A 144179-nucleotide genomic window follows, 5' to 3' on the forward strand; every position below is an offset into this window, starting at 1 on the left:
TAGTCTGGAGATGATGTTAAGAGATACTACCATTGAAGTCAACTATCTCATTTTAACACGTCGATGGAACCCAGCGGTGGTAGAGATCTCAGGTAGCTTTTAACTGCTAGATGCAACATAGGATGAATAATGTAATACATAGCAAAGACAGGTACAGTTTGCTCAATCTGAAGGGATCGTTAGCATTGGCTAACTGATTACAGTGTAGCAAGAACTAAGAACTGAACCCGAGGACAGAGAAATATATAGAGCTTAGTATATAGTACTTGGTCTCAAAATCCTTCCTCACTAACACTTTTTGATCTAAAAACAGGGCAAGAGATATGTTAAACTGATGAGATATATTTAAAAGATGGCTTTACTTTCAGATTCTCTTTGTTTTGTATTGCAAGCTGGTGTGATTTCTTTAGCTCTTATTACATATGTAAGAATATGGTTGTGATACACACTGCCCTCCAGATCTTTAGTGTGTCCCTGACACCTCAATGTTAAAGCAGAAATGCAACCTTTCTATTGGAATGGACAATCATGATAACTGTCAGAAACTTTAGAGAGCCTTGAGGAAATTAGTGGATGTTTTTATCTATAAATGAGAGACTCAATTATATTTCATATCAAGACGGTTGAACCTAACAATAGAAGTCCATCCCATAAAAAAGGTATTGAGATGTAGACTCAAGTCACCTCTCTGTCACACATTTTCAGGGTCACTGAGCCTTTCTGAGGCATGATCTGAGTCAAATTCAGAGATTATAGTTATAAGTTTAAACTCAACATAAACAGATCCAGGTGTATTTGTCTGAAATAGGTATTTTCATATGCCAAATGTGTGTAGACAGCTTTTCCTCTTTGGTTCTCAAGTAATATTCTTGCTCATGTCTTTTGATTCTTCTCATTTGCTTCTCAACTCTTAAGTAGATGTAAGATTTTTTTTCATTTTTACTTTTGAAGACAGCAAATACCACAAAATGATCCCTTTTTGGACTTGTTTTAATAAGACACTTGAGCAGCCCAGGTGGCTCAGTGGTTTAGCTCCGCCTTCGGCCCAGGGCCTGATCCTGGAGACCCGGGATCAAGTCCCACCTCAGGCTTCCTGCATGGAGCCTGCTTCTCCCTCTGCCTGCGTCTGTGCCCCTCTCTCTCTCTGTGTCTCTCATGAATAAATAAATAAAATCTTTAAAAAAAAGTAAGGCACTTGGCTCCCATGTCTAAAACAAAACAAAACTTAATGAACAATGTACCAAACCAGATACAAAATGTGTAAATACATGTAATACACATTTTGCAATGCATATAAGTGTCCCATATCCTCACAGTCCAGAATATTTCTTTCTTACTCTGTCAATTTCTAATTCTAGAAAGGAAACACTAAATAATAATAAAAGAAAATATCAGAAAAACCAAAAACTCCAACTTCCCAAGTCATCAAGAATTTCTCATAGTACTAAAGTAGTAAGAAGTAGTTCTTCCCTTTTCCCTCTCCTAATCCATTTGTATATTTGAAGATACTGTTGTTTGTGTGTGTGTATGTATATACATATATATGTACCTATATACAAGGTGATATATGTGTGTGTTTAGAGACTATAAAATCAAAATCAATTATTATTAAGATAAAAACCACCTTGGTAGCTCAAGTCTATATATGCTTTATATGAGGAAACAGGAGATATATTTATGTAAGTATATACTGATCATATCTAGAAACAAATAGCTTTTGAGTATATACATGGTCAAGTAGCTAAAGCAGATAGAATTAGTTATTATTACAATTATATTTATTGTCTATATGATTAACATTATATGTAAATATCTATCTCCATATATGTCTGTGTGTATCAATCTTAAAAATATACTTACTGAGCTTATAATATTTGCCATGTGACAGACTATATTAAGTAATCTTTGAAAGATAAGGATGAATAGAGTATCCATCAGTCTTGTGCTCAAAGAGGTCAGATTCAATGGAAGGTGAGGGGTTGGGAAAGGTCAAACAAAAAAAATTGCAGTATAAGGTGATTTGAGCCATAGAAGTTGGAATGATAGAGTGCTTACAGTACAATGGAAGAACACATACCCAATCTTAAAGAGATCAAAAATAGCTTTGTATAGTATGAGATACTAAAGGTATGTCCTGAAGGAATGTATGTGCAATGCGTGTCTCGTCTTGAAAGAAATTTGTGTGTGTCTAGGTCTACATGTGATTGCATACACACAAGGACTTCAGCTAGGTAGAAAGCTTTATTTCCATTATTTAACCCGTCCATTATGCTATCATGCAGGGCAACTGAGCATGTGCTTGTACAAATGGGCTTGGTAATATAAACAACTTAATTGAAATGGCTGGTCCCAAGAAACTCATTGAAGAAGGATGATGCTTCCTGGCGGAGTTCAAGATGGCATAAAATGTATCAATGTTAAATCCTTGACATATGCAACTCTGTTCCCCTTGGTTTATGGCTCTTCCAGGAGATGCAATACCCATTTGCTTTTATCATTCCTCTGAAACTGCATTAGAGAAATTACAGAGTATTATCAAGATAAGAAAATAATTGCATTTTAATTTGACATGAGAGTTTCTTTGGAGAATAAAGCGGAAATTGGATCAAGAAAACAGACAGAACACGTCTACCTACCTCCCACACAATATCATGAGAAATGACAGAAAATGTACTTCACAAGAATTTAAATCTGTTATAAAGCTGGATAGCAAAAAAGTAATGCCATAGTGGGCCTGCCATTTTGAGGAATTTCTAAAAGATTGAAAACATAATGAGTTGTATCTTTGGAGAAACAAGACTTAAACAGATCTGAGCTGAAAACCCATGGTCAGGAGATTGCTATGCAGAGAAGTGTCATTGGTTCCAGGTAATCTTCAGGCTCAGAATGTGAGTTAGTTCATGGAGCAAAGGAGGGAATCTGGGTGTCCCTCTATGTGGTATCCTGCAAAACAGCATTCAGGAAAGATGGGCTTTCTGGACACTACCATCTTCTCCTTTGTACTCACCTGTGGGCTCTAGAGACTAAAGCAAGGAGTGCTTGTGTTCAAATTGGAGAAGCAGAGCAGAATGTCCCATGGAGCCTCCTATGCCCACTAACCCCCATATTACAACTAAAATCTCCAAGGACAAGTCACTGTAATCAGAACCAACATCTAAAAAATAAATCAGGAAATCTAAAACGCAAATATGAGCAAACAACTGGTAATTTCAAAAACTAGAAAGACAAAACTTTGGCAAGGTAACATCTAAGTAAAATAGAAGAACGCCAGAAGAAACAGTTGATAAAGTATACAGAATAATTAAATGTGAGCTTATACCTGAAACCAATATAATATTATATGTCAACTATACTCCGATTAAAAGTTTTTTAAGAATACAACTTTAAAACAAGTGTGAGCTAAAGCATAACCATACTTACATCAGACAAGAAGGACAAAAAGCCAGGGGTACAATAAACAAAGAAATTCATTATATATAATGATAAGACACCAATAGATCAAGAAGATATAATGATTAGAAATACATATACTCCCAACAAATTGGGCCGAAAGTTAGAAGGAAGGAAACAATATAGATCTCAGTGAAAATAAATGAAATAGAGACCAGAAAAACAATAGAAAGGATCAATGAAACTAAATGCTATTCAAAAATATAAACAAAATTGGCCAACCCTTAGCTAGATTATCTAAGAAAAAAAAAACAGAACACATACATAAAAATATTTTTAAAAAGATGTATGAAAACTGATACTACAGGGACGCCTGGGTGGCTCAGTGGTTGAGCATCTGCTCAGGTTGTGATCCTGGGGTCCTGGGATTAAGTCCCACATCAGGTTCCCCACAGGAAGCCTACTTCTCCCTCTGCCTATGTCTCTGCCTCTCTCTGTGTCTCTCATGAATAAATAAATAAAAATCTTAAAAAATAAAACATACTACAAAGATACATAGAATCATGAGAAATTACAATGAACAATTATATGCCAACAAATTAAATAATATAGAAGAAATAGATACTTTTCTAGAAATACACAATTCATCAAAACTAGATCAGAAAGAAATAGAAAATCTGAGTAGACCAATTACAAATAAAAAAAATTGAATCAGTAATCAAAAGCTCCCAACATAGAAAAATTCAGAACCACACAGCTTCTCTGGAGAAATCTAGCCAACATTTAAAGAAGAATTAACACCAATCTTTCTCAAACTGTTCAAAAATATCAAAGAAAAGGAACACATCCAAACTCATCCTACAAGGTCAGCATTACTTCTACACCAAAACTAGGTAAGGATACTATGAGAAAAGAAAAGTACAGACTGTGATAAACATCAATATCCCTCGATGAATATAGATGCAAATTTTTTTTGAGATTTTATTTATTATTATAATCATTGGGAAAAAGTTAAGTGTTATCTTTAAGATCAGGGACAAGGCAAGGAAGTCCTTTCTCATCACTCCTATTCAATATAGTAGTGGAAGTCCACCTACAGGAATTAGGCATAATTGAATAAAAGGCATCCAAATGGGGAAAGAGAAATAAATGGTCATTATTTGCTGATGATCATGATGAAACATATGAAACAGAAATAAAGAAAACCATTCCATTTACAATAATATCAAAAACAATAAAATACTTAGAAATAAATTTACCAAAAAAAGTGAGAGCTGTAAAATGGAAACTACAAAATTTGCTGAAAGAAATTGAAGAAGACACAAACAAATGGAAAGACATCACCGTTCATGGATTAGAAGAATTGATAGTGTTAAAATGGCCATAATACTCAAAGTCATCCACAGATTGAATGCAATCTCCAACAAAATAATAAAGACATTCTTCAAAGAAATAGAAGAATTGTCTAAAATTTGTGTGAAACCACAAAAGCCAAAGCAATCCTCAGAAAAAGAACAAAACTTAAGGTATCATACTTCCAGATTTCAAAATATACTAAAAGACATTGTAATGAAAACACTATATGTGAGTGAAAAAAATTTCCAAACAACAATTGGAGTTATTGTTAACACTAACTAATGGAACAGAAGAGAGAGCCTAGAACTAAACTCCAATGCATATGGTTGACTAATATTTGACGATGGAGCCAAGAATACTTAAAAGGAATAAGATAAGCTCTCCAATAAATCATGCTGGGAAAACTAGAGAAACACATTCAGAACAACTAAATTGGACCTCTATATCATACCTACCATAAAAATTAACTCAAAATTGATCAAAGGTTTAAATATAAGACCTAATACCATAAAACTAGAAGAAAATCTAGAGAAGAGGCTTATTGATGTTGGCAATTTTTTTTTGGAAAAGATGTCAAAAGCACGAACAAAAGAAAAGATCAACAAATCGGACTATATCATACTCAAATGCTTGCACAAAATAAAATAAATAATAAAATGAAAAAGCAACCTACACCACAGGAGAAAAATTTTGCAAAACACTTATTGGATATGGGTTAATATTCAGAAGGTATAAAGAACTCAGTCAACTCAATAACAAAAAAACAAATAATCCAAATTTTAAAAATGGGTGGAAAAACTAGATATCAAGATGTCTAAAAGATAATGATGAGATATTCAACATCACTCATCATCAGGGAATTGCAAATCAAAACCACAGTGAGATATCACCTTACACCAGTTAGAATGGCTAGAATCAAGAAGACGAGAGACAACAGGTGCTGGTGAGGATGTAGTGGTCTGATCACTATGGTAAACAAAATGGAGTTTCCTCAAAAAATTAAAAATATATCACCATACAATCCAGCAATTACATTTCTGGGTATATACACAGAGGAAATGAAAATTGGATTTTGATGAGATATATACACTTCCACATTTGTCATAGCATTATTCACAATAGCCAAGATATGGAAACAACCCAAATGCATGTGAAGGGATGAATGGATAAAAAAGATATGATCAGTCATGATAAAGGAAGATATCCTCCCATTTGTGACAAGGTGGATGGACTTTGAGTACATTATGCTTAGTGAGATAAGTCAGACAGAAAATGACAAATACCATATTTATAACTTATATGTGTAATCTAGAAAAGTTAAACCCCCCAAAAAACAGAAAGTAAAATAGTGGTTACCAGGGAATTGGAGTGTGGATTAGAGTGATGGTATTTCAGGGAACAAAGTTATGAGTATTAAATAAACCATAGAGACCTAAGGCATAGTATAATAGATAGGGACAACAATATTGCACTATAATTATGTAATGTGATAAATACAGCTACAACAGCAGTTATAAAATATATATGTCAAAGTATAGATATGCTGTATACCTTACTTTTATACAAAGTCACACGTCAAAGTTTTTCAATTAAAAAAATGAGCTTACCACATATTTTCAGAGACAGTAGAAGACTACTGCATCCTTGAAAAAGAAATTAATGATCTTACAATATAAAAATAGAGACATTGAAATTTAAAAATTAAATAGTGGGCAGCCCGTGTGGCTCAGCGGTTTAGCGCCACCTTCAGCCCAGGGCCTGATCCTGGAGACCCGAGATGGAGTCCCACGTCAGGCTCCCTGCATGGAGCCTGCTTCTCCCTCTGCCTGTGTCTCTACCTCTCTTTCTCTCTCTCTGTGTCTCTCATGAATAAATAAATAAGAATCTTAAAAAAATAAAAATTAAATAGTTTGTGGAGGAGAAAAAAAAGATTGGAAATGTATTAATGAACTGGAACACTGAGCCCGGTGACCATCCTTGAAAAAAGCATAAAGGGAATAAATAAATGGAAAATATGACAGAAACAAATGTACAAATATAGAATGTACATCTGGAAGTTCCAATGTGTGTGTACTGTGAGTTCTCAAGGATAAAACAGAAATATTGGATAGAGAAAAAAAGCATAATAAAAGAACATATTCCACTATTTAAAAGATCATGAGAAAAATCTTAAAAATATCATGGAGCAAGAAAAATAAATGACTATTTGGAAACGTTTAAGAAAGAATCAGAATGCGATGAGTTTTGAGAAAATATGGTGCAATTTTCAAGTTCCAAGTACAAATTTGTTTAAAAGTAGAACTAAAAGAAAATAATAAAGGCAAACTACAAATCAAGTGCGAAGGCAAAATAGGGCAATTTCATACATTCCATACTTCTTAAACGTTGCCCTCCATGAGTTTCTTTGTTGTTTTTTGTTTTTGTTTTTGTTTTGGTGAGGAGCAACAGAGGGAGAAGGAGAGAGAGAATCCTAAGTGAGCTCCATGCCCGCATGGAGCCCCAAGAGGGCATGATCTCACAACTCTGAGATCATGACTTGAGCTGAAATCAAGAGTCTGATCCTTAACCGATTGAGCCACCCAGGCACCCCTTCACAAGTTTCTTCTAAAAAAATGTATTGAATATGTTTTCTTATTACATAAAATTTGTAGTTAAATTTGATGAATACAGAAAAATAAGACTGAGGTAATGGTTTCATTTTAAAAGGTTAATGTTCATAAACTAATAGATGCAATAAACTTGAAAATTTTGTACTTATGGTAACAAATTTAAATATTAATTAACTATGGGAGAGAATAAATATTATTTCAAAATGTTTTGATAGGTGCATCAGCAAAAATGTTAGAAGAATATTTATTGTCTTAGAAAGGGCAGGTCTCACGTAAATAAAATCCAGCACACCCTTATTGCTCCTTCCGCTGACATATATTCTACCCCCCCCCCCCATTTTAGGAAACACAAAAGGGTGGTCTTACTCTTATTTAGAGGTTGGTGTCTTGAAGATTAGGAATAAAAATGAGTTTTAAATCCACCCTTATTTTTATGGAAAAAAAATGATGGCTTTAATCTAAGGATTCTTTCCAACTTGTGAATAGAAAAGTGGATAAAGTAGCAACTGCTACTGTAGAATAGTTACAGGATATTTAGCATACATCATCTTGGTGGTTGAGTTTCTCTGACAGTAGCATAAAAGTTGGCTAACTTGAAAATCTGTTAAAGTCTTTTCAATAAATGCCAGGAACCAATACCATCATCACCCTTTGTTAAATGTGCTTGTAATGGCATTTTTATGATTATTTTGTGTAAACGACTGGGGCTTGGGGAGAATCCAGAACAAGTTCTGTGAACTTCCACAACTCATTATTCCACTTTTCATCCTCCAAAAGAAATGAGATTTTTGCATTTCATACTGTAAGATGTGACTCTGGCCAAGTTTTCCATGATCTTGCAGATACTGATGGTGTTGTACCTCTTGAGGTTGATACATGTCAATGTATTTTCAGAAGCAAAACAGACTATTCATTTTAATTTTGTTACAATCTACATAAGCCCAGACAGATCTGCTTTTTAGTATCTAAAAATAACTTCTGTGTTTTAGTTGCAATATCTTCAAATAATAAGTCTAGATTCCAAATTGTGAAGACTTGACATCATTAAGATATCTCAATGTTATTTATAGATTCAATGCAATTCTAATCAAAACCTCAGTAAATTCTTGTTTGAATATTGAGAAACTGGTTCTAAAGTTTACATAGGAAAGCAAAAGACCCAGAATAGGTAGCATAATACTAAAGAAAAACAAAGTTAGACAAACAGTATTGAACCTCAAGACTTGCTATAAAGCTACTGTTATCAAGACAGTGTGGCAGTGGAAAATAATACATGAATATATCCATAGAACAGAACAGAGATCCCAGAAATGAATCTATATACATACAATCCCTTGATTGTTGACAAAGGAGCAAAGGCAATTAAATGGAGAAAATATTTTTTTCAACAAATTATGTTGGAACAACTGGTCATTCATATGCGAGAGAGACAGAGACAGAGAGAGAAAGAGAGAGAGAGATTGACATGGAGTTTATACCCTTCACTAAAATGAACTCAAAATGGATGAGAGACATAAATGGAAACTGCAAAACTATAAATTTCTGGAAGATACCATACAAGAAAACCAAAGAGACAGATTAGGCTAGGACTTTTTGCATACCACACCAAAATACCTGATCTATGAAATAAATAATAGGTAAGTTAAACTTCATTTAAAAAATCTGCTCTGCAAATGACACTGTTAAGACATTGAAAATATGAGACCCATAGACTAGAAAAAATATTTTTAGAACACATATCTGATAAAGGACTTGCTTCCAAAGTATACAAAGGACCTTAAATTCTCTTTGACATTTATTCAAATGATCTGGAAATGTGTGTCTATGCAAAAACCTGCACACTGCTTATAGCAGCTTTATTCATAGTTCCTCAAACTTGAAAGTAACCTAGATGTCCTACTGTAGGTGAATTAACTGTAGCACATCCAGAAAATGGAATATTATTCAGCAATAACAAGAACAAAAAGCTGTCAAGCTATGGAAGGACATGGAGGGACATTAAATGGATATCGTTAAAGGAAAAGAAGTCAGTCTGAGAAGGCTGCATATTGTATGATTGCCACTATATGACATTCTAGGAAAAAAAAAATTAGAAACAGTAAAAAGTACCAGCAGTTGCCAAGGGCTTGTGAGGAGGTAAAGAGGGATGAATAGCTCCAGCACAGAGGACTTTTATGGCCGTAAAACTATTCTGTATGACACTATAATGGTAGATATGTGACATTATACATTTGTCTATACCCATAGAACTGACAACACAAAGAGTGAATATAATGTAAACTATGGATTTCAGTTAAGAACCATGTATCAATATTGGTTCATCAGTTGTGACAGATGTACCACATTAATGAAAGATGTTGTTTATAGTGAAAACTGTATGTAGGTTGAGGGAAGAAGGATTTTATGGGAACTCTGTACTTTTGGCCCAATTCTCTATGAATGTAAATCAGTTCTACAAAGTAAAGTACTATTTTTTTAAAGTCCATTCTTTTATCAGAAAATCTATTCCATTAATAGAACAATGGCTTCAAATTCATGTAGAGGTTAGTGTGGCTACAAAAGAGCCCACAAAAAAATCAATGGGACTCACAAATATCATCTCATTGCTTCTGTACACACACAATAATTTTGAGATATTAAAAAAGTTATGTTTAGAATTTGACCTTATAATAAGTTTCCTGTAACCAAATGGCTTAAAAGTAGGTGTATAAATATGCTTACTGTTTCTTCTCATGAACTTCCATATTTTTCTGTTTTATTCAATCATAAAAAAGAATGAAATCTTGCCATTTGCAATGACATGGATGGAATGACATAGTATTATGTTAAGTGACATAAGTCAGAGAAAAACAAATACCATATGATTTCACTCATATGTGGAATTTAAGAAACAAAGCAGATGAACATGGGCGGGGGGAAGAGAGAGAAAGAAACCAGGAAACATAGTCTTAACTATAGAGAAGAAACTGAGGGTTGCTGGAGGGAAAGGTGGGTGGGGGAATGGGTTGAATAGATGATAGGAATTAAGGAGGGCACTTGTGATGAGCACTGGTTGTATACAAGTGATGAATCACTAAATTCTACATCTGAAACTAATATTACACTATATGTCAACTAACTGGAATTTAAATTAATTAAAAAAATTAAAACTTATAAAATTTTTAAAAACACTATTTTAAATATTTTACAGAATAGATTCTAATATATTTAGTTTGTAATATTTTATGTTGAATAGTCTGAATATTTGGAATATATATATATACAACGAATATGTAATATATTTAATATAGAATACACATTCATGTAGAATGCATATCCATATACTACATACAGGTATACTTAGAGAGAAAACACATAGAGAACAAAACAGGGAGAAAGGAAAAGTTTCAATCACTTTTAATATTTTAAGCCACTTTGAACATCTTAAAACACTAAATTTTTTAAGATTTCTGTTCTATAATTTAATGCAATGAAAATGAAGTTAGGGTGTATCATCATAAAGAATGTTCAAAAAATTTTTGGAAATGCTGGGTCGACTTATGTTCATAGTTGAAAGGAATTATCTTTAGCCCTTCCTAGCTGTGCTTTGGACACAGGAACCATGAACTCATGTAGCAGTGCCATGGGACCTATGTCCACCTGTGTCACAGGACTTGCTGCTGGCTGCTAAAATATGAGCACTGTTAGGTGGAGGAGGGTCAGTAATGTATCCTCTATTGAGAAGGCACTTTAATAATAAAGAACAACACAAGTCACTCCATGTCATTTACACAGACTTTTATTCAGGGTAACTTACTGATAGGGGATCGCACAGACAATCCAGGCAGCTATGCAACTATTCTTTGCCGCCATTCTCGACACAGTCCAGAAATTGACCCACAGCTATTATAGCATGAGGGGCATGGGGTGAGGTCAAAGGGTAGTTATCTGGAGTGGTACCATCTGTGGGTCACTTTAAAGAAGATCAGAACAAGCCTTCCTGCATCTGGTCAGGCTGTACATTAACATCCACTGAGCCTGGAACACATGGCCCCAAGGGAGGTCACTGTGCAGACATGAACAAGACGGAGGGCCAAAGATGGAGTCTGACTTGTCAGCACTCCTACAGGTACAATGGCAGATCCTCCCCCGGTCATGCACCCAGTGTTGCACCAGGATAGCAATACTTGAATATTGCACACCATGCTTTCTCTTTGCTAGAACCAAATAGTTCTGCAACCTGAGGGGAAATTATTGTCTCATGGCATATCTGAGTCCCCTCTATGGAACTTTAATGTGTTGAGCACATCAGTAGGGAAGCCTGAAGTTGCAAGAGCATATTAGAAGTCAAAGAGAAAGGATGATGTCCATGTGAAGCTCTGTTTCACCGCTGACAATTCTAAATTAGATCAGCCATAATTTTTTGGCGTTATTTTACAAGAATGTCTGAGTCTACTCTTTAAGAGCTTAAAATATTTTTTTTTCAATAAACTGAATTTCACTAAATGGCTATGATGAAATCATATATATTTTTTAAAGAAGCAGAATAACATCATTTTAAGATAGCAAACATTCCTTCTTGTTAGCTATTCCATTACTTGATGTTGACATCCAATGAGTCCCTTATCATCATAGGCAATTGCTATTCTTCATGGTTCATCCTTCTTATATCTTTGCAGCTTTTTGGTACAGATGACTCACCTATTTCTCAAGTTTTCATTGCCATATAATCCAAAACATCACAATCTCTTTGTCCTTGCCTTTCCTCTTTATTCACTCTTTGTCTTTTTCTATGATTATCCTCCTTCTGGCCCCCAAATATATGCATGCCATGTTCTTTTTAACACCCCTTTGAACTTACGAAACAATTTACTCATCCTCCCTTTTTGGCATTTATCAGTTTCTCCTTGTATAATTCATTGTGTGTACTGTCTCTCTGTCAAGACTATAAAAATTTTAAGGTCTTCAATTCAATTTATTTTAGAATCATTGTGACCTCCAGAAAAACTGCCTGGGGGGCTCATAGAGCCTCAATAAATATTTGCTTTTAATAAGTGAATTGGTTTATAAAGCAACTTTCTACTAAATAAGTAGAGAGAGCATCATGAATTTAATAATGTAATTATAACATTTGTTCCCCAAGAGAAGGTCAATCTTCCTCCTGCCTTGGATGATTTAAAGCAGGAACAGAGTAGCTGTACTTCAGGAACCCCTCAGGGAAGATAATATTGAACCCTTAATTGCTCAAGAAAAATAATCTAACAGAAGTATTTTAATGGAGAATGAGTCTGAAAAATATATACCCATTCAATCTTCTAATTCTTCTAAAATATATCCCTCGATAACATGGACCAAATATCAGATCATTAAAAAATCATGTTTGTTGAAATATGTATTGATCTCATGCCAGCTATCTGTATTCAAGAAAGTTGAAAGAACCAGTGCTATGTTCAATATATGGGCATTGTTGAGGATGGTGCTCCTGATTTTGTGCAGTATTCTATTCATGGTGACCAACAGAAGAAACTTGACAATGGTCTCAAAACATGGGGAAAAAGGTGTTATGCTATTCAAACGTGTGGCACCTTGAGCAAAATGAGGAAGCTTTAAAGTGGTTGTCCATCTATCTGCTGGTTCTGCCTTACTTTCTATATTTCTTCCTTTATTTCAAATGTTTTCACTTCTTTCTCTAATTCTGCTTGAAGACATACCTCTTTATAAGACACTTCACATTATTTTTGAACAAGTCAGGTTATGAATAAATAAATACAACAAAAATAGACAAGCAAATGAAACCAAAATTAAATTTATTATGTAAGGAAAATGTATAACCCTGGGAACTTTTTAAAGCTTGTTAAGATTTACATTTATAAAACTCTGCGCCACCCCCTGGCATTTTTTAAAGCACCAACATCCAAGGGATGAATGTACCATTTTCATTCCAAATTATCTCTTTATCTCAAAGTAAGCATTGTCATTCGCTTCTTTCACATTTATATTTTAAGAAATGAAATCTATGAGTAACATCTTGAAAATAATATGTTTAAAATAGCTGAAAATGACTTGGAAATATTTTGAATATATATTTCAAAGTCCATATTGCAGATATTTTTTCTTCCAGAAAACAGCATGTTTAATACTTCCAGTAGTCAGAGCTACATGTCTTTGTTAATCTGTTCCTTTCATACACTCCAGCTATGGTTTTAGGTCTAGGGTCTCTGGTGGTAACAACTCCACTATTTGAAATGGAAAGACGGCTCATTAAAAAAAGGATATTTGGCAAAGATATTTTAATTGATACTGTGAGATTTGATGCAAATTTGTTTATGGATAGGAGAAAAGTAGATCTTTAAGAAAATGAGTCAATTTAATATTATGAATTTATTCTTATCTGAAAAAGAATTTGCCATCACTTTTCTTAGCTAGTACCCTTAGATTTTCAGTAAGAAAAACCTCTGAGTATGAGACAACTTGAATAATTGGAGAATCTATTTTAAGAAAAGTCTATTTTAAGAAAGAAAAGGACAGTTAATCCATCCTCTTCTGGAGGCAGGAAATCATACATGGGGGAAGGCTGCAATAGCATGTCAGGAGAGCCAGTTGTAGCCATAGCTTTGCCACTAATTAGCTACAGAAGTTGCTGAAATAAAGATTATTATGTCCTATCTTAATTTAGTACTCTCAAGGTGCCAGCACATTGAGACAAGATTCAATGTATCATCTTATCTAATGATACAATAACCCTAAAAGACTAACACGCATCATATCATGTAATCCTTATCATCAACCTAAGAATTCAGCATTATTATTATTACACCCATTTTCAGATATAACAACCTTAGTTATCCACAGTGAGTAAATATTTAGCTGTATTCCTTTCCTACACTTTGTTAACTACAAAGGCTGTGCTCTTCTTCTATCCAGTTAAACCACCTCATTATCAACTGAGACCAAGTTAGAAATCTACCATTTTTCTTTTCTTTTTTTTAAGATACATATTTATTAAATTTTAGCTTGTACATACAATGTGATTAGAGCAGTTTCTTATATATTCTAGGAACCTGGAAGACGACTACATGCAGAGTAGGACACAAAGGTAAAATGTTGTTAAAAGTAAAACACGAACAAAAATGACTTAATTTGGTCTTGTGAAAATTAGAGGTATGATGTTTAACTTGAGGATTATTTATTTCCCTTATATTCATCACATCATCAAATCTCACCTCTCTATTTTCATGTCATATCCAAAATTATTTTCTGGAAAATTACATAGCACTTGACTCATTGCCAACAGAGTTTTCTTTTACTGAGTTCTGATCTCATCCTTCTTCAATTTAAAATTCTGTAATAGTTTTCCATTGTTAAGAGAATAACGAGAAAAGTGTGCCCCTACATATATGTCTAATCATTTAGAATTGTTCCTTCTATGCACTATGCAACCTAGCCTAAATGGGTTCTTCTATTGATCTAGAAACTGCCATACACATTCTGCCCACTTCTTTGTTGTATTAGTTTTCTTTCTGCATAACAAATGATCAGAGATTTATGGCTTAAAACAAAATTCATTGATTAGCTGATGGTTTTGTAGGTCAGAAGTTCAGGCAGGCTCAGCTGAGTATTCTTATAATCTGAAGGGCAAATTAAGGTGTTGGCAGGGCTGTAATCCTTTCTGGAGGCTCCAGACAATAATCTACTTTCAAGTTCATTCAGGTGGTTGGTCGAATTCAACATCTTGTGTTTGTTGGACTGAGATCCTTGGCCACCTCCGTCTTCTCTCTGGCTTCCTCCTACTTCAGCCAGGAAAGACCTATCTGTTTTTAAGGCCTCATATGATTAGGTAAACCCTGTTAATCCAGAATAATCATCTTATTTTAAGACCAATGACCTTAGCTACATCTGCAAAGATTCCTTTAGAATGTAATATAACATATTCACAGGTTTCAGAGACTAGGGTATGGACATCTTTGGGGGGTTATTCTGCCAACCGCAGTCATGCAGTTAGATGTATGTGGTTGGCTTGTCCCTCCTTCTTGAACTACAGAACTTTTTTCTGAAATTATCACAAATGTAAAGCCTTTTCAAAATTCTCAGGCAATTGCTTCTTTTTCTATTCTGAATAAATGCCTGTTATATATGGAAAATAGTGCATTTATCTTTTCTAGGTCTTCATTTTCTTAAATAAAAAAATGGCTATGTATCATTAGGACCACGTTTATCACTTCATATCTAGAAATATACCAGAAAAATAGTCTGCCTGTATGATCTTAATAATATACTCTCTTTCAAAATTCTTTGGTTTCCTGATTATTTATTTGCTTCAGTAGATACATTATCTACTGGAATTTTTATGATAAGTCTATGAGATAAGTATTGTTATCTTCATTTTATAGATGAGGAAATTGGAGGCTCTGAGACATTAAGTGACTTGCTAAGGTTGAATATCAAGCAGGAAGTGAATCTTAAATATGAAGATATAACTGTGATTACAGTTTATTCCATGACTCTCTTCACATATGTTTTCTTGCAGAGTATAAATCCTATCTGCAGTTTCTGAATAATAGTAACAATTTATCTGAAAATAATATAATGACATTGAAAATTAAACTGCTTTTCTACTGAATGAATGAGGCATAAGCAAAAATCAGTATCAATTGTAGTTTGTAAGCTTTTATTTAAGAAAAATTAGAACATTTAGGTTTAAGAAGGAGGATGGAACATATATATATTCATCTCTTTCCTACACCCAGAATCAAATGAAGCAAAAGTTTAGAGTTCTCAAGGCACCTGGATGGCTCAGTTGGTTAAGCATTTGACTCTGGTTTTATCTCAGGTTGTGATCTCAAGGTTATAAGATTGAGTCGCACATCAGACTCCAGGCTCTGCACTCAGTGGGAAGTCTGCTTGAGTTTCTCTCTCTACCTTTCCCTCAGCCCCTCACCCATTCTCACACACATGCTCTCTGTCTCTCTAAACAAAATATATATATTAGAGTTCTCAAAAGGGGTAAACCCATAAAGATAAAGAAAATTGGAATCAGCAACAGATGAGACATCTCAAGAAAATCCTGGACTATAGATAGAAAATGGAGTGGGGAAAAAAAAGAAAAGAAAAGAAAAGAAAATGGAGTGGAAGAATGTTGACTGGTAGAAGAATGCAACTATAAGGAAGCTGCAAAAGAAGTGTAAGATGTTTTAATCTGGGCTCAAGAGAATCTCTGGATCCAAAGAGGGTATATGATGGAAGTAGGAGTAAGAAACAGGCTGGAAGGTCATTTAGTTGAAAGTGAGTATACAAAACAAATACCTTTCCTCCATTTACACAGCATTATTTTTAACTTCCAAGTGGAAAAAAAATAGAAATCTCTTCATGGTACCATCTAACTCAAATATCTAGTATGACTATTGGTGATCTTGCATTTATCATTTTCTTTTGGTCTTCCCCCTAAAGCCTTATTGGCAAAATCCAACATAGACTTGGTTTCCAATGGAGAAATGTGCTTTGCAAACTCTTAGCAGAATTATAGGAGGGTGGCTCTGAAGCTGAGAAAATAGCTTAAAAAACAGCACACCTCCATGATAATTCATTCTCCTCCTCCACTTTGGTGCAGGATAGGGCTCTACTGTAATTATTAGAACACTCAGAATCATAGAATTATTAACTAATAACTTCAAATATTGATTATATCTGAAAATGTCCTGGCCCTCTTTGATCCAGGCTGGATCTCCTTTATACCCCTCCAAAAGTCCAACATAACTATGCTTCTTTGGGTTCTGCTTTCAGCCCAGTGGCTATACAACTTCAGGGCAAGGACTACAACCAGTCCCCTTCCTCTCTCATCTACCTGGGCTGCCTCATCAGAGCTCCCTTGCTTTATGTAGTGCCTGAAAATTAGCTTACTGCCTGCCTCATAGCACATAAAAACAACATTTTGTTGACCAAATGGCATCAAAGGTATATTTAAAATTCCAAAAAGCTGCATTGTTAATGAAAAATAAATATTTTCATTACATTCAGACAGATCCATCATTACTGAATCAAAATACTTTCCTTCTGTATTGCAAAGAGTGATCATTTTCCAAGTTTTATGAAAGGCAGTTCTTCCCTTTACAGAATTATTCCCATTTAGGATTTTTCTCATGCCCCTCTACTCATATTCAAGGACTTCTAATTATAAAACCAGGAAACAGTTGAATAGAATAATGTAAAGAAATCAAAACAAAAGAATACTGACACGTAATGGAAGTTACTAATTTGTTGGAGGGGATCATTAAACACATTCACTTCTGTTTGTTACAAAGAAACAAGTACTCACTATTATCACCAGCCTATTGTGGACATTGGTTATTTCTTCTTGGAGCCCATCCATCATTCCAGCCAACAAAGGACATGTATTATTGTCCATTCATTTCCTTTTTAAAGTGTTTTCCTTTATAAAACTAGAAAATGGACCAAATAAACCTTGGCAAAATATTCTACATAAAGTACTGCCTTCTTAATTACATTAAGGAACTTCCTACTCAACATTAAAAATTGATTCACTCAGCATCTTTTCCTGGGAAACTTTTCCCCCTGGCATCACTCTTTAATTCATTTAACATCAATGATGATAGATATATAGAGGATAACTCTAATAAAATATTCCTTGTAAGCTAAAATACCTTTGCGTTGACAAGGAGACAGAAAGTAATCTATTGTAGGGTTATCTTATTATGTTATAATCACTTAAAAATTAATTATCTCTTTATGGCCCTTATGGTTGACTCTATTTGACAAGCACTGAGAAAATCAGAGGTTTTTTAAATGTTTGAGTTGTGTAAGACCTCTCCTACCAAATGTCATCTACTCTATTATCTTATTGTCCAGACAAATAATCTACCCTCAGAAATATATGGGCAACTTGCTCAAATTCAAATAATAATAGTGCTGGGATAAAACCTCCATTTTCCATAATATCATTCAGTGCTCTTCCCAATATGCTATACCAAACCAAACATTTCTTTCTCAGGCCATTGTTTTAAGATTTTATTTTTTTATTCATGAGAGACACAGAGAGAGAGGCAGAGACATAGGCAGAGAGAGAAGCAGGCTCCATGCAGGGAGCCTAATGTGGGACTCGATCTTGGGACTCCAGGATCACAACCTGGAGGGGCCAAAGTCAGGCACTCAACTGCTGAGCCACCCAGGTGTCTGCTCAGGGTGTTAGATAGTGTTCCTTCACTCTCAATTTATCACCCTAATGTGTTTTTGACAATGCAGACAATATCTGAATACCTAAAGCAATGTAGAAGATGAAAAAGAATGAATAATTAAAAGCCATATATTTTGATATTCTGCTTTTGGCAATTGTTCAAACATCATCTCAAATAAAACTTGGTTCAAATTTTCCAATACATCTCAGACCAAACTAGACTATGGCCACAAAACAATAAAAAGGAAAGCAAACATGTATTGAGTGTACTTGGTATATCACATGTTTTATATATGCTATTATCCATAATTTTAAATAACTCTATGAGGTAATTATCATTATATCACTTTACTAATCAGAAAACTAACAGTCATATATGTTTGTCTACACACCTAAGTTCACACATCTTATAAGCCTGAGCACTGAAGTTTGAACCAATGACCTTGTGGTAAAAATATAATATATATATTATATTATACTCTGCCTTATCTCCCTAACTGTACAAAGCCCAAAGGAAAGTATAACTAAGTATGGCACAAGGGACAAAATGATCTAGATGATTTAAAAAATCAAATATTGGGCAGCCTGGGTGGCTCAGCGGTTTAGCGCCACCTTCAGCCCAGGACCTGATCCTGGGTTCCCGGCTTCTCCCTCTGCCTGTGTCTCTGCCTCTCTCTCTTTCTCTGTGTCTCTTATGAATGGATGAATGGAATCTTTAAATAAATTAAATAAATAAATAAATAAATAAATAAATAAATAATCAAATACCATATCTCTGGGTAAAAAGAGTTCAGTTGAATGGTCTTTATAAATTACTATTAAAACCTCTGCCAGCTAGGTTAGCAACACAGTATAATAGAAAAAGCTATGCTCCTCAAGACATGTTTTCCATTCCTTATTTAGTTTAAGTTCCACAAAATATTGAGAAACTATAATGTGTCATATTTTGGATGTCTTACTATAAAATGTGAATAAAACTCTAAAGTTGTCCTAACAAGAAATGTGTGATTGGGCACGGCATGTTTGAAAAAGTACTGGTAGGTCACATGTCATGAGGGTAGTATAGCCACAGGATAAGAAAAGGAGCTGGATATTATGTCAGGCTAAGCAATATCATGAAAAATCATTATAAGGAATCTGGTCTTTATTTTTGAGAAGTGAAGTTATGAAGTGATCATTTTTGTTGCAATGCATGAGATGGACTGGATGGAGTGGTTTGAATGAAGGGAAACAGTAAAGAAGTTGTGAAATCAATCCATATTATACAGAAGTAAATTAAAAGTGAATGAGTGGAGATTGAAGAGAAATTGGAAAAATACTTGCAGTGAATATTGAAAGAGGTTGATAATCCATTGGGTACACAGAAAAAGATGATTCAGAGGCAAAACTTGGTTTTATGATTGAGAGTGTAAATATTATTGAGATAAGAATTGCTATGGCCAAATATAAGAAACAACGGATTTTGAATATGGTGGTAGATACTGAGTTCAATTTTAGGCATTTGAGTGTCTCCAGCACATCCTGATGGAGATATTCATAAAGGAGTTGGATAGAAATTTCTGTGAAATAGAGAAGAGGTTGCTGCTAAAACCACACGTTTCTTAATTGTTGGCATTCATTTGTTAATCAAGATCATGAACGTGCGTGAGGTCATATACCATTTAACCTCTCTGAGTCTCTTTCTTGAAAGACATGGAGCTTAGCCTGTGCAGTCTCTAAGGTCTTCATCCAATTGTAGTATTGAATAACTTTGTTAATGGCTGGAAATATCATTTATTATTTGAATTGCTTACCTTCTTACTCTGAAAATCATTTATCTAGACTACTCTTACTTTAATTATATATACATATAGGCAGATATAACAAATTTATTAACTGTTAATTACTTTGATACAGGTAATTATTTTTCCATAATAGGCTATATTTTTCTTAAAAAAATAGTGTTAGTTGAATTAATACTGAATTATTGTTAGTTCTACTGGTTGTTGTTTTGTGAGGCATAAAAATACAAAATGTATGAGATTTGGAAGCTACTGGACAAAGGACAAAGAAGATAATATGAAACTAATACTAGTTTCTTGAGGTAAGCATTAGTAACAGCAGTTTGAGTCAAGTGCTCCCGGAACAGAGTAGAAATGCCTGGCATCATTAGAGGAAAGCTTTCCTAAGATATCAAAGGAGCTATACCTTGAAGAAAAAACAAACAAAAGGGTGAAACTTATTCAAAATAGAGAAAGAACATGAACGAAAATTGTATGCGAACCAAAGAATGTGGCTAAATCTGTAATAGCAAGTTTTCATTAAGGCAAGATTAGGGAGAATGTTCCATCTCAGTCCACAAGTAGATCAGAGCTGGAAAGGTAGATTAGGAAGACATTACCAAGAGCCTTATGTCCCCTTGCTGTGACTGTGGCTTTAACTACAGATTGTGAAGTCACACTGGGCACTTAAATAGAAGAAGGGATCATACTCAAAGTTCCTCTGATTAATATTGCCCTAGTTGTTCTCTCAGATCAACTGAATATACAGTTTCCTGTCTTTCTGCATTCTATAGAATACTTGATCACTATAGAACCCATCTCTGATGACATAGAAACAGACTTGAGCACTGTGCTCCAATTACAAGGTAATGACAATCTATCCCTCTAGGGAGGATAAACATGGTTGTGAAAAATATTTTGTAGAAGGTTGTAAAATTCAATAGAATTTAGGGACACATGATATCAAGATTACTTTAAATATCCTACTAAATGTGTTTTAAACAACTTCTTAACATGTGAGGAATAATAAAAAAATTTCATTTAACATATTGATATAAGTAATAATTTTATTTTCCAAATATTTTACTGAAATATACAATTTTATTTTATTTTCCCTGACTCAACTCTGGCACAAGTACTTTGGGCTCATTTTCTCCATAGATATATACATGGTGAACCAGTTGCTTCCATTCTTAGACACCATGAACACTTTTGGACACTACCACTGGACCTCTTGGACTTCTGCACTGTTATATCTTACTAAGAGATACACATGTAGAGGAAAGTGGCTAATTAGAAAGGAAACGGTTCTCAGGTAACTGTCACCCAAAGTCACTTGTCTGTTTGGATTCTAAGCTTATAACATAGTCAATTGGGAAAGTAAAGACACAAAACTCACATGGGTGTGGTGCCTGGGTGGCTCACTTAAGTGACCAACTCTTGGTTTCAGCTCAGGTCAACAATATATCAGAGTTGTCAAATCAAGCCCTATGTTGGGCTCCATGCTTACCACAGAGTCTACCTGAGATTCTCTCCCTCTGCCCCTCCCCCACTCACATGCATTTTCTCGTACAAACAAACAAACAAACAAACAAAATCTTTAAAAAGAAAAAAAGACGCAAAACCCACATAGGTAAAGGACAAGTATCCAAAAAATGTTATAAAGAATTATACTATTTCTGGGGGGCCCCGAGTGGCTCAGTCAGTTAAGTATCCAACATAATTTCAGCTCAGGTTATGATTTCAGGGTGGTGATATTGAGCCCCAAGTTGGGTTCCACGTTCCGCATGTACTCTGCTTGAGATTCTCTCTCTCCCTTTGACCCTCCCCTCACTCTCTCTCTCTCTAAAATAAATAAATAAAATATTTAAAAAAAAGAATTATACCATTTCTAAAAATTTACCTGGGATAAAAGCCAAGAGATAGTATGGAGTAAAGCACCTTAATGTGTGCTATTCAAGTAGGAACGAGCTTTAATGCTTTCCTCAAGCAGAGGCTATATACTGTAACTACAAAATTAGTTTAGTAACATAACTCTTAGTCAATAATTTGGAACTTTGGATACTAGAAATGATAAGATTGTGGAGAGAGTAAACTAAATTTGGGAAAAAAAACACTTTTTCCAAATTTGTTGAATGGTATAAAAGTGTTTTTTTTACAGATGGCAATTGTAAACAGCTTTTCAAATGAAGGAGTATTGAATTATCAGTTTCTGAGGACAGCCTGGAGCACCTCATTCCTCCCTGCTCTCTGGCAGTGGAATCAGAGTGCTGATCTCAGGCATCACTGCCTGCCTTATGCTATTCTTAGCCTAATGTTAAGAATGCTAAGCTCATCAGAAGCTAGGAGTATTTGAAATGCTGAATTAGAGACTGACAATCTATCCAACACTGGCACATGAGTGACATTTTAAGCCACTTTCCCTAAATATATTACGTGATGAACAGTGTGGTGCATGCCAGATTGTACCATCTGGGAGTCATCTCTTCTTTGTCTTTCCTTGGTTCTTTGGTTAGAACTCTTATTCTGTAATGTGCCTGGTGCTCCTAATCATAAATCTATGTGTCTGTCTCTTGCATTAGACTGTGAACTTTTTGAAGCAAAGGCTAAGTTTTCTTCCTATTTGTATTATCCCACAGGACACTGCTCATGTGATGAATGCTTACTGAATTGTATTGAATTGCATAATGGAAGTTCTTTAGAAGCTTTCTCAATAATCTCAGGCCTTTGAGTTGGATAAGGCCCTGGGGAACTCTTAGGGGTAATAATACCAACCTCAGGGCTCTAATGTTTTTTAGGGACCCAATAGTGATCTTCCCAATAACTAACATACTTAATCTAAATTTTTTTAGGCACCATTTGCCAGTGCTTTGGGGCTCTTTCAGGTCGTACTCTTTAAAAAATAATGTTGGCTATAAGCAATCTAGCTTTTCTGAATATGAAAGGTCTTCATATTGGTCTTTGAGGATCCAAGCTTTCTTAGTAGTGATGTTGGTTGGGGAGTGACCTCCCATCTTATTCAATTACCAAAAGCATTTGGAATAACATATGACTTATTTAAGGTCTATTTGAGCTTTGCCAATAAACCCAGGAAACCTCTTGTCCTAGACTTAAGTTGAAACTATTATAGAAGAAAACTAGGAAAGATACTGAATCCAGGATGAAAATTATTTTGTTTTTCAGCATGAAAATCAAAATATGAAGCCAAAAATACTCATGAAAAACATATCAAAAAAATGAAAGGAGGGGATCCTTGGGTGGCTCAGCAGTTTAGCGCCTGCCTTTGGCCCAGGGGCGCAGTCCTGGAGTCCCGGAATCGAGTCCCGCATCCGGCTCCCAGGATGGAGCCTGCTTCTCCCTCTGCCTGTGTCTCTGCCTCTCTCTCTCTCTCTCTCATGAATAAATAAATAAATAAATATTAAAAAAATGAAAGGAGTAACTCATGCAAAACATATACAAAAAAAAAAAAAAAATGAAAGGAGTAACTGGGTGAGGACTTTCGTTGGAAACTCTGAAAGTTTCTTAACGTCACTAAGAAGACATTAAGCTGATATTTGAATGAATGAAACAAGCCAGATGTGGGATGTTCAGAATAAAGAACAAGCAAATAGTAAGAATAGAGTCTACAGAGGCCCTACTTATGGGAACCATCTTGGTCAGTTAGTTACAGGGACAAAAAATATGGGACTAGAAGATGCTGGCTGGCAAGTAGATCAGAGGCACAGATGAATTGGAACGGTAGCTGGAACCATGCCACAGAACAAAATCACATTACACTCTGCAAATCAAACTGCCCTCTATTTTCCTTCCAGAGTATCTCAGGCTCCCAAATCGTCATAGCCTGTGGAACATGGGTCCCAGCATTAGTAACGTCCTTACCACATTGAAGTATAACCATTAAACATCCTGAACAAGAAGACCAATTTGGGAGTAGCATGAAGGAATAACTAGAAAGGGGACTCAGTCTAGAGAATAGAGACAACTGAGTAGATCTCTCCCTAGAAAAGTCTGCAGAAAGTCTTAAGTTTTTGAGTCCACAGTTCACAATGGGTTAAGAAACAAACAGAAGCCATCCTGAGGTCATGGGCCTTGGCAGAGTCACTGCTGATCAATGGGCCACCTGCTTGCCCAATCAATGCTGCCCTGACGGAGCACTAATAGACCATTCAAAATGTGGTTTCTTCCCTGCAGACACAGCTTTACTGTCGGATGGAAATATATTTTACAAATATTGTTATCTAAAGACAGAAACTCCATCCCTATGAATGCGAAATTCAATCTGAAGGGTCTCTTAGGATAAACAAAAGGCTCTGTGTTCCTTTTGACAAACCCAGAATCAAGAAAATTGAAAGCCTACCTACACCCTTGGAAAATTAAATTCTGATTTAGTTAATGCTCTCCTCATGACTGAAGTGGCTACTTAAGGAAAGATAATGACAGTGTAAGGATGTTTAATTGCTGCTTAATCAGTATCTCTATAGTTCCTGCTGGAAAGAGTTCATGTGTTGGAGGGTAGGGTAGTTAAATAACAAACTGAATGAAATTCCACCATCTCAACCCTAGAGAAAAATCTTACGTGTATCTGAGTAAGACTCACAGACTTACATGGGTTGTTTATAGGCACCTGGGAGCCTGTGTGCTGAACAGGCCCCTCAGAGAGCAGACTGGATGGAGCTGCTGGGAGTCAGATAAGTAGCAGAGCCCACCAGTGTGCTGGGACCAAACTCAAAGCTTGAGCGACCAAGTGCAAAGCTGTAATCACTTTTCCACACTTAACTCTCATATTAATATTTCTAAATGGATGAACAGATTTTTCTTAGTCTTACATCAAGCTAGAAAACATCCTGATGATGTTTGTTTTATATGGCAACCCTGGAATCCAGGCTAATACCAACAGTAACACAAAGCTGGTCAGGATTAGGGATGTAGCCAGGGGCTGAAGAAGGACGTTTTTCCCTAAGCTTCTATAATTGGCCAATAAAGGTGTTAAGTCTGGGAATATTGGGAACATTCTTTACTGTCAAAGCTAAATCTAACTTCATCATTGGACATTGTTGGGCATTGTAGCCTTGTTCACTATCAAATCCGCAGCATCCAGCACAGTGTCTGGTACATATGTAGACACTTGGCAATTAACTGTTGAGTTAATTACTGTGCACATCTAGATATCACTAACATATTTTGAGGAATTACAACATGTTGGAGGGTTGTTGTTTTTTCCATGATACCCAGTATGAAAATAAAACAGAAAGAAGTCTCCACATCATAGTCCCTCCAATAAAATATACGGGGGCCCCTTGCTCTATTCAGACAGTGTGAATAGAAGGCATTTACCATTTCCTTGCAGTTTGAGTCCTCTGGGATGAGAGGAAGAGCAAGCAACAAGCAGCCAAGCAGCCATCTCTTATTTGCAGCTTTGTGCTTCAGACTGCAAATTAGATATTTTCTGAAGGATTAAGGCCTGTCTTGGGCAGCCAAATACAGGATCAGCTAAGACTCATGAATTCAACCTGTTGGTGAAGATGTTTAACTGCTTAAGGATACTATATTCATCCTCAAATTTAAGGCTAAACAATTTTTAGGTAAATACAAACATTCATAGCATCACATCATGACAAATATGAGTGATTTTGAGATAAAATAAAATTCACTTATTTATAGTAAGCATGGAACAATTAAATACAGAACTGCTGGGCACATCCTCATAGGAAGTATTTTTGGAAAGCAGAATGATATCTTCTAGACTCTTCCTAGTAAAAATGAAGTCCCTGGATCATGATCTTGGCTAACAAGTAGCTGCATGATCTGGGAGTTTCTTAGGAATACAATATCTCCATTCTGCAATCTTATTCCAGATCTGCTAAATCAGAATTTACATTTTAATAAGATCCCTTGGAAATTCATGTGCATATTAAAGTTTTAGTAGCACCACTTTGGGTTCAAATTATTACCCCCAGCTGGGTAACTTTCAGGAAGTTGATTAATGTTCTCTTGCCTCAGTTTCTTTCTGTGGAAGCTGCAGATGATAATTAAATTACCAACTTTATGTGCTGAATGAAGATAAAATGAAACAATGAACATACATTGCTCAGAGCAGGGTCCAGAATCTTTCAAGTACCCAATAAATACCAATTATTATTACATTTTGGCAAAGGAAAATATTTTAGTCCACATTACTAAATCCAGGAAGGTTTTGGGTTTTTTTACATGGAAGTTGGGAGTCACCAAGGAAAGAATTTTTTTATGATTTTATTTATTTTTGTGGGAGAGAGCTCTAAAGGACAAGAGAGGGAGGGGCAGAGGGAGAGGCAGACTCCTGGGTGAGCAGGGAGCCCGGTGCTTGACTCGATCCCAGAAACCTGGGATCTTGCTTTCCTAATATTCAACTGATATAATTTTGTTTTCTTTGCCTGTATGTAGAACAACGGGTCTATGCTCCTTCCTGCTACAGCAGTTGTCATGTTTCCCAGACATGTTAGGGCAGTTAGAGGATTTTCCCAAGCATAAGTTATCTTTTGTTCTTGCTTTGCACACACAGCTTTGTGCTCCAGTTGTAAGGAAGCTTACAGTTTTGCCTGATGTGAGTGGGCTTGTTGTATGGGAATGGCTGATGTAGGTGGCCAACCTATAGTAGGCATAGTTGGTTCACTGCACAGATTCCCTTTACCAGATTGGTGGCATTCATCTCCAAGCTTCCCCTTGTCTTCAAATTACCCCAGGTCGACAGAAACTACTCGGCAGTTTACTTCTTGTAACCTCCCAAAAAAATAGCTCATGGCAATGAATGAGTGATCCAAGGGCATCAAAGTGGGGCAATTCATGCTTTGAGGCTCCATTGGATCTAGGATCAGGAAGCCTTATCCTCAAGAAGCTCTTTCTTTTGCCCCATCTTGTTTCTCTCACGTCTGCTTCTCCTGAGATCACTCTCACAATAAATTACGGTTCTGCTTCCAGGAGGTCCCACCTTAGATGAGATTAGACAAACTGGAACAAGATGGAACCATGACCAGAAAAGAGACACAATCAGACAGATGTCTCAGAGAGTTTAGTGAGGACTATTTGCTATTCGGTTGTGATATATGCTGTAATATATCATCTAAGTCTGTATGCTTAACTATTGGAGAACTGAAAATATTTTATTTGATATTTAAGTTCAAATTGATGTATTTGTTTTCTTTATAAATACCTGTATTGAACTAAAGATACATATTTAGTTATGTGGTGATATCTGGCTGACCTGTATTGAGGTAAACACCCTGGTCTTCTGATGGGCTATGCTTTGGTGACATGGATTTGAAGGTATGATACCTTCCCAGGGGGACTCCTGTGGTTAGCAAAAGTCCCCATTCAAAGATGCACTCCTCAAAGACTCCTTTATTCTTCTTGAATTATGACAATATTTTATCTTTTGAATTATTAGAAAAAGTATAAACACTGCACATTTCCAATAATAATCTCTAATTACTCACCTGACTGTGAGTACTTTGAAAGGAAACACTTCATCTCCTTTATTTATATAAGACAATACTGAGAATAATTCAGATAATATTAAAATTACTGATGAAAAGTTGATGACAAGCTCAAATTCTAAAAACTTAAAATATTTTGGGATCCCTGGGTGGTTCAGTGGTTTAGCGCCTGCCTTCATCCCAGGGCGTGATCCTGGACACCCAGGATTGAGTCCCACATTGGGCTCCCTGCATGGAGTCTGCTTCTCCCTCTGCCTGTGTCTCTGCCCCTCTCTCTCTCTCTCTCTCTCTCTCTCTGTCTCATGAGTAAATAAATAAAATATACAAAAAATTAAAAAATATGAAAACTTAAAATATTTTATAATATAGACTTTAGGAAGAAAATTTTTTTCCACAGGTAATTTCTAAATTGTTTTTTAATGATATGTGTTATAAGCTTTCACAGAGACATTTATCTAGTGGCTAGTAGGAGAATTTTGTAAGAGATTCAAAGGAAGGCTTCCTTTTCCTTAATGAAAACACTTAGCCAGAACATATATGGAGATAAGTTCTGGGATGCTTGGGAGGCTCAGCAGTTGAGCTTCTGTCTTGGGCTCAGGGTGTGATCCCAGGTCCTGGAATCCAGTCCCCTCAGGATGCTTGCTTCTCCCTCTCTCTGCATCTCTGCCTCTCTGCCTTTCTCTGTGTGTCTCTTGTGAGTAAATAAATAAACAAATCCTTAAAAAATAAAAGAAGTTCTGCAATTAGCAAAAATTATGCAGATCTGGTGAACTTACTCTAAACCTGAGCTAGTACTAACAAGAATAATTTGAATACTGTAATTAAAAATTCTTAACACAGACTTCACAAAGACTTCAAGAGTATATTTGAAGAGCTATTTTCCTATATCATACTGAATAGTTTTAAGAAATTACTCAGAAAATATCAAAATCATGTTGTAGGTTTCCCAGCATTAGGAATGTATAGGAGCTTGGGGATGTGGTTGCTCACTGGACCTGGTATCACAGCTACTACTTCTGCTGACTGAAATATGAACTACTTTGAGACAAACTGACTTATGATTTTTGTCTTCACCTAGTAGCTTGTGGTTCTTTACATTATTTGAAAAAAGATGTTTGTATCTCTGACAGTAATATTAGTCTTTTTTTCTTTCTCTGTTTTTGGGATATGGGGAAAAGGAGAAAAAGCTGCTATCCAAAATTTTATGAAAAGAAAACCAAAAGAGAAACAAAAACAAAAAACCACAGTAATAGCACAACATTTTTTTTTTTACAAACTTAAGTTTTGGAGGTATCTTCTGAACTCTTGTGCTCTTTTATCTTAGAGTCTCTAGATGTGTTCTGCTTCATGGAAGAGTTTATGGTTAGTGAGACCAGACACTAATAAAAGTTCTACCAGAGCATGAATAAGGTATAAGATTGGTTGTGTTTTAAAAAAAAAAAATGCTTTCCTGGATGAACTTGATGGTCAGTTGTAAAATGACCCTGCTGTGGAATGCTTATAAAGATATATATTTTTAATGGACTAAATACTGAAAGTAAAACTTTTGTTTTCATCTTTGTATTTCAGACTTTCTTTGTTCAAAGGAGCTCAACATTACACTTTGTACAATTCTTTCTATACATGCAGATTCATGAATGTTTGTGGTTTTTTAAAATATTTTATTTGTTCATGAGAGACACACACAGAGGCAGAGACACAGGCAGAGGGAGAAGCAGGGTCCGTGCAGGAAGCCTAATGTGGGACTTGATCCGGGACCCCAGGATCATGCCCTGAGCTGAAGGCAGACCCTCAATCACTGAGCCACCCAGGTGCCCTCATGTGAATATTTGAAACAGCTTCAGAAAACCCAGATGCAACAGGAAGCTCTAAATCTTCAACTCTCTGAGCTTCCCCAGAATGTCACCATTGTCCAGTGTCCTATTAAGATTAAGGATTACTTTTACCTGTACAAAGCCATCATCTGTTGCACTCTGAGGCAAATAGCCATTTGAGTTGGCTGATAGTCCCTTGAGGGAGTCCGAAGACACCCAACTAGAAAGGGACAGTGAAGACATGAATGGAAGAAGCCATATTCTAAGACCTGACTATGTGGTTTGCCAAAGGAAGGTGTAGAGAAAGAAAATGAGCATTTACTGAGTATACTCCACCAGGAATTCTAATTATTTCTAATTATTTACATGTCATGATGCTACTAAAAATGAAGACATTTTCTACCCATTAGGAATAAAATAAAATTTGTTCAATGAAAGGAACATTTTCTACCTTTCACTATCAATTTGCAACAGAATATATGATAGTTAAAAATGGCATTTCCCCTGCATATGTGTTGCTATGGCAAAGCTCTGCTTTTGGTAGATCATACTCAGGCTTGTTTCAGGAAAAACTGTGAGGCAGATATATGTTTATCTTCATATATTTAGATTTTCCCACTTTCCCACTTTCTCTTTATTGTTTCCTTTCTCACCACCTCAAGAATATAAAGGATATGTGTGTGTGTGTGTGTGTGTGTGTGTGTGTGTGTTACATCCATATTAGCACTTAAAGATTTTCAGGCACTCAGAGGAGATAACTGGGGAGCAGAACTGCCTTTGTAATTACACAAACAACATCTTGAGGCCAGCTGTGGGCTGCTACAACCAGACCCTAGTAGGGTAGAGCAGACACAAAGCAAAAGGTTATACAAATTTCACCCTCTCTTGCTCCGAAGATTTCCTTGATCCTTACCTCAGTTCATCATCAAAGTCAACACCAGCACCCTTCAACCAACTGCTCAAGCCAAAGCCTCAGGTTGTGCAAAATTCCTCTTACTTCCCCAGTAGTAGATTCCATTCATCTATTTCAATAGATCCCAAATCCGATCACTTTTCCCCATCTCCACCTCATCACCTTACCCAAGACTCCACTTCTGCCCTGCAGCTCCAATAGTGCCTGCATTTCTGCTTCTTATGATCTGTGTTTTCTGTACCATCAGAATGGCCCTTTCAAAACTTACATTGATTATCCCACACTCCCAGTTAAAAACTTCAGATGACATTTCCTAATAGCCTCAGATTATAATCCTTTCTCTTTTTCCTAAATGTCCCTACATGACTGATATCCTGACTACCTTCCCCCTGTTCTACCTCAATCACTCCACCCTAGCCCCTTCCTCATTGTTTTTGGATATGGCAAGTCTACTTTTCCTCAGAGATTCTTCTGCCTAGGATGCTGTTACCCTGATTTTCATATCTCATACTTACTTCACTAGATTTCTATTCAAACATTGTTTAGAAAAGGCACTCCATCTTCCAACCTAAAATGATAACTTGCACTCAGCCTCTCTGTAAACCTGCTTTAGGTTTAATTTTTCTTCATAGCACTTATATTTATCAAAAAATATATGGCAATCCAATTACTTGTTTCTATTCTTTGTCTATTTTCTCAATTAAATATGCATACCTTCAAGGCGTGAACTTTGTGTTAGATACAGGGTATCTGGTACAAAGTACTTATGAAACATTTTTTAAACTCTAATGAAACGAGTAACAGCCTAAGTTAATTCCCCCTAACAACTTTTCTTCTTAAGTTAGATTATTTTTATTAGCAAGAGATGTCTACATTCTAACTTCAACCAACATGAACCAGCTGGAAGGTATTTCTTTTTTTTTTTAATTTTTTTTGGAAGATATTTCTTAAGTTTGTCCACTTTACATCAAATGGTGCCCTTGCAATTAGAAGAGGAGTATACACTTTTAGTAGTACCTTCCCTACCGTTTGAAGGCTTCACACACCAGGAAATGTGGTGCACTCAATGTTTTATTTCTTCACTTCTTAGTCATTTTCAGCCTGATGAGTTTTAATTTTAACAGTACATAAGTAAAAATAAGACTTCTTAGACTCTTAGAAATGGGCAGGCTTTGACATCATATAATTAGACTCCTTCAGCATATAGGTACTGGTATCAGTTCTACTCCTATTAAGAGGGAAGACTAGATTTAGAAAAAGGTGACTGAGTTGTTTATGGTCCTATAAATCATTATCAGTGAAGATGGGGCTAGAGTCAGTTTTCCTAATTCCTAATCTATTACCCTTTGTCTCCTTACCACATTCTTGAGTACTTGTTGCATATTTTATCAACTATATGGATAAAACTGGGTATATAGTAGCCTTAGCTTTATCAGTTCTACATTTTGTAATTTTTCTATGCAGTTGAATATGTCTAAGAAAAGTATGAGTCGATATTTTTTGAACTCTTACCATATGCTAAGTACATAACTTAATGTGCTAAGTACTTTACTCACATTAACTAGATACTGGAACCATTTAAAGATCCCCCCCAACATACATACACACACACACACACACACACACACACGCACAGCTTACTGTCTACAATAGCACTACTTGACCATTTTGGGACACTCTCCTCCAGACCAATAACTTGAATGTTCATTATAGAAACTTCCAGAACAATTCATCCACTTTTTAATAAAAAGCATCAATGAACATTTTATGTCTCAGAACCCTGAACTTGCTATTTCTACCCATCCTAAAACACTACCCAGTGTTAATGTGGTCTTCACCCAAACCTGACCAAGCTCCTGCCTTCACCCAAACTCAAGTTCTCTATATATGTGTGATATTGACTTTCTTAAAGTGAGATAATACTGCACCTCTGTAGAGGTGGTGTTCTTGCTTTTCATAGGATCAATAAACTCAGTTTTGTCTTATCAATTGATTATATTAGTGATGTTTGGGGAGCTGTCATTGGACATACATCATTATATTTTCATAAAAACCTAGGCAGGTATTTTTTCTTAATTATTTAGATGAAGAAATAGGCATGAAAAAGTTTTAAAAAATTGTTCAAGGACATGGTAGCAGCGACAAGCCAAAACATAAGTACAGATGGTCTGGCTTCAGAATGCACCCTCCTAACCACTGTTGGTTTGCCAGTCACTGTGAAACAACATAGCTAATCTGGAAGCAGTTAATTCTGTTTAGCTGAAACCAGCCACTACTTCATTAAAACAGGAGAATAAATTTTAACATTTTAGGATTTTTATTCCAATTTCAGTCTATTTTTAAAATTTTATTTATTTTTTACTATGTTAACCACAAGGCTAGCAGAAAGACATTAAATCAAAGTCTTGACAGTTAACTGGTAAGGCCAAATGTTAACGCCACGCATGAGCTTTCCTTTGGCTGGGACATCTGAAGAAATTTAGCATCAGGAGTGAAAGACTCTGCTCTTCCTCAGGGATTCCTTGATTGAGTCTTCATTTGCTGAGTGTCAACATTTGCATTTCTATCTGCTTGCATCATCTTCATCATCAACTGCTATCATTTCGTTTTCTCTTAAGAATGTGCATAACCATCATGGGGAACAGGGGAGTAGCAATGCTAGTCATCTTGATATGTGGCCTTAGCATCCTAGAAAATTTCAGGCTTTGCCTTTTCATGGCCCATACTGGAGGGCACTCAGGATTATCAAGGATTTGGAATGCAGGGAAATAATCTGCTGCTTGTACTCTCTGTGAGCAAACACACACATAAGGCACCTCAGAAGGCTCAACTGTTGTTTACTTTAGGAGCACAGCAGCAGATTCCAAGCTACACAGAAACACGGCAAGTCTTAAAACTGGACATGGTAACATGTGCGCGTTGTTAAAGGAATTGCCTTTTTACTGAAAAAAAGAAATATGAATCTCATTTTCATGTATGTACATAATGATGATATATGTAGTCCTCCGCCCCCCCCCATTTTTCCCCCTTTTTTGATGTCTTATTAAAAAGATAATTGTCAAGACCTATGTCAAGCTCCTATGTTTTCTACTAGAATATTTATGGTTTCAGGTCTCACATTCAGGTCTTTAATCCATTCTGAGTTAATTTTTCTGTATGGTGTAAGATAGTGGTTGAGTTTCATTATCTTGCATGTGGCTATCTTCTCAGCACCATTTATTGAAGAATTATCCTCTCTTCACACTATATTCTTAGTTATTTTGTCATAAATTAATCAACCATATAAGTATGGGTTATTTCTGGGCTCTCTATTCTGTTCTATTGATATATGTATCTGTTTTTATGCCAATGCCATACTATTTTAATTACTAAAGCTCTGTGGTGTAGTTTGAAATCAGAGAGCATGGTGTCTTTAGTTTTGTTCTTTCTCAAAATTGCTTTGGCTATTTGGCCTTTTTCGTGATTTCACAAACATTTTATGATTATTTGCCTTATATCTTTGAAAAAGGTTATTGGAATTTTGATTGGGATTGCACTGAATCTGTAGATTGCTTTTGATATACAGACATTGTAACAATATTGATTCTTCCAATCCATGAGCACAGAACACCTTCCCATTTATTTGTTTCTTCTTCAATTTCTTTCATTAATATGTGGTTTTCAACGTACAGATCTTTTACCTCTTTGGTTAAATTTATTCCCAGATATTTTATTCTTTTTGATACAATTGTAAATGAGATTGTTGTCTTTATTTCTCTTTCTGATAATTTATTAGTGCATAGAAATACAACAGATTTTTGGGTATTGATCTTTTTTTATCCTTCAACTTTGTAGAATCCATTTGTTAGTTCTAACAGTTTTTTGATGAAGTCTTTTGGGTTTTCTCTAGGTAACATCATAATCTGCAAATAGTGACAGTTTTATTTCTTCTTTTCCAGTTTGGATCTCTTTTATTTCTTTTTCTTGCCTTCTTGCTCTGGCTAGAACTTCCAATACTATGTAAAAATGGTGAAAGTGGGCACCTTTGTCTTATTCCTGATGTTAGAGGAAGGACTTCCAACTATTCACCATTCAGTATGATGATAGTCATGGACTTGTCATATATGGCCTTTATTATATTGAGATATGTTCCCTCTATACCTAGGAAGTATTCTTAGTCTCAATTCTAAATTTCCAAAACTGAGTACTAAAGTAATCTATAACCTTATAAACTGTCACTATATCAATAAAAATGAACTTATTAATCCTTTAAAAATTGACTAATGTGAAATAATTATTGACTGTGCATAACTCATTTTTAATGTATTGATAAATATTTTTTAAACTAAAACTAGGGATCCCTGGGTGGCGCAGCGGTTTGGCGCCTGCCTTTGGCTCAGGGCGCGATCCTGGAGACCCGGGATCGAATCCCACGTCGGGCTCCCGGGGCATGGAGCCTGCTTCTCCCTCTGCCTGTGTCTCTGCCCCTCTCTCTCTCTCTGTGACTATCATAATTAAATAAAAAAAAAAAATTAAACTAAAACTAATTACTGGCCATATTACCCAGGGAAATTGTCACCTAAGAGTATAAAGAAACATGTGAAAGGATATGCCTTGCAGCACCTTTAGCTATACAAAACATTATAGATAACTTGGCAAATGGTTGACTCACAACCCTGTATAAAATGTTCTGCAACACTGGAAAAAAATACTAAAAGCATATAAAACAACATGAGTAAATTATTTTAAATATAGTGTCACATCAAAAAAGAAATAAGAAAACACAATCTATAGCATGATATCTTAGATACAAATACCACCACATATTTTTCAAAGATTAAATATATGAGGACAAATCTCAGATGTGCTTTACTGTGTATGAGAGGAAAAGGTAAAAGTGAAAACAAGAGTCAGATAATGGGGGCTAAAATATTAAAATAAAGTTAAGTAAGGTAAAATAGAGCTTGCCTGCCTTAATGATAATGATATTTCAGGAACAAAGATACATAATTAATTCAATTCTATGTTCTTGAGATCTCAAATGTTAAAATAAAGTAAAACTAAGGTGAAAATATAGCAAAAGTAAAATAAAAGTCAAGTAAAATAGAAGTAAACTAAACTTTGTATGTATCTTAGGATAAACATTTGTGTGGGTTGGAAACATTGCTTTCAAATAATTATCTATAATATTTATAGACAGCAATGTAACTTAGCTACTCTTGCTTTCATGCCCCTCAAAGCAGTCTTGCAGGATACTGTCCACTCTGCCTGCAGAATATATTCAGAATCTGATCATTTGTCACTATCTTCACTACTTCTATCACCTGCCTTCTGGTCTTTTGTTTATAATTGCTTCCACTCTGACCCCTTTGTTGTTTCTTCTCCAGAAAACAGATAGAAAAATCCATGTCAGATCATGTCACTCCACTGCTCAGAATCCTCTAATGCTTTACATCTTCCCCAGAATAAAATCTCAACTCTTTAACTTAGCCTTCAAGGCCCTGCATCACCTTGCCCCTTGCTTTCCAACTTCATTTTCTACCAAGTCACCCCTTGCTTACCATGTTCTTTTTGTAAAGATGTTATTTACTCATGAGAGACACACAGAGAGAGGCAGAGACAGAGGCAGAGGGTGAAGCAGGCTCCCCATGGGAAGCCCAATGTGGGACTCGATGCCAGGACCGCAGGATCACACCCTGAGCCAAAGGCAGACACTCAACTGCTGAGCCACCCAGGCATCCCTTGCTTACCATGTTCTATCTACAGTGACCTACCTGTTTTCCTGAAGCACAAAAAGTATGCTTCTGCCTCAGTGCCTTTGCATTTCCTATGCCTCTTCTGCAACATTTTTCATTACTTAACTTATTCCCTCACTTATTTGTGATCTATTCACAAATGGGACCTTATCAGCAAAGACTTTTCCATTTACCCAATCCAAAATAGTACACTTCCTCATCATTTACTCTTTCCTTTCTTTGCTCTTGTTCTTTAAAGCATTTGACAGCACCTGATATATTATGTTTTCATCTGCTCCCCTCATTGGAACTGCAAGAGAGGTTATTGCTTTGTCTACGTAACCTAGAACAATGTTGGGTTCAAGTTTGTGTACATAACTATAGGAGCGCATCACTGTGACATTCTGACCTGAATAAAATGCAATGGAAAATAATTGAACAAGATAAGGCAATAGTCATAACACAGCATTTTATAACATTTTGAAACTTAATACATAACCTCATTTGCAAGAGTTATGCCTTCTCTTATTTAAAAAAACGACAACAAAGCAAAGAGGATCGGCAAACTTCAACCTTTGCTTAAAACCTCTCAGCTTGGAAAAGTTAATTTTATTCTTAGGATTAAAATCAGTGGACTCTTTGTTTTTAACCCTTTTCATCGAATGACTACCCCAGTATATTTTCAAAGATTTCTCATCTTTCCCCGCAGTTCATCATTTCATCCCAAATTAAAACTTTTAAAGTTTTATCTGTGAAAGTAGAAAATATGTGAGATTTCAGGAATGTGGTCTGACTCCTAAAGCAAGAGTCTGCTTAAATAAATATAACAACCAGGAATTATTTATGCCTTCATGATAGTTTTCAATTTGGCAGTTTTAAAAGGGTGGAGGTTGATCTGAGGGGAAGAAGCTACTAAGTTCAGCAGTATTTGAATCAAATAGCTTCAAATTAGTCATAAAATATGGAGTTTGAAAAAAAAATATGGAGTTTGTTGCAAACCTGTAGCCTCATGCAGAAGATATAAGACAGTTTTATCAATGGGCATGAATCAAGAGCTTTCTTTAGGAGCCGATTCTGTAGGGGAATTTTCCCTTCATAAAAATTGTTTTAGTAAACAAACACGTGATGAAATAATTATGTCCCCTTACTCCATAAAATAGACTAGTCTCAAGCTTGTTCTGCAAAAGGCAAGGAATGTGTTTAGTGCAATATCTCATGCAGTTTATGCAGCCACAAGTAGATTGCATTGTTCTCCCTTTGGAACATAATATGAATCAAGATGGTAGGAAGAATACTTTGGTATGGCCTCTTAAATGCAAGCATTGATAAATGGTTGGGACTAATTTTTCTTCAGCTTCTGTCAGAATGCCAGGTATGTAGTAATGAAGTTCCACTATATATAACAGATACAGGATTCAAGCTAATTTTTCCTGCAAATGTTAAGGAAGGTTTAGAGTGGTGCATAAAAGCAAACAACTTTATAGTGAGAAGATATCTAACATTTCCCAAAAATGAAAACAGGATAGACATCCAATTTCGTTTATTCTAGTGTCCGACTAGCTTTATCCTTTGTTAGTGATCTTGTTTAGCAATTTAGATAAATCAACATGTAAGGTGTTTCCCAAACTGAATTTTTACTTTTAACTATGTGATTCAGAGGATATATCTTTTGAAATAATATTCCCAGTCTCTTTAATTAGCCACTGGTTGTTTCCAGAGATTTAAGATTGGCACAGTAAACAATATCTTCAAATGAACATTAAATTTGAAATTATATAATGTGTGAATAACATAACTGTAGTTTCCAGTTGCACTGTCCTAATACCTAAACGTTTATACCTGTTCTTAAAGGTTTGTTATGTTCAGTCTTTGATAATATGCGAACCCCTAGCCCATACAGCATACCTGAACCCAATGAGTTAAACAAGGAGTTACCTGGGATCCAGCATCATCTCTATATTCCAGAGTAGTGGGAACTTCCAAAATACCTTTCCCACTCAAAGTCTGAATTTATGCACCTATTGGACTAGAGGATCTTATAGGAATTACCCTAACTCCTCCCTCTGAATCACTGCAATGGGCCATTGCTTAAAATGTATTATTTGGGGGTTTGTTTGTGTCCTCCACTTTTCATAAGCTTTACATTAATTCTGTGCCTTCATATCTCCTCTCTTTCTCCAAGAGTTAGTTCTCATGAAATTGTCTCCTATCAGCTGCCAAGGCCTGGCAGTGGACTTTGGCAATCTTCTTTACTCCTATAGTCAGGGCTATGGACTCTAGATTTAGGTTACCAACTGAAAATCCTGGCTCCTTATTACTTGCTTGTCAAACTTCAGGCCTCAATCTCTTTACCTCTAAAATGATGATGATTAACATTTTGACTTATAATGTTTCCAATAAATAAATGGAATGATAATTATGAAGAACGTAGGAGAATACTTACCATAGAGCACCTGGTTGATAAAAGAAAGATGCTTTTAATCTACCCCAAATACTCTGAATTTAGAACACCATTCCTTCGCATCCTGTGTCCCTTTTGGACATTTATTAATCTTTCATACTTTATTCCTTCAAAAGTAAAATATCTACTGCGTTATTTATTAAACTAATATCAAAGGAAAGGAAGAAGTCTAAATCCCATCAGTTCTGCAAATGATTTCATATATCATATACTTTGATATTTGCTTGCATTTTTTGTTTCTATCTATATAGCAAAAAAACGTTTGCACCAATTTGCCCCTGCTATTAGAACTGGAGATACATGGGCATTTTAGATACAGTTCAAATTTTGTTTATGTTCACTCCATGGAACTTTGCCTTTAATATCATTTCAAGGGTATACCTCTTGTTCTTTCTACCAGATTGTAAACTCATCTGAAATAAATGCTAAGTTCAACTTCTTTAATATTTGTCACCAATGAGTTGGGCATCAATTACTCTTATGAGCATTTCAAATTAAATTGTTGGAAAAGTTCAGTGAAGTGGAACTGACTACTGCCAACATTACCTTTAATGAGACTATATAGCTACATATTCGAAACCTGTAAATGACTTCTTCCTGAGAATTCTAACTTACTTACCTTGTCCAGGGTTCCCCTTCTTGGGTTAGCTATTCTGAGGCCTTATACATATCTGATCTGTAACAAGTAATTCTGTCTGTCAAAAGAATACATTGTTCAAAGAACACAGAGCCATTTTAACAGCAAACAAATCCAAATGAGAATTCTATATTTTTAGTTGATGATGGAGCTAGAAATATAATCCAGCTCAAACACTGGAGCAAACATTTTTTGGCCATATTAAAGATGTAAGCAGAGGAAAGTTGTCAAAAGAGACTATTTCCAACAATCAATATTTATTAAACATCTACAATTTTCCATATTTAGACACTTGACAAGAATAATGAAAAAGACTAACAGATCTCTGCCTTCATGGAGATTTCAGTACAGACAGGGAGACAAACATAAATTGAGTGTGGCAATCATTTATTATTATTTTTAAATGGAGTTAGCTAATATTTATCAAGTGCTTACCATGTACAAGGCCTTGACTTGGTATATCAGATCCAAAGACAATTAAGATGCAGTCCCTTTTGTCAAGGAATTAGCCATTTAGTAGAGGAGATAAACAAAAAAAAAAAGTAGAGAACTAGCTTCTGAGAGTTCTACTCTTTAATGTTTCTCAAATGTTCATTATGTGCTAGATACTCTGCTAAGTTTTTACAGAAGGGTCCTCATCTGTTGTGTGAGTTTGCCTTCTTGCTACTTTGCTCTATGCACCCACAGTTAGACTCAAAGCCCCAAGAGTGAATAGCTGCTAAAGACATAGCTCGCCAGATTCAAAGGCTAACAAAAGAGACACAGAAGTCTTCTAGCTTTTAATAATTTGAATGTTGGTCTTATACCCACAACATATCAAGATTCTGCATTTCTCTAAAGAGCTCATTCATAAAGTTGAGTCAAGTAGAATTCTCAAACTAGTCTTTCTTACTTATTCTCACTTCTTTTCCCTTTGAAGAGGAGATACCTTGATGAAAAGTCTATCCTAGCCCAAAAAGGCTGATGTAAAGCTCATGTATTATCATAAAGCATTTTTTTACCAAATCATCTCGAATGATTATAATAAAGCTAATTGGGAATCACTCTCTACCTAAATATTATCAGAAAATTAGAGTTAAAGAATATTGGGAATGCCTATTTACACTTATTGATGTATAGAACTGGAAAGAGCATCACCTCTACCTTTACAATAACAGACAAGCTGGACATACTGCAAGTTTATGCATTTTCTTATAATTATGAAAGCTGAGGTCATGGGGCAATCAAAGTCTAGGGAGGGAAAAGTGTTTGTGGGAGGACACAAGATAAAATGTGAGAATTGTCTTTCCTGGGGTTGATGAAACCATTCACTGATAGGAAGAGTTTAACCAGAGTGGCTGGAAAATTGTTAAAGACCAAGTGTGCAAAGACCAGAGAAACCCTTGTGGCCATAACAATTAGGGAATCTGCACCTGTTGAAGGCTGTTTCTTCATTAATCCCACAAGGCGCTTACAGAAAATATTCGAGTCTTAAGAAACGTCCCTTTGTTGTGCACTCTGGGGATAGAGAACAGCAACCTCTGGAGAAGGGATTACCCAAACGATTCTTTTCTATCACTCTAATAAAAAAAGCAAACCTTAATCTAAACACTGTCATCCTAGGGTACTGGTGAAAATCCATTACAGTTGAGGGAGAAGGAAATAAACCTATCCCTGGTGGAGGGTCAGAAATTCAAACTGGGTCTAGAATAACATTTGAAAGAAAATCAAATGGAATACAAAAAGACCACAACCCCCAAGCCCAAAGGATTTATGCCTAAGACCAAAGCTATATCAGAACAAGAGAAAACATTCTCTAATATGGTTTCCCAATGCTCAGTTGATAAGCATTGAGAAACAAATAATAGCAGAATATACCTGAAATAGAGTAAGGAGAGGGGGAAGAGTTTCAGAAGAGATGCTCTTCAAGAAACACCACAAAGAAAAGACATAGGCTGAAAGTGAAGCTGACTTTTGGCAAACCAGCCTCCACATTAAACAGAAGTCATTACCAGAGAAATTTAAAGCTGATGGTGAACTTTGAGGTAATGTAACAGCAACCCATTCAAAGTTAGCTCAACTTCTAACTAGATTTACTTTAAAACCCCATACTAAAGGTTTGACAGAGGAAAATTATACCTGTTTTCAGACTCAGGACAATTTTTCTCACTCTCCACTATACTATATATGATTTCTGCCATTTCTTCCATTTCAATGAAAAATGATGAGACATACAAAAAAGGCAAGAAAAAAATAATCTTAGATGTGGGGATTTCTTGGCAAGATGGCAGAAGAGTAGGGTCTCCAAGTCACCTGTTCCCACCAACTTACCTAGAACTTTCAAATCATCCTGAAAACCTATGAATTCAGTCTGAGATTTAAAGAGAGAACAGCTGGAACGCTACATAGAGAAGAGTTTGCACTTCTAATAAGGTAGGAAGATGGAAAAAAATAAATAAAAAAGAATCCAGTGAGGGAGGGGCCCCTGGGAGGAGCCGGGCTAAGGCTGGGGGCAAGGACCTCCAGGACAGGAAAGCCCACCCCCGGAGAAGTAGGAGCTTTAAAAATCTTCTCAGATGGAAAGGCGCTCGCAGGGAACTTGGGCAGGATTCCAGGACGGGCAGTGGGGCCCCCAGGTTCCCAGGGGCACTAACAGAGGAGGTGCACCCCGGGGAGAGCAAGCCACACCCCGCCAGCCAAGTGCGGGAAGGGGCTGGAGTGGCTGGAGCGCACTTCACAGGGTCTCGGGAGCAGGCAGCTCCGGGAGGAGGGCGCTGCACGGCCGGCAAGCACCATTCCAGCAGCGCAGGCCCTGGAGCCCAGGATGCCAGGGGACACAGCCCAGGATCCTGCATTCCCCTTGGAATAGGCAGAGCCCCGGAGGGCACAGGACAATGAAGACGCTCCTGCCTCTGGGCGTCCCTGAGCTGAGCAGGTCAGCGCCCCTGCCCCCTAAGCATCCAGGCCCCTGTGGACTGGGAGACTGTGATGGTTACTGCGGCAGCTGACTCCAGGGCTGGAGAGCTGGCCGCCGCCACTGTTGTTGTTCCTCCCTGTGTCACCTTGTGCCTGGGAGGGTCAGGGCCACCAGGGAACAGAGGCCTCACTGGATAAACAGCTCCAACTGAGCAGTGCACCTGGCAGGGATGGAGCAGCTCCCCCAGGTGCACACACCTGAGAATCAGCACAGCAGGCCCCTTCCCCAGCAGACCAGTTGGAAGGACAGAGGAAGAGCAGGTTCTTGACTGAGCAGTGCTGGAAAGCTCCAGGGGAAGTTGAGGGATTTACAGTATATAGACCAGAGGATACCCATCCTTGTTTTTTGTTTGTTTGTTTGTTTTGTTGTTGTTGTTTTGTCCCTTTTTTCCCTCTTTTTTTCTTCCTTTTTCCAGTACAATTTGTTTTTAGCCACGCTGCAATGAGCAAAATGACTAGAAAGAAGAACTTACCACAAAAGAAAGAATCAGAAACACTACTCTCTGCCACAGAGTTACAGAATTTGGATTACAATTCAATGTCAGAAAGCCAATTCAGAAGTAAAATTATAAAACTACTGGTGGCTCTGGAAAAAGGCATAAAGGATTCAAGAGACTTCATGACTACAAATTTTAGATCTAATCACGCCAAAATAAAAAATCAATTAAATGAGATGCAATCCAAACTGGAGGTCCTAATGAGGAGGGTTAATGAGGTAGAAGAAAGAGTGAGTGATATAGAAGACTAGTTGATGGCAAGGAAGGAAGCTGAGGAATAAAGAGAAAAACAATGAAAAGATAATGAGGATAAGTTAAGGGAAATAAATGACAGCCTCAGAAGGAAAAATCTACATTTAATTCGGGTTCTCGAGGGTGCCAAAAGGGACAGAAGACCAGAAAGTGTATTTGAACAAATCATAGCTGAGGACTTCCCTAACGTGGGGAGGGAAACAGGCATTCAGATCCAGGAGAGAGACAGAGGTTCCCCCCTAAAATGAAAAAAAAAATTCAACACCTCTACATTTAATAGTGACTCTTGCAAATTCCAAAGATAAAGAGAAGATCCTTAAAGCAGCAAGAGACAAGACATCCCTAACTTATATGGGGAGAAGTATTAGATTAACAGCAGACCTCTCCACAGAGACCTGGCAAGCAAGAAAGGGCTGGCAAGATATATCCAGGGTCCGAAATGAGAAGAACATGCAGCCAAGAATACTTTATCCAGCAAGGTTCTCATTCAAAATGGAAGGAGAGATAAAGAGATTCCAAGAAAGGAAGAAATGAAAGAATATGTGACCACCAACCCAGATATCTATCCAACAAGAGGACCTAACAATCATGAATATTTATGACCCTAATGTGGGAGCTGCTAAGTATATCAATTAATTAATAACCAATTTTAGACATACTTAGATAATAATACATTTATTCTGGGAGACTTCAGTACGGCACTTTCTGAAAATGACAGATATTCTAAGCACAACATCTCCAAAGAAACAAGAGCTTTAAATGATACACAGGACCAGATGGATTTCACAGATATTTATAGAACTTTACATCCAAACACAACTGAATACACAGTCTTCTCAAGTGCAAATGGAACTTTCTCCAGAATAGACAACATACTGGGTCACAAATCAAATAACCCATACCAAAAGAGAGGGATTGTCCCCTGCATATTTTCAGACCATAATGCTTTGAAACTAAAACTAAATCACAAAAAGAAATTTGGAAGAAACTCAAACACTTGGAGGTTAAAGAGCATCCTGCTAAAAGATGAATGGGTCAACCAGTAAATTAGAGAAGAAGTAAAAAGATTCCTGGAAACTAATGAGAAAGAAGATACAACCATTCAAAATCTTTCAGATACAGCAAGAGCAGTCCTGAGAGGGAAATACATCGCAAAACAAGCATCCTTCCAAAAACTGGAAAAAACTCAAATACAAAAGCTAACCTTGCACCTGAAGGAACTGAAGAAAGAACAGCAAACAAAACCTACACCAAGCAGAAGAGGAGAGTTAAAAAAGATTCGAGCATAACTCAATGAAATTGAGACCAGAAGAACTGTGGAACAGATCAACAAAACCAGGAGTTGATTCTCTGAAAGAATTAATAATATAGATAAAGCATTAGCCAGCATTATTAAAGAGAAGAGAGAAAAGACTCTAATAAAATCACGAATGAAAAAGGAGAGATCACCACCAATACCAAGGAAATACAAACGATTTTTAAAACATATTATGAGCAGCTATACGTCAATAAATTAGGCAATCTAGAAGAAATGGATGCATTTCTGAAAAACCACAAGCTCCCAAACCTGGACCAGGAAGAAATAGAAAACCTGAAGAGGCCGATAACCAGGGAATAAATTGAAGCAGTCATCAAAAACCTCCCAAGACACAAAAGTCCAGGGCCAGATGGCTTCCCAGGGGAATTCTATCAGACGTTTAAAGAAGAAACTATACCTATTCTCCTAAAGCTATTCTGAAAGATAGAAAGAGCTGGAGTACTTCCAAATTCGTTCTATGAGGCCAGCGTCCCATTAATTCCAAAACCAGACAAGACCCTACCAAAAAGGAGAACTCTAGACCAATATCCCTGATGAACATGGATGCAAAAATTCTCAACAAGATACTAGCCAATAGGATCCAACAATACATTAAGAAGATTATTCACTATGACCAAGTGAGATTTATCCCCAGAATGCAAGGCTGGTTCAACACTCATAAAGCATTCGATGTGATAGATCATATCAACAAGAGAAAAAACAAGAACCATATGATCCTCTCAATAGAGGCAGAGAAAGCATTTGACAAAATACAGCATCCATTCCTGATCAAAACTCTTCAGAGTGTAGGGATAGAGGGAACATTCCTCAGCATCTTAAAAGCCATCTACAAAAAGCCCACAGCAAATATCATTCTCAATGGGGAAACACTGGGAGCCTTTCCCCTAAGACCAGGAGCAAGACAGGGATGTCCACTCTCACCACTGCTGTTCAACCTAGTACTAGAAGTCCTAGCCTCAGCAATCAGACAACAAAAAGAAATAAAAGGCATTCAAATTAGCAAAGAAGAAGTCAAACTCTCCCTCTTTGCAGATGACATGATATTGTACACAGAAAATCTAAAAGCCTCCAACCCAAGATTGCTAGAACTCATACAGCAATTTGGCAATGTGGCAGGAAACAAAATTAATGCCCAGACATCAGTGGAATTTCTACACACTAAGAATGAGACTGAAGAAAGAGAAATTAAGGAGTCAATCCCATTGCACCCAAAAGCATAAGATACCTAGGAATAAACCTCACCAAAGAGGTAAAGGATGTATACCCTAAAAACTACAGAACACTTCTGAAAGAAATTGAGGAATACACAAAGAGATGGAAAAAGACTCCATGCTCATGGATTGGAAGAATTAATATTGTAAAAATGTCGATGCTACCCAGGGCAATTTACACACTTAATGCAATGCCTTTCAAAATACCATGGACTTTCTTCAGAGAGTTAGAACAAATTATCTTAAGATTTGTGTGGAATCATAAAAGACCTTGAATAGCTAGGGGAATATTAAAAAAGAAAACCATAGCTAGGGACATCATAATGCCAGATTTCAGGTTGTACTACAAAGCTGTGGTCATCAAGACAGTGTGGTCCTGGCACACAAATAGACACATAGATCAATGGAACAGAATAGAGAATCCAGAAGTGGACCCTCAACTTTATGGTCAACTAATATTTGACAAAGCAGGAAAGACTATCCACTGGGAATAAGACAGTCTCTTCAATAAATGGTGCTGGGAAAATTGGACAGCCAGATGCAGAAGAATGAAACTAAACCATTCTCTTACACCATACACAAACATAAACTCAAAATGGATGAAAGATCTAAAATGTGAGACAAGATTCCATCATAATCCCAGAGGAGAACACAGGCAACACCCTTTTTGAACTTGGTCACAGCAACTTCTTGCAAGATACATCCATGAAGGGAAACAAAAGCAAAAATGAATTATTGGGAATTCATCAAGATAAGAAGCTTCTGCACAGTCAACAAAACTAAAAGACAACCTACAGAATGGGAGAAGATATTTGCAAGTGACCTATCAGATAAACAACTAGTATCCAAGATCTATAAAGAACTTATTAAACTCAACACTCAAGAAACAAACAATCCAAACATGAAATGGGCAAAAGACATGAACAGAGATTTCACAGAGGAAGACATAGACATGGCCAACAGGCACATGATAAAATGTTCCACATAAGTGGCCATCAGGGAAATACAAATCAAAACCACAATGAGATACCCCCTCACACCAGTGAGAATGGGGAAAATGAACAAGACAGGAAAGAGCAAATGTTGGAGAGGATGTGGAGAAAGGGGAACCCTCTTGCACTGTTGGTGGGAATTTGAACTGGTACAGCCACTCTGGAAAACTGTTGGAGGTTCCTCAAAGAGTCAAAAATAGATCTGCCCTAGGACCCAGCAATTGCCCTTCTGGGAATTTACCCCAAAGATACAGATGCAGTGAAACCCCGGGAACCTGCACCCCGATGTTTATAGCAGCAATGTCCACAATAGCCAAACTGTGGAAGGAGCTTCTGTGTCCATTGAAAGATGAATGGATAAAGAAGATGTGGTCTATGTATACAATGGAATATTACTCAGCCATTAGAAACGACAAATACTCACTATTTGCCTCGACGTGGAGGGACCTTAGTGAAATAAGTCATCATAAAAGGACAAACATTATATGGTCTCATTCATTTGGGGAATAGAAAAATTCATGAAAGACAATAAAGGTAAGGAGAGAAAATGAGTGAAAATATCAGAAAGGGAGACAGAACATGAGAGACACCTAACTCTGGGAAATGAACAAGGGGTAATGGAAGGGGAAGTGGGCGGGGGGGGGGTTTGGGGTGACTGGGTGATAGGCACTGAGGGGGGCAGTTGATGGGATGAGCACTGGGTGTTATGTTATATGTTGGCAGAATCCCTGGGTGGCGCAGCGGTTTGGCGCCTGCCTTTGGCCCAGGGTGCGATCCTGGAGACCCGGGATCGAATCCCACGTTGGGCTCCCGGTGCATGGAGCCTGCTTCTCTCTCTGCCTGTGTCTATGCCTCTCTCTCTCTCTCTCTCTCTGTGACTATCATTAAAAAATAAAAAATAAATAAAAAATATGTTATATGTTGGCAAATTGAACTCCAACAATAAAATAATTACTATAAAAATTTTATGTGTATATACATTTATATACATGTGTTTTTATGTATATGCACACAACATATGCTAGCATGTGTCTGCTTAGTGCATCTGTAAGCAATGACATCAGCTTATTAATGAGTGCAACTCAGCAGCTGAATCTTGGATTCTAAATACTTTTCAGTGAAAGGGGCCAGAGCTTCTTGATAAAATAAAAGATTTTAGATATTGGGCAGGAAAAGCCCAAGAGAAATTTAGAGTATTGATGGTTCCAGAATATAGGGAAAAAGAAAAAAATAATGAAGCATGTCAAAAACAAACAACAAACAAACAAAAAACACAGAAGTGAACCTGGAAGAGTGTCCAATAGACAAATCATGGATAATTTAAGAAAAAAATGTAGTAATAGACTATAATAAAAAGATTAAAAGAAATATCCACTAGCCCATATTGAGAAAGAAAGAAAGAAGAAAGAAAGAAGAAAGAAAGAAAGAAAGAAAGAAAGAAAGAAAGAAAGAAAGGAGAAAGAAAGAAAGAAAGAAAGAAAGAAAGAAAGAAAGAAAGAAAGAAGAAAGAAAGAAAAAAAGAAAGAAAGAAAGAAAGAAAGAAAGAAAGAAAGAAAGAAAGAAAGAAAGAAAGGAGAAAGAAAGGAGAAAGAAAGGAGAAAGAAAGAAAGAAAAAGAAAAGAAGAGGAAAAAAGATAAGGTTGTCTTCAGGAACAGATTTAAATTATTAAATGTAGAAGAAATAAAAAAAATAACAGAAATGTACCTACAGAACACTAGGGTACTAACTGCTGCCTCAGGACCCATGCTTAAACTAAGTAGGTAAAAGTGGAAGTAGAAAAAGGATATTTGCAGCTTCCAAATATTACCCCACCCCAATATTTATAAATTGCAAAGGGAAAACAGGCACTCTATAGGGGAAAAAGAAAAGCATGGCAGCAGATGCCACCTTAACCATGTGACCAAATTTAACATCATCAGGAATAAGGCATATCAATATAATGTACCCACTGGCATGATGTACAGTGGAGAACATATTGCATCTAGGGAATAATTCTCAGTACAGCATAACTTCAATCTAATCATAACTCTCCCAAATTGAGGAGAGAGAGAAATAGTGATCTGTTTTCTGAAAAAGGGTCAAAGTCATAAAAGAGTGAGAAATTATCCAGTTTGGAGGAGACTAAGGAGTCATACAACTAAATGTAATGTGGATTTTAGTTTTAACCTCAGAACAGAAAAAAAATAGTGGGAAAGTTGGTGAAATCAGCATGATTTTCACTGAATGTCACTGTCAAATGCATGATGTAAACATGCAAAAAAGAGCAAACTTGGTGGATCCTCTTGAGAGTGAATATATAATCCAAATGAAGCTATGGACTTAGCTCATTAATAGATCAGTGTTAGGACCTAAATTTAATTGATAGATTAATGTTGGTCTATGAATCAAATTGAGTTTTTCAGCCAATACTTCTTAATCTACCTATTTTTATAATCATGTTCCTTGCTATGCCTTCTGATGGGCCATGCTGGATAGATTGACAGTAGTCAAGCAATCATGGGTATCAACAAGTGTGTAGTAAACTTTGTTTTCCTAGTCCAGTTGGTTTAGAATCTCAGTTTTCCAGATGGCAGGATAATGTGACCACATGGCCTTCCTTCTCATGGCTATCAGCATACTGTCATGAAACAGTATGTTTAGAAGGTGGGTGATTAACTTTTATTTATTTTATTAAAGTCCCACTGAAGCAAAGGCACTTATTACATGCAATCCCACTAAGTCCCATGACATAATATCTAATGGTTATACTAAATTCCATTTTACAAATGAGAAAACCAAGATCCTGAGGGTTAAATAACATTTTCCCAAGGCCATAGACACTAATGAGTAGAAGATTCAGGATTTGAAATCAGAATGGTCTACCCCCATCTACCATGCTTTTTTTAGGTGGGGTTGTTAAACTCTTTTTAAAATACATGACATTTTCCTATAATTTAGCTATTGTTTGATATGCTGCTATAAACATTGTGGTACATGTATCCCTTCAGATTAGCATTTTTGTATTCTTTGGGTAAGTACATAGTAGTGTAATTGCTGGATAATAGGGTAGTTACATTTTTAACTTTTTTGAGGAACCTCTATATGTTTTCCAGAGTAGCAGTACCAGTTTGCATTCCCCAGTGTGAGAGGGTTCTCCCTTCTCTGAATCCTTGCCAATGCCTGTTGTTTCTTGTGTTGTTGATTTTAGCCATTCTGACAGGTGTAAGGAGATACCTCCTTGTAGTTTTGATTTGCATTTCCCTGATGATGAGCAATGTCGAGCATCTTCCCATGTGTCTGTTGGGAAAAAAAAAGAGAGAGATAAACCAAGAAACAGACCCTTAAATATAGAGAACAAACTGATGGTTACCAGAGGAGAGGTAACCGGATATCCCCTCAGGGGGATGGATGAACTAGATGATGGGGATTAAGAAGTGCACTTGTGATGAACACCAAGTGTGTTAAGTCAGTAAATTCTGCACCTGAAAGTAATATTGCACTGTATATTTACTGACTGGAATTTAAATAAGATTTTAATTTTTTTTTAATAGAGGCACCTAGTTGGCTCAGTCAATTAAGTGTCTGACTCTTGGTTTTAGCTCAGGTCATGATCTTAGCCAGTACTGTGTCAGGCTACATCCTCAGCAGGGAGTGTGCTTGAGATGCTTTCCCTCTACCCCCATCTACATTCTCTCTCTCTCTCTCTCATAAATACATAAATCTTTAAAATTTTTTAAAAATTAAAAATAAAGGGAAAGAAAGCTTTGCAGACCTTCCATTTACATAAATACACTTTGAGAGTCATCAGTAAATATAAGCACATGGCTCAAAAAAGGGAAAAAATATTTGGATGAGTCAGGTGCTTAAATTGTGCTAGATTTTTAATATTAAAAATATCATTACTTTTCATAAAAAATATATAGCGTTTTTTAAGGAAAGTACACAAAATTAATGTAGAGAATGAATTATCTATGATATGCAATCTGCTTATAATCACAATTCAGATTAAAAAAGAATATTAATATTTCAAAAGACACGCACATCTGTATTCTCTCTAAATCACTACTCTTCCTATCTCCCCAAATTTATAGGATATTTTTATTTCCAACACCATAATTTATTTATGCCTACCTACGTAAATTATAATAAAGGAGATACACATATAAAATGTGGTTGTTTGTGGCTGACTCATTTTACCTAATATTACATCTGTGAAATTTGTGCATGCTGTGTTATATACATATTGGTAGTTCATTCTGTTTCATTTTTCTCTGATACTTTAATGCATAGATATACCACAATTGACTTATCTATTGCATCATTAATAGATATTTGGGCAGTTTCCAGTTTTTGGCTACTAAAAGTATACTTGTCTGCTCAATTTTATGTTTATCTCTTACACATATGTAAGTTCATGATATTGTCATTTGTCACATTTGTTTATATTTAATAAAGATATATACATATAGCTTTATATATAGTTGTCACTTTGTTATCTATATTTAATAAGTATATGTATATATATGTAGTTGTCACTTTGTTTTTGTTTTAAAGATTTTATTTATTTATTCATGAGAGACACAGAGAGAGAAAGAGAGGCAGAGACACAGGCAGAGGGAGAAACGGGCTCCTTGCGGGGAGCAATGGATGCAGGACTCAATCCCGGATCCCGGGATCAGGACCTGAGCTGAAGGCAGACACTCAACCACTCAACCGCTGAGCCATCCAGGCATCCCTGTAGTTGTCACTTTGTTATCTTCCTCTATACACACTTAAAGTAATAGGGTGGAAGTTATAAATTTCTAGCCTACTGGAAAAACATTGAGAAAAATAGGTTCATAATATCTTTTAGCTTCTCATCTTCCCATGAGAGGCATCCAAAACACTTTTTGATGTCTTTTAATGTTTCTCCTTACAATTAGGTTCATCTTTTACTCCAGTCTAGAATTCTATAAAAGCTTTGTTTTGTACTTATAGACTATATAAACATAAATTATTATCACCACAAAAGTTAAATTTGAAAAGACTTGTATCCACTTTCACTTACTTCTCTTCAAATGTGTTGCTAGATGGGTTATGTTTGACGATGACATAAAGAATCTGACAAAAGCCTGTTTCCCTATTAAGAAAACTATGACTTTAAAGTTTTTAAATATTAACTAATTATTGACAATTATTGGGATCCTGTTACTTAATATTACTATAAATAATAGTAATAATAAGAAAAAACTCACTTTTACCTGTAAGGAAACCTCAGTTTTCATTCCAAATTGCACTTAACACAAAATTACTACATTCTCCAGAGTGAATAGCATGCTTCTGTAAGAACTAATTGAGCAAATTACCAGCGAATTGCACAAGATCAAACAGTATTGATTCCTAGTTAGCCATGTGACAGAATCAATTTCTTCTGCTGTATCTGGAAAAACTGGAAGATGTCACTATTTCATCATTGGAGATAAATGATTAGGAAGGGCATTAGAAATAACAACTCTGTTCTGGGATTGCATGAATTCTGGGATATCAAATAATTTATGTGTAGCTCTGTTTCTGAGTTGAAGTTAGCCATATAATGACAACTGCTAATGAAATAAAGCAATTCATTAGTTTAGAAATTCCAAAATTGGACTCCCTCAAATAGTGTTTCATACAATACTCTAAGAAACAAAAATCCAAGGGCAAATAAATTTATGAAATTCTGTGCATAGAGCCCCTTTGATTCTTTAACATAATAAATAGTATGGGAAGTCCTGAGGTCAAGAAGCCAGGTTGACATCAGTGCCCGGCTAATCAATAAAGACATTTGCACCAATTTCTGGGAGGTATAAGGAGCACCAATATAAAACGGTGATATTCTCCTAGTCTTTGACTCTACCCTTTCCTCACACAAAAGAAAGTGGGCTTTTCTGTTCTAGGATTCAGGTTTGATTTTGTCATTACTTGTCCTGAGCTACCCTGGAAGGGGAAGTAATGGAGGTTGGTTGGGAGGATGCAGGACGCACATTACCAAGCTCTCTGATAGAGCCTAAATTCACAGGGAGAATAGTGTAATGGCCACAGTAGGGACTGCTTACGATAGTAACGTAGACTACAGAAAGGAAGCTTTGCTGCAACGTACCCAGAGATATGGTACAAAGCAAAAATAAAGCGTAACTGTTGACAGAGGGGTGACAGGCTAAAGAACATCAGTGACCATGGCAAGCTAAAGTTGTGGGAACCTTTAGAAAATTTGTTGGGTTACAAAAGCATAAAAGGTTATTATAAAATCAACAGGGACAAGAATGACACCTTAAAAAATAACTCAAATTACATATTCCTTAACATTTTTATTGTATTAGTTTTGTAACTTTAATTCCAATTTATGTTGTGTGGATTAGAAATAAAACTATGTTTTTCTGGAAAAAATAGCATGTCTCAGTTCTCCCAATACCATCTGTTTAAATAATATATTGTTTACTCACTGCTTTGTGTTGCCAACTCTACCGTATGTCATTTACCATATGCATTTTTGAGAAGTTCTCTAATCTTTTCCATTGGTCTGTTTTTATGTTGCCACATCAATGCCACCCCTTGAAAATACTTTGGCTTTATAGAGCATCTTTAACTTAAAATAATGGATTTCATCTTCACGCTTTTATTTTTGAAAATTGCCCTAGCTTCCATAGAAATCTATTCTTTTATATCAACTTACAAAAAAGTAGTCAAATTTCTCAATGAAACCTTTGAAATCTGGAATTTAAATTGAGTTTGTAGATTCAGTAATGTAAATTAACATTTTTATAATCTTAGGTCATCAATTCCATGAATGAGGTGTTTCTTCATATTTCTCTAAGATTTTCTCCCTGTGAATTCAAAGTGTATATTGAAATCTTTTCATAGACCCTTGAAAATCCCAATAAGTTAATTCTTTAATTAATTGATAGTTTTGTTTTATTGCAAATCACATTGTATTTTTAACTAAACTTCTCATTTATTTTTGTTAGTATATAGAAATGTTATTGACTTCTGTAATTTGATCTTCTTGGACTTTCTTACTGATTACATAGTTTGTATGTGGAGTTTAATTTTTATATGTAGATGATCATATTTTCTGCTACAAATGAGCATTTTATTTCTTCCTCCCTCATCTTATGCTTTCAAGTAATCTATTTATGAGGGTTCATTTTGTTTTTTTCTTGTTTTATTGCATTGGTTGGTACCTGCAAAACTATATTGAGCAGTGAGAATGATAAAAAGAATTGTCAGCTTTTCATTATTAAAGCAGATAAGCCCAAAGATTTATATAAAATAAGATGTCTGTTTAAGGTTTTGATCTATAACTTTCAAATTTAGGAAGCTGTCTTCTACTTGTACTTTTCTGATCATTTTTATCTTAGCAAATGCTGAACAATATTAAATGTATTTTTCAAATGTATTAAGATAAATTGTTTTCTTTTATATACTAAACTACACTAATATATTTTATGCTGTTAAATTGTTCCTTCTGTTCCTGGGAAAGACTCGGTTCTATCACAAAATATTACTTAATGAATGTTTTAATTAAGTGATACATTTTATTGAGAATTTCTGGCTTTTTGATAATAAATTAAATTATCTTTGCTTGTCCTTCCCTTACCCACTTTTGGAATCCAATTTATATTTAGCCTTACAAAATAAGAAGAGGAAATTTCTCTTTTTATTTTCTAGAATAATTTATATGAGGTATGGATTAACTATTCTTTGAATGTTTGATAGACAAAAAACTATAAAGTCTATGCAATACAGGGTTTCTTGTATGTGTATGCAGAGGGAACTAATAATATTCTGATTTTTTAAATATTTTTCTATTGAAATACTCTATTTTTTATCATCAATGTGGACATTTTACATTTCTCCAGAAACACTTCATCTAAATTTTAAAATATATTAACATATAGTTATGCATAGTGATATTTTACTATTTTTCAAATATTCTCATTTGACTATTTCCCCACACACACACCTGGCCCCCTTTTATAGCCCCAGGGATTCATTCAACTTTCCTGTTAGTTTTGCATCTCAAAGTTTTGCATATGTCTTGACTGAACTCAAGGGCATGAGTAGGTATTTTACAAACTTTTAAAAACGGGACCTTTTCAAGGCCCATAAGCTCTTTGTACTTTTTGAATTCCTCTTCTTCCTAATGTCTCACTAAAAATGTATGTCCATAAAGGTTTATTTATTGGTTGATTTTTCTCTTTGGGGGCACTATTCCCACCAAAGAATAACAATGTGAAAACAATAACTAGACTATCAGTGTCCCTTATGAAAGACACCTTGAGCACTGAGGCCTGAGAAAAAAGAATCAGAGATAGGATATAAAATGCATAATTACTTGTACACAGAAGACTCATGCAGTTATTGTGCAATATAAATTCATCAAACAATATCATAAACATTCAAGTGTCTAATAAACGCTTGCCAAAAACAATTTCTTCTTGACTATTTATGCCAGATCTATCCTTTATAGAAGATCAAATAATTGGATCTCTTTGTAACATCATACAACTTTTCAACTCTGCCTGCATCATCATCCCAAAATGGGAAAATGCAAGTTCTTTTTTTTTTTTTAATTAACATTGCCACTCGTTCCTTTTCTATTAAAAAAGAAAACATTTTGCCTTTGATATGACAAATGAAAAATACTGATAACTCAGCGTTTGGCTTCCTCTAGACTGTCTAGTTATTATAGCTCATGACCTTCATTAGATCACAATTCACCAAACTTGACATCTTTAATATAACTTAGTTCATATTTTCCTTCTCTTAAAAGCATTTCTCCTACTTCCACAGCTATTCCAGACAAAACTATGTACTATTTTCTGCTAAGATGTTGGACATTTTGTATGAATTGCCTGATAAATGTACCATTTTACCTGGCCCTCACTTCTCTATTAAAGAAGCCACTAAACAAAATAATTATACTAAGTGTAGAATAAAACAAACAGAGAATTCAAGATATGAATTTATAGGCTATGAGTAGAGTATGAATGATAAACTACATGTAAAAATGGATTTATTCTCATGGAAAAATGCATATTGTTTATGAAATGAAAAAGTTGATTTAAAACAAAGTATTGAGAGTCTTAACACATTTTCATTTTGTGTCTTACACAATTCAGGTTTCTATAACAAGAATATCATAGACTACATGGCTTGAACAAAAATTGTTTATTTATCACAGTTCTGGAGTTTGGGAAGTGTGAAACTGAGGTGCCTGCATAGTCAGATTCTGGTGAGAGCTCTCTTCCTTCCTTTATAAGACCACCAATCCTATCATGTAAGCTCTACTCCATGACTTCATCCAAATCTAATTATGGCTCAAAGTCTTCATTTCAAAACATCATCATATTGGAGAATACGGCTTTGAAATATGAATTTTCAGGGATAAAAAGATTCAGTCCAACATAGCATTTTGAGTACATAACTGAAAGAATTTAATTGTACCATAATAGAGCTAATATCTTAACTGAATGTAAATATGCATGATTTTAATTATCTTTTTTCTTTTATCTATATTTCAAATCTTTTCTACAGTTTATTACTCTGTACTAGTTATCTATTTTTGTATGACAACAATCCAAATACTTAGTCATCTAAAACAGCTATATATTATTAGTGTTCACCAATGCTGGGCAATTATGGAAATATAAGCAGACTTGGATGATTTTGACTGAGATTCCTAATTGTGGGCTGTTAGCTGACAGACATGTTGTTTGAGCCTTCCTGGTCTAAGGGAGCTTCACGTATATGTATGATGTTTGAATGGCCCCCAGATGTAACTGATCATCATATACTTCTTCATTCAACAAGCTGGCCCAGCCTTATTCACATATCAGGGAAATAGTTTAGAGAGAGAGTGAGGCCTCATCTCAAAACTGTTACAAAGTTACTTCTCCCACATTCTATTGGTCAAAGCAAATCATAGCCAGCCCAAATTCATGAGGTGGAGAAATAGATTCTACCTTTTTGAGGGAAGCCACAGTTCTACTTCAAAGGGTCATGGATATAAGGAGGTATATAATCCTGGTCATTTTTGTAAACAACTAGCCACCATTACCTACATTATAAAAGTTGAAAATTATAAAAATAGTAAAACACTACTTTTAGTGTTCCTTGTATCTCAACTGTGTACTTACCTGCAGAAAACAGTTGATTGCACCATGTTGGTGGTCCATAAATATTAATTATACATTGATGGAGGGTGTGAACACTGATAATACCCATGTTTTGTTAGGAAGCCCATCCTATTCTTATATAGACCAAATATTTGTGTTAATCAGCACTGTTTGTGTGTATTTGATGTGTAAGTAGAGATAGTTCCATTTCTAACTTCAAACCTGCTCCTCTTTTTTGTCCCACTATGTATTAATAATGTTATCATCAGTTAAGATATCCAGAAGCTTTCACACTGGATTCAGCATTGTCACTCACCCACCAGCCTGTTACTAATCAACAGATGCTACCTTTGCAATAACTTTAATACCACATTCTCATTTTATTCCCCATTGACACTACATTGGCAAAAACATCTTTCACATCCTCTACAGAGTTACTGAAAGAACCTCTTGACTTGACTCTCCAAGCCAAGATAGTCTAGTCTAGTATATCACATTCTCCTCTGCCTTATTTATTTCCTCAGGGAATAGTTCTGATCATGTTATTGTTCCACTTGAAACTTTAAATGGCTCCCTTGAAACTGCTGAAAGTAATTTAAATTCCTTCAGCATGGCATGCCATTCCTTTAGAGCTTTCCAGGAAGGTGAGCAAATTATATTAATCTCCATTATCTCCTGCTATTATTCTTATGCCATTTAAGCCAAGCAGCCCCTTGAAGGATCACCACCAAGATGATATGTCAAAAATATTAGCCAAATGAAAAAATGTTTAAAAAATATTTGTCTGCTTCCATAAAGCCCTCTTTTTTAATAGCTTTTAAATGCTCTTAGAGTAACTCTAATTCTATAGCTCAATAAGACAAAGTTGACCTCACCTTCTATCATTCTCTATCTTCTTTTTTTCAGATACATTGCCCTCCCCATTCTGTTCCTTAAACACATGCATCTGCATCTTGGTTTTTTTTTTACATTTCCCCTTTTGACACTGCCTTGCCTTAGCTCTTCACGGGGCTTTTTATTTTCATCATTTAGACCTTTTGTAAGAAGCCCTTATCTTCCAATATTCTCTTTTTCAGAGAGTCTACTATGCTCATGTTTATTAGATGGATTGCTTACCATTTTCCATTCTCCTGCCTGCATAGCCCTCTCAGACACGTTAGAAAATCTTTTTTTAAAAGATTTTATTTATTTATTCATGAGACACACAGAGACAGAGAAAGAGACAGAGGGAGAAGCAGGCTCCGTACAGGGAGCCTGACGTGGGACTTGATCCCGGGCCTTCAGGATCACACCCTGGGCTGAAGGCGGCACCAAACCGCTGAGCCACCTGGGCTGCCCCACTTTAGAAATTCTAATTTCAGAAAAACATGAACAATGTTTCCAGGAATTTACCATAATGTTGGTACTAAAGTAGTAATAAATGGTAGTGTACTAAAATAGTAGGTACTAAATAAATATTTGTTGAATCCATAAATAAATGAATATTACAACTAACCTCTGAAATGTATATACTTGGACATTTTCTTCTACAGTAATAGTAACTATGACACATTTTTAAAATCATTCCAAAGTCAAAACTAAGAAGAAAACTATCAGTCCAAATATGAAAATGGGAAGATGATTTCACCAATGAGAGGGAGGCTTTTTATTTTGAAGGCATATTGAACCTGTCTTTTAGGTTTTGCTCACGTCGTAGCTTCTGACATAAATTGTATACAATGACCAGAGTTTAAAAACCTATTCTTGTCACTGCCATCCATCTTGGAAAATCCCTACAGATCAGTTCTTTTATGTGCATCTAGTTCTTCACAAGTTATGGCAGGCTTGAGATCCAAAGGCAACCTCTTAGTTACTAATTTCAATCACCAATCTCAAATCAGTCTGCAAAGATGGACTATTCTGTTTATACAGGAAAGCTATGTGGAATGAATTTGGTGGCATGTAGACCCAGTTACAATACTTAACTGTCACATCACAGGTATGTCCATATATTCATATTCTTAAATGTGTTTATCTATTGTTCATCTTCTGACCAAACAACATGAAACACAAAAGCAGAGCATAGTTTCATTGGCAATCAGCTTATGTAAGCACATTCATTTGCTAGGACTGCCATAAAAAAACACCACACACTGGATGGTAAGCAACAGAAATTTATTTCTCACAATTCTAGAGGCTTAAGCTACCCAGTCAGCAGGTTTGGCTTCTTCTGATGCCTCTCTCCTTGCCTTCTCCCTGTGTCTCACGTGATCATCCTCTGTGCATGAGTGTCCCTGGTGTCTGTCTAATCTCTTCTTCTTATAAGGACACCAGTCAGATATGATTTGGGCCCATGTTAACTACTTCATTTTGACATAATTATCTCTTTCAAGGTTCTACCTCCAAATTCAGTCACATTCTGAGGTACTGGGGTTAAGGTCTCAACATGTAAATTTGAGAGGAGACAGTTCAGTCCACAAGAGAAGAGAAAGCAGTAATCTTCTCAATCAAATGTGGAGAACAGTACTTTGTTGGTTCCATTCCCTGCTTGCTGTTCTCTGCTGGCATCCTATCTCTTATATTTTCCACACCCCATTAAGCTTATCAAACAAACTCCTATGAATTTCAAAGGAGGTCCTCCCCTTAGAAGATCTCTCTACAGGATGTGGAGAAGACATGAATGGGCTGGATTTACTGAGGACTTCAAACAGAGTTTCCAGCTGAATTTCCCTCCAACTTTCACCAAAGTCTTATTTTAAAAAATCCTAACTTCTTTGGCTGAAATACCCCAAATTCAGCCTGGAGTCTGGTCATTATCATGGCCATACTCAAGAGCCTTATTTGTAAGCATCCCTGTGTGATTTTAATAAGTATCTCGAGGGGTTGCTGCTTGTATTAGGCCAGCAGGAAGCTCTGGTTCCAAATCTCAGAGGCTCCCAGGGGACTCAGGCTCTCTGCACCTCAAATGTGGCAAAAGCTTTGACAAATCCTCAGAAACTTCTCCTAATAGGTGATGAGTCAGCCTCTGGGAGCACTGGCCCATCAGAGCAGCAGGCAGGTAAAAGTAGATTTTTCTGCATTTTGTACCAAGCAGCCCCCTCGCTGGCATCACCAATGAGATAGTGTGTCACAAGTGTCAGTAAAGATATTGTTACTCTGTCAGGAACAATGGAAGATATATTTTATTAAAAATTATTATCATCATTATGATTTATAGGCTGCAGTACAATGTCAATTCAAGAGTCAGGTATACTTTGTTATTAGAAAGTGTTTTTTAAATAAGTATGTTCTCTTTATATAAAATAATTTAAAAAAACAAAATTAAATAGCCTTTGTTCAGTGAAGATATAAAATGTTATTAAAGCTTAGATCATATTAGAGGAGAGACTTTTACCCTTGGCCTTGCTCTGAAATAAGTTAATGTGCTAAATGAATGTGAGCGTGTGTCATGGAGATGGTGAGCTTTGGAAAATGTCCTTTCCAAAGGGTTTTTGGAGTTTCTTCAAACTCCAGTTTAATCAAGAGAAGTCTAGAACAAAGTTTTGCTAACTAGTGTGACAGACAGTTTTTAGTTGATGTTATTGTTGCTTTATTTTGTTTTGTTCCCAATCCATCATGGGCTGATATTTTAGTAAAATGCAATATAAATGAATTATTAGAAAAATGAAATAAAAATCAAAGATAAATAAAATACAAACCCTGTTTAGTTTTATTAATAGACTAAACAGACATTAAATTACTTTACTACCAAAATTTTCAACTACTTACTTTCAATTTCTGTTATTATCTTCTTGTGTACTGGTGACAAATAATTCACATGGTTGGAAAAATATGACAGTTATGATTTAAGAATAGATGACCTCAGTCTAGCTAGATGAATATCAGTGTTTCAAGGAAACATAGTTTGACAACCACTGTTAAAGTACTAAATGTATGGTGTATACACAAACAATTCTGAAAATAATTATCTTTAGGACACACAGTTTTGTAATGGTCTTTTGTTTCATGTGTTTGTTTTTGTTGTGTTTGTTTCTCATTGCAAACACCTTTAGGATATCATTTTTGTTTTATTTCAAAAAAGTTCTATTTTCAGTTGTTTTACTGATTTTATTTTTCTTATTAAAAGATTACTTCAATCTGAATTCAGACAATTAACAGATCTTCACATCTTGTGGTTTTTAAAAGCAATAATTGGCCTGCAAAGTTGTTTTGATTATATATGTGAAAATGAGAAATTTTATCTGACCTTCATAAACCATTTAATATGAAAGAATAAGTTAATGGAAGCCTGGATGGATGGATGGATGGATGGATGGATGGATGGATGGATGGATTCTATGTATAGGCTTTCTAATTTCTCTGCAAATTAGAAATTACTCCTTTCCTGTATGCTCTTCAAACTGAAAGACCCAGTAAGAATCAGATAAGATCTTCGCATGATTCATAATTTGCTATAAGCTATCTTATTCTGATCCCAAATCAGGACAGTCCCCGATCCATGACCATCACAACAGTACCATGCACATTTCCCTCAGAACACTCTAAGAATATGCTTTTTTTTTTTTTTTTTGCCAAAAAATTGGCTGTGCTAAATTATCATTGTTTTTAATTCTGCAGTGCCCCAGACATAACTTTCATACACTTGAAGGAACAGATAAAAGAGATAAGAATGCACTATACCACTTACTGTGAATGCTTTTCTATAAGGAATATATGCAACATTGCCTTTCCAGGATAAAGAGACTGTGTGAAGGTTACACAATGACAAAGAGTATGTATTGCATTGCTTGAGTGAATCATCCTAGTCCTTCTGATCACATTAAATCCTGTGCATACACACTACCACATCAATACTGAAAAGCCACTGTGAAGTGGAAGTTTTAAAACCAGATGAATGGCATTAGTCCAGTTGAAGGTGGTTTACTTTCTGGCTCTTGTTCAAAAGATGAAAAGAGCTTTCTGTCCAAATCTGTGCTTAGAAACTGATGGAGACTAGTAGCAACAGCTTCAGGGCTTCAGATAATTTCTTTGTGTTTGAGTTCTCTTCACTCCATCACTCTTGAGCAGTGTTTTGTCTCAGGAGGCTGTTTAAATTTGAATTATATCTTTGTGATTTCTGCATTAAGGCAAAAGTCAGAACAGAATTTTGAAGAACTGTCCCTGGCAAAATCTAGAAAGGTAATGTGATCCATTTTCTGTTGAGTTTTGTGGGATGCCAGCAAAATTCCCTTCTGTGTAGAGGAAAGCCTTCTTCTTTGTCCTCTGGGCCTTCTGCAGTTCATTTACAGGGTTTCTTGAGGCAGGATATATATCTCAGTAGGTATGCAATATTATGTTGTAGGGGCAACAGGGGACCATTAATAAAGTTAAAAGGTAAACATAACTTATTCTTCCATCTTTTTGAAGGAATAATTGTACCCCATGGTAATTAAATTTAGTGTTATTTCATGTAAAAATAAATGTAGATATATTAGGAAGTAGAATGCAAATTACATACATATTATGATAAACATATAAGGATTAAAATTTCCAACATGCATAAACTACTTAGGCTTCCAGGATTCTCCTAGAATGCCTGGGATGCATCCTCATCCTCTTCTGCTGACAGTGGTATGTGACAAACAAATCTGTGTATCCCTGCTGGAGAAAGGCTCACTTCTGCTCTGAGATGACCAAGACCACACATAAAATAATCCCCTGCAAACCAGGATTAGTAAATTTTGATTCCTGAAGTAGTCTTATTTGTAATGTAGCATTATTCTTATAAGGCTCACAATCCTATTGGATTAAGATTTCACCTTAATACTTTGTTTAACCTGAAATACTTCCTAAAGATCCTATCTCCAGAAACAATCACATCAGAGGTTAGGGCTTCAATATATGAATTATGGAAAAACACAATTCAGTCCATAGTATCTGTAACAGCTCCTCCCTTCAAGGGACTCTTACTCATATTGAACAATCAATTATAAACAGATGACTTGCCATTGAGGAGCTGAAAGACACTCTTCTTCTTGAATATAAAGTGCCCAGAATGACCCAGAAGCACATGGTACCAAGGATGCTGCAGAGGCCATGTTGGAAAAAAACCCAACCACTTGCTTTCCAGAGTGAGACATCTTAGAAGGAACTCAAATATAACAATATCAAATGATTCTGAACACAATAATAAGGAAGACTAAGGTCAGAACAAGACAATGTAGAGTAGTGATTTGATACTGACCTCACTAACCACTGCCTGATATGGAAAGATTTTCAAGGTATATTAAGTGAAAAAATGGTGGCAAATGGTATGTAGCATATGACCTCGTTTATATAAAAAACATGTAATAAATATATTCACATTAACCACAAGTATATATATTCACACATGTGATAGAAGGATTTTAAAAAATAGATGGATATCTACCCACAGATAGACAGATAGTAGATAGATGATAGATAGATAGATAGATAATGATAGATAGATAGATAGATAGATAGATAGATAGATAGATAGATAGATGATAGATAGATAAATGATTGATTTGGAAGAGTACATCAGAAATTATTAAGTATGATTAAACTAAGGGGGAAAATTATTGATGTGAAGACTAAGGCTTTTATTTTCTAATTCATATATTCATGTTCTGTTTAAATGGTCTTAGCATGCACATGTACTTAAATATAATATTATTTAAATCTTAAATAGGTAAATATATCTCTTAGTAGTGGATTTAGAGATTTTAAAAAAAATTATGCTATAAAAAATTTTGTTACTGTTAAAAATACAAGATAAAAGAATTTTAAAGTCCTTAGAAATGATTATTTACCAGGAAGGTTTATCTGGAGAAATCACTGAGGACACGACAGAAGCTTCTAAGAAACATTTCTCCCTTTCAGCTCCCCAGCCCCCACCACCTTCCACCCAGCCATGAGGTCACCAACCTGCAACAGCATGTGTGACAGACCACAGAACCTGGAATGAAACCCTGGGGCTTGAGTCCTGCTTCTACAACTGATAACAATATAAACTTAAACATTTGAAACCATGGAACATTAATTTTTGCATTTGTAACAGAGCTATGATATCTGCCTTACAAAGCCCTGTGAATTTAAATGATAAAATATATGTGAGAACATTTTTCAAACCATAAAACAATACATAAATATTCTTTAAAATAGTGAAACTGCATTGTAACAAGGACCTCACAATACTTTAGTAATTAGATTTATCTTCTTGATAATACTTGAGATGGAACTTCTTCATATTCAGTTCTTCTCTTTTAAAAATGACAGTTTTAAGTCATCTGTGCTTTGAAAAGCCTGCAGAGAAGAAACAGAGGAAGAAGCAAGTATGGAGGAAAGGAGGGAAGACTTAAATTCATTCCAAAGAAGAAATAATTTTTTGTTCTGACCAAAAAAAAACATTGGGCTACTTTAATCCCCTTGTATCAAATATGAATTCAAGAAACACTGGCAGATTTTTTAGCAGTGTCTGAGGTAGAATAAGCATAAAAAACAATTTTTTCAATAGATGTAATCAACTTCAGATGATAATAATTTGACTAACAAGATCCCTCTGTGCATGGCATGAATTATCCTGAGGTTACCATAATGGTATAAGGAGAAACTTCAGAATTAAAATCAAGAAAAGTAAGTTGGTCCTTGACTGATTGCCTTATTTTAGCTCCTCCCATTGGGGCCAGGAGAGGGGGGGGATGGGGATGGGGCTGTAAATGGACTATGAGGTAGAGCACCCTGAATAGAAGGGATAATCAGTCATCAAACCATGTAGAAAAGCTGTTCATAATAAACACAATACAATACACCAAAGTAAAAAATTCTTTTTTTTTCCTCCTAAATAGAGACAAAGAGGAATACAGTGATAAATGTATTAAAAGGTATTTTTTTCCATTGAAAAAAGAAAACTGCTTTAAAATGTACTATCCTGTCAGATTTCTCATGTCTTTTTCTAATTATATACAGAAATATTCCTTTCATTGAGGATAGCCTATTTGATGTTTCTATCTTTTCTTAGTTCTTTATATGTTAAAGATGAGGGATAAAGAACAAGGGAAAATCTTTAGGTTATATACTTTCATTTTATTTTTTTTAAGATTTATTTTTTATTTATTTATGATAGACACAGAGAGAGAGAGAGGCAGAGACACAGGCAGAGGGAGAAGCAGGCTCCATGCAGGGAGCCTGACGTGGGACTTGATCCCAGGACTCCAGGATCACTCCCTGGGCCAAAGCCAGGAGCAAAACTGCTAGGCCACCCAGGGATCCCCTCATTTTAAAAAATTTTATAGGACATATCAAACATTGAAATACAAAAAAATAATAAAACAGATACCCATATACAAAACACACATATTCAATTACTTGTAGCATTTTACATGATTTTCTTCATTCTTATGTTTTAAGGGGAAAAAATTACCGATATAGCTTTTTATTTTCTTTACCTTTTTGATTTTTTCTATTTGCTCTTTTAGTTATTTATGTCTTTTATCTTTACTAACCACCTTTCTACTTTCTTTGGCTTTATTCTATAACTTTCAAACTAGTTGCTTAGTGAATGAGCTCATTAATTTATGATCTTTCAGTGTTTTCTCTAGTATGTGCACTTATTTTTTTAAGTTTTTATTTAAATTCAAGGTAGTTGACATACAGTTTAATATTAGTTTCAAGCGTACAATATAGTGATTCAACACCTCATACATCACTCAGTTCTCATCATGATGGCAAGTGCACTCCTTAATCCCGGTCATCCATTTCACTCAATCCCTGTCCCCTCTGCTCTGGTAACCATCAGTTCATTCAGTATAATTTTTCTAGGTTTGCTTCCCTCTCTCTTTTACTTCCCTTTGCTCATTTGTGTTGTTTCTTAAATTCCACATATGAGTGAAATCATATGATATTTATCTTTCTCTGACTGGCATATTTTGCTAAGCATAATATTCTCTACTCCATCTCTGTTGCTTCAAATGGCAAGATTTCATTCTTTTTAATAGCTGAGTAAATTCCATTTTATATATATGGCAATATATGGCAATTCATTAGTCAATGGACACTTGGGCTATGTCCATAATTTGGCTATTGGTGCTCTAAACATTGGGGTACATGTATCCCTTTGGATTAGCATCTTTGGATTCTTTTTGTAAATACCTCATAGTACAATTGCTGGATTATGGGGTAGTTTTATTTTCAACATTTTGAATAATCTCCATACTGTTTTCCAAAGTGGCCGCACCAGTTTGCATTTTTCCCAACAGTGCAAGAGGGTTTCTCCTTTCTCAAATCCGCATCAACACCTGTTGTTCCTTGTGTTATTAATTTTAGCCATTCTGACAGGTGGGAGGTGGTATCTCTTTGTGGTTTTGATTTGTAATTACCTGATGATAAATGACGTTGAACATCTTTTCATGTGTCTGTTGCCCATCTATATGTCTTCATTGGAAAAATGTCTGTTCATGTCTTCCACCCATTTTTTTAATTGGATTATTTGTATTTTTGGTGTCAAGCTTTGTAAGTTCTATATTTGTAAGTATATTTTATATACTAGCCCTTTATCAAAGATGTCATTTGCAAACCTCTTCTCCCATGGTGACTAATTTTGTTGGCTATTTCCTTTGCTGTGCAGAAGCTTTTTGTTTTGATGAAGTTTCACTGGATTATCTTTGCTTCTGTTTCCCTTGCCTCTAGAGACATATCTAAAAAGAAATTTCTATGGCTAATGTTAAAGAGGTTACTGCTTGTGTTCTTCTCTAGGATTTTGATGGTTTCAAGGCTCACAGTTATGTCTTGAATCCATTTTGAATTTATTTTTGTGTATGGTGTAAGTGCTCCCATTTCATTCTTTTGCATGTTGTTGTCCAGTTTTTCCAACACCATTTGTTGAAGAGGCTATTTCCCATTGGATATTCTATCTTGCTTTGTCAAAGATCAATTGACCATATAGTTGGTGGGTTCATTTCTGGGTTTTCTGTTCTGATCCATATGTTGATTTTTGTGCCAGTACCGTACTGTTTTGATCACTACATCTTTGTAACACAACTTGAGTCCAGTATTGTGATGACTCCAGCTTTGCTTTTCTTTTTCAAGATTGCTTTTAGTATTTGGAGTCTTTTGTGGTTCCATACAAATTTTAGGATTCTTTGTTCTAGTTCTGGGGAAAATGCTACTGGTATTTTGAATTGCATTAAGTGTGTAGATTGCTTTGGGTAGTATAGACAAATACTTGTTCCAATCCATGAACATGGAATATTTTCTATTTCTTTGTGTCATCTTCAATTTCTTTGCACTGAGTTTGCAAATTAAAAAAAAAAAACTTGTTTATGTATTGGCCATACATTGTTCTCATTGTTATTTTGCTCTAAAAACTTGTAACTTTCACTATAATTTCTTCTTTGGCCTCCAAATTATTTAGAAATATATGGGCATAATTTTAAATCTGCAATACTTTTTATTTTCTATTTTATTTTTATCCTAATTTTAATCCAATCTATTCAGAACAGTTAGTTTGTATGGTGCTGATTTGTGCATATGTATTTTCATATTTTCTTCCATGTAAAGTTGAAAAAAGATATGAACAACAAAACCAAAGCAAGTAGTCAGAATATTCTGACTCACATAAGCCTATGTCATTAGCTAGTTGATCATAGTGTCCCTAGAAAAGAACTAGTTGGGAAATATACTAGTTCTTACTTGATCTGTAAAAGAAAACCAGTTCCAAGTCTTGTGAACAGAAGTTTAATTTCAAGAACCAAAACAGAGAATCACAGCCCCTCAGTTAATTCTCTGACTCCAGCCCATTTACAGATTCAAATTCCCTTGAAATGAGGAGTACAGTCCACTTGAGGAACGACCCTGGAACACCACCAAAAATGTATACCTCTAATTTTTTTCCTGGTTTTATGCAAAGAGAACCCAGGCCATTTACCAGGGTGACTATGCTTTGGAAAAATACAAATAGGCCTTTGGTGATGACTAGATACTGTCTTTGAACTGAAACTAATTCCAGAAGACACAAAATATGACTGTGGTCAACTGGTGAGAGTAAAAGCATATGGAAGTCAGGTCATCAGTGGAGCTCCAGCTCAGATGTATCTCACAGTGAGCCTAGTGGGTCCCTGACTCCATCCCATGTTTATTTCCCCAGTCCTAGAATGTATAATAGAGAGACATATTCAGTCACTGATAGATGTGGATATCAACTCTCTCATTTGTGTTGTGAAGGCTGTTACAGTGGAATAGGCCAAGTTTAAAACATTAGAATTGTCTCTACCTACAAAAAAAAATTAAAATAAAGGCAATACCATATTCTTGGAGGAATGGCACAGATTAGTCCCCTCATCAAGGACTTGAAGATGCTAGAGCAGTATGATTTCCACCAAACCCTCATCCAACTCATCCATTTGACCTGTGAGAAAATGTGTATCTTGGGCTAAACTGTGCTGAAATCTCATCTCTGCTCTTTGAGAGTTGTGTGACTTTGAGTGAGGTACATTATCTTTGAGCACCTTTTTTCTTTATATATAAATAAGCTAGTTATACCATTTCACACAGTTACTATGAAATAAAATAAAATTTATGATAAATAAAATATCATCTAAGGAGTTGTCATTCTTTTAATATAAATCAACTCTTTCCCTAAAAATGCTGGTGATTGAGGGATTTAACATCATTCCCTACTTCTACTGTTTTTCCCCCTCCAACATGCTTTTGTTTATTTATTCATTCACTCATCAAATATTTATAATCACTGTATGTCAGACACCATGAAAGGCACCTAGAAAACAATGATGGATAAGTCACACTTAGTGTCTACAATCTGTGTGTACAACTAGCTAAGAAGATAGTCATAGAACATATAAAGTGCTATGAATATTATGAAGAAAAGTTGCAAAGTGTTTTGGGAGCTTATAGATGAGTACCTACTCTAGTCTCAGTACTCAGAAGATCCTTGTGAATGGATAAGTTGAGAATAACAAATAAGCTTTCACAAGGAAAGGGGCCAGGGAAGTCCAGTCAGATGAAACATATATAGAGATGTCCAGAAGATAGAGATGGTCTGGGGTATTCAAGGACCAAAGAGAAGGTGACTAAGACTGAACAATAGTGAATGATGCATAGAGATGGCCATGTTCAGCCTACAGAAGCTAGCAGAGACCAAATTAAGTCCCATATTTCAAGCTCTTTTTAGAGTTTTGATCTTTATTCTTTGAAAAAAAAATGGAACACTGTCGAAATAAATGAAATCAGCATTCCACTGACTGCATTAATAAACAGGAAAAATGTGTTTTATGAGGGTAAATTGTTTAGATGTAATTAATACCTCTGTTTTCAGAATGTGAAATCAAAATTTATAACAGCTAAATACCATTCCCCCAAATCACACAAACCTGAATTGTACAATTACGAAATGAACCAGAAGTGGAGAATGAAATGGTGAAAAAGAAAATTTCAAGTATGTTGCCTGACTTTTTTCAAGCTCCCATGACACTTGACTGTCATCCCAGGACAAAACACAATCAGGCAAGTCACTTACAGCTTTGTGTGACCCAGAAAATCATGTAACTTACACATTGGGAGATAAGTAAAATCATAAAATGGCAGCTTCATTTTTTAATGATCTGCTTTTGGAGAATGAAGAAGTAAGGGTTGTGATTTTGAAGAGATTCTATATTCACTGTATCTAAGTCTTGCAGGCAAATGTGCATAACTGAGAGTGTGTAACCGAATGAATAAATAATCAAAAATAAATGCAGGCCCATAGGATCTGTTCATTAAGAATATATCATATACACCAACCAAACAAGGTGAATTGTGAAGAACTGAGACTTGAAGCCCAAAGACTTAGTTTCCAACTTTAGCTCTATCACTTCCTATTTGTGTGACTCTGGGAAAATCACTTGGCTCTCTTTTTTTTTAAACTTATCTATTTATTATTTGAGAGAGAAAGAAGAAGAAGGAAGAAGAAGAAGAAGAAGAAGAAGAAGAAGAAGAAGAAGAAGAAGAAGAAGAAAAGAAGAAAAGGGGATCCCTGGGTGGCGCAGCAATTTGGTGCCTGCCTTTGGCCCAGGGCGTGATCCTGGAGACCCGGGATCGAATCCCACGTCGGGCTCCCGGTGCATGGAGCCTGCTTCTCCCTCTGCCTGTGTCTCTGCCTCTCTCTCTCTCTCTCTCTCCCTGTGACTAACATAAATAAATAAAAATTAAAAAAAAAAGAAAAGAAGAAAAGAAGAAAGAAGAACGTGAGGAGGAGGACGAGAGGGAGAGGGAGAGGGGGAGGGAGAGGGAGAGGGAAATAGAATCACCAGCAGACTCCATGGTGAGCAGGGAGCCTGACACAGGGATTCATCCCAGGACCCTGAGATCATGACCTGAGCTGAAACCAAGAGTCAAATGTTTAACCAAATGAGCCACCCAGGCACCCTTCACTTGGCTCATTTTGGCAAAATGAGCATAATTGTATTGAAATTAGTATATATTTATAGAAACTTATAGCTAGAAAGGTCCAAGAGATCATTAAATCACTCATTGCCAATTCCCCCTGTAAAACTATGAGGATGATGAGGCCAGCCACAGTAAAAGAACTGTCTACAATACACCCACAACTTTTGACCTTAACCTTTGTATTATTTCCAATATGGAGCTTGACTTCTAGGAGTTTGACTTTCCTGGTATTTTATCCTTATAATAACCCGATGATATAATTTTGATCCTTGCATTGTGGATAAAGAAATAAAGGATTATAAAGTTTAGGAAAATTGCCCCCAATCATAGCTAGTGGAATCAGTTGTAATTTGAACCTAGGTCTTTATTTTATTTACTCCTTCCCCCTTAAGCTCCAAGGCATCATTACCCATCATACATTCTTCTCTTCTTCACATCTACTTTTTTTTAAAAAAGATTTTATTTACCCATTAGAGACATAGAGAAAGAGGCAGAGACACAGGCAGAGGGAGAAGCAGGCCCCCCACAGGGAGGGAGCCCCACATGGGACTCGATCCCCAGACCCAGGATCACGCACTAAGTGGAAGGCAGACGCTCAACTGCTGAGCCACTCAGGCATCCCTTCACCTCTGCCTTTTTGCCTGATTCTCTCCTCATACATATAAAAGTATTTGAGAACTTTGGGACAGCTCCTGGCCCCAGCACTCCCTTCAGGAAGGCCTCAGGCTTGGTACATGTGGAATATGCTCTAAGCAAAGTCTCAAGGTTGAGCTAGTCAACTTCCTGATCTCATAAACACACAGAAAAACCTCTAAAAAACAAGTAAGAATTTGGTTCAAGTATGCGTTCTGAAATAATATGGATAATTTAGGAGGACAGAGGGTAATGACTAAAATTAACATATGGCTAGGACTTTTCAACTCTTCCATCTGTGTCAAACTGCCATGAATCCCCACATCATTTGTATAATTTGAGCAATGATAAGAGAACTGATAATGATGAGTTTGAAATGACAAAAGGCTAGTAGTGCCTGAAGCAGCCTCACCTAGCATCCCACTCATCTACCTTGAAGGCATATGAGCAGGACAAAATTCAAAGAGTAAAAACTAAAATCAGAAGATAGCCTATCACCATAGTATATAGAATTGTTGAGTCACTATATTGTATGCTTGAAACGAATATAACACTCTATGTTAACTATACTGGAATTAAAATTTACAACTTAATAATAAAGACAGTAGGGGATCCCTGGATGGTTCAGCGGTTTAGTGCCTGCCTTTGGTCCAGGGTGTGATCCTGGAGCCCCGGGATCAAGTCCCACATCAGGCTCCCTGCATGGATCCTGCTTCTCCCTCTGCCTGTGTCTCTACCCCTCTCTCTCAGTCTGTGTCTCTCATGAATAAATAAATAAAATATTAAAAAAATAATAAAGACAATAAATTTTAAAAAGAGAAGATTACCTATCACCAGACATTAGGAGAAAGTTTCAGTAATGGCAACAGTAAAACAGGATTTAAAGGAAAAGAAATGGTAATCTAAACATAAATTTGGCTCTAGAAATAAAACAACCTTAACCAGCTGAAAAAAGGTAAGATTTTTAAAATCAAGTTTACCTGAATGGAAATTTATATACAGTAGCTTTATTGGAAAGAGTTTTTAGGAGCAATGTCTACAAGGAAATGAACTAATTTCGACTAGGGAAAATGCTTAATTGTGATTTAGTTATCAGCTCTGAAGCTTGGACAGTTCCACAGAGATCTCCTGGACTGGGAACAGGGCCTTTGCCTCCCTACACTGATCAGCCCCTAGGAAGTATATTTAACCATTGATGGCTCAGCTCCCTTTTATGATAGATAATCCACAGTGAGGACTTTGCATCATCTGCAGTCAATACTCCCAATATCTGGGACAGCTTGTATCTGTCCCAAAGAGGATATCAGGTATGTGCACCACAACATTCACTTAAACACTTTCTTTTCAAATTTCTCACTAAGAGCTCCCAATCAGGCTGTACCAAATGGAAAAACTGGGAATCGATATTATGTTAGAAACTGACAAGATGCTTCTCCCCCTTTGTCCCATTTATCTACAAGTACTCAGAGATGACAACTCCTTGAAAATACAAATAATAGGACATTTCAGGGAAGTGGAAGCAATGTGTTAAGTATTTGGATGTATAATTACTAGAAAAAAAATATTTTACCAATACATGAAGTCATGATGACTGCTGATTTTTTTTTAATGTACCCACTCGTTTAGAGTTTAACATCAACAGACGAGACGATACTTTAAGTGCTCTGGGCCTTATTAGAAAAATCCTGCTAAATACCTGTAATTGGACTGGAAACCATTTACAATAATGTTCCTGAGCCACAAATCAGATAATTGAATAACCATTGCCCAATTCAAAAGTAGAGGAGCCATAGCCAATACATCTACTTGCAGCTTGGAAAACTCCACATCTAGAGAGAAAGATGCACTCTTATTTTAAATAAATACATATATATATATATATACATATATATATACATATATATATATATGTATATATATATATTCCATTTATATATAAATGTTATATATGTAAATATCTATATTTAATGAATATGTTATGGGTGTATGTAATATTCTACTATAGGTATTATATTTACTATGGGTACATAAAGTATGAGTATATAGAAGAGACTGGGAGCTGGAATTGGGAATTCTGTTCTGGACACTAGAATAATATATCTTAATAGTATTTCCTGTCATATGAGATTAAAATGTATAAAGACAATGGAAATCCACTTTGAAGGAATAAGTAGGTAGATAGATAAAATAACAAAGACATTGGGAATCACAAAAAAGTATTTTTAAAAAGAATGAAATAAAAAATACAGGCTAAAAAACTCCACAGAAATATGACATAAACAATAGGATGAGAAAATAATGTGGATAAATGAGATAAGAAAGCTTGCCATAAGACTATGCTTACAGTTAAATAATTAAAATTCATACTGTTGCATTGGAATTTCTAACAAAGCAAACATACATAGAAATATTAAGCCATACATGGCTAACTCAAATATGAGGACTTCTTCAAAATACAGTATAGTTCAATCTGAGTCCAAAGGACTGAGAACCAGGAGAGCCAGGGGCATAAGTCTCATTCTAAGAGCAGAAGACAGATGTACCACGTTACCCAGTCAGCCAGAAGGAATACATTCTCCCTCCACCTTTTGTTCTTCTATACAGGCCTTCATCAGGTTGGTTGATGCCTATCCACCCTGGGATAGGCAATCTTCTTTATTGAATCCACCGATTCAAATGCTAACCTCATCTGGAAACACCCTCACAGATAAACCCAGAAATAATGTTTAATCAAATATCAGGTACCCATGATCCACTCAACTTGATGCATAAAATCAACCATTACACTATTTTATATAAACAATTTTAGTAGGACTCAAATTTCATTGCTAAAAATGAATATACATTCATTAGTTCATTCATTTAGCATGGCTTTATAAAATGCATACACCTATCAGGCACTGTACTATGTTTAAGATTAAACATTAACAAAACAGACGAAATCTCTTTCTTCAAGTAATTATGGTGTTGCCAGATAGACTAAGCAAGAAATAATAGTTAAAAAATGATTTCTATCATGACAGGAGAAGAAATTATCAATTACCTGTTAGGACAAAAGCTCAGTGCCATACAACAAAAAAAATAAGCGTGGCACTTCTTCAGTTCTGGGCAATGCTAAACCAATCTTAGCCAGGTGGAGGGGATGGCTAAGCGTTTTGACTCTCTTCCTCCAACAGACTTTTTACACAGTGGAAGCAGGATCCCCAAGGAGGTTGTGTGTGGCAGGAAAGTGCCAGGTTCAGAAGTAGCCCCTGTCGTTTTTGCTACAGTTGATTGGGCAAATCTAGTCACAGGTACCACTCAGGCTAAAAAGGTAGAGAAATAAGCTCTATTCCTTGATTGGAGGAGTTACAAAGTAATATTGCAAAGGGTCTGAATAAAGAAAAGGTGAAGAATTGCCTCCATTGTTTAAAAAACAATTGAGGTGAAAATCATATAACATGAAATGAAGCATTTAAGTGAAGGGTTCGGTAGCATTTAGTATTTAGTACATTCATAATATTGTTCAATCTCTACCTCTATCTACTTCTAAAACATTTCCATCAACCCCCTAAAAAAGGAAAACTTTAAAACAGTTACATCTCATTACCCCCTTCCTGCCCCTAGCAACTATGAATCTGCCTTCTGTCTCTATGGACTTATTTATTATGGACATTTCACATAAATGGAATCATACAGTATGTGATCTTCTGTGTCTGGCTTCTTGTGTTTAGCACAATGGTATCAAGTTTCATCCATGTTGTAGCATGTGTCAGTACTTCATTCCTTTTTATGGCTGAATAATATTTCGTTATGTATATATGTTACATTTTATTTAATGACTCATCACTGATGAATATTTGGGTTCTTTGACCTTTGGGTTATTGTGCCTGTACATGTATTTGTTTGAATACTGGACCTGTTTTCAATTCTTTTTGGAATATATACCCAGAAATGGAATTTCTGAATCAGATGGCAATTCTGTTTAATTTTTGAGGGACCTCCAACCATGTTACTTCCACTTTTGTAATCAAGAAATCACAGAGAGAACTGAGGAACTCTTAGAAGGGGCAGTTTACCTGTTTTACAGAGTTGGGGAACTGAATTATGAAGGATTACTGAGATCTGTACAGACAAAGTTATGGCAGGTAGAATGGCAATGAGGAAAGAATGTTCCAGGAAGTATGAATCATTTCAAAAGTCTGAAAGTAAAACAACAGGATGAAATATCTGAATATGAGATGGACCCTGCTTTGAGTCATTAGAGCTGTGTGCTGATAAAGATGGCCTTTCCCTGAAGAGATCTTTGTTTCTCTGCAGAGAACACAACTATATAGTATAGTACTCACCAGTGGCCTAGAGACTCCTGATAAGTATCCTCAGTAAGCTAGACTTCACTCTTACGGTAAAGGAATGGCTTTTTGATGTTTGGTGTTGCTGTCTCCTGTTCCTCCTAATTTATCGTAGGTAAATACTTGAGGAAAATACAATCAAAATGCCCAGTAGTGTACCATTGCTATATAAGATTCTGAATGTTAATACTCACTTCCTGTATATGTCTTGCTGTGGATACATAACAAGTTTGCCCACTCCTTGAGTACCTCTGGTTTAAACTGCAACTTTGATTGAATGCCATCATCTGAATGTCTAACTGGTCCACTCCAATAACACCGGCCCACCCCCTCGACATTGTTAGTCAGCACTACTAATCTAAACCACTCAGGGCATCAACCATCACCCAGATTATTAGCCTTATAAAGCTTTATGCCTTCAAGGACCTGACTGCTTCTTTCCTCCCTTTCCATTCTACCTGACCTTCCCTGGTGTGCTTTCTGAAACTGAGTGTAAAAGAACAGTAAGATCCCCTAAAGTACATGACACACACATGCCACCTATTCCATCTCCTCCTTATTAAATTTCAAAGTGTTCAGGATAGCAATGAGCCATTATGAGTCTAAGTCAATCACGGCATTCACCTTCACCTTTGCTAGATAGCTGATTTGTGACATTCAAAAGGTGCGTCAATTTGATAAAGCTCTAACCATCGATTCAGTAAGGGCAACCTTTGAACAGACTTTTGGGGAATTTACTTCACTGATGAAAAGCAAGAACTGCTTGGGGGAGGTCAGTTTCTTGCCACCCCAGGCCCACCTCCAGCTTCCTGGATTTGAATGCTGTTTTAATATTGAGACAATGCAGTGAAAAGCCTAAGGACCAAAAACCCAACCTGTTAAAGATGGCAGAGGAGAAAGCCAGAAAATATTCTGGGTCATGACAACACTTTCAGATTCCTGAAACTGTCAGTGGCCGTCTCTCTTTAGACTTTGTTATGTGGAGAAAATTTGAATTGATATAACTGGTATCTACTCCAAACTTTCTCTACACCACCTCACTCTCACAAAAATTTGGAGGCATTCTTTGGATGCAGCTTTCCCTGCAGTTCTCTGAAATAGAAGTATTTCCCCCTCCATATTACATGCATCTTGGGGTTTAAATGCACAATAGATATTCCTAATAGTACTTTTGTTTTTAACTCAGAGGTTGGCAAGTGCTTTCTGTAATCATACAAAAAGTAAATATTTTCCATTTAAAAAGGGATAAGGTCTGTCACAGCATAGCTCTGCCATGGTGGCTCCCAAGCAGCCATAGACAACGCATAACTGAATGGGTTTGGCTGTGTTCCAATAAAACTGTTAAAAAAAGAAGTGGTGAGTAGCTTTGGCCCACAGTCTGCAATTTTCCAAGATCATTCTTTTTTTTATTTTTAAAATTTTTTATTTGAATATAGTTTACCCACAATGTTATATTAGTTTCAGGTGTACAACTTAGCAATTAGATGAGTTTATACATTATGCTATGTTCACCTTAATGGTAGCAACTGTCAACTTACATCACTATTACAATATCACTGACTGTATTCCTTATGTTGTGCCTTTTATTCCTGTGATTTACTCATCCCATAATTGGAAGCCTGAATCTCCCTCTGTCCCTCACTCATTTTGCCCAACTCCCCACACCCCTCTTTTCTGGCAATATCCCTCTACTCTAGATCATTGTTCTACCTTCTTCCATCAAAACTTCATATCCTTTGAAACACATGTCATTCTGACAACTGATTTACTATCATTCACCACTCTCTCATCACTTTCCTTCAATTCTTTGATAGAATTACAAACTGGCCCAGGAAATTCCTCACCACCAACTCCTCCTTCCACTGTTTTCTCACTGCAGAAGCCCTAGCCTTTCAGTTCCTTGATCTCTTAAGCAATGTTTTTCTTTGGAAATTCCTAGTCACTCACACTAATATCCCAAACCTAGATATTGTTATCAACCACAGCATCACCTCTTTCAAAGCTTTGGAATCTAGAATTCTAATTTCAGATCATTCTTTCTGGTTTTGCCAACTTAGTTACTTGGGATCCCTATTCTAACAATTCTTTATCCTCATTAAACTATTCACACCCTGGCTTGCCCTCACATCTCTCTTTGCCTAGTGCAGAGTTTATGGTTAAAAACTATAGGTAGTCCGGGTGGCTCAGCGGTTGAGGGCCCACCTTCGGCCCAGGGCGTGATCCTGGAGTCCCAGATCCCGAGTCCACATCGGGATCCCTGCATGGAGCCTGCTTTTCCCTCTGCCTGTGTCTCTGCCTCTCTCTCTCTCTCTCTCTCTCTCTCTGTGTGTGTGTGTGTCTCTCATGAATAAATAAATCTTAAAAAAAATTATAACCAGTACCTTGAACATACACATAATTCCACCTCTTGTCTCTATTCTGACATAATTATCAGGCAGTAACTAATTAGGAATAAAACTTAAATGCCTGCTATGATGTTTAATTTTACATATCAGTTTGACTTGGCTAAGTGATACCCAGATTTCTGCTAAAACTTTATTTCTGAGTGTGTCTGTGAGGGTGTCCCCAGAACAGATTAGCATTTGAGTTAGTAGATTAAGTAAAGATCTTTCTCACTGATAGTGGTTAGTGGTCATCCAAATCTCTTAATGGCCTAAATGGAACAAAATGGCAGAGGAAGAATAAGATCACCCCTTCTGCTGGAGTTGAGACATTCATCTTTTGGCACCTCCAACATTGGCATTCCTGGTTCTCAGATGAAGATTTATACCATCAGTCTTGTAGATTTACAGGTGTTCGTAGTTGGGTTGAAATTATACCACCAGTTTTCCTGGTTCTCTAGCTTGCAGATGGCAGATCATGGGACTTCTTGGCCTCCATAATCATGTGAGCCAATTCCTATAATGAATCTCCATATATTATATATATATATATTGTACTGTTTGTCTGGAGATCCCTAACAAATACACTTGCCTAGAATAAACAGTCAAGCAGCTGAAGGTTGCTAGGGGAAAATCCCCAAATGATGCTGACTGATCATTCTATTTTATGTTTATAGCCTTCAAACTAGCACTATCCAAAAATCCTACTATGTTTCTCTAGTAAATTCACTTTACGTTCCTCTAAGATAACTACTTTATATCTTTTCCTTGCCTCAATGCACTTTTAACCATCAATCTGGCATTAGTGTTCATTCAAAAGCCACATTTATTTACTTAAAAAGTTAAATTCATACTATAGAAGTGTTATCTTCTAACACCCCTAAATTTATTAATCTTCTTCATCTTTACCCTCATAACATGTCTTCTTTTTATGTAAAGTGGCCTGTTTATCATGGTGGCTGAGGGTGTGGCCTCTATAGTAGGACAACTTGGCTTTAAGCCCTAGCTCCTCTACTGGAGAGCTCTGTGAGTACAGAGGAGTGGCTTACATATTCTGCACCTTTATTTTTCCCTCATTATATCCAAAACAGTGATAGAAACTATCTCTCAAAGTACTCCTGCAGATTAAGTAAGTTAACATTGTTCAAGTACCTAGAACAATCCCTGTCAAATGGTAAGTGCTTAGACTTGGAATATGTTAGACATATTTCCAATTCATTATTAAAATAAAGGAAGAGTCTACTTTCATATAAAGCTAACTTCTTCTTTTGTGTTCCAGGCCTATTTCCAGCTATTCCATTCAGGGAGATCACAGTGAAACCTGAAATGTAAATAGGCTATGGCAACAACTATATACAATATGTTTTATGTATGCATACACACAGGTTGTGATGTAATTGAAATAAATAGATATAATGTCTGTTATGATGTGAAATTCCTATATCAATGTTTTCTTTCCTTTAGAGTTTGTGCTTTTATGTTTATGTGTGTGTGTTTATGTTATGTTAGAATTGGTTAAAAAAAGTATGTGTGCCCTAAGACCTCGTATACTCCTAGTATCTGATATTAAATGTATTTTAAGAGAAGAAATATTGAAACAACCATGAATCCAGATTTTGCTGGACCTAAAATTTATACATTTTAAAAATATGTATATATAACTTTTAAGTATAAAATGAATTACAGTGCCAAAGCAAGATGGCTGACTCTGCTTCTTACACTTCATTGCATCTCTTTTAATACCCTCAAGAATTTTAAGATGAGGATGTTATTATCTCCTACATATTGGCAAATAAAAATCAAGTAACTTTGTGGTTACATAAATAGTGAGTGACCTAGCCGTGATGTCTTCAGTCTCTCGGTGCTAAGACCAGTGTCCCCTGCCTCCATATTCCAGCTTCCTCTATCCTTACAGGCAGAAAGGAGGTTGGGGTCCCAAAGTTTACATCTTTTATTCAATTTCCTCTTTCTCAGCATTTACCCACATTATGGGTATAACTTTTCCCCACAGTTTTTCTGCTGCCACTATTAGACGTTACATGGGGAAGTCTTTAATTCTCACTGAGTTCTGAATCTCTGGGGAACATATTGACCATTGAAACATTCAACCCCAGTAAGGGTATGATGATTACTGGGCAATCACACAATCCTCAAAGTCACAACAGCAGATGCCCTCAGATCTCGCACATCTTCCTCTGTCTTATTATCCTACTCATAATATGGAAGAGTAATCAGTAGTTGTAAGAATGTAGTCTCAGAAGCAAGCAGTGGACATGGTAACATATGCCAGCAAATGTAAACACTTCCCTGGTAAGACAGGGAAGATTCCTGCTGCAGGACAGGAAGCAAAGAGCAATGAAATTTAGTACCTTGAATAGTAGTGGTGGTAAGATATCAGGGAGGCTGGAAATAACTGAAAATAAGAGAATGTTCCTAAAAGATAAATCCAGGATAGTAAAAGACCAAGAATCAGTTCTCTAGTGAATGGATGCCAAAGAAGCAATCACAATAATATTGTCATATCTGAGGAGGAAGAAGCCATAAATTCCTTAAGGAACCATAAGGACAATTGGATGTCCTTCATGGAGCTCTGTGGCTGAGTGTATCCAAAGAGTGAGGACACTGCTAACCTGGGAAACTTTCCTCCTAATCTGAGAAACACTGTCTCCTCTAACTTTTGTAGAATTGCAATGACATCATCAGACATTCATTCATCATAATCCATGGCACGATGGTAAATATATGGCTGAATAAAAGAGCATTTATTCTCAAGCTTCTAACTATCTATCTGAGAAGAAAAATTTGAAAGAGTAGAATGTTGTTCCAGAACCCTGAAGCCATTAATGATTTACACTGCTCTTTGTTATTCTTTTATGTAAATGTAAATCCCTTAAGAGAAGAATAATGTCTATTCCTTAATGTGCACCCAAATACAATTTTATGGAAGTAGCTCTTATGGGATTCAGAGTGATTCAAATCCTCTCTAATCTATTCACTGGCTATGGGCTATAAGTCACTTAACTTCTCTGCTCCTTTGTTTCTCAATTATAAATTTCAAATTAGAGGTGTGTGTTTAAGGAGGTATCCCACAATGACAAACCTCCTGTACAGCTTACTGCACAGAAATATTATGCTTTTCCTCCCACCTTGCATTAGGCCCCATCCCATCATTTACTACATTGCAAGCATCTCCTTCCATTTTCTTCAAGATTTCCACATATATTTGCCTTTCTCAAAACTTTCTCATCATTTTTATGATTCTTATAATGAGAAAGTTCATTGTAACTCATTAATCTACACATTTCTGATTTTAAAAGTGCTCCAAATATTCAAATGCCTCATTAACCCCCATGACGCTCCTCAGAGGGCATACATTTTAAAAGCATGCAGTGACTGCATTTGAACAAGGAAATAGTTACTGTGTGCCTACTTTGTGCCAGATGGTGACTAGAAACTGGGGAGATGAATAGTCATAAAATATAAGGCCTGCTTTCAAAAAATTCACAATCAGGGAAGGAGAAGCTATGCATTATCAGTTAAAAAGGGACCAAAAAGGATAGGCTGAAGGAGTAAGGAGGAAGTCAATATCACACTAAGCCATTGCAAAGCCTGAGAGAAAAGGAAGATATCAGTACTACAGAACCTGTCTATTTAAAATTTTGATTATTTTTATCATTGATTCTTTTGCATTGATTTTTTTAAAATATTGCATGAAAATATTATTTACCTTGATTACTGTTTTTTGTTCTTAAGTTTTGCACATCTGATTGAGAATGTTATGGACTGAATTGTGTCTGCCCTCCAAATTTATATGTTGAATGTGACTACATTTGGAGGTAAGACCTTTACAGAGGAAATTAAGGTTCAGTGAACTTAATAGGGAAGTTTCTCAACCAATAAGACTAGTATCATTATAAGAAGATAAGACACCAGAGAAAAGGCCATGTGAGGACAGAATGAATAGGTGGCTATCTACAAGCCAAAGAGAGAGGCTTCTGGAGAAACCACCCTGCCAACACCTTGATTTTGGAATTCCAGCCTACAGAACTATGAGGAATAAATTTTTGTTATTTAAGCCACCTTGTCTGTGGTATTTTGTTATGGTGGCCCTAGCAGGCTAATGTAGAAGGTAAGAGATTTCATAAAAGAAGATTCATACGAGTTTAGTCTTAAAAAACAAAACAGTCTAGATAGTGAGAAAGATAGTTCTGGAAATTTTAAGCATGGGATAGAAATTGGAAAGGAGATCTTTGGGCAGAAGCAATGTCTTTGAGGTTAATACTGACTGCCAAACTTACAAACATGTGCAGTCAGATACACATCAGGCTGAACTAGCCTTTGACACAGACTTCTACTAGTGCCTATTTTTGTAAGGCCCATGAGCTATGAAATTTTACATTTTTAAATTGTTGAAAAAAAATCTAACAGAGACTATTTCATGATGTTGAAAGTTATATGAAATTCAAATTTCAGTGTCCATAAATAATGTTTTATTAGAACGCAGTCATGCTTATTTGTTCAAGTATTATCTATAGCGCTTTTGTGCTGCTACAACAACAGAATTGAATATTTTAGACAGAGACCATATGGCCCACAACAAACAATTGCTGTCTGACCTTTTACGGAAAAGGAGTGCTAGTCCCTATATTAGACCATTTCCTTTCCAAACTCGTCTCTAACATAAGTATATTTGTTTAAGACAAAGGAAGGAAGGAATCAAGGAAGGAAGGAAGGAAGAGAAGAGAGAGGGAAGGAGGGAGGGAAGGAGGCTAAAATGGAGAGAAGAAAGAAGGAAGAGAATAAGAAAATATGTATCTCTTCTGTTTCCCCAATGCTTCACAAGAATAAGGGCAAGACCTCTTAATTTAGCATAAATAAAGGTGAGTCTGGGGCCAGGCTGTTCTGAAAACTCATCATTTACAGCATCAACAGCACCACCGTAAAAGCTACTGTGGTCAGCCATCAACTCTGATACAGCTCTTTTCTAAACCAAACAGGAGACACATGCTCACTTTGTTACAATGCAGAGCTCATTATCCTGAGCACACTTAGTAAACTGTCTTGGACAAAGTGCCTCATTTTCCCGTTGTAATGGAGGATTTGGCATAACAGTGTTCATTAAATCTCCATGCCCTAGTTGACACCCCATAGCTGAAATCACCCATAAACAAATTTATAGAAGAATCATTAAGAGTAAATGAGCGAATGAGTTATCACTTTGGAGGGATGTTTTATATAAATGAAAGCACTGCTAAGTCCAAATTTAAAGCAATAATCTCTATATCTAAGTACATCCATTTTGTCAAGAGAATAAACATGACTCAAACATTGATGATGTGATTCTCTTAGAGTAATCATTTGCAAATTCCAGGATCCCCAGTCAGGTAGTGAAACCATTATCTTGCAGACCTTCAAGGTAATGGCTTCTGCTCTCCACCCCCATCTGGATTAATCAGCAGTATTTTTCCAGCCTTGACTAAAACTAGAAAAAAAAACCCCATTCTATGTCATTTTTATTCCCTGTGAAGCATACACCCATATGCATTTTCTGACATGTGATCTTAAAGGGATCTCTAGTCTCTCTAAGGTAAAAGATCTAAAAAGAGTAAAGATGATGAAATCAGAAACACCTGGACATAACTCTCAGCTTTGCTATGCATTAGCTTTGAGCAAGTTTCTGGCAAGTTACCTACTATCTCTAGGCTTGCTTCTCATAAAATGAGGTTCAAAATAGCAACCTCCTCAATTTGCTGTGAGGATTAAGTGAAATAATGTAAGTAATCCTCTTTGCCTGGCACCCACTTTGGCACATACATGTTTAGTTTGATTTTGCACAAGTTTGGAAATTTTCAGCCCTAAAGTAAAAAATAATGATCTCTGGGTCTGATTGTATGTTCCAGAAATACAGCACAACTTCTTTTTTAGAAAATGTTCTTTCTGTGACTGTCTTCGCAATTTAACTATCTTTTATATTATAGAATCTACAAGGCACAAAATAATTCCTATTATTTTAAGCACATGCACAGATATTTTATGTTAAAAAAGAGAAGAAAAGAAATGAGGAATATTTATAATTTTTTGATTTGGGCTCACTTCTCTGGGTGATAGAATGTTTGCAGGCTCTTTGCTAGGTATAAAGAAGAGATGATATTTTGAAAAAACTAGGCACATTCCTTCCTTTTCAAAAGTTGTAAACACCTCAAACAGGAATACATTTTTAGTCTGAGGAAGGGGAAAAGGAACAATATGTGGCCTGGGCATTCTGCCACTTGGGGGAAGAATTGGTTTGGGGTTGTTTGTTTGTTTGCTTGTTTTCTAGCAATCTACACAAACCTATTTCTTCATGATACCAGGGAAATACCACTGGCTGTCAATTCTATACTCATTTCCCTGCAGCCTCCTCAATTCTTTACCTGCAGAGGTAGGAGAGTAGGACTAGTCTCAGTATGGGAGCACACCTTTCCAAACACAAGTGAGCCAGCATACCATAAAGGCCACATCCCTTCATAGTTGGAAGGAACCTGAGATATCACCAAGTTCAGCACTAGATCCTATGACAAAAGTAATTTCCCTTTCCCAAGACCAATTTACAAAGGTACAAATCCCCTAGATTTGGCACACAAATTTAAGCAACATTCAGAACCCCCAATGTCATCCATGAAGCCCAAGCATGGCTCATGGACCTCAGACGAATTCCTTCCATGGATAATGTTTAAAAGAATGAGAAAAGAAATAGAAATTTCTTTGATCAACAAATTTCTCAAAACATTTTATAAAGAAAAAAATCTGGCGAAAAATGTTCTTTGTTCTCAGCAACTGCTTTTGCTAGGTTAATATTTTTAGAGATCCTGGCAGATAAGTAATTTACTTCTGGTAAAATCCATCATTTCCACATATAGTGCATTTGTTAGTGTGTCCAGTTCTTTGTGGTATCTTTTCTTTTTTTTGGTGTACTATATTTATTCTATCTAAAAGATATTTAAAACAGAATACATTTTGGACACTAGGTAATTGAAAAATTGCCTCATGCTGAAAGGATAAACTAAAAAAGAAAAGTTGTGTGGCAAGGACGGTCATATAATAAATCCATTCACAGTGCACATCAATAAACTCATTTTTAATAGATATACAAAGAGTAATTGTTGTAAGTGCATTTGTTTTAGATAAATTTTTAAAGATAGATTTTTTTTCAAAAAATTAAATGTTTCTCTGATATGAAGTTTTCTGTGGCTATTAGAATTGCATAATTATGAAGCAATATGAAAAAAAGAAATGTGCCAAATTGCGGGTACAGAATGATTAACAAGATAAAGTGAAACATCATGTCATCAAAGAAGAAAGAACAGAAAAAATGCCCTAAACTTTATTATGTGTTATAGAATACATAGCAGGAAGCTATTTTTGTACTATTTTCCACTTGCCTGTTTTCCTATGACATGATTTTGCCACTTCCATAATGAAATAAAGATGTATTAAAGAATAACCATGTTGGCTAGGGATACTAAATTTTTCTATAGATGTGAGGTCAGACTGCAGCTGCTAACCAATTACTCTGTGCCAGGCCTCGGAGCCATACATGTAAATGCTATACTTCTTTCTTTTCTTTTTTTTTAAAGGTTTTATTTATTTATTCATGAGAAACACACAGGCAGAGGGAGAAGCAGGCCCCATGCAGGGAGCCCAATGTGGGACTTGAGCCCAGGACTCCAGTATCACACCCTGGGCTGAAGGCAGCGCTAAACCGCTGAGCCACCTGGGCTGCCCGCTATACTTATTCATTTTCAGAAAGCTCTTTAGAGAAAGTAATCATAACAAGGTTAACCTCCCATCACAAATAGGAATCTTAGACTCTGTGTAAGTCATAAACCCAGTAAGAGAGAGAACTGGGAAAAATGTATGCCTCTTTTAACTCCACCGTATTTTTCAAGTTTTTGAAAACAAACACCATACTATCTTGCGGTCAAGACCAATGGGTTTTCTGAGCATAGAATGCATGACATACAGAGCAACACAGTCGTGGTCAGTCGGAGAAGGTGTGAGGAAGCATGGAAAACAATAGTTGAGACTTGTGTTTTCTCTAATATCATTGACTAGCTGAGGATGCATAGACGTATAAACACCTGACATCACAACCACAATTCCAAAAGATCATGCAAAAGTTGACATGAGAGTCATAATTCTTGTCTCAGTGGGATATATTTTTCATTTTCATTTGTTTATTTTTTTGTTCTCTGAGATAGGGAGACAGAGAAGAGTAAACAAAGTCAATATTATTGAGTGACATGGATGTGTCATAAACTAACATAGGTTAGTGGAAGGACAAAAGACAGTTTGATAATTATAACTTTTGCAGAGGAATTTTTAAAATTCCTCAGTCTTTCTGAAAAGACTCCTCAGTCTTTCTGAAAAGAGGTCTGTATAGCACTAAGGCCATAAGCACACTTGCATGACAATATAAAATGCATAGATTTGTTCATAAATCAACATATTTACAATATATTTGTGAAAGAATGGCATACTCAGATAGCAATATGACTCACTTTTTAAAGAACCAAAGTATATTTGTAATGGACACTAAGCATGAGGGCGTGTAACCTTAGACAAGAAAAAATCAATATCTAACAATTGTTATCATCTGGCTCATCCTTTATTCATCCCTAGGGCTTTTTCTCTTAGTATTTTCCATATGAGAGTATATCAAGACCAGGATGTGGAAAATTTAAAACCATCATGTGGAATACTCCTTCATGCCTTATTCTTTGTAGAACTGAAAACATAGAGGAAGTTTAAAATATCTAATTTTCAACCGTACTGCTACCTAGGTCTGTCCTGTGCTTCCTGGGGGGATAAAAGAAAAAAGGAAAAAAAAAGAAAAGAAAAGAAAAAGAAAAACACACAAACAAAAGCATCACTGTGTATTTTACCATAGGATAGCTATTTACTTGAAAGCTGTAGCCTATTTTTGTGAATCTCATGGATAATCAACACACAAACTTGCCAAGCCTCATTCTTTTCTCATAATAGTGACACAAGGAAGCATCATTGTCTGGCTAGAACATATGTACCCACCACTTCCATTTATATTTGAGAAATAGTTTATCTTTTACTACAGTTCCCCCATTTTAATAAATTGCACATGTGGATTTTTCTCAGTTATTGTCCTATAATTCATTCTGGAAGTCCTCACTCTTTATCCTTGGGTACCCGCTGGCAGTGTTCTCTGTCTGGCCTTGTTTACTTCTCCATATGTCATCAGCATTAATCATTTTATCATCAATTTTAGGGTGGTCTGGCTGCAAGATCTTAACTTCTGCTCCCCCTCCTGGCCCCTCATTTACTTTGCAGCTGCAAAATAGAGCTGTATGTAGTACATGAGCCAATGCCACATCTAGGAATTGGCATCTCATAGGAAAACAAAAAAAGACCAAAGCCAAGAGAACTTTCCTCCAGAATCTGAAGATTTTTCAGATAACTCTGTCTTCTCAGTTCAGAGTCTTTCTGACTTTATTCAGTTATTCTGAGAACTGCTGTGAAACATCATACAGTAGATATCTTCTGGATTTATTTCTAGCCTGTTTTGCAGATATAGCAAATGTGATATTAACTTGATTTCCTACAAAATTATTGGTGATGCACTCAGAGAGGAAACTTTGCACTGAATTCTCTGAGACTGATTCTATGTCCTCATTAAACATGTAGTTACAGCTATAGGAATCATGGAATAATTGTTGAAAGAATGAATAAATCAAAAGTCACTTCCCCTTACCTTCATCAGTTGCTTCTTGATCTTGCTTGTTTGTTTATTTAAATAAAAAAGACTCTTCAGGATTTGGCCAGAGTGCTACACAGGGTGTTCAGTCTATCTGCACCTATACTTATTCTCCAACCAACCATATCCCAAAGATTTTCCATGGAACATGCATCCATCATGATGTCCTAATAAATGAGCAAACACAAAAGTAGAAGAATTTCTTTGGCAAGTATGGCAAATATTTCTCTTAGCATTTAATATGAACATTATTATATTAAATATACACATACAGATGTATGTAATAAATTCTTGACATTAATGATGCCCTATAAAAACTAGCATTCAATAAAACACCTGCTGCTACATATTATTTTAGTGCTAAAATCAAAGCCTCCCTTTTTTTTTTTGGCTCCCAGAGTCATCAAATCACAGTGATAGTTATCAAGCAAATGTCTCCAGGGTTTGATGTATCATTCATTTTATAATTATCAATGCACAGTGCCTAGCCTACCTTGCACTTTTCCTTAGAGTTGGTGATCACTTAATATTGAATGACTAAATGGATAAATGTGTGAGCCCCCAGCTACAGCTTAGAAATGCATATTTTCTGTGAAAGAAATATCTTTAGCTATTGAACTCACCACATTAAACTTTTATATGCATAAAAACCAAAACACAACAACCAAATCCACAGGAAAAAAAATAGTTCAATAGCATATCTTCACTTATTCAAATCATTTATCACCTCTTTTGTTCATAAGACACACTATATTCTAAACTGTATTTCAGAAAATTTGTGCATCTTCTCCTAAATGCCTATGTTCTAAATAAGTACTTGGATCTGTCTTATTTTTAGTTACAGTTATAAAACTTCTTAGTGAGAAGGAAAGCTTTATGATTAGGAAAGACCGATGACTCCATTTTATAGATGAAGTAACTAAGTCTCAGACACACAGGAAAAATTTGTAAAGAGTCACTCTGCACTTTTTCCTGCATATCCAATGGTCTCTAGCTCATTTCATAAAAAAGATTGATATGTTAATTCCTTATATTTATACCAATACCCGTGTTACAAGGTACTTTTTAGGTAGACCAACTTTTCAAGTCTAGTATCTTAAGACTTACTAGAAAGGAAACATTTCTTCACTAATTAATTAGAACACTGTGGGGGATCCCTGGGTGGCTCAGCAGTTTGGTGCCTGCCTTCGGCCCAGGGCATGATCCTGGAGTCCCAGGATCAAGTCCCACGTCAGGCTTCCTGCATGGAGCCTGCTTCTCCTCTGTGTCTCTGCCTCTCTGTGTGTGTGTGTGTGTGTCTCGTGAATAAATAAATAAAATCTTTAAAAAAATAATAATAATTAGATCACTGTAACTTATTAAGAAGCGATACACAATAGGTGTAGTTCACACACACACACACACACACACACACACAAATCAAGTAGTAAGTAGAGCAGAGCAAAGGAGAAAGTAAGGTACCAGTCAGTAACAGAAACTTCCTCAGCTCTACATGATTTTGCTTCATCAGATACCACGTATTGCTTCAGAGGACACATCTAACTCTCAGAGTTTAAAGAATTAGAGGGATGCCTGGGTGGCTCAGTCTATTAAGCATCAAACTCTTGATTTCAGCTCAGATCATGATCTCAGGGTCCTGAGATTCAGCCCTGCATGGGGTTCTGCTGGGCATGGAGCCTGCTTGGGATTCTCTCTCTATCCCTGTCCCTCCTGCCCTCTCCCTCCTTGTCTCTCTCTCTCTCTTTCTCTCTCTAAAAAAAAAAAAAAAAAAAAAAAAAAACCTAAAATAATGAAGAAAGAAAGAAAGAAAGAAATAGAATAGAAATTTTTAAAGATTTTATTTTATTTATTTATTCATGAGAGACATTGAGAGAGGCGGAGACATAGGCAGAGGAAGAAACAGGCTCCCTGTGGGGAGCCTGATGTAGGACTCAATCCCAGGACCCCGGGATCCCAACCTGAGCTGAAGGTAGATGCTCAAGCACTGAGCAACCCAGGGGCCCCCAAATTAGCAAATATTGATAAGGAAGTGGTTTCAACACTAGCAATAGAAAAAATAAATTTTGAATAAATATAGTATGAGAAATAAGACTATTTACTTTGATAAAAGAGAGAATGCATAATGATTATATGGCTGAGAACAATATATAAGACAAAAACAGAACTATGGAAAAAATGGACACATTTATAAAAATTGTAGCTTTTGGGATGCCTGCATGGCTCAGCGGTTGAGCATCTGCCTTTGGCTTAGGGCATGATCCCAGAGTCCTACATCGGGCTTCCTGCATGGAGCCTGCTTCTCCCTCTGCCTTTGTGTCTGCCTCTCTCTCTGACTCTCATGAATAAATAAATAAAATCCTTAAAAAAATAAAAATAAAAATTGCAGCTTTTAACATAAATCTCAGCCCTTCAAAAAAATTTAAATTAAGTAAATATAGAGATTTTTATAATAAGGTATAACATACCTTACATAATACTCATACAATGGTTAAATAGCATTTTCCACATGCACAGTGAAAAGTTATTTTGAAATTTTCTTGGAACATAACACAAATCAATTGTATGCAAGAATACAGGAAAATCTCAATAAAGTCCAATAACTAAAAATGTGAAGGACATTTTCTCTGTCATAAAGCAAATAAAACTAGGAATGAATAGCAACAATTTAACCAAAGAGTTACAGAAAAAAAAGAGGGGCTGACAACTTTCTTTGAGGACTTTTAATTTTATTCTCAGAACGTTGTTAAAGAGAAAAGACTCATGTATTTATAAAGCCAGTGCAGATAGTTAAAAATAATCTGTCGTTAGAAATGTATATCGTAAAAGAAAAATCTGAGAGCTGAATTTTAAGCAAAGCTTTGGATTCAGCAGTAGACTTGATACTGCAGAGAATCATATCACTAGAATAGAATAGAAGACAAACAGGGGCAGTATCCTAGAATTTGCCGGAGAAAGCTATAAAATAAGAATTAGAAAACAGGTAAGAGTTATGGAAAGCAGACGACAGATCCAAACGATCCAGTCTAAGATAGGCTAAAATATTTAGATCTCATTCCCAATGAAAAATCTATGGCAATGAGAGTAGAATCTCCCTTACAAATATAAGGCATATTCTATGTATATTAACACCCAGTTCAAGTTAAAGGGCAAAATGCTAAAAGCATTATCAAAAAAACTCAGAAATAAAACTGAAATGTTTAACTTCAAAAGTGTATTTAAGGACATGTAAGATATTTTGAGAATTAAAGAAGAAAGTCCGTATGTGCTCAGAAAGGAACATGTAAGTTTATGTTACCCATGAGAATTTCTTCTGTGTCATTTAAATTCTTACAGTCCCATGAGTGGGAGACTAAGTGTATGAGACGTAACCCTCCAGCTCAGTCACTTCTAGGCCTCAGTTTATGTATGGATAAAATAATGGGAGTTAGCTAGATGATCTTTAATTCCTTTCCATTGATCATTGTCAGTAAGTCTGAGACAAAAAGCCTCAATGTGAAACACTGATTATGACCATGTCATGAACAGAGGTTGCTTTCTAGCTCTGATGAGAAGGCAAATTTTGAAATGGAATTAAAAAGCTGACATACACACCTGAGTCAGACTTACCCATGCTTCAGTGGTTTAACCATATGACCATGCCATTTTTTCTCTAATAATAGCTAATATTCATTGAGTGCTTATTATGTGCCAGATATTATTTTCACAATTTAATCTTTTGAGTATCAGGTCCATACTTTTTTTTTTTTTTTTAATAAAGAAACTAAGGCCCAAAGGAATTAAATAACTTGGCAGAGGTCACACAGCCACTAGGTATCAGAGAAATGTCTCTAACTTTTGAGATAGACCCAGAGAGGCCGTGCTCTGAGACCCTAGACAACGCTGCTACTCTATGGTGTTACTTCTCAGGATTTTAAAACACTACCTCGCTTTCCTCTATACTATCATAATTTCCACTAGCTCTCTTTGCATAAGATCCTGTGTCCCCTGTATCCTGTTTTTTTTGTGGTTTTCTTCTTGAACCATTTAAACCCATGTGGATCTGGGAGCTACTTCTGCTTGAGCAGATGGTATGGAGATGTGCACCCATGCCCAGTAATTCTTTTATGACTTGGCCCTCTTCCATAGAGGCTCATGCTATGTTCAGGGAAAGGAAGAAGAAAAAAAAAGAGCTCAGTTTCCCAAACTATGCTCTGTAGAACACAGAACAATATAAACTTTAAACTGATATTTTATGGAAATAATAGAGTTCCATGTTCAATAAAATTCTGGAGCATATAATCATATTTATTTAATAAGAAATGTCCCAAAATTTACTATGCTGTTATGTGCTATGCAAGATTTCTTAGGTAGTGATAGAAACTTTGGTGGGTTTTGTTGTTGTTGTTGTTTGTTTGTTTTTTATTACCGGAACACTTTGGGAAGTGCTGAATTACCCAATTATTTGTATCTTCATGAAAATCAATAACATTTATATTTCATTGGGAAGCTTTGACTCTTTGGACATAATCTCAGAGAAATAAATGGTCAGATAAATGGACCTGCCATTACTGTTTCAGTGTGACAAGAGATGAGCTATAAATAAACAGTTAATCTACATCTTCATTTTTGAGAAGGAGGAGCTGTTTGGGGTCACTGAGTTCAGTCCTATGTATTTGTTTCCTCCTTTCTGACACAAACTGTTTATAACAATGGAGTCCAGGTGGTGTGAATAGGCAATATAGGAAACATGACCTCCATTATGGTTAAACCACTGAAGCATGGGTAAGTCTGACTCAGGTGTGTATGTCAGCTTCTTAATTCCATTTCAAAATTTGCCTTCTCATCAGAGCTAGAAAGCAACCTCTGTTCATCTGTGGAAATAGGCAAGGTTTGGGTCCTTCCATTTCTGTTGGATTGAAATGTTTCTTTCTCCTTTAGAGCATAGAGCTATCTATTATAATACTGGATGTCTAACACCACAGAGCACATCATTCCTGGCTTGTTCGCAACGCTTGAATAATACTGGTGATCAAACTTCTGAGAGCAATCTGCAGTAGGTCACATCATCATTGACAGATCACAATGGAAAGTGGGAAAAATGGACTAAAGGCTAAAATAAAGTAACTGTACATTTTCCCTAGATGGATTATGTACAATAAAAGGGACATGTATGTACATATAGAAATACATATATGCATATATAAATATACACATCTATCATATATATTAAGGGAATGACAGATTGCAACTTTTGGATGCAGTCTAATATATTTTATTATTAGGTTTTTGAGTAAGATCCATAGACAAGAAATTAAAATTAAATTTAATTCACTTTTTTTTCCCTTCTGGACACTCCTGAACATTTCCTTTCCCCTTGAATTCCCATAAGGATTCCATTATGATAAGTAGTGCAAACTACAAGAACATAACTAATATAACTAATTCAGTTTCAATACAAGTGATTTGGCAAAAATTTTGTCTCTTGCTCTCCAACTCTGCTGGTTTCCTTGCTGGCTTTTTATGCAACAAAACTCCAAACACTGCAGTATTTATTTCAGCATTTAGTCCTGGGTGTTCTGTCCCAATGTGTTAAACTGCAGAAATGGCTTCTATTCTTAGTAACTCCTTCTATCAGGAGTTGGAATTTTGGGATTTCAAGCCTTTGCCTCAAGAGGCATTGTGTACTTCCATCCTCCTTTTGTGCACCATCATTAAGTGAATAATCCCAAGGTAGCTGGAGGGTGAAAAACCATGTGGATTAGCCATCCCAGCGGAGCCATTTTAGACTCATCAACCCTAAACTGATCTGTCTGAAAAAGCATGAGTAAGACCTGGCAAGATCAGCAGAGCCTCACCCAGATATGCAGAATTACCTAGCAGAGTCCCGCACAAGTTGACACACTCCAGAATAGTAAACTTAATCCTTGCTAGTTGTCTTAAATAGTTTTGGGATTATTTGTTAGGCAGCAATTTTATTTTCTTTCTACTATCATCTGCCACAGGCTGTTATCATTTTCTTGCTTTACTTATGTATTGGTGATTTGCCTGCAAAGGTAGATCAATTGCTTTCTTTGTCTTTTCAAAACACTTAGTAACTGGACTGGCACATTTAAAGGGTTCATTGAATAGTTGTTGAATAAGTAAACACATGATTAGATGATAAGTGTTTATAAGTAAACTTTCCAGAAGCACATAAAAATGACTATTTCTACCAATTTTATTCGTGATAACTTTTATGCTCCCTAGAATTATACAATCACTTTTATGTATATTTTTAAAGCATATTTCCTATTTTTGTTTTAGATTCTTTTTCTTTTTTTAAAAAAAGATTTTGTTTATTCATGAAAGACACAGAGAAGGCAGAGACATATACAGAAGGAGAAGCAGGCTGTCTGCAGGGAGCCTGATGCATGACTTGATCCCAGGACCCTGGGATCACACCCTGAGCTGAAGGCAGATGCTCAACCACTGAGCCACCCAGGCATCCCTAGATTACTTTTCTACCATTAACACCTACTTCCTTGTTTTAGCATATTTCTACCATTTTTAAATTGTGCATATCCATTATATTTAAATAGCCTGTGTTATGTCTCCTTCACTTAAATTCAGTTACAATAAACATCCACTTTTATATTTTTTAATTGCTTTATTCCACTAAATATATAACAATCATAACATGCTACTAAAATATGAATAAAAATCAAAACCAAGAGACAGAAATACACTCAACTAGAAAAAATATGTTCACTGTGGTCTTAGAAACTTATAAGTTGCTAGAGTTCCTCTGTAAATTTGATTCTGACCTTCCTGGTAGGTCAGGATAAAGGTAAAGATGATTTTTATTTATCATAAAGAGAAAGCAGATCAGTTACTTCTTCCTTACTGGGAATTTGTTTTGATTTTAGAGCTTCAGCCTCTAATAATTGTTGTAATATAGGAGGAATCTTATAGCAATTAAGGTAGAGTGTTGAGGACATATTTTACTACTTCATTAAGTGCCTGCTGCATGATGCCTAATTAAGATATTTCATTTAGATTAATTGGAAAGCTCTCATCACTGAACTCTCCTACATTGAACTCCTTGTTACCTGGGTTCCATGCAAGGCAGAAGGCTGTACTTTTCTTCACTCTACACAATCAGTCATCACTCCTTGTACAATTAATTCCCCATCTTCAAATTATTATTATAGTTCTAAGTTCACTGAAATGCTCTCCTTTGTTCTCTCTATTCTTCTATATGTTTTATCTTTTCTTAATATTTTACTACTGTTTTTTGGGAGATCAGGGGTTTTAAGAGATGAAGAGTTGTACTCCTTGTGAAGTTTCTTTCTTTTTTTTTTTTTGTAAATTTATTTTTTATTGGTGTTCAATTTGCCAACTTATAGAATAACACCCAGTGCTCATCCCGTCAAGTGCCCCCCTCAGTGCCCGTCACCCAGTCACCCCCACCCCCTGCATACACCCCCTCCCCCTACCCCTAGTTCGTTTCCCAGAGTTAGGAGTCTCTCATGTTCTGTCTCCCTTTCTGATATTTCCCACTCATTTTTTCTCCATTCCCCTTTATTCCCTGTCACTATTTTTTATATTCCCCAAATGAATGAGACCATATAATGTTTGTCCTTCTCCGATTGACTTATTTCACTCAGCATAATACCCTCCAGTTCCATCCACGTCAAAGCAAATGGTGGGTATTTGTCGTTTCTAATGGCTGAGTAATATTCCATTGTATACATAAACCTTGTGAAGTTTCTAACTAGACTTGTGCTACAGTGCCTTTGCTAGGCATAAAGATGAAAAATGGCTACCTTCATTGCAGAGTCCAGGGGCTATATTTCCTCACTGTTCTAACCCTTGTGTTAGGTGCTGTAGCTTCTTATGTAGAGTAGATGCTCAGTTGAATCATGTAAAGAAAACTCTCCAACATTGCTCTTCAATGTCCCTGTCCTTCTCACCTGTTGTTTCCTTTGCCTGAAATGCCTATTAGTGCTGGTTAACTGGCAAATTCCTGTTCATAAATCAAAATTCAGCTGACATAGCACCTCCTTGTAAGTCTTCTTGTTTACCCCAAGATATAATGAGTCACTCTCTTCTTCTCCCTCCATCAGTACCTTCCACATACTTACAGCAGCAAACAGCACAGTGTATCGCAACATACTCCTGTGCGTGCTTATAAGTTTTACTGATATAGAATCCTTGAAGAGATAGACAATACCTTACTCATTTTCATACCTTCTTACATCTAGCACAGTTCCAGGTAATTGTTGGTCTTTAATAAAGGTTTATTTTTAATGTAATTTTATTCATTTCATTTTATATTTCTGGGCCTCAGTATATTACTTTCAAACAAAATTGCCTTTATTTTGAAGCTTTTCTATCTCTGCCAGTCTAGCTGTGTGACTTTGGACAATCTAAATTTTCTCTGCCTTATTCCTTTTATCCTACAAAATGGGAAGGCTAATGTGGATGATACTTAGCACAGTGGCTGACGTGTATACATGTGAATGACGCCACCACCATCATCACACTGCCATGCTTGTGCACCCAGGAAGCAGCATTTGTATCTCTGTATTAGCACTGATGACACTGTGCTGCCTGTTAATGTGTCTGTTACTCTCACTGAACAACTATAGAGCCTTGGAGTCAAGGATTTTGCCTGTTCATATGTATTTCCCCAGCCTCAAGACTAGTGACCAAATGTTTCTCAATTAATGTTTATTAATAAAACTGATTGAATAAATGGAAAATATACATATTAAAGCATTAAAGACTTAGAGATGGAAAGAATATTTGCCCCTTTCAAACTTTCTTAAATAGTACATTTATAATAAATACTATTTGTTTGGATTAGTATCTGTTGTCCGCATTCAGTGAATCTAAGGACCAGAGTCTTTATAACTTAGAAAATGTGTACTTTACCTAAAGGATTCTTCTCTAAACCACGAACACTCAGAATATTGTATTATATCAACTACATTAGCTTTTACATGTTAGAGTCCCTGTTACTGCTATTTTTCAGCATCACAAGGATTTTCACCTACTGAAGTTGCCTTATGTGTCCCACTCTTCTTAGGGCGACAGTTTCATGATGGCATCATCCTTGTAACTTCAGTCCCATATTCGACATATCTCATCTTCATGATTTTGGAGAGAGGTGATGCAATTTGGCCTAATACCTGGCAGTAAATCTGCTTCCCACTCATGCATGACAGGTGGCTCCCAGACAGGTAGGCTGGTAGAGCTGGGCTTCCTTTCATGCTGTCAAGGAGCAGCAGCATCCTGCTGGTTGATAGCCATAGCATCACCATCATGTGGAAAGTCTCTCTTTCTTTTAATTCCCCTAGCCATGAATCTTTCAGGGATTTGCTCCTGTTGTGAGCAAGGCTGTTGCAGTTGGCAAAGCTCTACGATGGTCTGCTTATCCCAGTGAAATGTATTTCCATCTGTGTGGGGCATCTGCGTCTATTCTGCCATCTGACTTGTCTTAGACCAGACACTCAGACATCCCTTAGGGAAGGCAGGAAAGACACCCAGAATTAACCCCAGGCTTATATTATAGCTGATTCTACACTTGTCTTTCAATCTAGTGCATCTCAAATTTTTATGTGCTTATAAATTTCCTGGGATTCTTCTTAAAATGCAGATTCTAATTCATAAGTTCAGGTGTTGGCCTGAGATTCTGCGTGTGTAAAAAGCTCCCAGGCAATGCTGTTGCTGCTAGTGTGAGAAAGATACTTTGAGGAGCAAGGTTTTAATCAGCTCATTTTAGAGGCTAATTTGTCTCCTACCTCTGGGCCCCATGACACTCTAGCTGTCATTTCCTCATTGTACTTGGGAGTGTTTTCCTGGCATTCCAATTAGCTATACACTTATCACCTGAAACTGGGCTAACTCATCACCCTAAGCATCAGTACCTCAAGTGCTAAAAAAATATACATTGAGCTAAATGGTTGAAAAGGAACAGAACAAAACTCAATACAATTTACTCAGTAATTAATAAATCAAAAGATTGATCAATAGATCAACAATTATGCCTGTTTTATTTCATTCCTGATTTAATATTTTGTGCTTGTCAGAGCTTTTAGTAAGAGAAGAAAAAGGAAGGAAGATGGTTAATTCCACTAGACCCAATGCATTTCAGCCAAACAAACCAATTATTGAACTAGGTGCTTTGGAAATACCAAGAGGAACAGGCACAACCTTTCCCTCCAGGGCTTTACAAAGCCACAGGGTGCATGGATGCTGATGTGAGTAGAAGGATGGGTAAAAGGTATGTTCACAGACTATATGGCATAATGAAATATGGTGAGTGCTACTGGATAGGTAAGAGGGGAAAGGATGTTAGGGTGTTGCTACTCCATGTGGAATCCATATACTAGGAGTATCAATGTCACTTGGGAACTCATTAGGAATAGCACTTCTTAGACTCTAATGCAGAAGTATTCAACCACAGTTTGATAGGAAAACAATCTTTGTTTGACTAAGCCCACTAAGGGGCTGTGACATAGAGGATAATTTGAGAGCCACTGATACAGAAAATAAGTACTATCTATAGCCAATGAAACAGAGGTGAACAAGCATCGCACAGTGCTATGCAATACAAATAAATATGACCCATATATTTAACTTTAAATTCCCTGGTACTGCACTAAAACATTTTAAGTGAGAGGCACCTGGGTGCTCAGTTGGTTACACATCTAACTCTTGGTTTCTGCTCAGGTCATGATCTCATGGGCCATTGGACTGAGTCCCATGTTGGGCTTCATGCTCAGTAGAGCGTCTGCTTAAAGATTTCTTCTACCCTTCCCCTTCCAAATAAAAAATCTAAAGGGAAATATTTTAAGAGAAAAGAAGTATAATACATTTTAATGATATATTTTATTTAGCCCAATATATCCAAACTATTACCAACATGTAATTAATATAAACTTATTAATGAGAAATTTTGTATTCATGCTTTTTCGATAATAAATCTTTGATATTTTATGTGCATTTTGCACTTACAGAACATGTGGACTAAGACTAATCACATATCAAATGCTTGAGAGCTCTACCTGGAACTACATAGAAGCTTCCATATTGGATACTGCAGCTCTAGATGTTACTATTTCTTTTTTTTTAACATTTTTTTATTTTTTATTTATTATGATAGTCACACACACAGAGAGAGAGAGGCAGAGACATAGGCAGAGGGAGAGGGAGAAGCAGGCTCCATGCACCGGGAGCCCAATGTGGGATTCGATCCCAGGTCTCCAGGATCGCGCCCTGGGCCAAAGGCAGGCGCCAAACCGCTGCGCCACCCAGGGGTCCCTAGATGTTACTATTTCATGTGTGGTCCCTGGACTACCAATATCAGAATTCACTTAGGATCTGAATCAGAATTTGCATTTTATTAAAATCTCCAGGTAATTTGTGTGCATTTTGCAACTTGATAGATATTGTCTTTGAATGGACTGAAGTCCACATAATAGAAAAGCATTTTTATCTTCTTGCATGGCAAAGACTTTCTAAAGTAAGTACACTGGTACTTACTTCCCTTATCTCCACTCTGTGCCTTTCAGAGCTTCCAATCTTCTGCAGAGTCCTTTCAATCTCAAGCTTCTAGGAAATGGCAAAATTTAAGAGGGAAGACTAGCATTTCAGCCGGTACAATCATAGACTATTTGAGGAATCGCTAGGAGTCCAAAAATACCTGAATTCCCACAGAACTTTGTAATGCTGCCTCACCTTTTCCCTGCTAATTTGCCCGGGACTACATGAAAATAAACTATTATATTCAACATTAGCTATCTTAAAAAGAAAAATTCATAATGTAGAAGTTCCTGAGATAATGTAGTTGGTCTTGGATAGAAAAGAATAAGGCAGAGTTCTGGAAAGGTCAATGGAAAAAAATTTCAGTTATGGAGCAGGTTATGGGGAGACAGATCACACTATAAAAATGAATTAATTAATCAGGTAAGTGAAAGATGCTATATCAGCACCTGGTCTTTAGGAGAAAGGAAAAAAGAAACCAGTACTGCCAATCCCCAGAGTATGTTGACCAAGAAGTGACCGCATAAAGGGAGAAGATGAGACCCTGTAGTCAAGGCCTTCTTTCTCTATCATGAATCAAAATAGTAGGATATGCTCTGAGTATTTAGGGGGCTTTTCTGAAGAACTAGGTGAAAATCTTAATCCCTTGGGGTATATTTCTAAGACAATGAGCTGGCATACCTGAATGATCCTATTATTGGTAGGGAATAAGGCAGTGAAGCGAGAAGGGGCTATTCCTCAGGAATGGGTCACAAAGGCAATATGTTTTAGGACTCATTCATAAAAGCACATATCAGCTCAACTTTTTATGCCCAGACCAGGTTCTCTGGGAAATGCTAATAGACTGTGCTAGAAGTGTACTTTTCGAAATTTGGATGCATATAAACCTAGCAGTAAAGGGCTGAGTACAAAGACAAGTTGAGCTACAGATGCGTCTTTGTGAATAGGCCAGTTAAGAACAGACATATGGGGGAATTAGTAAATGCAAGTTTTTCTTTTTACAGTTTATTCCAAGTACAGGTAGCAAAATCCTTTTAAAACCCCCTTAGCACTTTTTTTAAAGTCACCCCAGGCTTATATTTAAAAAGTTTTTTTGTTGTTATTTCAGGCAATGCCTTCTTAGGAAACAAATGATTTCTGTTATTACTGTTTAACACATTCCCAAGGCTCCAGCTTTCATTTATGTTGCAGAAGTCACATTGAATTATTTCTCACTTTTCTCCCTTAAAGGGCCCAAAGTTATATACAACTAAACCATATAGCACAAAACTTCCTGTAAGTGCTGGCCGTGCTGAAAAACAAAACAAAACAAAACAAAACAAAACAAAACAAAACAAAAAACAAATGATGAGAGATCAAAAACACAAAACCACTTCAATTATATCCATTGAGACCAATTTTAGCCTCAGACAGACAGGCATATTTATTGGCCATGTAAAAGCTGCTATGTTTAGGATGCAGCCCATGATTTCTCATGCACATAATCTCACCAAGAGTTTCTGTGAGCAAAATAAATAAAAGCATCTCTGAAAGATCTCCTTGCCAAATGCCTGTGAGGCTTGGAGGCTGGAGTTGACTAAGGCTTTAAAACCATAGCCCAGGGAGAATCCATGACACCAGCTAAGATGAGCACCCAACAGTCTTTCTTTATAAGGACAGTTTTCACTATGACTTGCCTCTGGTCCTGGCCAGCTCTCCCACGTTTCACACGCTTGCTGTGCCCATGGACACAGGCTTCAAACACCAGCTGTCACTCTAGAGCCTGACTCAGAATGTCACCTCGACACTAACACCTGCATACATGTAGTAATTCACACAAGTCCTGACCACTTAAGGGGCCACAAGCTTGCCATGTTGGCTCCTTGCATCTGGTGCAAGTGTGGGCTTGGCATTCCATCAATTCCCCCAACTCTCAGAGAGACCTGGGTTTTCTTCTACATGGTCTCAGCCTGGGCCATCTTTTTTTAATCCTGCACTTCTTTTTCCTATTAAGAGAATATGTTTATGTTGTAAAAAGTGGCAAATAGCCCTTCCTACAGATGAGAAGAAAATTACAGAATCCCAGAACTCAGCAGTCAAATGTGAGAAGCCTCATAAACTCCCAACCCATCCGACAGATAAATGAAATCCCTCCACAACTTGTTGGAGGAATCAATATAAATCAGTATGTGCAGCAGTACACTTTTCTCAAAGGACTTGGCCTTTGAGTAAGTGGGGAAATGTGTTTTCTAAAAGGCCAAAAGCATTGCATGGAGAAGGATATGCCCCTGGAGTGATGGGGAGCAATCTAGGGGCTGCTTTCTCAGTCTGTAACCCTGTTTCCCATTTCTACAACATGCCCCTGGGGTGAGGTTGGGTGGGAGTGTCTTGAAATAAGACAGACCAAAACACAACTTTTTTCTGCTTTCCCTGCTGCCAGGAGAATGAATCACATCTTTGGAGTGTGTTGTGTTTGTTAAGTCTGACTTTGCGGGATTAGCATAAGGAGATGATGGTAGGTGCCATAAACCACTTAAGTGGCAAAAGGAAGACTGAAACTGGGCCAGCTTGCAGTCAGAGGGCAGGCACCTGCTGACTGACGATGAGCTAATCTCACACACCTCTGAGCTTCAATTTCTTTATCTATGTCATGAATACAAAACCCAGCTTCAGTTCAGTAATTTGGATTATAGTAGGTAGCACCTATCAAGGCACTGTAACAATTATAAAGTGTAAGACAAGTAGTAATTATGGCTATGAGCAGACGGAACTGTTCTTTGGATTTAGCGGTAGTCCATGGCAATCTCAACTCCCAGAACAAAGCACTGAGACCCAAGTATCAGGGAATAAAGCTGTCATTCTCAGAAAGCTTCTCCCTGTTTGGTGAAGATGTAGATCAAGAGCTCAGAAGGCCCAGCTTGATTCTATAACATCCTATGAGCAAAACTGGTCGTTACCCTGATGTGCACAAATGACCAAAGGAAGAATGAAGGGGGGAATGAAGAGAAGTCAGTCCAATCTTGGGCCGATGATGAAGTGTGACCAATCAAAAGGGACAATGGAAGTATTTCCTTACTGGAAGATATGTTCATGAAGGGTGACACATGTGCACTTACATAAGATATATAGGCGCAAAGATAGTTTTAAAGGCAGACTCTCAAATGGAAAATATAGTGTGGCATTTAACAAGAAAATATAGTCTAAAATAATAACTCATTTTTAAATAATACAAAAGTGAAAAGAAAGGAAGGCAACTTTAGCATCAGGCAATTTATGTACATTTTTATTCTTAATCCTTATGACAACCTGGAAAGGAGAGTATTATTGCCTCCATTTTACAGTTGAGGAAACTGACGTGGTAAGCCATTAGACCAAGTGGAAAGTAGAAAGAAGATTCCAACATAGGACTCCCAGGCTTATGTTGTCCTAGCAACACTATCCTTGACATGAACACCATTGTCATCCTCACCACAGAGAAATGACTACCAAGCAGAATATAAATAGCACCCTACAAGAATAAGAATCAAAGAAATTAAGTCTTTCTTGATTCAGAGAAGTCTTTATAGAAATGATAGTGTTCACACAGGACATTCAAGACAGCAGACAACTGACTGGCTAAGTAAATATTCAGTAAGATCAGGACTATTGTCAATTTAGGACTTGAGGAATTATTCAAACATTTTAGAACCAGTAAGGCAGGAATATTGTACAGTGATTATTCAAAAAGGGTATTTCAGGCCTGCCTTCCCCACAGACAGTTCTCTAACCCAGTGAACTCTCTCCATAGGAAAAAGGTATCACTGGCATCCTCAGCATGCAGTCAGCTGGCAAAACCTGAGGATTTGACAAGAGAGGACCTGAGAGGTAGGTGTCAGCCTGGACTCCAGAAAAGCAATACATAGGGGCTCACAGATGGATGGGGCTACAGAAAGCCCAGAGCCACTGCCTCCTGTCCCTCCAGTTCACAGAACATGAAGCTGTCAGCATCATCACAGCAGGGTCTCTGTGGTCAGAAAAGGTCCTCTGCAGAAAATGGATTATTTTGCTTGCAGGAATTTCATGCCTAATGGCCACACCGTTGTTTAATGAGAACCATGCTGTAATACATATGCATTAGCTCCATTAAATTATGTCCAGAGGTGGAGAAAACCCTATAGATATGACTGTCAATTTTGTTCACACCACACAATAAGGCCACCACACAATGTATTGTAAAAGCACTGAAATATGTGCTTCATTTTTTAACTTCTCCCCACCCAACATGCTTGCTTCAAGTGTTTCCACAGACTTTAGAACAGTTAGTTACAGATCATTCTATTATTTCAGTGAAATCTTAATTTTTCACAATAACTCTGATTGTGTGTCACAGAATACATTAAAATCCTCAAATTACCCCTAACCTAATCTTGAAAATTCAGCCTAGTTTAGAAATAAGATATTTAAAACTAAATGCTTTTAATTCATCTCCTTTTTCCTTTTCTTCTTTTCTTTATTAATTTATTTCATAAAGTTGACACAAATTAGGTCTGGGAGGTAGAAGAGAGGGGAGGCATAATTCTATAATGAAGAAGTTTGAAAAAGCTGACCAACTGATCTTGGGCATATTAATTAAACTCCCTGAGTGGAGGTCTCTCCCTTTCTCAAGTGTGAATAATATAACAGTATACTTATGTCTTATACCAAGGATTTTCACAAGAATAACATAAATAGTGCTTCTGAACATCTGCTTCTTAAACTGTAAAAGATCATAGGATTGTAAAACATATATATGAGAAAAACACACAAATTGTAAAGATAATGCGTTGCTGCAAAAAAAAAAAAAAAATAGAGCATATACTGAAAGAAAATGAAACCAGTCAGGCTTGCTGTTAAACATGGCAGAGGGGCCATGTGTATTTATCCCTTCTTTCTGCAATATAAACTCTAATTTAAAAATAGCAGAATTGAACAGGGCATTACAACAAAGCCAAAGGGAAGTAGAGAATGGTCATGGTATAAAAAAGATTTGGCAAATTTTTTGGAACTTGAAAAGCCAGGGGAGGATTGGCACAGAGTTAGTTAAAGGAAGAGTTAAAGGAAGCACTAAGTAATGTGCCTACAGAAAGGAACACCACTGAGAATGAACAGCCCAACCTTAAGTCCTGCGAAAGTTATAGGACTTGAAGGATCCAGGCCACAGAGAAGATGTGAGTGAGGCATGCACGCGAACACAGCTGAATTATCTAAAAATCTGCAAAATAAACACAAAGGCTACAACCCAGTCCACACCCAATGTAAAGACAAGATTCCTCAATACAAGAACAAAATGATTCAGATAGCAACACTAAATGATAATTCTTCAACAAAAATTTCCTCTGCTGAATCACCTTACGATGGAGCCACAAAGTTCACAAATCATGTGCCTACACAAAGAGCATTGAGTGAGCACTTTTATGCCTCCATTTTAAAAGGAAAATGGGAAGCCAAAGGACACCAACAATTGAATTAAATTTCAACACACACACAGAAACCACACAAACAGAAAAATAGAAATCTAAAAGAAATAAGGAAAATGAAGTAAGTATGAATTAGATAAATAAAAATAAAACAAATTAAAAAAACTATTATACCTCATGAGAGATAAAAGAAGATATTACAAGAGCAGAGTATTATTAAAAAGGCAATAATTAAAAAAACATATATATCAAAATATTATATCAGGAACTTTTTAAAAGGCAGAAATCTTTGAATCTAAAAAGTTTAAGGACAATTCCCAAAAGCAGAACACATATGCACACACAGACACACAAACACATAATGAGATTGAAAGGAGGAGAGACATGATAAAAAAATTAAATTTAAGTAACATGGTGTACATTTTAAATTTACACAATGTTATGTGGCAAAATCCAATTAAGAAAAAAGAATTAAAGGATAACTGACGATGTTTCAACTGAAGAATTCTAGAAGGAGAGAATAAGACTAAAATAATCAGAGCAGAGGAAATTAAACAAAATAATACAAGAAAAATGTCCAGAATTGAATGACAGGACTATGTGGGGTTCCAGGACAAAATGAAGAAAAGGACAAGAAAATCACATTGTGTAAACAAGAGCACATCATGGTGATTTTTCAGGACAATGAAGATAAATATCCTAAAAGCTTGGGAAAAGTTGGGTCACATGTAATAGAGTGAGACTCAGACGGCACGCATAGGGCTTTCAACAGCAGCACAGCAAACTAGATGAGAATGAAGCCTTGTTTCCAAAACTCTGATTTTCAACCTAGAATTCCTATTCTGCCAAAGTACTCAATGATGTAACAGTAAAATAAGGAAGATCAAAACAAACAACTACAACCTTTTTTTCTTCATATCCTTTTTAAGGAAATTACTAGAGGATATGACCTCATACCCAACACAGGACTGAAGTGAAAGGAAACCAGCCTCTCCTAGAACAAAAAGAAAGGGGTGAATTATGAGAAGGTGATAAAACTTAGCAGTCATCTGAATAGTGCCAGTTGGTTAGAACATTTACTAAAAGACTGTAAGAGGTACATAGTTAAATCCGTGAATGAAGTAATTATATAAATATCAATTCCAAGAAAAAAATGTAACAGTATATTAAAAAGGAAAGAGAATCTTGCACTTGGCAGGAGACATCATTTATATAGAAATAATAATCCAAACATTGTGATTGGAAGCATGAGGTGAGAGAAATCAGATTGGGGATACATGTGAGTGAAATAAATTAATATATTTTATAACAGGAAATGTTCAAGGTCTGAACACGAAAAATGCTAAGGTCCAGTGCAATCCCTATCTTCAGAAATATGGAGATAGAGAAAAAAAAAAAGAAATATGGAGACACAGGCTGGAGAGGTAAGATGGCAGAGGAGTAAGGTGATCTTATACCTGCCTCTTAGCTCAGACACAGCTAGATAAATATCAAATCATCCTGAACATCCAAGAAAGCAATCAGAAGTCTTAGAGAACAAACCTGCATGTCTACAAGCCAGAAAAATAGCACACGGAAGATAGGAACTGCGGAGAGTTGATCCGTGGGAGAAAAGAATGGTGGGTGCTCCCAAAGGGAAAGAGCCCTAATTGACTAGGGAATAGCCAAAGAGAATGAGAGAGAGAAAAAGCATGGAAAAAAAAAGAAAAGAAAAAAGAGTGAAAACACACTCAGGGGACTACATTGCCAAAACCCATTGATGGGGTGTGGGAAGGAGAGGGTTACAGTACCATCAGTTTTCTATAAACAGCAGAGCAGAGATTCCGAAGTTTCAGAGGTCTGTGATATTGTCAGGTTAGTGCCTGGGGAGCTAAGGAGTGCTCCATTGGCAGAGAAGAGCTGAGCCCCAGCAGCAGGCAGCCTGAGAATCCCCAGGGTCACACAGGGAGAAGCAGTTCCCCTGCTTAGAGTGTATTTGCTGGAGGTGATACAGCCTCTCCATGGGCAAAGGACCCTATGGACTCCACTAAGCTGTCCCACTCACCAGTGCAGGAACAAAGACTCCCGCTGAGGGCTACAAAACCTGGCAGAGGCTGTGTGTTGTGATTCACCATAAAATCTAAACTGCTGTGTACTCACACCATGTCTTCTGCTACAAGTCAGTACCAGCCACAACACAGGGAAACCCTCCCCCAAAGGATTAGTGTAGGTTGGCGTCTTGAGGGTCTCTGAAGTGTTTTTTTTTTTTTTTTTTTTTTTTTTAGATTTTGTTTATTTATCCATGAGAGACCCACACAGAGAGAGAGGCAGAGACACAGGCAGAGGGAGAAGCAGGCTCCACACAGGGAGCCCAATGTGGGACTGGATCCTGTGACTCCAGGATCACAACCTGGAGCAAAGGCAGGGCCAAGCCGCTGAGCCACCCGGGGATCCCCGTATTGGGGTTTTGAAACACAGCTGGCCTGAAATAAAACACAGGACTGTTGCATGAGTTGGCAGACAGACAGCTCTGACATAGACAGGACAAAGGCAAGCTACGACAGAAACCAGGAACTCAGAAGGGATCATTGTTTGCACCTCTTCAAGGGCTCACTGAAGATGGATGACATGGATTTCCCAATCCAGAGTTGAGAGAATGGGGTAAAGCCCTTTTCTCCTAGTACTCACCAGGTTGATGGACCTCAGTAGGCTAAACAGTGCCAAGTGGAGAATGGAGCCCCTAAACCAAGCCCACTCCCCAACTCCAGTGCCCTCAGGCACATCTCCACTAGGGAAATTCCACCTGAGAATCAGAGCAACAGGTCCCTTCCTAGAAGACCAACACAAACCCCTTGCCCACGCCAAGTCTGATGATAATGCTACAAAGTTTCAGCACTAGGGATACAAGATCTCACATCCTTTGTGGGGATGCTGTTTATTTCTTTTTGTTTTTGTTTTTGTATCTGTTTTTGTCTGTTTTTTTCCTTGTTATTTTGTTTTGTTTTTTGCATACAAAACAAGCATTTTAATTTTTTTATTTGATTTTATGTTTTTAATTTTTTCTCTTTTCTTTTGCTTTTATTTCTTTCTACTTTTTTTTTCTAAGAATCATCTCCTAAAAAGGAGACCAAAACACACCTAGGATCTAGTTTTTTTTTTTTTCTTTTATTTATTTATGATAGTCACACAGAGAGAGAGAGAGAAAGAGGCAGAGACATAGGCAGAGGGAGAAGCAGGCTCCATGCACCAGGAGGCCGACGTGCGATTCGATCCCGGATCTCCAGGATCGCACCCTGGGCCAAAGGCAGGCGCCAAACCGCTGCGCCACCCAGGATCCCCAGGATCTAGTTTTTTATATGTATCTTATTTTCCCTTTATTATTTTTTAATTTTTTAATTTTAATTTTTAATTATTCTTTTTTCTTTTTTCTTTCTTTTTATCTCCCTTTCCAAAAAAACAAGATGTAAGAATTCACCCCAACAGAAAAAACAGGACGAAGTGACAGCCAGATATTTAATCAATGCAGATATGACTAAAATATTTGAACTAGATTTAAAACGACAATTTTAAGAATACCTGCTAGGCTTGAAAAAGGCAGAGAAGACAGTAGAGAATCTCTTACTGCTGAGATAAAATAACTAAACTCTAGTCAAGCCTAGAGAAAACAGTATATAGAACTAGAGGGTCTTATTTTTTATTTTTTTCCTTTTTCCATAATGACTCGTTTTTATATCAGACTAAAACTTTCCACTATTTTTTCTCTTTTCCCACCTTAACTATAATATTTTACCAACTCCTCATTTTTAAGCTTTTCCTTTTTGACTTCCATATTTCTACAATTACATGTCTTAGATGTATTTTTCATTTCTGGATTCCCTTCAATGAATTCAATTTAATTTTGGTAGATATATGAGATATGGGTTTTTGTTTTTTGTTTTTTGTTTTTTCTGCCTCATTTTGTTTTACAATGGTGGAAGTTAGTATCTTCTAAGACATGACCAACATACACCCAGAAACAAGTCGAACAATGTGTTGGTTCATTCTGTTAGATTATATTTACTCTTCCTTCCCATTCTGCACACTTCTTTTATCTTTATATTTTTGTGGTCAGTGTCGGGGCTTTATATAAATATTGCTGTTTTATATAAATTTGGGATTGAGCATCTTCTAACATACAGAACACAATCCACTCAGAACCAAAAGGATCACACTCTATGACCACTCAGGTAGAGTACATTCTCACTCCACTACCACTTCCTTATCACCACCATCCCTCCCGCTTTTTCCTCTTTTTCCTGTTTTCTTTTTTTTATTTTTGTTTTTTGTCTGTTAATTTTTACTCTTCGTTTTAAATTTTTTTTTTTTAAATTTTAGTGGTCCTTTTGTTTTGTTTTGTTCTGGTTTCTTTCTTTTCTTTTCTTTTCTTTTCTTTTCTTTTCTTTTCTTTTCTTTTCTTGTCTCTGACCTCTTAAGAATCATCCAGGGGGTATTTTTACTTAGGTTGTGGTTGATTTTTGACTCAGCCCACTCATGCAGTCACTCTACATTGGTCAAAATAACTAGAAGGAAAAATTCACCACAGAAGAAAAAACCAGAAGCAATACTCCCTGCCACAGAGTTACAGAATTTGGATTTCAATACAATGTCAGAAAATCAATTCAATTTTTTTTTTAGATTTTATTCATTCACTTGTGATAGAGAGAGACAGAGAGACAGAGAGACAGACAGAGACAGAGACAAAGGCAAAGGGAGAAGCAGGCTCCATGCCAGGAGCCAGATGCAGGACTCAATCCCGGGACTCCAGGATCATGTCCTGGGCCAAAGGCAGGTGCTAAACCACTGAGCCACCCAGGGATCCCCCCAGAAAGCCAATTCAGAAGTACGATCATAAAACTACTGGTGACTCTGGAAAACAGAGATTTTGTTACTACAGAATTGAGATCTAATCAGGCCAAAATAAAAAATAGATTAAATGAGATGCAATTCAAACTGGATGCTCTAACTGCTAGGGTTAATGAGGTGGAAGACAGAGTGAGTGACACAGAAGACAAGTTGATAGTAAGGAAGGAAGCTGAGGTAAAAAGAGAAAAACAATTAAGAGCCCACGAGGAAAGGCTTAGGGAAATACATGATACCTTGAGAAGGAAGGATATACATCTAATTGGGATTCCAGAAGAGGCTGAGAGAGAGAGAGAGAGGATCACAAAGTATATTTGAACAAATTGTAGCTGAGAACGTCCCAAATCTGGGGAAAGAGACAGGCATTCAAATCCAAAAGATAGAGAAGACACCCCCAAAATCAGTAAAAACTGTTCAACACCTCAAAATTTAATAGTGAAACTTGCAAAGCAGCTCGAGACAAGAGACTCTTAACTTATATGAGGAGAAATATCAGATTAACAGCAGACCTGGCAGGCTAGATAGGGTTGGCAGGATATATTCAGGGTCCTAAATGAGAAGAACCTGCAACCAAGAATACTTTATCCAGCCACGCTGTCATTCAGAATAGAAGGAGAGATAAAGAGTTTCCAAATAGGCAGAAACTGAAAGAATATGTGACCACCAAACCAGCTCTGCAACAAATATTAAGAGGGGGCCTGTAAAAGAAAGAGGGAGCCCAAAGAAACAATCCACAAAACAGGGATTGAATAGTAATACAATGACATTAAATTCATATCTTTCAATAGTTACTCTGACCATGAACGGGCTAAATGATCCCATCAAAAGACACAGGGTATGAGACTGGATAAAAAAGCAAGACCCATCTATATGCTGTCTACAAGACACTCATTTTAGACCTAAGGACACCTCCATCCTGAATATGAAGGGGTGGAGAACAATTTACCATTCAAATGGTCCTCAATAGAAAGCCAGGGTAGCAATCCTCTATGTCAGATAAATTAGAGTTTATACCAAAAACTGATTTAAGAGATGAAGAGGGACACTATATCATACTTTAAGGGTCTATCCAACAAGATCTAACAATCATGAATATTTATGCCTCTAATATGGGAGCTGCCAAGTAAATCAATCAATTAATAACCAAAGTAAAGATGTACTTAGATAATAATACACTAATACTGGGAGACTTTAACACGGCACTTTCAGCAAATGACAGATTTTACAAGCAGAATATTACCAAAGAAACAAGGGCTTTAAATGATACACTGGACCAAATAGATTTCACAGATATATACAGAACTTTTCTTCTGAAAGCAACTGAATACACATTCTTCTCAAGTGCACATGGAACTTTCTCAAGAATAGACCAAATACTGGGTCACAAATAGGGTCTCAACTGGTATCAAAAGATGAGGATTATCCCCTGCATATTTTCAGACTACAATGCTTTGAAACTAGAACTCAATCACAAGAAGAAATTTGGAAGAAACTCAAAGATGGAGTTTAAAAAGCATCCTACTAAAAGATGCTGGGGTGCACCAGCATCTTTTGATGAATGGGTCAACCAGGAAATTAGAGAATAATTAAAAAGATTCATGGAAACTATTGAAAATAAGATACAACTGTTCAAAATCTTTGGGACACAGCAAAAGTAGTCCTAAGAGGGAAATACATCACAATACAAGCCTCCCTCAAAAAATTGGAAAAAACTCAAATTCACAAGCTAACCTCGCACATAAAGGAATTGGAGAAAGAACAGCAAGTAAAGCTTACACCAAGCAGAAGAAGACAGAGAATAATAAAGATTTGGGCAGGACTCAATGAAATAGAGACCAGAAGAACTGTAGAACAGATCAACAAAACCAGGATTTAAAAGAATTTGAAAGAATTAATAAGATAGATACATCCCTAGCCAGCCTTATTAAAAAGAAAAAAGGCTCAAATTAATAAAATCATTAATGAAGAAGGAGAGATCACAACCAATACCAAGGAAATACAAAAGATTTTTAAAACGTATTATGAGCAGCTATATGCCATCTAATTAGGCAATCTAGAAGAAATGGATGCATTTCTGGAAGACCACAAATTACCAAAACTGGAACAGGAAGAAATACGAAACCTGAACAGGCCGATAACCAGAGAGGAAATGGAAGAAGTCATCAAAAAACCCCAAGACACAAAAGTCCAGGGCCAGATGGCTTCCCAGGGGAATTCTCTCAAATGTTTAAAGAAGAAATAATACCTATTCTATTAAAGCTGTTTCGAAAGATAGAAAGGGAGGGAAAACTTCCAAACTCATTTTATGAGGTTTGATTCCAAAATCAGATTCCAAAACCAGACAAGGACCTCACCAAAAAGAAGTATAGACCAATATCCCTGATGAACACGGATGCAAAAATTCTCAACAAGATACTAGCCAATAGGATCCAAGGTACATTAAGAGGATTATTCACCATGACCAAGTGGGATTTATCCCCAGGATGCAAAGTTGGTTCAACACTCGTAAAACAATCAACATGAAAGATCATATTAACAAGAGAAAAAAACAAAAGCCATATGATTCTCAATAGATGCAGAGAAAGCTTTGACAAAATACAGCATCCATTCCTGATTAAAACTCTTCAAAGTGTAAAAATGGAATAATCCTCAGTATTTTAAAAGTCATTTATGAAAATCCCACAGTAAATATCATTCTCAATGGGGAAAAACTGAGAGCCTTTCCCCTAAGATCAAGAACACTACAGAGATTACCACTCTCACCATTGTTATTCAACATAGTATTAGAAGTCCTAGCCTCAGCAATCAGACAACAAAAAGAAATAAAAGGCATTCAAATTGGCAAAGAAGAATCAAATTCCCCCTCTTTGCAGATGACATGATGCTATATAGAGAAAATCCAAAAGACTCTACCCCAAGATTGCTAGAACTCAGACAGCAATTCAGCAATGTGGCAGGACACAAAATCAATGTTCAGAAATCAGTGGCATTTCTATACACTAACAATAGACTCAAGAAAGAGAAATTAAGTAATCAATCCCACTTACTATTGCACCCAAAAGCATAAGGTACTTAGGAATAAACCTAATCAAATGAATAAAGGATCTATACCCTAAAAACTACAGAACACTTCTGAAAGAAATTGAGGAAGACACACACAAAAAAAGGAAAGATATTCCATGCTCATGGATTGGAAGAAAAATATTGTGAAAATGTCTGTTACCCAGAGCAATTTACACATTCAGTTCAATCTTTATCAAAATACCATGGTCTTTTTTGGAACAAATAATCCCAAGATTTGTACAAAACAGAAAAGACCCTGAATAGCCAGAGGAATATTGAAAAATAAAATCAATGCCGGGGGCATCACCATGCTGCATTTCAAGCTGTATTACAAAGCTGTGATCATCAAGACAGTATGGTAGTGGCACAAAAACAGACACATAGATCAATGGAACAGAAGAGAAAACCCAGAAATGGGCCCTCAACTCTATGATCTACTAATATTTCACAAAGCAGAAATGAATATCCACTGGAAAAAGGACAGTCTCTTCAATAAATGGTGTTGCAAAAATTGAATGGCCACATGCAGAAGAATGAAACTCGACCATTTTCTTACACCAGACACAAAGATAAACTCCAAATGGATGAAAGATCTAAATGTGAGACAAGAATCTATCAAAATGCTAGAGGAGAACACTGGCGGCACCCTTTTTTTAACTTGGCCACAGTAACTTCTTGCAAGATACATCTATGAAGGCAAGGGAAACAAAAGCAAAAATGAACTATTGAGACTTAATCAGGATAAAATCTTCTCTACAACAACAGAATAATTCAACAAAACTAAAAAACAACCTACAGAATGGGAGAAGATATTTGCAAATGACATATCAGATAAAGGGCTAGTATCCAAGATCTATAGAGAACTTTTGAAATTTAGCACCCAAAAAACAATCTAGTCAAGAAATGGGCAGAAGACATGAACAGATATTTCTCCAAAGACCTACACATGGCCAAGAAGCACATGAGAAAATGCTCTGCCTCACTTGCCATCAGGGAAATGCAAACCAAAACCACAATGAGATACCACCTCACGCCAGTGTGAGTGGCTAAAATTAACAAGATGGGAAACAACAAATGTTGCAGAGGGTGTGGAGAAGGTGGAACCCTCTTGCACTGTTGGTGGGAATGCAAACTGGTACAGCTACTCTGGAAAACTTGTAGAGGTTCCTCAGAAAGTTAAAAATAGAGCTACCCTACAACCCAGCAATTGCACTACTGGGGATTTACCCCAAAGATACTGATGTAGTGAAATGCCAGGACACCCCAACTTTCATAGCAGCAACGTCCACAATAGCCAAACTGTCGAAAGAGCCACAATGTCCTTCGACAGATGAATGGATAAAGAAGATGTGGTATATACATACAATGGAATATTACTCAGCCATCAGAAAGGATGAATACCAACCATTTGCTTCAACGTGGATGGAACTGGAGAATATTACACATTGAAATAAGTCAATTGGAGAAGGACAATCATCATATGGTTTCACTCATACGGGGAATATAAGAAATAATGAAAGGGATTCTAAGGGTAAGAAGGGGAATTGAGTGGGAAAAATTAGAGAGGGAGACAAACCATGAGAGACTCCTAACTCAGGGTTGCATAGGGGAGGTGGGCAGGGGGATAGAGTGACTGGGTGATGGGCACTGAGGAAGGCACTTGATTGGATGAGCACTGGGTGTTAAACTATATGTTGACAAATCAAACTTCAATAAACAGATGAAGAAAATAAAATTAAAAATTAAATAAAATCTAGTCAAGCCTAAATTAACAATGCTATAACATAGATTCTAATACAGTTGAATTCCATAAAAATGAGACTGAATGAAACAGAGGGACAAATCAGTGATATAGAAGATAAAATTGTGGAAAATAATGAACCTGAGACAAAAGGAAACAGACAATACATCACAAAGGTAGACTTATGGTCTTATTAAAATGGAATAATATTTGTATCACAGGAGCCCCAGAAGTTTAAAAGAGAGGAAAATGGGCAGCCCGGGTGGCTCAGCAGTTTAGCCCCACCTTCGGCCCAGGGCCTGATCCTGGAGACCTGGGATCAGGTCCCACGTTGGGCTCCCTGCATGGAGCCTGCTTCTCCCTCTGCCTGTGCCTCTCTCTCTGCATCTCTCATGAATAAAAAAAAATTAACAAAAAGATAAAAGAGAGGAAAAGGAGCAGAAGGTTTATTTGAGAAAATTATAGATGAAAATTTCCCTAATCTGGAGAAGGATACAGGCATCAAAATCCAAGGGGAGAGAACTCCCAAGAAATTCAACAAAAGCTGACCATTGCCAAGGAAATGTCCATCAACTGATGAATGGATAAAGAAGATGTGGTATATATATTATAGAGTATTATTTGACCATCAAAATAAATGAAATATTGCCATTTGTAACACTGTGGATGGAGCTAGAGTTTATTATGCTAAGTGAAATAAGTCAGTCCAAGAAAGACAAATACCATGTGATATCTTCATATGTGGAATTTAAGAAAGAAAACATATGAACACATGTGAAAGGGGAAGGAAGAGAGGGAAATAAATCATAAGAGACTCTGAATGATAGAGAACAAACTGGGAGTTGATGGAGGGAAGTAGGAGGGGGATGGGGTAGATGGGTGATGGAGGGCACTTTTTGTGATGAACACTGGGTGTTGCATGTAAGGGATGATTCCTTGAATCCTCTCCAGAAACCAATATTACACTGTATGTTAACAAACTTAAACTTAAATTTAAAAAAAAATTTCAATCAAGATCTAGTTTGTAACATCAAAAAATTAATTAATAAAATCTCAGAGGAAAGAAAATGAATTTAAATTACGTATTTACAGTAATATTAATTACTTTTTATTTTAATCAATTTTAATAAAATAATATCTTTTCAAAAAAAGAAATATAGAGATATGTATCAGGAAAAAATAGTTTTTTACAAATGCAAAAAAATGTATGCCTCTGTAGAACAAGACTGAAGAATGGGGACAGATTTTTTTTTTTTTGCCATTTGATTTCAATAACTATTTACCTGCATAATTTGATAAAGAAAAAATAATTGAACAGTTTTATCTGAATTAGTTTGGATCCCTGGCTGATTCAGTTAATTGTGATCTTGGACAATTTACTTAATGTCTCTACTTCATTGTTTTCACTTGAAAATGGAGATTACAATAATATCTACCTCTAAGAGTTGTTATGAAGATTATCTATGAAAATATATAAAATATATAGGAATGCCAGATTTCAGGTTGTACTACACAGCTGTGGTCATCAAGACATGTAAGACGCATGGCATTTGTAAATGCTCAAACAAAAAATCTTATTTTATCTCCTCTTTCGCTTCCCTCTTTACCTAAATTAAGAACTTTCACTAAACAACACAAGGCTAATCTGGTTCACAGTGGGCATGGCCCAGTACCCTATCTCAGTATACCCTTCAGAAGCTATTTGGGGTGGAATCTTTTGGCCCAAGATTGCTAGAACTCATACAGCAATTTGGCAGGGTGGCAGGATACAAAATTAATGCCCAGAAGTCAGTGGCATTTCTATATACTAACAATGAGACTGAAGAAAGAGAAATTAAGGAGTCAATCCCATTTACAATTGCACCCAAAAGCATAAGATACCGAGGAATAAACCTAACCAAAGAGGTAAAGGATCTATACCCTAAAAACCATAGAACACTTTTGAAAGAAATTGAGGAAGACACAAAGAGATGGAAAAATATTCCATGCTTATGGATTGGCAGAATTAATATTGTGAAAATGTCAATGTTACCCAGGGGACTTTACACGTTTAATGCAATCCCTATCAAAATACCATGGACTTTCTTCAGAGAATTGGAACAAATTATTTTAAGATTTGTGTGGAATCAGAAAAGACCCCGAATAGCCGGGGGAGTTTTAAAAAAGAAAACCATAGTTGGGGGCATCGGAATGCCAGATTTCAGGTTGTACTACAAAGCTGTGGTCATCAAGACAGTGTGGTCCTGGCACAAAAACAGACACATAGATCAATGGAACAGAAGAGGGAACCCAGAAGTGGACCCTCAACTTTACGGTGAACTAATATTCGACAAAGGAGGAAAGACTATCCACTGGGAAAAAGTCTCTTCAATAAATGGTGCTGGGAAAATTGGACATCCACATGCAGAAGAATGAAACTAGACCACTCTTTTTCACCATACACAAAGATAAACTCAAAATGGATGAAAGATCTAAATGTGAGACAAGATTCCATCAAAATCCTAGAGGAGAACACAGGCAACACCCTTTTGAACTCGACCACAGCAACTTCTTGCAAGATACATCCACGAAGGCAAAAGAAACAAAAGCAGAAAAGAACTATTGGGACTTCATCAAGATAAGAAGCTTTTGCACAGCAAAGGATACAGTCAACAAAACTCAAAGACAACCTACAGAATGGGAGAAGATATTTGCAAATGACATATCAGATAAAGGGCTAGATCTATAAAGAAGTTATTAAACTCAACAGCAAAGAAACAAACAATCCAATCATGAAATGGGCAAAAGACATGAAGAGAAATCTCACAGAGGAAGACATAGACATGGCCAACACGCACATGAGAAAATGCTCTGCATCACTTGCTATCAGGGAAATACAAATCAAAACCACAATGAGATCCCACCTCACACCAGTGAGAATGGGGAAAATTAACAAGGCAGGAAACCACAAATGTTGAAGAGGATGCGGAGAAAAGGGAACCCTCTTGCACTGTTGGTGGGAATGTGAACTGGTGCAGCCACTCTGGAAAACTGTGTGGAGGTTCCTCAAAGAGTTAAAAATAGACCTGCCCTACGACCCAGCAATTGCACTGCTGGGGATTTACCCCAAAGATACAGATGCAATGAAACGCTGGGACACCTGCACCCCGATGTTTCTAGCAGCAATGTCCACAATAGCCAAACTGTGGAAGGAGCCTTGGTGTCCATCGAAAGATGAATGGATAAAGAAGATGTGGTCTATGTATACAATGGAATATTCCTCAGCCATTAGAAACGACAAATACCCTCCTTTGCTTCGACATGGATGGAACTGGAGGGTATTATGCTGAGTGAAATAAGTCAATTGGAGAAGGACAAACATTATATGTTCTCATTCATTTGGGGAATATAAATAATAGTGAAAGGGAATAAAGGGGAAAGGAGAAAAAATAAGTGGGAAATATCAGAAAGGGAGACAGAACATGAAAGACTCTTAACTCTGGGAAACAAACTAGGGGTGGTAGAAGGGGAGGTGGGCGGGGGGTGGGGGTGACTGGGTGGCGGGCACTGAGGTCGGTACTTGATGGGATGAGCACTGGGTGTTATTCTGTATGTTGACAAATTGAACACCAATAAAAAAATAAATTTATTAAAAAAAAGAACAGTAAAAAAAGAAAAAAGAAACTATTTGGAAAAATATATAGTTGTCTTAATCCTAGAAGCTTAGCTGCGTATTGGGTCTACTCAATGCAATAAAAAGAAACAGTAACAGAGTAAGAGGCCAGAAGGAAAACGTTAACACAGCAAATATCTTCTACAGGTTATAAATTATCTCATAAGGAAAGTAATTTTCCAAAGGTCAGAGTTGTAACTTATATTTTGTCAACAAATTCCATGATACAAAAGTTACATTAAATGTTACCTCAGCTATTTCTTAAAAGAAATACATAAAAATAACTGAAAAGAGTAAAGAGACCACTTAACATTTAATAACATTGCTTTCGAATATCGAGGGCACAATGGTATATGGGCTTGCTGTAATTGTTCCAAAGTACATTGGTGTTTCTTGGTCCAGGAAGGAATGAAATGGAAGATTCCAAAGATATTTTTAACTCTTATAATGAGAGAAGTTAAGAGCATGTTTATGCTGCCCACACTCTAGTCTCTTTCTATATATTTAGGCTCATTTTAAGCAATGTCAGCCTACTAACGTTGCCTGGCAAAGACCCACTCCAGCCCCTGAAGGAGGCCCAGGGGAAAGCTTCTCACTGTCACAGGATTCCTGATCAGGATCCTATTTTATAGTGAATGACAGCATGAGAATAGCAGAAGTCCCCAGGGAGGGCTGCTATGTTTGCCTCTGCTGCAAACACAGTTACTCTCCTTCACAGCTCCTACAACATATCATTTGTGATTTCTTTTCTGATCCACTGATGTCATCCCTGGTACAAGGGACAAAGGTCTGAAGTTAATGGCTCTATATCACCCGATCCCTAAACACTGGCAAGCAAAAGCTAATGCTTAACAATAAAGCTTATCCTCTGTCCATTGCAGCTTCCACATGCCATATTGAGGGCCCCTCTGTAACATTCTCCTGTGCTTGTAAAAATTCCTGTTTGGTGTTGGAAGGAGATCCTGCTGTCACTGTATCAACCTAAACAGAGCTTCCTCTGAAACTTGCAAAGCAGCCAGAAGTAACTTCTTTTTTGAAAATTTGGAAGTTTAAGAAACTTTCTTTGGCATACAGATACACCGTCCGCTGTATCTCCTGCTTCCCCTGTGAAGTCTGTAGCACCATCATCCCCCAGGGAAGGAAGGTACTTAGGCTATTTTAGCTTTGTTCAAAGCAAGAAGTTGCAGAAACCTCAAGACAGACTCAGGTTTCCAGGAGCACTTAGTCTATTTTGCAGAATTATTCAGAATATTGTTCAAAAAAATGGCTGACAATGGAGGTCATTTTCAAAACAGCAGTGAAGCCCTCTCTCCATAAAATTGAGGTATACCTTGCTCAAGACTTATCTAATCATATGCATAAATGTATATAACGTGTTAAAGATATTCTTTGCATATTGACTAATGTCTATCATTTTGTGAGCACCTGCTGTATACCAGACTGTTTAGTTTAACCCTCATAACAACCCAGTAAGGCTGTTGCATTATTAGCACTCCTGTTTATTGAGACAAGTTGATATGCCTAGGGCCATGAGACATATATGACAGCACATATTCAAACTCAGGATAACCTGTATTAAACAAGTCTTTTTATTCTGATGCTTTGGCATTTTGGGGCCTTGCTGACCTAGAGGGACTTCCTCTCCCAGGGTTAGCCAATTCTTAGAGATAGTAAAGGACTGGCCTGTGCAAATCAACCAATCTAGAGCTCATAACCCAGTAACTTTATCTATCAGGCTTTCACACTGTGAGTCACTGTACACCATCCTAATCATTCCAGAACTAGACAATAAAAGCTTTTGCTCATGTTTTTCCCTAGTTCCTTCTGTGTCTCAATTAACCTTGATGCTTCCTTGTGTGACATGGTGTATCCTTCTGTGATTTTTCAAACACTTTAAAAAGTCAATTCTTTCACAAAGCGGTATTTTGTTCTGACTTTGAGGGATATCAAAAGTGTCTGGTTTGGATGATAAATTATAGGATTCTCTATCTACGAATGACTTTAAGAACACGGGGGAACAGAGTGGAATAGCACTGCATAGAGTAGCACAGCATATGATATTTCTGTTAGAACTGAGAGTCTTAAGTATCACTTTACCAACCCTTTACTGATAAATGTGGATACTAAGGCCCTGGGAGCTTAAACAATTTATATACCATCATTAACTGAAAAATTTAGAATTGAATGAAGATTCCTTGACTCCAAATTGTCCTACACTTGAAAACTTTCCCATAAAATCTCCTGAACTATATGAGTCCTCTTTCAAATCCATCTACATTTTATGACAACTTCACTGATATTAATGACAAAGATAAAGTGTCTACACTCAGTGACCAATAGCTAATTTTAAATCATGATTAACATCAGAGGTAGATGCAATAGTAAAAGGAAAAAAAAAGTCTCCATATCACCTATATTAGTAAGATGAGAAAATGTTCCTGTATAAAAAATAATTTGCTCTTTCTTTACCATTCTCTTCTGCCTTCCCTCTTTCATCCGCACACTTCCCATCTAAATTGTAAAACAAAACAAAACAATCTTTTTCTCATATTTCTCTTTAACTAGCAGGAAGAAACAGGATCTATTTTGCCATGGGTCTATGGCTTAAGGTTTGAATTATTTTGTTGAAATCCTAGCCAGCTGGAAGCCTCTCTTGCCTGATTTTGAAGATATACGTTGTAAGTCTTAAACACATCAACAATTACAAAAACAATTTAGTGCTGCTGAATCTCCCCCAGCTGCAGCTCAGAAGACACCTCAGGTGGCATGAAAGAAATGAGACGGTCTAGATTGCTTTGTACCTGGGTCAAGCTGACCTCCAAATGGTCAAATCACTGAAGTCAGAATGCCAAAAGTTAAGCAAACAACACAGAGCACTGGAAACTGTAATAAACAGATTGAGAGCTAATACAAACCCAAGATTGAGAGTTACTATGAAATCTGAAGCTGGGGGCCCCATAGCAACTCCAGCAGCAGGACCACACAACTGTCAGGAATGTTTGTGTTCCGGTCCTATACTATTTCTTTGTGAACCAAGGAAAACTTTGCCCTGGCCAAAAGATGCAACTTAAGTGGAAGAAAAAATATATGTATAAATACTGGTTTTGAGTTGGAAGATACAAGGGACAAGAATGATTACATTTACAAATTGTATTGTATAGACCAAGATGCATGCTAACATATCCTGTGGATGGTGTGATCCAAATTTAAACACTCATACTAAGAGGGGATGGAGGGAAACAAATCAAGAGGGATAAGTTAGTCTAATCAGAGGGTTGGAAAATAGAGAAAGGAAATATGCTCTATATCTACCCTTAGCTAGATGTGTGAGCAAAGAATATATTTATATTCATGTTAAGGATTTGCTAGAAATTGAATGTTTGTGTTGAAGCCCTAAACCCCAGTGTTGGAAATTGAACCTTTTGGTGGTAATTGTGTTATCAGACATGGGATTAGCTGGCACCTTGACCTTGGACTTCCCAGCCTCCAAAATAGATGGTATTTTCTTATGGCATCCTGAGCAACTGAGTCAGATTTTGGTACTGAAAAGTGGGTGCTGCTGTAACAAATATTTAATAATGCGGAATTGACTTAGGAACTGGGTAATGGGCAGAGGCTATAACTGTTTTTAAGGTACATAGTAGAAATATGGAAGCTAAAAGCAATCCCAGTGAGATCCCAGATGGAAATGGGAAGCATATTATTGGGGACTGGAAGAAGGAAGATCTTTGTTATAAAGTAACAAAGGACTTGACTGAAATTTGTTCTCATGTTTTGTGGGTGATGGAACTTGTGAGTAATATAATTGGATATTTAGCAGAGGAGGTTTCTAAACAAAGCATTAAAGGTATGGCTTGGGTCTTCCTAACTGCTTATAGTCAGATGCAGGAGAGACGTGAATTGTAGAAAAGTTAAGCGAAAGGAAACTGGAACTTGACTATTTGAAAATCATAAGCAGATCCATGTTGCAAAAAGTGAGAAAGCTTGTTCTGAGGTGAAGACCAAGAGTGTGACTGAACAGTCATTTGATAAAGAGATCATGGGCACCACTCTCGGACTGAAGCAGCCATCTCAGCACATGCCAGGAATAGAGATGGGGTTATGCAAGCGAAACACTGCCATCTGGTACTAAAGGAGACAGAAAAAGCAAAACAAAATGAAGTAAGCCTTGTTGAACTTTTTTAACCCTACAGGACTGGACAATACAGCTATTTGGTACTGTGAATATGTGCTCTTCTTTAAGAAAAGGAAATAACCATCCTCAAAGTGATTCAGAAATGATCATGACTACCTTTGCTCCCCTGGCTGCTGTCCAGAGCCTTGGAGACAAGACTGCTCAAAGCCTTGAGAGCCTACTGCCACCTGACATAGTTATGAGGGTTGCACTGCCAACTCAGAGGGTCTTTAGATGGGACTGCCAGCTCTGAGGGTCTTTAGATGGGACTGCCAGATGAAACCAACCCCCCCCCCCCCCAGTGTGCCTAGAAGACAGAGTATTGAACCACAGATCATGTAGAAAATATGCTTTGCTGTTTTTTTTTTTCTTTCTTGGGACCTTATCACCCTTTACTTCTTTCCTATTTCTCCCTGTTGGAATGGGAGAGGGGGTGCTGTCTGTCCTATATCTGCTCCACCATTGTATTTTGGAAGTACATAACTTGTCTTGTTTGACAGATTCACAGCTGGAGAGGAGTTTTGCCTCAGGATAAGTTATTCTTCCAGTCTGCTTCATATCTGATTTAGATGAGATTTTTAAACTTTGAACTTTAGAGTTGACACTGGAGTAAGTGAAATTTTTTTTTTTTTTTGTAAGTGAAAATTTTAAGGGTGTTAGGATGGCGTGAATTATTTTGCATGTGAGAAAAACAGGAACTGGGGGAAGGAACAGGAGTAGGTTGTTGTGGATTAATGTTTGCCCCCACAAATTCATATATCAAAGCCCAGTGGAAGAGTATTTGGATATGAAACCTTTAGGTGGTAATTAGAATTAGATTAAGTGATGAGGGTGGGACCTCATTATGTCCTTAGTGGCCTTATAGGAAGGGAAAGAGAAAGAGCTATCTCTCTCCTTCCATTTGCACATACTAAGAAAAGACCATGTGAAGACATGGTGTGAAGGTGACCATATGCAAGCCAGGAAGAGAGACTTCACGAGGAGTAAATCAGTTAACACTTTGACCTTGGATTTTCCAGCCCCAGAACTACAAAAAATATTAAAATGTGTTGCTTATGGTATTTTGTTATGGCAGCCTGTACACACCAAGACAGTAGGCATGACTTTGTGTGTAATCAGTTTTGAAGTAAGTAGGACACCTGCAGTGATTCCTGGAATCATGCAAGAGCAACAAGCCTAAAATAAAAGCAAAGGGGTTTCTGGAAGGAAAACCCACACTCAATAAAAAAGTTCTACAGAAACTGATGAGAGTGAGGAGGAGGTCTGGATCTTTTATTCTCCATTGGCAACATAGGGCTAGCTTACAGTTTCTTTGGGAATTTTTGACAAGAATCTGGTGTTGGAGACCCAGAAAAATGTCCACTAAGTGAATGCACTGCATACCAGATTGCTGATATTGGAAGCCTATCACTGATTTAGGTAGGGAGAGTAAAATCCCCGGGATGAATATTTATCTTTCTACACCCATCAGGCAGAGAAAAACCATGAACTAGACTGCCTCCAGAATTCATTTCTAGTAGAGAGGAATTTTATGTTATGTTTTATGTTATGTTATGTTATGTTATGTTATGTTATGTTATGTTATGTTATGATAGTTACTTTATTTTAGTTTAGTTTAGTGTCCTAGTAAGGCCTGGATGGAGAGAATCCTATGCCATTTTAGACCAGAGATGTACAATGGCTTTTCAGGAGGTTTAATGTGTGGATCATATTCAAGAATGTGAAGTGACTATATGAGATTTTAGGAAGTGAGACTTGAAAATGGAGATGCTAAAGCTAATTAAGTACAAGGCACATGTAAGAATAAATCTGTCATTATGCTAGAGTCCTATCTGACCATGGTTAGAAGGTCAGATGGTTATTGCCCAAGGCATCATGTTATGCTGCACCCCATTTGTGCCCCATTTACTTCTTCTCAAGTGTGAACTCGGAGAACAAGCTTCTGCAAAGCAGGGGTGGATGTATCAGGGTGACTATGCTGGGCCAGTCCTTTCTATACACCCACTGATTGATTGGGGCCCAGTCACTTTGGTCTAACAGGTCTTCTCCCAACCCATTAACTATATGCTCAGCTGCTCATGCCTTGTGAGGATCTGCAGACTCATTCCACTCTGAGACTGGCCCTTCTGTGTCTGTGCAAAATCTCTGCAGCAGATTAACTGTGCATCCCCAACCCTTATCCATAGCCAGATGTCCATGTTTCTCAATGTCTAGCTCAAAACTGGATTTCAATTGCCCTAGTCAGGGCATCTCTGCCTTGCTTCTAATTCCCATAAGTAAACTCCTTGGCTCTAACCAAGGCAGTCCCAGCTTGTATGACAAATAGCCAGGCTGGACAATGTATAGGAACACTCTTTCCTGGGGTACTCCAATAGGCAAGACTATATCTGCATTTATTTCTGTCGTTCTTTGACTGAAGTCTGTTGTGAGTTGTATTTGAATTTGTATAATATCCAGCCTAGTTTTTCTTATTTTGACTGCACTGAATAATTATTTTGAAGATCTAACTTAAGGCAGCCTGAGACTGAGATTGCCAAACAAAATCACTGGCTTTATATATTAGACAAATATAAATAATTCTGTGGGTAAATATTTGTGTATGTTTGGCTAAATACATGAGAAAAAGCAGTGATTGACTTAATTGTGCCTTATGTGTTGTTTCTGAGCATTCCTTCATTTAAAAAACTATATATTTCTGATAAGTTAATTCTCTGCCCTAATTTCAAACCCATGAAACTCTTGGAAATATAAATAAAAAATAAAAAGCACAAACATAGCCAAAAATAATAAAAAGCTGAGAAATATCAACTCCTTGTGCCCCTACTCATTGCCCCACTCTACAGAGACAACCACTTTAACCTCTTCTGCTTATAGATGTTTCGTGACTGTTTATGCTTATGTTGGTCTTTAATTTGTCCATTTTAGGACCTTCTCTATTAACTTCCTGCTCAAGACAAATTTAGCATTTTTATACTTATTTCATCTCGTCTTTTCTGTTCTCTTCCACCACCTCCTGATTTTTATGGTTCTATAAATATTTTAGCTTCCATTTCAGCTGTCCTTCTAAATTTTTAAAAAATACATCCAAACTTCTTTTTCTTTTCATCATTTTGAGCACTATGCCTGGAATACCCATATTATAAGAGATAATATCAGTGCGCTCCTCTTCCTCTCCCACTACCAGATTCTGACAGCTCCCATTTTGCTTTGTCAGTGCTGAGACAGCTGATGCTTCTCTTCTTAATCTTAATTAAGTGTTCTGTGCTTAGCTGGTTGATTTTCTCCAGTATTTGAAACCCATTAAGATCCCTGAAATGAGTCAAAGCTCTGAGCAATCAGGTGCTTCCTTCTACTTAAAAACTGTGTGACAGTGGGCACATCACAAGAATTTCCTAACTTTCCAATATGGCAGCCTCTATCAATATGTGCCTCTTTGCATTTACATTAATTTTAGAGTTAAATAAAATTTAGAGGGATCCCTGGGTGGCGCAGCGGTTTGGCGCCTGCCTTCGACCCAGGGCGCGATCCTGGGGACCCGGGATCGAATCCCACGTCGGGCTCCCGGTGCATGGAGCCTGCTTCTCCCTCTGCCTGTCTCTGCTTCTCTCTCTCTCTCTGTGTGTGTGACTATCATAAATAAATAAAAAAATTAAAAAAAAAGAAACCTTTAAATAATAAAATTTAGAATTCAGTTCCCCAGTCACAATAGCCATATATCAGGTGCACAATAACTCCATGTGGCTAGTGGCTACCAAATCAAACAGTGTCGATACAGAAAATTCCCATCACCATGGATATTTCTATTTCTGCATTCTAGACTGTGGATTCTCAGTAGGTGAGAAATGAGGAAATGAACTATATGATCTCCTAACTGCCTCCTGACTCTAAACCTCTGAGCATCTGCAAGTAGCTTTCCCCAGAGTTGCTAAGATAACCCTCCCCAAAGTCGAGGTTGGTTAAAGGTGCATAAAACGAGCGGCAGAAAAGAAAAAAGATGCTTTCAGGCATACAAGGCTCAGACCAGAAGGAAAAGAAAATACAGTCCCACCAGAGATCTCCTTCAGGGTCATAGGGGGAGATAGTAAGTGTTTAGGCAATGTTTTAGGGCTACTGTGATCACTGTTACTCATGCTCGTGAAACTTGTTCAAGTCTACCATGTACCATGTGATGTCTTGTTTTCCCTTTCCAAGGATTTTTCCCCTACTTAGCCATTTCTACTTTATTTTAAACAAATGAAAACTACATAGACCTGAACAGACTAAGTGCTATCGAAGTTATAAATCAGAATGCTTTGCTTTTTGTTAGTTTTGCAACATTAATCATTTTGGTGGCAGCAGCAAATAAGAAAAGAACTGATGTGTGCAAATAAATGTCATGCATACGAACAAATCAAAGGAGATTATGTGTGTAATTTGCCTGTTTCCATGCCACATATCTGGACATGCTTGGAAATTGCTGTGCTTCCCCTGGAACTCGGCTCTCACCACTGTGGGAAGGCACATGGCTGAGGTGGGAGGGAAGGGACAATGTAAGATAAGGGGTGAAAATGATTTCAAAGAAGGATCTAAAATATAGAAGGGCAATTACTGAAGCCAATTAGTAAACTCTAGCTTTTCTACTATCATACAAATTAGGCAAAATACCATTGCTGGAATGCCAGCAGTGTGCCAAATGCATGCAATTTAAGCAGGTCCCTAAAAGGATTAGTGTCCAATTCCATGATGTCTTATGTCCCACTATATCCCTCCTAAGCACTTAGTGCAATGCCTGGGACCCATTAGGTGGTCGGTGAATGCGGATGTGTAATTGGTCCCATGACAATCACGGAGTGTGACGGAGGCATAGAGATGTATTGAGAGACAGGGGATTCTCTAACTTAAGCATCAGATCTTGCTACGATTTTACTCCTGGGGAACAAACAGGCTTCATTCAATGCCTGCAGACTTTTTGAACTTCCTTCTCTATGACACAGAGATCATATTACATGTCAATACACAGATTGGACTTTTGGATTTTTGTTTTGTTTTCCTTTATTTTGTTTCAGCAACATAAACAATAAATCTCTAAGATCCTATGCTGAAAAATTATTAAAATGATATGAATATTTATAAAATATTTCATCTCTGAGGCCTGGACTTTGATAAGTAGGAGACAATAAAAGGGAACAAGGGTGATTTATTTGAAGAAGAGAAGTCAGAACTGCTATGCCAAATATTTTTCAGAGACCTTAATCATATCACAGATGTTTACATCATTCTCCACTTGTTCTCTCTCATTCACATCTGCTGGTTTCTCTGCCAGTCTTAAGGCCCCCAAGATCTAACCTCTTATATCACCAGGACTCCCTCACTCCCTGAATTCTTTTTTTTTTAAGATTTTTATTTATTTATTCATGACAGACACAGAGAGAGAAAGGCAGAGAAACAGGCAGAGGGAGAAGCAGGTGCCATGCAGGGAGCCTGATGTGGGACTCGTCCGGGTCTCCAGGATCACACCCCGGGCCAAAGGTGGCGCTAAACCGCTGGGCCACCGGGGCTGCCCCCACTCCCTGAATTCTAAGACTATCCACCTGTGGGAGGCTTCAGCAAGAGTTTGGGACAAGAGGAATGGAGAACTTATGCCCAAGCTCTCCCCACACCTCCGTGTCTCAGTTGCAGTAAGAACCTAGCACTTCTAGAATGACATCTATGTCAAGTGGTCTCAATTTCTCAGCTCCAGCTCTGTGAGTGGTTGTTACTACTGGTTGTTTTCCATTTTTGCAAGTCCCTGGGAATATCAGCATCCCTTGTGATCCCAAACTCATTTCTGCAGTCACCAAATTAAGTTCTCTTTGAAATACTCATTTCCTGTTTTATTCTGATGCCCTGTCAGATATACACAGTTCTAACGTTGGAAACAGACCCACAGATCACACATCAGTTTCATCTCAGTACTAGGAGTTAACAGCTCTAAATATTCTCTACCAGAGTGAAGATGAATGTGAGAGAAGTCACATGAATGCAGAGCTGTTTCTACCCTATCAGTGTGTGAGAGGGTTGAGGGACAGAGCAGTTCAGCTCAGCATCAAAATCCTACAGTTAATCTAGTCTTAATCTTGTATCCCAGATAGAGTAAAATGTGTTTTGGCCTGGTTGAGCCAAGTCCCTAACTTGTTCCCCAGGATAAGTTTACCCTTTTACTACAAACCTCTGAATATGCAGATACCTGGTTCCTATTTCCCATTACAATGCTCTACCTACCTAATAATTAAGGCCCAGGGATACCTCCTACTTAACTTTCCTAAGGCCCCAGATGGATACCCTAGTGGTTTTGTGAGTCACACACAATCTGCTGTCTGCTACTGGTTTTCCTCCAACACAAGCAGAGTCAATCTCACACTGCAAAGTACATCTGAGTCCACTCACACACCTAAACTTTAGGAAAACAACTCCTCCAGATTCAACCAGGTCACAGGATGCTCTAGCTAGTCTTTCAAAAGAAGCACTAAACCTCTTATTCTTTCTGACTTAATCGTTTTTTACATGTCCAATGACAGAAGTTTTCACTGACAGATTCCAGAAGGGTCTGCAACATTTTTGCTGGTGTTAAAAACACAGAGACCTATACAATGCCTGTCCCCAAATCTCAAGGAGAGAAGTTGTCCTGAGCCTGAAGTTAGTACAGGCAATCTTATACCCAAGAAAAGATTTCTTCCCATAGTTGCAAATTCAAACATCCAAAGGAAATGGGAACAGACAACAGTCCTCTGGAAACAGCTGTTATGTAACATTTGCTGACCAAAATCTGATTCCATTTCTATCAAAATACTGCAATTTAAAGGTAGGTTAAATGAACATTTATATTCAGAACTCTCCAGAGAGTTTGGAACATTTTAACACTGAGTAGAATTTAATGAGTCTTTAGATATTAATAATGTCATTTGCTGTTCTTTGTTGTTCTGTGCATGAAATGTTTCCTGAGAAATGGACCTTAAAAGTAGGACCGATAAGGACTTGGGTTCTCAAATGAAACAAACAACATCTGTGCCTCCTGGAAAATAATTGCTTGTATAGTTTTAATTGTCATATGGCAGCATACAAGGGTCTAAAATGAGGCAAAATAAAAAAGAATAGTCTTGTAATTGAATCTCCCAACCTCAGGGAAAACAGTCCCCTTGAACATCAGGGAAGACTGTTTCTGAAATGGGAACATAGAAGGGAAGTGAGTGGGTAAATGAGTCAATGGTTTGGGCAAAGTAGGAAGAAGGATGGACCTTGGTAGAGCTCTGGGTCAGCTACTTTTCCATTTTCATATTAAGGACGGACTTGCAGATGCTTTTCCTCATTCAATTCTCACAAGGACTCCACGAAGCAGGAAAAATGCAGTTTAACAAAAGAGGAAATTAAAAATCAGCTTATAAATAAATTACCAATTTCACACCATTAGTGTCAAGTGTAGAATTTTAAATGTGGCTCCTCATTCTCTCCGTACCCACATATGTTGGCGTTAGCTTTGCAGGGCTTTCTGCAGTGTTGGGACCAGGGCATACCCAGCTTGTGGGTTCTGCTATACAACTTCGCTTAGGCAATGGAACTCAGCAGAAGGGATGGTGTGTTAGTTCTGACTCTGGCCTTAACAGGCCTTCTGTACTTGTGTTCTGGAGCCTCTGCCATCATGATGAAATGAAAATGTCTGGGCTAGCCCACTGGACCCAGAAGGACGAGTAGAGACCTGTGAGCAGACAGCCTCCCTAACCCAGCCCAACATAGATGTCTTGACTACATCAGACATGAGTCTTTCTAAGACTGTCCTAGCCTAGGTCAGCTGACCTCCACAGCCATAGTCATTGCTGCGTGTCCCTGAACTTCTATGGTAGTCCATTTTGCACTGAGAGCTAACTTACACATTATCTTGGAGCTGGACTACTGGTTTTCAAGAGTTCATAAATAGAGTATGTTCATAAGATCAGTGTCTCCCAGGAAGACTGAAATGGGAATCAGGTAATTGTTATGGTTCTAACCAAAGGTAGTTTATGCCTAGTTGTCCAATGAAATGTGCTCTACCATAGCTCCTTCCCTCCATGTCCATATAAGGGTGGTGGAGAATGTACCATCTCTACTTCTCATATCCCACGGGGGAGAACTCTTTCAGGGGAATTCATGATGCAAGATAGACCATCCTGCCTTGGCTAGTTTTACTGCAAAACTGTTTGACCATGTTGATCACGCTGTGTTTCAGCTGAACTAGTGAGACCCACCTAGGCTTGTGATACATTTCCATTAGCTTTTGTGAATTTAGTGGCTTAATGGCTCAGCCATAGGCATTTTCATAATCTCTGCAATCCCTCATCTTGAAGAAACCCAGTAAATTTCCCCAGGAGATAAAGAATATAGATTAGTGACAAATATCATAGACACATGTGCTGAGGATGAGTCCTACAACTGCCCTAAGCTATGTGATGTGGGAAAAGCATTTACCAACTCCAGAACTTGATTTTCTTATCTGTAAAATGGAGGTAATAGTATCATACTTCATCTCAGATGAGAAACACCAGGAGAGTAATTAGAACAATTCCTGGCACATGGTTAAGATCAGTGTAGCAAAAAGAGAAGACAATCTGGCTAACTCAGGACACGGGCCAGTGAGGGAGTACCCATGTCAGTAGTCAGGAGTACTCATTCCACGAGTGGCATGCTCTGCTGCCACTGGAGCAAAGAGTCAGTGAGGTTGTACTCTGAGAATTCTTTATTCATGCTAAATCTCAGCAGAATTCTATCATTCATGTCTATGTCACTTCCTTAGTTACCAAAGAGACAACTATGCCTAGAATGTGCAAGCCTAATTAAGTGTGAACTCAGCATACTTAGGAGAATTCAGCAAACTTAGGTTTGTGCTTCACAAACAAATTAAAATTATATTTTTATTATCTTCCAGTTCTACATTTTTTTGTGGCAATGCTTCTATTAATGGGCTTAGATAAGAATTAATGTATCTCATAAATTCTTTTACTTAAATGTTCCCTCTTTTTCCTCTCCCCCTCTCCCTCCTCTTTCTTCTCTCCTTCCTTTCCTCTCCCTCCTCCTTCCAGCTCTCTCTCTCTTTTGCTCCCTTCCCTCCCTGTGACCCTCTCTCCCTCCCTGTGTCCCTTTCCTTCTCTCTCTCTCTCTCCCTTGCTTTCCCTCTCTTCCTCCCTCCCTCCTTTCTTCCCTCCTTCTCTCTCTCTCCTTCATTTCTTCCCCCTCCCCTCTCTCATAGCTGTAAAAATGTGACTAGGAATCTGAAATTAAATGAAATTGACAAGAAATTCCACTACAGAATACAAAAAGAGTCTTTATGCATGTAATGTTTTCCATTTAAAGCTAGATGCTGAAATATAGTTTAATAACCAAGAAATTGGAAGAAGCCAGTGCTTAACACTTGCTCACATCCCAAACCCCGCTCCTTCATTATTTCTGGCCTTTCGCATCAGGGAAGCAGTTAGACTCGCAAGGAAGAAACACAAGAGTTAAGTGAAGAACAAGGTGAAAAGAGCTAATAAATTCATTTCATTTAGTAGATTTCCAGCTGGTAGGTCCTTTTTAATGGGTAGAGGGAAAGGAGAGAAGTCAGGCTGAGTGACTCATCAGATCCCACAACGTGGGAGAATTAGATTTAAGTGAAAAAGGATGTTTCCTAGGAAACTACATGATCTGCTTGTGGAACATCAAACAAGTGCAATTTCCTAACAACAACCACGACTAAATTGATCTACCTCAGACAGCTTTATCAGTAGGGGGGAGATTAGCTGCCTTTTGTGTTTTCTTAGTTACTATCATCAAATTGTCTATTATGTGACAGCTTCAGTTGCTGCATTTCTGACCTTCTGCGAGGACAGCTATGGTATTTGCTGTTATGTAATTGGCAAATAGTTTTCTCTGTTTTCCATCACTTTCCTATCTCCCCTGAAACCTTTGCGACATATGCCTCTTCATCACCCCTTTGTAACTTCAATAGAAGTTCTAATACTGTCTGCAACAAGCCACAAGATTCAGTCATTAGAATCACTAAAAATATCCTTCCAGCTTTAGTCATCCAAGGTTCTAAATTAACTTACTCTCTTTTAACCATGACAGTGAAGAATCTGTAATACACACTAATAGGGCAAGGGAGGTTGATCTGGATTAGAAAATGGTCTGAAAATAAGTGGCAAACATTAAAAAAATAGTTTATTACCACAAGCGCATAGAGCATCTAATTCAAATATGTTAACAACATACGGTCTATCTGAAATCTTTAGTTTAAAAAAAGGTTTATAATTAGCACACTAATTGGTCAGAAAGTAGAGCCTTGCCACTCAAAGAATTGATTATTTATAAAATTCTGAAGATATTCTGGAGTAAGAGACTCAAATCCTGTGGTTTGGAGGAGAGAGCCACTTTGTCCTAACCACCTCACCACAGCTGTAAGAGTTTTCATGATCTCTGTCCAGCGTGTGATGACAGTTGTCACTGTGGTAACAACTGCAGTTAAAATTTAATCCACTGATCCATCCAACTAAAATTAATTTAGTATGTGGTCTGTGCTGGATACTGTTCTAATTGTTAGTACTAAGGCAGATAAGACCGCTCCCAAAATTACCTTCCAGTAGGAGAGACAAGATAAAAATCCAATAAACACATTAACTTCAAATAGTGGTGATTTCTACATAGGAAATAAAGTTGAGTTATCTGATAGAGTCATTGGGGTGGGGATTTACTTTGAATCCATCCCTCTCAAATTATATGATCTCCTTATCTCAGAGAACCTGCTGTGTCTCCTTTCCCCAATCCATTATGGGCCAAAACTTCTGTACAATACAATATAAATAATTTCCCAGAAAAATAAGATGAAAATGCAAGTCCATTTTGTAATTATTATATTCAATAGGCATAAAATTACTCCATCAAACTGCTGTAAAATTTTCTGAATGTTTACTCTCAATTACTATTCTTATCTAATCAAAGACCAGTAACAAACAGATTGCAGGGGCCCCTGTCCTCACACCACACTCTGAGAATAACTTACACATGTTCTAGTCAGGGAAGCCTCCTTTGGAGCTCTAAACACAGTCTCATATTGGAAATTATATGGTCACCTTCCATTACACAGCAGGTTCGTAATAAATGTCAGTCAATTAACAACGGTTTAGTTAGGGACTCTATAATTTTATACTTCAAGTATAAAATTCAAGGGTCTAAATTTTCTTTTGCATCCGGTGTACATATCTAGTCATCTGCATTCTGATTATTGTTTGTTAGGTAAAAATATGTTTAGAATCCCAAGTAACCAAAGAAAATTTTTGGAGCTGATTTTTTACAATATAGCTGCTATATATTGAGTGATTTACCCTGCACCAGGTAATACAGTGAGCACTTTACATATATAATTTCATTTTAATTTTCAAATGCCCCTAAAAGCAGAAGCTATTATTATTCTTGTATATGTGAGGAAATGAAAATGTTTACATATGTGCCTAGAAATGTTTTCCATTTACATTTTATTGGATTATGTAATTATATCACAAAGATGAAAATTTGACATCCTCAATTTTTTCAGTAATTAAGTTCCTTAAAATCCCTTTAGCTGTGTATGAAATAGCATCATGGAAATCTAGAGAATGGGAAGAAGCAGTTCTCTCCTTTTCAGATGTGGTGGAAGATTTAGGAGGAAGCTCAAGCCCAGACATTGGGTTGGTACTGCAGAGCTTTTCCCTGGAGTTCAGGGAGGTGACAGTCCACATGCATTGATCCAGGGATGGCCCTTCTCTACTTCTATTCACTCTTTTATATATTCCCTTGACTGCCACAATTCTTCTTTTCTCCACCTTTCATTGATATGTTCTATTGTGTTCAACATTCATCCTTTTATTTGTATATTCTTAATTAACTTCAACATTGGCTTACAAATGTTCTTCATCTTTTTTCCCCCTCTGGGCATCCTCTTTTAAGATCTAACCATGTTGCTGTGTGTGCAGTTAATATCTTACTGGTAATTGCTGTGGATCCACTTCATTTTACCTAACCAGTATTGCAGAAATGAGATCTAGATCCACTTTCACAATCACTCCACAGACCAGCCTCATCTTTATCTCCTTCCTGTCCTTTGTGAGAATATATGTACAGACATACTTAGACTTACCTTAATTGTGGGTTTGGTTTCAGGCCATCTCAATAAAGCGAGTCATTTTTTAAAATTTCTCAGTATACATAAAAGTTACATTTATTCTATACTGCAGCCTCTTAAGTGTGCAATAACATTATGTTTAAAAATGTAAATACCTTTATAATAAAGGTAGTTTTTCATTTGAAAACGACTTCATTGCGAAAAAGTGCTAACCATTATCTGAGCTTTCGGTGAATCATAATCTTTTTGCTAGTTGAGGGTGTTGCCTTGCTGTTGATGGCTGCTGACTGATCAGAGTGGCAGTTGATGAAGGCTGCAGTTCTGTGGCACTTTAAAAATAAGAAACACTGACTTTTGCTGCATCAATTTATTCTTCCCTTCATGAAAGATTTCTCTGTAGTATGAGATGCTGTTTGATAGTCTTTTATCCACAGTAAAACCTCTTTCATAATTGGAGGCAATCCTCTCAAATTCTGCCACTGCTTTATCAACTAAGTTTATGTAATATTCTAAATCCCTTCTGGTAATTTCAACAACCTTCCCAGCATTTTCACTAGGAGTGGATTCCATCCCAAGAAACCACTTGCTTTGCTTGTCTGTAAGAAACTTCTCCTTATCATGAGTTTTATGATGAGATTGCAGCAATTCAAACATACCTCCAGGCCCACGTCTAACTCTAGTTCTCTTGCTATTTCTACATATCTGTAGGACTTCCTCTACTGAAGTCCTGAACTTCTTAAAATCATCCATGAAGGTTGTTATCAACTTCTTGCAAACTCCGGTTTACGTTGACATTTTGACTTCTTCCCATGAATCACAGATGTTCTTAATGGCATCTAGAATAGTGAGCCCTTTCCAGAAGATTTTCAATTTACTTTGCCTAGATTCACTGGGAATCACTAGGTATGGCAGCTATAGTCTTATGAAATGTATTCTTAAACAATAAGACTTGAAAGTCAAAATTACTCCTTAATCCATGGGCTGTAGAATGTATATTGGGTTAGGAGGCATGAAAACAACATTAATCTCATTATACAACTCCATCAGAAATCTTGGATGACCAAGGCATTGTCAAACAGCAGTAATATTTTGAAAGGAATCTTTTTTCTGAGCACTAGATCTTTCCAGGGGCTTAAAAGATTTAGTCAACCATGTTGCAAACAGCTGTGCTGTCATCCAGCCTTTATCATGCCATTTCTAGAGCACAGGTAGAGTAAATTTAGCATAATTATTAAGGGCCCTGATTTTCAGAATGATAAGTGAGCATTGGCCTCAACTTAGTCACAAGCCACATTAGCCTGTAATAAGAGAGTCCCTCTGTTCTTTGAAGCCAGGCATTGACTTCTCTCCAGCTATGAAAGTCTTAGATTACATCTTTTCAAATAGAAGACTATTTCATCTAATTGAAAATCTGTTGTTTAGTGTAGCCAACTTCATAAATTATCTTAGCTGGATCTTCTGGATAACTTACTGCAGCTTCTACATCAGCACTTGCTGCTTCACCTTGTACTTTAATGTTATAGACTTGGCTTCTTTCCTTAAAATGCATGAACCACCCTCCGCTAGTTCCAACATTTTCTTCTGCAGCTTCCTCATCTCTCTTAGCCTTCAAAGAATTGAAGAGAGTTGGGGCCTTGCTCTGGATTAGGCTTTGACTTAAAGGAGTGCTGTGGCTAGTCTGACCTAACCAGATCATTAAAACATTCTCCACATCAGCAATAAAGCTGTTTTGCTTTATTATAATTTGTGTGCTCGCTGGAGTAGCACTTTTAATTTCCTTGAAGAACTTTTTCTTTGCAGTCACAACTTAGATAACCAGTACAGGAAGCCTAGCTTTCAGCCCATCCCAGCTTTCAAAATACCTTCCTCACTAAGCTTAATCATTTCTATCTTTTGATTTAAAATGAGAGACATGTGACTCCTTTTTCACTTGAACACAAAAGAGGCCATTGTAGGATTATTAATTGACATCATTTCAGTATAATTGTGTCTCAGGAAATAGGGAGGCCTGAGGAGAGGGAAAGAGATGGGACAATGATTGGTCAATGGAGCAGTCAAAACATACTCAACATTTATTAAGTTTGCTATCTTAAATCGGTGTGGTTAATGGAAGAACACCAAAACAATTACAATTGGCTGAAACTACTATAATACTATATTTTAAAATTCCAATTATAACACCAAAGATCACTAATCACAGATTATCATAACAAAATAATAATGAAACAAGTTTGAAATACTGTGACACAGAGACATAAAATGAGCCAGTGCTGTTGGGAAAATGGAGCTGATAAGATTTACTTGACACAAGGGTTCCACAAACCTTCAGTTTGTGAAAACAAACAAACAAACAAACAAACAAACAAAAAACAGCAGCAACAACAACAAACAAACATAGCATCTGCAAAGCACAATAAAGTGAAGCACAATAAAAAAAGGTGTGTATGCGTCTACAAAGATATAAACCCAGGAACAAAACAGCTGGATCATAGGTTGTACATCCATGGAATGAGTAAGTACAGATGGATCATTCCCCAGAATGACCAATGACCAAATGATATCCCCACTCTGTCCAGCATAGTGTCAAAGTTCTAGAACTCCACATTTCTTGAACTCCAGGCTTACTGCGTAGCTGTCAACCTTGGATCTCCTTTTTTCCTCATCCCAATAATATTTTTCTTTTTTGTTCTATGTTGCAGCCCTTGCTCTTGAACTCTATATCTTTCTCTAACTTGACTTACTCTCTTATTTTGATGGAACGTGTAGTCTAGTAGCTTTCTGAAAAAGAAATAGGAGAAATACATGCTGTGAGAACTACCTGGTGGGAAAATATCCATTTTTCTCTTTATTTATGGTTTGGGTGGTTTTAGAGTCTGTTGGATATTTTATTTATCAGTCAAAACTTTGGGGTCATTGTTTCCAGTGCTGCCATTGAGAAGTTTTGGGTCATTTGATTCTCAGTTCTATGTATATTACTATTTTATTCTCTCTTTGAGTTTTGAGATCTTTTGTATTTTTCTGGTGTTATGGAGTACAAATATCTATTGTGATGTTGTTAAAGTAATTGAATCTTTATTTGTTAGGTAATTTATTTTAAGTATCTCTTTTTCCTTGGCTTCTATTTTCACTCAGGGTATAATGACATTTATATTTTCTGAGGATACTTATTATTTTTACTTATTTTTCCACTGTTATTGAGAAATAACTGATATACATTACTACATATGGTGTGGTGTACATCATGATGGTCTGATTTACATATGTTGTGAAATTATTACCATAATAGGTTCAGCTAATATCCATCATCTTATAGAGTTATAATAAAAATAAGGAAAGAAACTCCTTATGACGGGCACCCTTGGGATTTGATCTCTTAACAACCATCCTACATATAATACAGCAGTGTTAATTATAGCATCATGTTGGACATTACAGCCCTAGTAATTATTTCTTATAACTAGAAGTTTGTAAATTTTGACTACCTCCCCCAATTGCTCCTCCCCTATCCTCCAAGACTTCTAGTTACCACAAATCTGAATTCCTTCTATGAGTTTTTAGATTCCACATGTAAGTGAGATCATACAGTACAGTATTTGTCTTTCCCTTTCTGACTTATTTTACTTAGCATAATGCTTTCAGGGTCCAACCAACCATACTGGTGCAAATGGTAGATTTCTTCATTTTTATAGCTGAATAATATTCCACATATATTATGCCACATATTGCATATATACAATAATTTATAAAAATAAATGAATAATTTATTCATTTGTTTACTTATGGACACTTAAGTTCCATGCCTTTGCTATTATAAATAATACTGCTGTGAATGTGGGTATGCAGATACCTTTTTGAGTTGGTGTTCTCATTTCCTCTGGACATATTCACAAAAGTGAAATTGCTGGATCATATGGTAGTTCTACTTTTTATTTTTGAGAACCCTTCATACTGTTTTCCATACTTTTTTCTAGTTATGTTTCCATCAACAGTACACAAAGGAATTTTTATATAAGTTTCCTTCTGCTGTTTGCATTATCTTCATTTCCTCTTTCATATTTTTATTGTTTGTTTCCATCTTTAACTGTGATGCTGGGCTTTCCTCAGCTGTTCATCATCCCTTCCTTATATGTTTATATTGTAAATTAAGCCGATGGAGGAGGACATGCATTTCTAAGGGTGGCATCACTGGATGGTAACTTGGCTTTTCCATTTTGGGGAGAGTCCACAACTTTCTACAACTCTATGTCTGTTTTTCTTGGACTTTTGTTTATTTCTCCAGTAAGAAATTCTCTCTCAACAGGAAGTATAAATTGGCTTTCCAGCATTTCTGACTTCCATTTCATCCCCATCATTTCATGCTGTGCCTTCATACTCAAGTGTGTTTTGGATTCCCCAAGAGCAAACTCTCTCTGCTTCCAAAATAGGCCTCCGGTCCTCTGCTGGAATAGAGGAAGCAGTTGCCCAGTTGAGCAAGATCAGGGAAAAAATCTGGAGTGCCCATTTCTTGTACAGACTTTCAGTCAATCGTCCCTATTAGTCCCATGTTCTCCCCAACTTTTGGAGGCTCCTGAAGCCCCCAATTACTATGGTATGTTGTGTGTACATGTGGTAAGGGGAGGCTCTGTATTTTGAATAGACTGGTTTCCATGTTTTCCACTCTGAAATTAGGTATCAGTTTTCCCAGATCTGTTAAGTAAGGTATTCTTCATCATCTTCTCTTCAGCTTCCTAAATTTTATAGCTCTCATTTCCTCTCCCATATTCTTTACCATAAACTGTTTCTAGTTTATTTTATCCCTTTGCTCTCATTTTTGTGAGATTTCAGAAAACTGTAGAAGTAAATGTCCATGTTCAATCCACTTATATCATTAGCAAGAAAAAGAATTACAGTTTTTTAACAGATTTACAACACATTCTTACATATGTGTTGGTCACTGTGGTCACTGTGCCCATACTTCCTTCCCCATAAACAGTCTTTATAAGTGGAAAAGAAAATGTAGTGATATAAAACATAGTCTTCTCTAATATTGTTGAACTGTGTCCCCCTAAAAAAGATATGCTAATGTCCAACCCCCTAGCACTTCAGAATATGAACTTATTTGGAAATAGGGTTGTTGCAGATGACATTCACTACAATGATGTTATATTGGAGTAGACTAGGTCCCTATCCAAAATGATTGTGACCTTCTATAAAGATAACCATGTGAAGACACAGAGACACAAGAAAAAATGTGTGAAGAGAGAGTCAAAGATTGGAGTGATCCATCTACAAGTCAAAGAATGCCAAAGATGGTCAGCCATCATCAGAAGCTAGGAGAGAGGCATAGAACAAATTTCCCCTCAGAGCTCTCATAAGGAACCAACCATAGCAACACCCAATATTAGTAATTTGTTATGACAGGTCTAGGAAATTAACACAAATATTGGTACCAAGAAATAGGATGCTGCCCTAACAAACACCTAAAAATGTATAAGTGGCTTTGAAATTCAGTAGTGATTAGAGTCTGGAAGAATTTTGAGGTCCATGATAGAAAAAGCCTATATTGACTTGAAGACATAGTTGATAGAAGAAATATGGACATTGAAGATGGTCCTGGTGAAGTCTGATGGAAATAATGAACATGTTTTTGGATGCTAGAGGAAATAATACTTATAGTTTCAGAGGATTTGATTCAATTATGTTGTAATATTTTGTTTTTTATAAATCTTATAAGGGATGAATTTGGATACTTATTGAAGAGATTTCCAATCAGAGTAAAAGGAGTAAACTGTTTTTTCCTTGCAGTTTGCTATGAGAGGAAAAGATAAACAGAGGAAGGGAATGCTAAGCAGAAAGGAACCATTGCTTAATATCCAGATTGCATGCTCTCGAAATAGGGTCAAGGTTGTAGTCAGACAACCATTTGCTAAAGGATTTAGGCATGTGACTCACTGATCCAATGAAACATCTCAGCAGTAACTGGGAATAAAAATGTGGGTCTCTAAAGGAACTGTGGAGAGCCCTTGTCTAATGCTGTGATCTCTTAAGCGTCCTCAGAAGACCAAAAAGATTTTGAAAATTGTATATAAGCAGAAATATTGCATGTGTGTACTGAGAACAAATCATGGGATGAAGTAAATGAAGGAAGAATAACTCTCAAGATAGAGTCAGAAGCAGAGATCTGGGCCAACGGCCTCATAGTCTGCAGAGGGTCAAAGAGAGTAGAGCTCACCTGTGAAACCAGAGGACAGTGCTAAGTCTGAAAATTATTCTTAGACCTTAAAACCTAATAGGATTTGTTCTGCTGGATTGAAAATATACTTTAGACCAGTGATGCCTTTTTTTTCTTTTAATTTTAACCTTTTGGAATGGGAATGTCCATTCTATGCCTGTCCCACCACTGTGTCTTGTAAGTAGACATCTTACTGTCTGTTTCACGGGTTCAGAAACAGAAATTGTGCCTCAGGATGGACCACATCCAATGTCTCACCTACACCTGATTTAAATAATTTAGAAGATGGCATTTGGGCCTTTTTGGATTGATTATATATAGATTAAATTTGGAACTTAGAGTTTATGCTAAACTGGGTTAAGACTTTAGGGGTTATTGGAACAGGGCAAATTTATTTTGCATGTGGGAAGGATATGAATCACGTGGGCTGGAGAGTAGACTGTTTTGGTTTGAACTGTATTCTTCCAAAAGGATATGTTGAAATCCTAACCTCCAGTTATTTTAAAGTATGACCTTATTTAGAAATATGGTAATTGTAGATATAATTACTTAAGTTAAAATGAGTTCATATTGGAGTGTGGTGAGCGCCCAGTCTGATATAACTGGTGTCCTTAAATAAGATAGCCATGTGAAGAGAAGCAAAGATTGAATGTTGTGAGTGGCAAGATGTTCTTCTTTCTCATGATAGCCTCCTGTATTTATACCTAGATATCTATATCTATATCTAATATATAGATAGAGATAGAATCCATTAATGGATACTTAGGTTATTTCCATATCTGGGCTATGGTGAACAATGCTGCAATTAACATGGGGATGTAGATATCTATTTGAGATCCTGTTTTCATTTCCTTTGAATATATAAACAGCAGTGGAATTGCTGGATCATATGGTAGGTCTATTTTTAGAATTTTTGGAAACTTCTGGACTGTTTTCCATATTCGCTATGCCAATTTACATTTCCATCCAACAGTGCAAAAGGGTTCACTTTTCTCCACATTCTTACCAGTACTCATCTTCTGTCTTTTTGATAACAGCCATTCTAAAAGGTGTATGGTAATATCTTACTGTGGCTTTGATTTGCCTTTTCCTTATTTTTAGTGATGTTGATGTCATTTTTATGTACCTTTTGTGTATTGGTATGGGTTTTTTTTTTTTTGGAAAAATATATGTTCAGTTCCTCTGCTTATTTTTTAATTGGATTGTTTGGATTTATTTGCTATTGAGTTACATGAATTTATATTTTCTTGGATATTAATTCTTACCGAATATATGTTTTGCAAATATTTACTCCCATTCTTGCTTTATTGATGTGTTCCTTTCTTGTGGAGTAGCTTTTTAATTTGTTGTAGTCTAACTTGTTTATTTTCGATTTGCTGGTTTTGCTTTTGATGTCAAATCTAAGAAAAGAAAAATCATTGTCAAGACCAATCAAGGAACTATGTTTTAACCACTATGTTTTCTTCTAGTAGTTTTATGATTTCAAGTCTTACGTTCAACTCTTTAATCCATTTTGAGTTGTTGTTGTATAGGTTGTAAGACAGAGTTCCAATTTCATTTTCTTCCATATGGCTATCCAGTTTTCCCAACACCTTTCCTCACCATATAGTCTTAGCTCCTTTGTCATAGATGAACTGATCATATATTCATGGTTTTATTTCTGAGTTGTCTATTGTATTCCATTGATCTATATGTCTTTTTATGCTATTATAATACTGTTTTAATTACTGTAACTGAAATATAGTTTGAAATCAGGTAGTGAGGCCTCCAGCTTTGCTCTCCTTTCTTAAGATCACTTTGGCTATTTGGGGGGTCTTTGTGCTTCTATACAAACTTTAGGATTGTTTTATTCTCTACCTATATAAAAAATGTCATTCCAATGTTGATAGAGACTGCACTAAAGCTATATAATGCTTAAGGTAATTCTGAATTATTATTAGATATGGATTATCTATTAGTTAATAGCAATATTAATTCCTCCAATCCATGAGCACAAAATATGTTTCATTTATGTGCATTTTCAATTTCTTTCATCAATGTCTTATAATTTTCAGATTTTCCACCTCCTTGGTTAAATTTATTCCTAGATATTTTATTTATTTTGATGCTATTGTAAATGGGATTGTTTCCTTAATTTCTCTTTCTGATAGTTCATTGTTAAAGTATAGAAATGAAATGGAGTTTTGTATATTGATTTTGTATCCTACAACTCTACTTCTTATTAGCAATTGGTCTGTTTAGATTTTGTATTTCATTATAATTCAGTCTCTGTATATATTGTATGTTTCTAAGAATTTATCCATTTCTTCTAGGTTGTCCAATTTGTTGGCATGTAATTGTTCATAGTACTTGCCTATAATCCTGAATTCTCATGTGGTATCAGTTTTCATGTTTCCTCTTCATTTTTAACTATTTGAGTCCTTCTTTCCTTGGTAAATCTAGCTAAAGTTTTGCCTATTCTGTTTATCTTTTCAAAGAAAAGAAAAACACAACTCTTAGTTTCACTGATCTTTTCCATTATCTTTTAAGTCTCTATTTCATTTGTTCCCAGTCTGATATTTATTTTTTTCTTCCTTCTGTTAATTTTGGGCTAAGCCTGTTCTTCTTTTTCAAGGTCCTTGGGATGTAAAGTTAACTTGTTTATTTAAGATCTGCCTTTTTTCTTAACATAGGCATTTATCACTACAAACATCCTTCTTAGAACTGGTTTTGCTGCACCCAATAAGTTTTGGTATGTTGTATTTCCATTTTATTTACCTCAAGATTTTCTGATTTTTTTTTCTTCTTTGACCCATTTGATGCTTAGGAGTATGTTCCTGAATCTCCATATGTTTGTAAATTTTCCAGTTTTCTTCTAATTGATTTCTAGTTTTATACCATTGTGGTCAGAAAAAATGTGTGATATGGTTTGAATCTCCTTAAATGTATTGACATGTTTTGTAATCTATTTTGAAGATTTTTCCATATGTACTTGAAAAGAACATGTATTCTGCTGCTTTTGGATGGGATATTCTGTAAATGTCTATTATATCCCTATAGGCTAATATGGACTTTAAATCCAGTGTTTCCATATTGATTTCCTGTCTGGATGATCTGTCCATTGTTGAAAGTGAAGCAATAAAGTCCCCTAGTGTTATTGTATTGCTGTCTATTTCTCCTTTAGTGTTTTTTTTCCAAGCATATATATCCCATTTATCAACGTTTTATATGTATTAAGCAACAAGAAATTTTCTTCAATATGTGACAAAACATAGTGTTATTAGAGATCATTCAATCTAACCATATGTCAGTTATCTATTTTCATAGTAATGCAGCATAATAACAAACCATAACATTTCAGCACAGTGCAACATTTATTTAGTTAATGTGTTTCTGGTTTGGCTATAGGTTGGCTTATCTGGGCTGGCCTCATTAATGGTCCTACTAATCTCAGCTGGACTAACTCATATGTTTGTAGGCTGACAGGCAAACATTTGATTGACTTTGGAGGGTATAACTTGGGCAACTCCACTGATTCAGCTGTCTTCTATCTCAGTCATTCTTCTCCTGGGGCTTGTGCTGGTCCAAGTATATTCTTCTCATAGCAACAATAGAAATATAAGAAGTCAGATAGAAATACACAAGGCCACTTAAGGCCTAGGCCTGGAACTGACACACAGTATTTCAAATTTCACTGCCTCACAAAGTTATATGATTAAATCTAAAGTAAAGAGATAGGGAAATATATGGTACTCCTTCACTGAAAGGCACTACAAAGTCAAATGGCAAAAGACAAGGAAGCAAAATGGTCCAAAGAATTGGGGCCACTGATGCAGCAGTCTACCAATGAAAGGGAATTTAAAAAATGATTCATATTATTAAAGAGCAAATATATAATTAAAAGCTAGGCAAAAGTTATCAATTCACACCTGTCAGAATGGCTAGTATCAACAAAGACAAGAAATAACAAGTGTTGGTGAGGATGTGGAGAAAAGAAAACAATTGTGCACTCCTGGTGTGAATGCAAACTGTGGCAGCCACTGTGGAAAACAGTATGGAGGTTCCTCAAAATACTAAAAATAAAACCACTATATGATCCTGCAATTCCACTTCTGGGTATTTATCCAAAGAAAATGAAAATGTTAACTTGAAAAGATACATGAACCCCATGTTCATTGAAGCATTATTTACAATAGCCAAAATATGGAATCAATTTAAGTGTCTATCAATAAATGACACAAAATGTAACAGAGATATATGATGGAATATTATAC

General features: G+C 36.6%; 2 long non-coding RNA genes across 4 annotated transcripts; one reads left to right on the top strand and one right to left on the bottom strand.

Annotated features, from left to right (window-relative positions):
- The first annotated feature begins 20901 nt into the window (after positions 1-20901).
- On the top strand, positions 20902-78784 carry LOC144294169 (uncharacterized). 3 transcript variants are annotated; one of them, XR_013361603.1, is made up of 4 exons: positions 20902-21148; positions 55636-55748; positions 58543-58609; positions 63493-64240. It is a non-coding gene; the product is annotated as an uncharacterized LOC144294169 (long non-coding RNA). The 3 variants fall into 3 exon arrangements; XR_013361602.1 differs by lacking the exon at positions 63493-64240 and adding an exon at positions 78675-78784 and having other exon boundaries at positions 20904-21148; XR_013361600.1 differs by lacking the exon at positions 58543-58609 and having other exon boundaries at positions 20970-21148.
- Positions 78785-128622: 49838 nt separating this feature from the next.
- LOC144294389 (uncharacterized) lies at positions 128623-130319 on the bottom strand. Its single transcript, XR_013361788.1, has 2 exons — positions 130228-130319; positions 128623-128935 (listed from the first exon to the last, which is right to left on the bottom strand). It is a non-coding gene; the product is annotated as an uncharacterized LOC144294389 (long non-coding RNA).
- Positions 130320-144179: the final 13860 nt, after the last annotated feature.

This window comes from Canis aureus, chromosome 22 (assembly GCF_053574225.1).
Source record: "Canis aureus isolate CA01 chromosome 22, VMU_Caureus_v.1.0, whole genome shotgun sequence".
NCBI classification, from domain to species: Eukaryota; Metazoa; Chordata; class Mammalia; order Carnivora; family Canidae; genus Canis; species Canis aureus.